This window comes from Plecotus auritus, assembly GCF_963455305.1.
Source record: "Plecotus auritus genome assembly, chromosome: 9".
Taxonomy (NCBI): Eukaryota; Metazoa; Chordata; class Mammalia; order Chiroptera; family Vespertilionidae; genus Plecotus; species Plecotus auritus.
In genome coordinates, this window is record NC_137783.1 from 112,941,375 (window position 1) to 113,067,040 (window position 125,666).

General features: G+C 37.8%; 7 protein-coding genes and 1 pseudogene across 8 annotated transcripts; 3 read left to right on the forward strand and 5 right to left on the reverse strand.

Moving 5' to 3' along the window:
* Positions 1–14,819: 14,819 nt before the first annotated feature.
* On the forward strand, positions 14,820–15,776 carry LOC308233649 (olfactory receptor 51H1-like; the record flags this gene model as incomplete). Its single annotated transcript, XM_080640628.1, has 1 exon — positions 14,820–15,776. One exon carries the CDS (start codon positions 14,820–14,822, stop codon positions 15,774–15,776), a length of 957 nt encoding a protein of 318 aa, XP_080496754.1.
* Positions 15,777–26,593: 10,817 nt separating this feature from the next.
* Positions 26,594–53,687, forward strand: LOC308233650 (olfactory receptor 51H1-like; annotated as a pseudogene). The gene is made up of 2 exons: positions 26,594–27,250; positions 53,439–53,687. The product of its transcript is annotated as an olfactory receptor 51H1-like (transcript).
* On the forward strand, positions 35,392–36,387 carry OR51T1 (olfactory receptor family 51 subfamily T member 1; the record flags this gene model as incomplete). The annotated part of the gene is made up of 1 exon (XM_080640346.1): positions 35,392–36,387. Exon 1 carries the CDS (start codon positions 35,410–35,412, stop codon positions 36,385–36,387), a length of 978 nt encoding a protein of 325 aa, XP_080496472.1. The 5' UTR covers positions 35,392–35,409.
* Positions 42,321–43,256, reverse strand: LOC308233405 (olfactory receptor 51A7-like; the record flags this gene model as incomplete). Its single annotated transcript, XM_080640336.1, has 1 exon — positions 42,321–43,256. One exon carries the CDS (start codon positions 43,254–43,256, stop codon positions 42,321–42,323), a length of 936 nt encoding a protein of 311 aa, XP_080496462.1.
* A 4,532-nt stretch (positions 53,688–58,219) lies between the features above and the next one.
* LOC308233386 (olfactory receptor 51G2) lies at positions 58,220–59,161 on the reverse strand (the record flags this gene model as incomplete). The annotated part of the gene is made up of 1 exon (XM_080640317.1): positions 58,220–59,161. The coding sequence occupies one exon, from the start codon at positions 59,159–59,161 to the stop codon at positions 58,220–58,222; it is 942 nt and encodes a 313-aa protein (XP_080496443.1).
* Positions 59,162–64,402: 5,241 nt separating this feature from the next.
* On the reverse strand, positions 64,403–77,552 carry LOC308233651 (uncharacterized protein; the record flags this gene model as incomplete). The annotated part of the gene is made up of 3 exons (XM_080640629.1): positions 64,403–65,364; positions 68,165–68,319; positions 76,582–77,552. 3 exons carry the CDS (start codon positions 77,550–77,552, stop codon positions 64,403–64,405), a joined length of 2,088 nt encoding a protein of 695 aa, XP_080496755.1.
* A 4,692-nt stretch (positions 77,553–82,244) lies between these two features.
* LOC308233652 (olfactory receptor 51A4) lies at positions 82,245–83,186 on the reverse strand (the record flags this gene model as incomplete). Its single annotated transcript, XM_080640630.1, has 1 exon — positions 82,245–83,186. The coding sequence occupies one exon, from the start codon at positions 83,184–83,186 to the stop codon at positions 82,245–82,247; it is 942 nt and encodes a 313-aa protein (XP_080496756.1).
* Positions 83,187–91,211: 8,025 nt separating this feature from the next.
* Positions 91,212–92,153, reverse strand: LOC308233390 (olfactory receptor 51A4-like; the record flags this gene model as incomplete). Its single annotated transcript, XM_080640320.1, has 1 exon — positions 91,212–92,153. One exon carries the CDS (start codon positions 92,151–92,153, stop codon positions 91,212–91,214), a length of 942 nt encoding a protein of 313 aa, XP_080496446.1.
* Between the last annotated feature and the right edge of the window lie 33,513 nt (positions 92,154–125,666).

Here is a 125,666-nt window from a genome sequence, read left to right on the forward strand (position 1 = left end):
TTACATTGATATTTTTGAGTGATCTTTATTTGGCCCTTCTTTTTACTTAGTGGTCTATCTACTCTCGTGACTTCAAATAAATTCCATAAAGTGATGAATCATATATATCACAGATTATTCTATATTCAGTTCACCCTAGAAATGTCTAAATGGATATTCTATGTATTTTAAATTAAAATAATTCAAAACAGATCTCAACAGATGCATTTTTAAAACCTCTTCCAGCTTCCTCAGTTAGGAAGCAGTAGTGGGAAAATTACAAAAATGACAGGAGGGAAAAAAAGAAGAAATATGTGTTGGTTTCCTGAATCAGGAGATGGCAGTACTACTCACCAATTTCCCAAAATAAAAGTCTCATGATAAAAACTCTTCACAAAAAAAAAAAAAAAAAAAAAAAAAAAAAAAAAAAAAGGAATGTCCTCAACCTGATAAAGGCTTTCTATGAATAAAATTAACATCATACTTGACTGCAAGATTTAGAATGATAAAAAGTTATCTGCTTTTTTGTCACTTGAAAAAATGTTTTTAATTGATTTTTAGATAGAGAGGAAGGGAGAGGGATAGGGACATGGAAACATTGATGAGAGATAGAATTCAAAGATGACTTTGGCCTTACTAGTAATACTTTATTTTTTATCAGAAAGCTGTATTTTTATAGCAAATGAATAACTATCAATTATTCAGTAAGCACCATTGTCTCATCTCAAATTTTTTTCCTGTATCCAATTATTTTTCCCATTAACTGTGCTTTGGCTTTTGCTGAGCCTTTTCTTTGCGTGATCCTGAATGGCTTCCCTGCTGACAGTCTGCCTTCCAATCCTTCCTCTGTACAGATCCCATAGTGTTATTTCTAATTTGCAATCTGATAATGTGGCTGTGGCATCTTCCCGTAAAACCATCTGACTTTCCGCTGCTTTAAAATGAAGGCCACACCTTTATTTGTCATAGAAACCCCTATACCATCTGGCCCCAGACAATCTTTACTGCTTAACCTATTTCTATTTCTGCTTGAGTCTTAGCCTTCCAGAACTACTGTGATTCCTCAGGTGTGTCATTGCTTTAAACACTTTAAAAAATACACATTTTATAAGTGGAATTTCCTTTTCCCTCTCTATATCATCATACCTCATTTGTACTTGAAGTTCCAACTCTGCTGAACACCTCTCCTCCAACAGGCCCTGGGATGGATTGTTTACCCTCTCCTATCACCCTATGGCACATTCCCTAATGTAGTCCCTGTCATTCCTAATTATTCATATTCCTTCCTTTGCCTTCCTCCTCAATGGACTGCTAACTTCCTCAGGCAGACGCATATCAAACTAATAGGAATTCAAACAAAGAATGTAATTCAAACTCATATATGCAAAACATACAGAAATATGCAAATGCTCATTCCCTAAGTTAGAAGCACCTCTGAGTATGTATTGACATGTATGCATGTCCTCACATGAAAAGCACGTGGAAATAAAAGCACCCATATGTGTACATATGTTGTTATTATGTGTCCACTTACTTCCACAAATCGTGAGTGGAAAAGGGTCTTAACCAATCTTTTGCCACCTCACACAATGATAGCTAGGAAAATTTAAAGATTCAATAATTGTTTCAAAAGACATGTATGCAGCCAATGGGTAACTCTTATCTCTTCACATACACACACATGTTTATCATATGTTCACAAACATCCTTTCAATGGTCAACACATATACATACATCTATACACATCAGAAATGCAGGGGATCTTATACATATTACAGTCACAACTCACATCACTCATTTAAGCCATTCTTATTGTCCTTCAGATATCTGATAAGTTTCTACAAAGAAAGCTTCCTTTTTCTCAAACTGAAATCTTAATTTCTATAGATTTAATTCTATGACAAAACCAAAAGTTGGGACATTCTCACTAAACAATATTTATAAATACTGAATAATGTTTTCTAGGAGAGAAGTTTTATTTATTACCAGATTAGTTCCCTGACATCTGAAAGACAAATGGCTAAGGTTACTAAAGTGATGGAAAATAGGATATTTGATTATAGGGGAGATCTGTCATGGAGAGATCTTGCAGCCACATAGAAATGACAGAGTGTTATGAATAAATTTGCTCACTTTACATTTGCGTCCAGACCTGCTGTTTGGCTCCTCACCACAATCTTCCCTGCTACTTACCAGACCAGCATTGAAGAGTGTGTGTCAGACAAGGTCTTTGGTTGGAGATAAATGCTGCAGAATTAGAATGGCTTCAAGAAGTGGCAAATGTGAGAGGATTTACAGCATAAGCCAGAGTAGAAAGAAATGGCTAAAAAGTGGACGTATCTCCAAGACGGTGATTGCTCCTCCATATCTTGAGAGATCCCCCATTTGTCTCCACATTAATTCTGTCTGTACTAAGAAAGGTATCTTCAGGTCTGAGTACCAGGAAATCTGCTGGAGACAGGTGGTGTGACCCATGGATAAATACCTAACAAAGTACGAGATCAGATCAGGTACATTACAAAAATGGATATGGTAAGAGACCTGTGTATGCAGGAAGCATTTAAAAAAACACCCAGCATAGTATGTGGGTGGAAAAATAAAACATTCTAGGGAAGAGAAATGATTAGAAGTCACATGGCCCAATTTTAGAAACTAACTTCCCCCATTCTTAGTCTCAGATCCTCATAGATAGTTGAAATATAAGGCAATGATCAGTTTTGCTGCTCAGTATGTTCAAATTCTTTCTCATGCTATGTCTTTACTAGGATTTAGCCTTGCTCTGAATAAACTTGGGGCAAGGACCCCAGCAGATTATCTTTGGGGTCAGGTAAGTAGAAAGCTAACCCATACATAGGTTATAGAAGATTCCACCACTGAATTTTTCAAGCTCCCACCATTTTGGCCTCCAGTAAATGTAGAAATGAGCTATATAATTTTAACTCATTCTTCAGTGATATGTTTGTCAGCAAAGTCTATTCCATGTGACTTCCTAAAGTATATATTTTTAAATTAAAATTATTGGAGTGACATTGGTTAATAGAATTATATAGATTTTAAGTGTACATCATCTGTATGCTGCATTGTGTTCATCACCTAGAGTCAAGTCTCCTTCTGTCACTATATATTTAACTTTATGTTAAATTTCAAATAGTGCATGCTTGATCATCCTTGCCTTTCTATCTGCAGTTATCTCTCTGCCTTCTCTCCATTTTCCATTTCAGGAAACAACTTATCTTTATTAGACCTCAGATGCTACCAGCTCCCATAGGTCTTCTAATATTTTACTTCTTTCAAATGAATCACTCCATCTCCTACCTCTATTCATTTCTCTAGCATAGACTTGCACACTTACTTATACCTCTTCCCATGCCATCCTACTACTCTGAGCTATCAGAAGACAAACACTATCTCTTACATTTTTTCATTCGTATAATAAGAACATCTTTCCATTAAACATAAAATAAGTTTGTTGAATTTTATGAGCTGTTTAAAGAGTATTGCCTTTTTTAAATTTTCATTTTGGAATGTAAAGCTATTTTTAATTAAAGTATAATTGACATACAATATTATATCAGTTTCAATGTACAGCATAGTGATTTGACATTTATATGCCTTATGATGTGATCATCACGAGAAGTCTAGTAGCCATCTGTCACTATAGTTATTGCGATATTATTGACTGTATTCCCTATGCTGTACTTTACATCCCTGAGACTTATTTATAAGTTTGTACCTCTTAATCCCCTTACCTTTTGCCCATCCTTCCACCACTCAATTTTCTGGCCACTATCAGTTTGTTTTTTGTATCTATGATCTGTTTGTTTTGTTTGTTCATTTGTTTAGTTTTTTAGGGGGGAAAAGAGTACAAATACAAAAATGTTTCTCACTGTCCAGATTCTGAGCCCCAGATTGCCTTCTACAAAGGGCCCTATGATTTTCCGCTCTCTCCAATTGGTCCTTCCCAATTTCCAAGTCACAATGTACTTTCCCACTCTTTTTTGAATGAAATAACTTCCTAAGAACAATCAAATTATTTTCCCAATCTCCTTTCTGTTCTTCCAAGCTCAGAAACAGTAAGTTCTACACTAATCCCCCCTTTTTTCTCTCTTTCTTGTTTTATCTCCCCACACACTAACCTCTCCCAATTGATTGTATCAATCTCACCTGGAGTCTGATCGTCCTTTCCACCTGCTACTCCCTTTGTGCAGTTCACTCACCACACTCGGTTCTCCCTGTGACCCTCACACTGGTGTTCTAGTGGACTGCCTTAGGTGTATTCTTTATGCTACCTTTGTTGTATCCCATCTGGGGGAGAGAAAAGGGGGGTGGGAGACAGGAAAGGTGAGCACAGGTGTCTAGCCTCTTGTTGCCAGAGCCCCAGGGGGAGCCTCAGTGAGAATGCTGTGGTTAGTTAAGGGCCTGCTGTTCTGCCCAGAGGAAGCACCATGATAACCTTTGGACTGCAGCAAGAATGAATGAATCCTTCCATCCCCAGCATCCAGCCTTGCTCTCATAGTCCCTGAAACAAGTCCTCCTCTACGCCACACTAATCCTGAGCTCAAAGGCCCCATAGGTCCTGAGGTCCTCTCTTGTCTGGGCCTGTCTGCCCTTTGGCAATTACCACAGTTTATCACCAGCCTTTTTTTTTTTTTTTTAATGAGCTCCAGACAGTGCCCCAAGCTCAGTCCACAGGGACACCTTCTGGTTTTGTTGCTTGTCTTTGTTTTGACTAATTGTCATTAGCACAGTAAAATGCCACATGGTACTAATAGCAGGGTCATAGATTCCATCTCTGCAGAGATCACTTAGTCACTTTTCTTTGCATCCTTAGGCTAAGGCCTGAATCACTTCAAAGACCACCTGAGATATAGAATGACCTCTTCTCCTGTTATGGTTTGATCCCCATCCCTGGCGCACGCACACTGCTAAATAAAATCAGATCTGTCTGAAATTCAACAGCTAGCCTGACTGGAACCTCTTACTCCTCTGGCCCAGTTATTTTGACTCACTCTTTTTTCCTCTGTGGTCCCTGTACTTGCACTTTCTTATTTCCCTAACATTTCTTGTTCTTTATAGATGCCCTGCTTCCTGGTGGATCAAGTATCATTAGACACTGCCACTCCCCACACCAGCTTGTGGCTTTTCCTTCACACCCTGGACTTAATCAACCTGGGCATTCATTGTGTGCCATGCCATCCACTGCTCCTCCCCTCCCTGAGACCTTTCAAGGGTACTTTTGTTTCTGTAATCCCTGAAACAGACCTTGGTAACCAGATCCCAGCCCATGGGTTTATCCTGGCTCATCCCTGTCATTTCTGATTGCCTTCAGAAGACGGTTCATTAATATCTCTGTGTCCTGGGTACAGGTAAACGTCTTCTGACTCAGGTTACTGCATCACTCTTCTTACTTCCTTTCAGAAAACTCCAACAGGTGTGATCTATTGGACCTGGGAGCTGCCCTCAAACTCTCCTGCTCAAGTTTAACACCATGGAGAATGGAGCTGAGGACAGTGACCAAATCTGTCTTAGCTCCCCAGAACACTCACAACCCCATATCCAGGCCTCTGTTAGCTCTCATGTTTAGTTCAATGTACAACTCCATATCTTTTCATCAACCTAGGATCCAGAGCTGTCTTTACTCTGATCTCTAAACTATAGAAAGGGCCATTTCTATCTGTACTTTGCTCTCTGTGATGATCAGGATAGCCATTATTAATGTGATACATGAATCTGGCCTAATAAGTTGGAGGGAGGGACAGAATTAAACCATCCCTGGCTTCTTCCTTTTCTCAGATCAACATGGTGTCATTTGATATTATTTATGATCATCTAGCTTTCAGATTTAGATAAGCTAGTTAAAAATTTTCACTTTGCCACATTCTAGCTGTAAGGCTATGGACAAGTACTTCACATCTCTAAGCTTCAATTTCCTCATCAGTAAAGAGTTTGCATGTAATGTTCGTGAAGTGTCCAGGACAATGCCTAACTCCTATTATTACTGTATGTGCCCATCAATTTGGTTTTCTAATGCCCCTCTTTGTTTAAAATGACTTTCTCCAAAAATTATCTATTAAGTAGATAATTTCTGAGCACCCGCTGTATACCAGATATCAGTCTAGGCTACAGTAGTTAACAAGGGAGGTAAGATCCCTTCTTTTATGGATCTTACCATCCAATAGGGAGTAATAGACAATGAATGAGTAAACAATGTGACAATTCCAAATGACTCTATATAGGGTTTAGGAGATAAGCAGAAAAAGGTCATGAGATAGTAAGTGGAGAGTGACTGAATACTATAGAAAAGTTGACATTTCTGAAGGTGATATTTAAGCTGAGATCTAAATACGGAAAATGAACTAGCCATGTGGCAATATGGTTGAAATGTGTTCCAGGCAAGTTCTCAGGCAGTGAGGCAACAGAAGCCGGCTCATGGCTGGCCAGCGCAGTGGCAGTGGTGGGAGCCTCTCCCGCCTCCGCAGCAGTGTTAAGGATGTCTGACTGATGGCTTAGGCCCGCTTCCTGAGGGGGATCAGTCCTAAGCCATCAGTTGGACATTCCCTGAGGGCTCTCAGGCTGCCAGAGGGATGTCTGATTGCCAGCATAGGCCAGATACCCCAGGGAGCAGGCCTAAGCCATCAGTCAGACATCCCCCGAGGGACCCCAGACTGTGAGAGGGCGTAGGCTGGGCTGAGGGACCCTCCCCCCCACCCCAGAGGTCTCTAGTATACATATAAAAACCTCTATGGAATGCTTATAGCAGCTTATTAACTAAAGTCTTTTCAACAGGCAAATGAATAAACAGAATATCATCTATATCCATATAATGGATATCCATACAATAGAACATTTTATTAATAACATAAATAATTCTCAACTCCATTATGTTAAGTGGAAGAATTCAGGGTTAAAAGATTATATGCTGTATAATGAACCAAAATTCTAAGGTCAGACAACAGATCGGTAGCTGTAAAGGCTTGTGGTGGTAGAGGGGTTGACTACAAAGGGGTAGCAGGAAGGAATGTTTTGGGGTTTGATAGAACTCTCCTGTATTTGGACTAGGCTGGTATATATATATATATATATATATATATATATATATATATATAATTTATATATTTATATATTTATATATACTTATATATACTTATATATACTTATATATATATATTCTGCATTTGTCAAAAGTCATAGAATTGTTCTACAAAAAGTGAATTTGAGTACATATAAATTTAAAAAGTATTTTTAAAATATAAATTCTCATAAGACCACTTGAATTTTAATTTAAAATTTACCTTTCAAGGCACATCCATCTTTTCTTAAATCCTTTGTGATTCTCCCATTTTTCTCATTATGTATTCCTAGCTTGTTTCCTGCTTATTTTCTTTTTTTTCTTCTGTCCTTAATTATTGGCATTTGGATTGAAGCACCTGTGACAAATTCTAGTAATACAGTTTTTCAAATGCCTCAGAAATGTATTAAGAATGAATACATAAAAAATAATATGTTGTGAGAAAAATATTCACTCTCATTAATGCTAAAAATTACCTTGGTGTTATGAAACTGCCTAAGGATAGACAAGTTATATTGTATAGTCTTACACATTATTTGCAACTGTGTTAACTTCTCATGATTATGTTTTTTAATGAGGCTTTCATACAAAATCAGATTATGTGGCAATGATATTATTTAAGTAGATGTAATAAGACATCTGTCTAATTCAGATTTGTTTAGTGCCAAATGTTATTAGAGTAATAGTTTCTAAAGAAAGTGACAAGAAATAAGAGAAATCTCATTACTCATTCATAGTTAAAAGAAAGAAGAAAAAGGAAGAAACAAGAATAAGCAAAGCAATTTATTTTTATGTGAATAAAAAGTTAAGATGTTATTAAAAAATCCACACAGAATAAATAGAGAATCTGGATTTGTATAGCATTGTTAGAATAAAAATATATTAGAAATATTTAAGGAGTAAAACCTTGGGATTTGTTAAGGGTGAGAGAGAGAGGAGAAAGAGAGAGAGAGAGAGAGAGAGAGAGAGAGAGAGAGAGAGAGAGAGAGGGAGAGAGAGAGAGAAAGAAAGAAAGAAAGAAACATTGATGTGAGAAAGACACACATCAATTGCTTGCCTTCTACCTATGCCCAAACCAGGCTGGGAATTGAACCTGAGACCCTTTGGTGTGCTGACACTCTAACCACTGAGCACACAGACCAGGCCAGGGCGACATTATTTAATGACATATTTTACTATTTTACATGTCTAGTTAGATTGATTTATCAATGAGATATAAAAATTATCAAAATATCAGTTACGGTATATAAAAGAAAGCATAAACATTCTTTTTTTAAAAAAATTAATAAATCTTTATTGTCCAGATTATTACAATTGTTCCTCTTTTTTCCCCCCATAGCTCCCCTCCACCCGGTTCCCACCCCACCCTCTGCCCTTACCTCCCCCCCCCACTGTCCTCATCCATAGGTGTACGATTTTTGTCCAGTCTCTTCCCGCACTCCCCACACCCTTCCCCCCCCCCCCCCCGAGAATTGTCAGTCCACTCCCTTTCTATGCCCCTGATTCTATTATATTCACCAGTTTATTCTGTTCATCAGATTTTTTATTCACTTGATTTTTAGATTCACTTGTTGATAGACATGTATTTGTTGTTCATAATTTTATCTTTACCTTTTTCTTCTTCCTCTTCTTAAAGAATACCTTTCAACATTTCATATAATACTAGTTTGGCGGTGATGAACTCCTTTAGCTTTTTCTTATCTGTGAAGCTCTTTATTTGACCTTCAATTCTGAATGATAGCTTTGCTGGGTAGAGTAATCTTGGTTGTAGGTTCTTGCTATTCATCACTTTGAATATTTCTTGCCACTCCCTTCTGGCCTGCATAGTTTCTGTTGAGAAATTAGCTGACAATAGTATGGGTGTTCCCTTGTAGGTAATTAACTGTTTTTGTCTTGGTGCTTTTAATATTCTCTCTTTGTCTTTTGCTCTTGGCATTTTAATTATGATGTGTCTTGGTGTGGTCCTCTTTGGATTCCTTTTGTTTGGGGTTCTGTGTGCTTCCTGGACTTGTAAGTCTATTTCTTTCACCAGGTAGGGGAAGTTTTCGGTCATTATTTCTTCAAATAGGTTTTCAGTATCTTGTTCTCTCTCTTCCTCTGGCACCCCCATAATTCAGATGTTGGTACACTTGAGGTTGTCCCAGAGGCTCCTTACACTATCTTTAAGTTTTTGGATTCTTTTTTCTTTTTGCTTTTCCAGTTGAGTGTTTTTTGCTTCTTTGTATTTCAAATCTTTGACTTGATTCTTGTGGTCCTCTAGTCTGCTGTTAGGTCTCTGTATAATATTTTTTATTTCAGTCAGTGTATGTTTAATTTCTAGGTGGTCCTTTTTCATATCCTTGAGGGTCTCACTAAGTTTATCGGCCTTTTCTAGGAAATTCTTGAAAAACCTTATAACCATGGTTTTGAACTCTATATCCAGTCGTTTGTTTTCCTCCATTTCTTTCATTTGTGATTTGTTTCTTTGTCTCCGCATTTTTGTTGCTTCCCTGAGTTGGTAGAGTAGCTTTGTGTGGTAGGTGTCCTCTAGGGCCCAGTGCCTCAGCCTCCCCCAGTTACCTGAGGTGGAGACTTTCGGTGCACTCCTTTGTGAACTGTGTGCACAGCCTTGTTGTAGTTAAGTCTTGATTGTTGTTGGTGTCACTGGGAGGAATTGACCTCCAGGCCAATTGGCTGTGAGGATCAGCTGTGTGTATGCTGGGAGAACTTCTGTGCTGGAGACACCCTTATAAGACAAGACTTGCAAAATTACAAAGCCTCTGTGCTCAGCTTGGATGGGGCGGAGTCTCAGGGCGGAGCAGATAGCCTTGGCTTCTCGTCAGCCCTGCCCTATGAGGCCCCTGGGTCTCAGTGTCCCTCGGTAATCGCTGCAAGCATTTTTGAGAGAAAGCTGCCTTCGAGTTTCGGCCGCTGCCAGGCAGTCCAGTTTCTCCCTGAATGAGTCTGGGTTCCCAGAAACTTGCCCGGAACTGGAGTTCAGCGCAGTTGGGAGCTTCCGTCTCCCTCCCGCTTGGGAAAGCCAGTCACGCACTCAGCTGCCTGTGCACTCAGCAGCCTGTCCTCTCTGTGCGTGTGTGTCTTCATACCTCAGCTTTTTGCAGCTCCTCTGAGTCTAAATGTGCTTTCCTCTTTCCTTCTAGTTGTAGAATTTCTACTCAGCCAGCTTTCCTGTGGTTCTGGATGGTGTCTGTTTTGTTTTTTAGTTGTAGTTTTGATATCGTTGTGCGAGGCAGCAGTTTAGGTGTTTACCTATGCCATGATCTTGGTTTCCCCCATTACCATTCTTTTTAAAGTTATGAACTTACCGATTTTGATAAATATGTGTGATACAGAGGTGAAGATAATGGCTACCAAGCAGATATATATAACTGTCTAAAACTCAACACAAGAATCAAGATCAGAAATGTTGATTTGGAATGAATCTCCTTATATTTGTAGAAGACTGATATGTAATTTCAATTGCCAAGGGAGAAAGTGAAATGAGAAAAGCAAGTTGTTAAATAGAAGAGGGAGTCAAAGACATGGGGAATGGAGTTGGGTTATATTGAGTCTGGGGAAAAAGCAATTTACTTAATTCTGGGAAGGTGAAAATGGGTGTGGATGTATTTAAAGAAGGAGCTGAAGGTGGTGGATATTAAGAAAGATTGGATCAAATTATCACAATTTTTTGAGTGAGTAGGGGAAAGGTTTTTCTATAGAACATTATGGGGGAAGATGGAATGGTAATGGGCATCAGAAATGTGAATATTTGAAATTGCTTTAGATAGGAATGGGATTAGTATAAAATTAAGAAAAATTAAAATAATTAACTAAAGATAGATTCTCTAAATTTACAGAATCATGCAATCTGACCTATTGCAAAATCAATCTTCTCTATTCATTTTCAACTTTGAAGATGTTAAAATAAAAATAAGAGAGATGGTATCATTTGTTTAGTTTTATATTTGTGCTAGTAGTATATGACAGAAAGTAAAAAAAAAAATCAGAGTCCTTGTGAGATACAAATGATCAACCTGTTTAAGTAAAAACCAAGAACAAAAACTTATTAGGTTAATAATAAAAACTGAAAAATGCAGTGAGACAGCAGGAAAACTTAATTCATTAGGGAATCATCTTAACTTTAGAATTTATGGGAAATCTTGGAGTCACTTTTTCCCCTTGGGATATTTTTGTTCATTATATTTGCTGTGTTTTGAGACAAATGAAGACAACTATTGTTTATTTTAGGAATGGAAAGAGCGAAGTGGCTAAGATGGCCCTGAGAGACTGTGACTGAGCACTAATCAGCCTCTGGAATGACCCCCCTCCCCCCCCACACACACCCCTTTTTCTATAGCCTCCTCAATATTATCTTATTTCCTAGACATGAGAATCTAGGAGGTAATTTGACAGCCCTGGAGAGACTCCTGCTCAATCTTGGAGCCACAGGGAATAACCTTGTTCACAGATCTGTGAAACTCTCCATGGCATGGTTTGGGAGGGGTTTTGGAGTAGCTCAGAAAATAAAATTCCTCATGTGGAAAGTGGCAATGGTTTTGCCAAGAGAACTTCTGATTTTTAAAGAATCCTCTCCCAGCTGAAGATACTCTTAGCAACCAAGTAAGTTTTAGGGCAAAATCAAAGGATAAAGTTCGTCTATCAAAATAATATTGTCAGGTATCATCACTGAAATTTCTAATTGTTCCTCAACCACTTCTTTCCCTTTCCCCTATCTCTTATTTCTCCTTTATTCTCCACCCCAAGCACTCCATGTTTTTGTATTCTTGCTCATTCACACATGCTTTAAGGGAAAGATGTGAAGAAAACTTCTTTAACCTCATGATGAATATGTCACTTTTTTAGAAGAGATGCTATCTGTTTTTCTCTAGTGAATGCATTGCTTTAGAAATTAGGGAACTGCCATTCACTTGAACTAAGTAATGTTGGAAGAAGGTGAGTGTCACCTATAGAATACTGCATATTGGTTAGACATTGGACTTTAAAAATTCCTTTCATGTAAACTACCTCTACCATCAGGTGAGGAGTGGTTATTACAATTAATCTGTAGATCAGGAGGGTTTTTCTTCCTGTTTCCTCAGGTCCTCCCTCTCTATCATATATCCTGGCCTAATGAAGCACTAACCAGAAAATTTTATTTTAAGACCAGTCCCTTATTCTATTAACCACAAATACCCTAAAATGCCTAGAAACCTGGAAGTTTCCATAGTACTTATAGCAAATGGAACTCTCTTTGTTTGCTGCTATTCACACAATTGGGAAATTTTATTGTTCACCTGCTCTTTCAATTTAGGATCTATAATGAGGTCATGTACCTTGTGGTAGTCACAAGATACAGATAGAAAACACACAGTGTATTTCTTCATAAATGTGGCAGTATGGACGGCAGAGGGTCAGGTCTAGAGGAAACTTTTAAAGGAAGAACTTGGGATCTAAGAACCTAATCGTCAGGGGACATACTTGAACTCTAAGACACAGTGATTGTTCAGAATGGCATGTTACACTCTGTTTGGGGGTCAGTATAGAGGCCCTAAAGGGGATCTGGAAGACATGTTCCTGTTGTCAGAATCAGAACAAAATCTAAAGACCCATATCAGGGATTAAGAAACTTGAGAGGAATGGAGTTTTGACTTGGTCTTCTCTAACTGAACCCCTCAAGCCTTGTTACACTTAGTTGCAATTTTTCTCAACAGGCTCTGTTTCACATACACCCCTCCCCAACTTGTCATCTGTTTTGATACTAACGAGGTGTTTGACTTCAGGAAAGTTATTTTCTTTACCTAGGCTTCAATTTCTTTATTAGTAAAATGTGAAATGGATCAGCTTTTACTTCTGCTATTTGTTGGATTCTGACTTTCTCTTATTATTATTTTTCTCCCCTTCCCTCTCCTCATTCTATTTTCTCCTTCCCTCTTTCATTTGTTTATCTCTTAAACTTTTCTCTCATTTCAGCTCTTTCCTATAATTATTTGAAAAACTTAAAAAAATATTTTTTCTCACAAACGATCAAAATACACAAAAACAAAGACAATTTAGTGGGAGGACAGAAAAATGTATGCTGATAATGTAATAGTCCATATATTTGTACTACTGTCTTTCATAACAGCAATGAAAAGACATGCATATTTTATAGAAAAGGGGAAAATATGCTAAGATTAAAAAATGGCTATGGCTGAGGAGATCTGAATCAGAAATCTTTCAAAGAAAATTTGATTTCAAAAATAGTTCTAATATGTTTTTTGATGCATCATGAACAGGGGCATCCAGAAGTGTATACATCCCTGGGGTTGAGACAACTCAATATTTGTAGAGCAGAAAATAGATTATTAAAAAGTTACAAGAGCTACAAAGTTAAATATTCTTGTTGATAGAAGAGAATCTATCAATTTTTACTTCTACTAACTGCAAATAATTCTGACCAAAAAATAAAAAAAAAGATAAAAAGAGAAACAAAATCAAACCCATTATTATGCTAAGAACATATGAAGAAAACTTTTTATTCCAAGTAATCATAATTAAAAGTACATATTTTGTTTTCCAAGGTTTTTGCATTTCTAATCCTCACATGGTCCCTGTAGGGTATTAGTTCTGTCCACAGATTACATGTGTAAGGCTATCCTGAGAAGCAGGGGGAACTGGAATCTGATTTTAAAATGTGTGGGTCTACATGGCCTCTTAGTCAATTTGATTCCAATCAATTGTTGAAGGCAATTGATAAGCGCCTGAAGGTTGAGAGCTTATCAAAGAGAGTCTACTCTGTTTCTGATTGGCATTCATGTTTAAAGTTGAATGACCCCATCAGGCAGCCTTTTGGAATAAATATAGTTACTGATTCTGACAACATGAGCATTCTTCCAGATCCCTGCTAAGGCCTCTATACTGATATCAATCAGAGTGTAACATGCTATTCTGAATGGTTGGTCACTGTACCTTAGCAATAGGATTGTCAAATGGTCATGGTTAAAAAAAAAAAAAAAAAAAAAAAAAAAAAAGGCTTCAGGTAAGTTCTGGAAAGTTACTTTATTTTTTAAAAAATATTTTTATTGATTTCAGAAAAGGAAGGGAGAGGGAGAGAGAGACAGAAACATCAATGATGAGAGATAATCATTGATTTGGCTGCCTTCTGCATGCCCCACACTGGGGATCAAACTGTGATCTCCTGGGTCATAGGTCAACGCTCAACCACTGAGTCACACCGGCTGGGCTAAAGTTACTTTAAAAAGAGAATTGCTTTCCTAAGTATAATTTGCTCCTTCCTTTCCTAAAATTTCACTAGATTAAAGATGACAAAAAATTTTATTTGCTATAATTAGAAATGGCTGTAGGAGGTTCCTGGGATGAGAATGATTCTGAGGCCACATTCAGGCTCAGGGTAAATGAAGGAGGGTTATGCTAAAATACAAGCATAGACATGTGCACAAAGCATTTCTAACCCTGTCCTACATACAAGATTCATTTCCCTCCTGAGAGTTCTGGGCATTTCCTTCATGAGTGTGATGAGTGGGAATGGAATTATTTAGGGGAGCAAGTAATTCATATTTTATATTGATTTTGTCTTAGTTATTGTGTACTCAGTTTTCTCAACAGGATATACTTTGTAGTAGTAATTTTAGGGATTGAGTTCTCTCTTAAACTCTCCCTGCCCCATGTAAAAATAAAATGGTTCTACTCGCAAGGAAGTCAGATTCTAATATCTTAATCCCTGTGGCTGTATTTTCAGGAATCCATCCATCAAGATCAAGCTCCCTTCTCACGCCTATGTCACATTGGCTTCATGGCAAATGATAACTACTCCCACTTCCAACACCTTTATTTTGTCTTAACTGGAATTCCAGGGCTTGAACAAAAGTACTACTGGATGGCTTTCCCACTGGGTGCTATATATGTCATTGCCCTCTTTGGCAATGGTGTCATCATCTCTACCATCAAGTCTGAATTGTCCCTGCATATCCCCATGTACTATTTTCTGTGTATGCTGGCATTGGCAGACATGGGGCTTGCCCTTTGCACTTTGCCCTCTATGCTAGGCATATTCTGGTTTAACTACAAGTTTATAGCCTTTGATGCCTGCCTTGTTCAGATGTACTTCATCCACACCTTCTCAGCCATTGAGTCTGGTGTGCTGGTGGCCATGGCCTTTGATCGGGTTGTGGCAATCTGGAACCCCCTGAGGTACAGCACCATCCTAACCAATGACGTGGTCCGCAAAACAGGGGCACTCATCTTGACAAGGGCAGTCTGTGTGGTCTTCCCTGTGCCTTTTCTTATCAAGCGACTCCCCTTCTACCGCTCCAACATCCTGTCCCACTCCTTCTGCCTCCACCAAGATGTCATGCGCCTTGCCTGTGCCAGCACCCGTGTCAACAGTCTCTATGGCCTCATTGCTGTCATCTTCACCAAGGGCTCTGACTCCCTCTCTATCCTCCTCTCCTATGTGTTCATACTCCAAACAGTAATGACCATTGCCTCAGGGGAAGGCCGGTTGAAAGCACTCAACACCTGTGTTTCACACATCTGTGCTGTACTCATCTTCTACGTGCCACTTATTGGGGTGTCTGTCATTCATCGTTTTGGAAAGCACCTTTCACCACTAACTCATGCCCTCATGGCTAATGCCTACCTTCTTGTACCCCCTGTGCTGAACCCCATAGTCTATACTGTGAAGACCAAGGAAATACGAAGGAAGATCACCCAAGTATTTGTTAAAAACAAGATTACTTCAGAGAGTTAAGGTCTGCCGATTTGAAAGAGAAAGAATCTATTCTTTGAAAACTCAATTATGACTGACAAATAAAGGTTTACATGTTTTTTACACTTCAGTGTGAATTGAATTGGGCCAAAGGAGATTTCCCTGATCTCAGAGCATACTTTCCTGTTCCTGTGCTAATCTGTCTTTTGCTCAGTATAGAAAGAGTAGAATTTATAGGAACTGCCCAATGTTCTGCTCTTTAGCCCTGCATTTATGAGTTGACACATAACAGCTGAAGGCCAAGAATATTATTAATTTCACTTTGTAATAACACTTTGAGCAGAAAGAGGCCATTAGTTTTATGCTTTTAACATTAAAGCTCATTAAATTGATTTAATTTAACTCAAGAGTTATGAACGACTTCCATTAGCTCAATGGGAAAGAAACAAACTATACTCATTAAATAATAAGAGAACACCTGGTGATAATACAATATTAAATAAGATATGAATCAGAAAAATGATCAAATTTTAAAATTAAGAATTTAAATGTATACAATTGAGCAGGGGCCATGTTGCATAATTTGGGATCAGAAGATTAAGAGTGAGTTTAGCTCTTCTGTGTGTGACACTAGGTATTAGTTCTCTTACTTTCTCTTTGCTGCAATTTTTAATTTTGAAAATGGAAATATCCCTTGGTTTTCAGTGTTGTTACAAAATTAAATTAATCATATAAATACAATTATTTGTAAACTTTGAAGTGTTGTGCACCTACAAGAAGGGTTCAAAAATATCAAATGCAAGAGTCTAAGAGAACATATATTTATAGATTGGCCACTAGGTAAAAGAGTGTCAGAGTCTTTCCATGTTATCATATTTGTTAATTATAGCATCCCTATAAGGGAGAGTGTTATGTGCTCTTTTCAGATGAAGATATCAAAGCACAAAGTTATACTAGTATTTGTTGGCTGAGGTTCATGTAGGCAGATTTCTTGCAGAATGATGGACACCATGTATATTGTGGGTGATAGATAAAATGGGATAGGCAGAATATAGGAGATACTCATAATAGAAGTTTAAAAATCATTATGGATATTGATTGAAGGCAAACTACCTATATAAAGTAGATGGAACAAAGGCACATGTGTACACTGAGCTATTTGTATCTCTTTACACGGTCCAAGTGACTTTTTCTAAAAATATTTACTGTTTTGTTGTTAAAACTTAAGACAAAAGATTCTTTGTGACTTGAATGGTGAATGCAATTATCTATTACTCAAATCAGTAGCTACTTTAGAAGTTTTCTAAGGCAGACTCTAGCCTTGTTAAGATTAATTTAGTAAGACTATGCATACAAGAAATGAGAATTTCCATTTAAATACCGCAAAGAACTTATATGCATAACCCAATGACATGTGCAATAGGGTAGTGAAGACCTGGAGGGGTGAGTAGTGGCTGAGAGGAGGGGGTTAAAGTGGGGGAGGATGAGAGATATCTATAATAGTATGAATAATAAAAATAAATTAAAAAATAAATACTGCTTTTGGGTTCAAGAGGCCCTACTGACTTAATCTTAGATAGGTTCATTAAAATTACCTTTATTAAAAAAACATAAACACATTGCAGACATGCAACAAAATCATAAAGTATAAAACATCATTTACATATTCTGGATGTTGTGGGGAGAGTTGAGCTTTACCACTCCTGGAGGCACAGTCCTGAGTCTGGAGCAGGGAACAGAACCCAGGACTAATCTTGTTATTAAGAGGTTAGGTCTCAATCTGTTCTTTCAACATGGGGAAAGGTCCTCAGAAGCAGTGTAAAGTGACTAATATCCTCAGGAGATGGACAAGTCTCTCTGAGGACTTTCAGTTCTTGGGTGTTTTTACCCATATGTGATACTTAAAATTTAAGTTATGCCAAAATTTTCTAAATCACACTCTACCTTTTAGAGACAGATAGAAATACCCTTCATAGCCATTATCTTTGATGTCTTAAGTACATAAAGGCTTAGAAACAAGTGTACTGGTGAAGGAGTAGGTAGGTTTCTCTATGTCCCTTTTCTTCCTTGAAGATGAAGATGATGATAGCCACAGCAACAGCAGTACTAGCAGTAGTAACAGCTGCAATACCATCTACTAAAGAACTACAATAACTAGTGTTTTAGACATGGTCTCATTACTCCCAGAATTAACTCTAGGGGTGAATACAGGGTAGGACAAAAATAGGTTTACAGCTGTGAGTATGTGAAACAGATTTTATTCTTGTATTATTTTTGATATGAACAACTGTAGACCTACTTTTGCCCCACCCTGTATATTGAGGGCAAGGGGTTAGGTGTCATACACCTCTGGGTTTAAGTTCTGGCTGTGCCACTTATTATATGTGTATTCTAGGCAATATATCTAATTTATTTAATACTAGTTGTTCTAATCTACAAAAGCTGGATTGGACTATTATTTATTTTATAAAGTTATGGAGATTAAAGGAGTTAATGCATGTATGGCTTAGCCCAGGCCCTGGAAGTAATAAGCATTGGATAAATATCAGTTGGTATTATTATTATTATTCTAAATTGAAAAATACACACTGATGCACAGAATATTTATGTAGCTTGGTCAAGTTCACATAGTAAGTAAGTTGGCCAGCCACAATTTAAAATTTTTTTTTTAATTGATTTTTAGAGACAGAGGAAGGGAGCCTAGGGAGAGAGAGAGAAACATCAATGTGGGAGTGAAATATCATTTGCCCTGACTGAGAATTGAGCCAGCAATCTTTTGGTGCAGGGGATAAAGCCCAACCAACAGAGACACACCCACCAGAGCATACACAATCACAATTTGAAAACACATCATTACTCCAGCTTTGAGATTAATAAGCAAGGGACTTTAAATATTTGTAATTCATTCAAATAAATCAAGTTGAAGGAAGATTGAGGGGGAAATATTTAATTTGTTAATTAGAAGGAGGTCTGAGCCACGGAAAACACTGCTTTCATATAGCAATAGAAACAAAAGTCAGATTACAGGATCTAGAGAAGGTATTGCAAAGTGATGATGTATATGTTCAGATTGCCTGTAAATAATTTATATTTTTTTACTTTGCTACCCTATGGTCACATCAGAGAATGAGAGGATGATGGCATTAAAGGGCACTTTCAGCTAATTGTCTCTGTTATCATGCCGGAAAGCAATCATTCTACCACTAATAGAAAGATGTGGCCAGGAAACTGGGAAGGCTGGTCAACAACCTTAATTGTTTTGATCACTCATTGTTTAGTTGAAACTTGTTAGCTGAAGCAGCCTCCACCTCTGTTTCTCCTATGTAAATTTCTGTTATTGTAATTTCCTGCCTAAAGGTTATGGGTGTATCCCATAGTCTCAATAAAAGGGATTGGAAGGCCAGAGCAAAGGGTAGTCCTTCCACTAGAGTTGGGCTCCTGCCTCGCCCCCAATATTTCCAAATTAATACCTTTCCAAGTCTCTTTTCATATGTGTGCGGCCTTCTCCAGAACCTGAACCCTGAACCGGAACCCTGAACCACGCGGGGCGTGAAAGGGGTTCCCACATCTGGCGCCTGAACCCGGGACTTCTGGAGGAGATGATATTTTTCGCCTAAGAGCGAAGGAAAGGAAAAAATTCACCTAGAAAAAGGTGAGGGAGGTTCATCTCATGCAAAGCCCACGGACTAACTGCAGAGTCGCGATCTATAAGTAGGGTGGGAACGTCTTTTTCAGCCAGGCTAATGGGGAAGAATTAGGTTATAAAATAATGTGGTTTCTTATTCAAATTAAAATCTTAATTGGTATTTGGAATTTAAAATCTGTAATAAGAAATGAAACTCCACTGCAAAAACCACCTCTGGTATGGAGAAATTCAAAGGTGGCAGGAGAGGGCAAGGCTATCCGCTCTGCTCTCCCGCAATGAGATTACTCAAGGTTTCTTTTAAAATTATAAAAGAACTAGCAGGGAAATGCAAATCTTGGCCAAATTGGGTGCTAGTTATTACTTCGGAAAGCGAATAAGAAAGAAAAAATTTAAGATCTGTCTATCTTTTAAGCATGAAAAGAAATTCGGCCAGATCTGTTGCTGAAACTTCCCCCGAAGTAAGCAGGATGTTGTTATTAATCTAGGAACTGCTAAATGTTTGACTTGTCAGCTTTAAAAGTACAAAGTGCAAATTAAATTGGGAGAAATTATATAGTTGTGGTAATTTAAATCATATATGGATATATATATTTGATCGTTTTTTCCATGTTAAAATTTCAAGGCTTTAGCAGAGATGATTCTTGGAAAGCTCCAAGGGCCTGGAGTAATGCAGGAAATTTGTTCTGTCTTCTTAAAGGAAATATTTTTGAAATTTAAACGATTGATACTTTAAATCACATGGAAAGCTTTATCAAATATAAATTAATAAATATATTTTACTTTTAGATGTTATAAAGGTTTTGGCCTTTAAAGTAGGGGACTATCACTACTTGCTCCTGGGAGAGGTGCAAAAAATGTAACTAGACCTGGTCTATACAAAGAAAAATTGACAGCCAGTTTGAAATTGAATTGCCATGGCCTAGAGCAAAGAATATCCTTACATGATATTATTCTACAATGTCGTCATAATTTTTGATATTTTACAAAAGCATATTGTACAATTATCCAAAATAAACTTACAAACTAATTCTTTGCATGTTTGGCAGCAATTAAAAAAAAAAAAAAAGGACATGAATTCCAGAAAGGAATTAAGGCCTCCCTGGGAAGACACTTGAGCATTCTATACTGGCCTTTTTGCCAAGAGGGACCCTCCCACAGCTGTTGCCTGAACTTTCTGTTTATGCTGAGGTTGAAGCCTCCTGATCGCTGGTACCATGGATCTGTCTCAGGCCCAATGGCGTGAGCTGGGCTCTCTCTGGAGAAGAAACCTGGGTTCCCCAAGATATGTGATCAGTGCCGGGGCCCCGCCAGCAGGCGAGGGGATCCCAAGGCAGGTGCTGGGCGTGGAGGCCATGGGGGCATAGGCGACCAAGAAGACAGAACTGAACCTAACATCACCCTGCTTGGCCCCGAGGATGGCTGGTTAGCCAGAGACGGGTAAGATTCCTCAAGGAAGGAACAACCTAAGACAGGCACAGTCGCAGAGGGGCCATCAGGAGAGAACTTGGGGATCAACAGAGGTGGGGCACAGTCCCTCACCCCCCCAACATTGCAGGGGCTTGAACCCTCGCCCAGTCTGAGGGAGGTCTCCTGCCCCCATGGCTGCTTCACGCTTCCCACACCCAGCTCAGATCGTGACCCAGGTAACAGAGCCCAGCTCAGATCGGGACTCAGACATAGACTTGGCAGACAGCAGCTGCCCTATATCTAAATCCAGCCTAGCACCAGGAATGCTCAAAGCCTACCCAAGAATGCAAATAATCCTTTCCACTAATATTTACAGGGTAAACTAAGGTTGTTAGAGTATTAAATTTGACAGTAAAATAGAAGTCAAGTTTTCAGATTAATTTAAATTGGCAAATTGAAATAAGTGAATATTCAAGAAAATTTAATTGTGCTGGACAAAAAGTTGTTCCTAAAGTATTAACTAAAATTTCTATTGGTAGTTCATCTCATGGTAAATTTGCTTAACATGCAAAGAACCTAAAGCAGTCATATTTTTGTGCAAAAAATTAAAATTTAAAGTTACCAAGACTGCATTATAAAATTTCCAAAAGCCTTCATTAATCAAAAAAAGGGGGGATAATGGAAAAATAGCATGTAAGGAAAAATATTCTGTAAGTAAATTACATCTAGAAAATTTTTACTTTAGCAAGACACCAATGAAAAACATACATGGTATCAAAATAGGCCAAAGGAAAATCGTTTGGGCAAAAATAAAAAGGATCCCAAGTAAAATTTATAGAAAAGATTCCTTTATTAACTTTTGGTCGAGAACATGTTTGTATATATTTTCAGAAAACAACTCCAAGACCATGTGGATTCCTGCAACAGAGAGGAATTGACAGGTCTGCTCCAACCACGAAGACTAGAGGAGAAACAGTCTAGAGATGGAAGACGCTGATGACGCCTTGCCATGCTAGCAGTCAGCAGCTGTGCGTCGCTGCAGGTCACCTAGGACCAAGGACCTGCATTGCCACCATCCAGATATCATTGCTGACATGTACACATAAGGAACTGTTTGACATTGAAACTGGGACTCACAACTGTTTGACATTGAAACTGGGACTCACAATTGTTTGACACTGAAACTGATACTCAGAACTGTTGGACATTGAAACTGGAACTCAGAACTGTTGGACATTGAAATTGGGACTCAAACATTTTTGTTCTTATGTGTTTATTTCTGGTCTGCAGATGCAAGATTTTTTTTTAAGGAAAGAAACGGGGGAGATGCCGGAAACCAATCATTCTACCACTAATAGAAAGATGTGGCCAGGAAACTGGGAAGGCTGGTCAACAACCTTAATTGTTTTGATCACTCACTGTTTAGTTGAAACATTGTTAGCTGAGGCAGCCTCCACCTCTGTTTCTCCTATGTAAATTTCTGTTATTAGAATTTCCTGCCTAAAGGTTATGGGTGTATTCCATAGTCTCAATAAAAGGGATTGCAAGGCCAGAGCAAAGGGTAGTCCTCCCACTAGAGGTGGGCTCCCGCCTGGCCCCCAATATTCCCAAATTAATACTTTTCCAAGTCTCTTTTCATTTGTGTGCGGCCTTCTCCAGAACCCGAACCCTGAACCGGAACCCTGAACCACGTGGGATGTGAAAGGGGTTCCCACATTATCACAGTTTGTGAATATTGGAAATATGGTTGGCTTTTATGCTTAGTCTGGTGATAGTTTTCAAATTTTTGGTTATGCATCTGTACAAGGAAATGAAAAAGACACTTCCTAATATATTTATATTCTATTTTATTCATTGAAAAAGTGCATACAGATACTACTATACTACTATCTTACGTATATGTTAACACACCACTGAGCCAAACAGGCTAGGGCAGGATTTTTATTTTGAGAATCTCCTAACTCACCAGAAATTTGGGGCCATTCTTGAAGCCCCTTCTGTCATCAAACAGCATTTAAAACTTTCAAACTTGTCTTCAAAACATATGAAATAATTATCTCCATTTTATATAGCAATAAATAGTATTGCCCACTTCTCCCAGGCTAACTGATCATCCTCCTTCCAATAAGTCTTCATTCTGTAGTCAGAATAAACTTTTAAAAATTACATTATGATTTACTCACCACAAACAAAAGCTCCTTTAAGGACTTCTATTATACTTAGAATAGAGTCACAAATCCTTATCTTAGCCATCAAGGTAAGTCAAGAGTCAGCCTTATCTGCCTCTGGAGCACCAATTTCCACATATGTTCTTCCCTGTTCCTTAGGCCTTTCTCCACCTTCTGTACAGTTCCTCTTTGCCTAGTCAAAGTCTATCTGTCCTTCCCAAGTAAGCCTTTTCCAAATGCCCACTGCTCTTTAAGACTCCTTAGTATACTGTTTTCACATTCTGGGCTTTTTTTTTCCTTATAAATGAATACAGTCAATTAAACATTGCATAAGTATTTGTTTAATGTCTATCTCTCCTACTAGAAGTTAAACTCCCTGAAAGAAAGGAATATTTATCAGTTCATCACCTAATAGATCATATGCTAAACATATAGTAACTTTTCCATATGTGTTAAAGGAATGAAGCAATGAATAAATTAATTTGGATGACTGAATGTCTTAAAAACCAGAAGTCTTAAAAACCCTCAAACTCCCCCCTCATCTTCTCCATGTGGGTTGACAATTATTAATCAAGAGAAAAATCTGCTTTTCTAGGAGGGTCTAGACAAAAAGCTTTCATGAGGAGTCCACTTACAAAGTTTGTGATGTGTGTTGCAAACAGAATCCAGACCTCTTTCCCAATAAATCACAATGCTAAGATCTACAGCACACTGTAGTGGTTGTCTACCCCGTGGCTGGAATTTGAAGAGGGGCTTTTGAATACTTTGCATGGTAAGTGAGAGCTCTTCACTGCTGATTCCTCATCTCAAGTAATTCTGATGGCTTTCACTAGGGAAGAGTCAACTGGCTTATCCTTACTGATAACTTTTCTTGGAAAGACTTAAAAACTCTTTGAGATACTGGGGGGGGGGGGGCAGGTAAAGGCATGTACTGGGGGGTAGGGGAGCCTGGGGGGGAGGTCAATGGGGGGAAAAAAAAAAGAAGACATATGTACTACTATTTGTAATACTTCAAACAATAAAAATAAATAAATAAAAAGTTAAAAAAAACCCAAAAAACAAAAACAAACAAACAAACAAAAACACAAAAAAGAACAAACCTCTTTGATATTCTTTGAATAAGCCCCAGGATCTGCTGAACCACTGTTGTTCTATGGAGAGTGCTGATTTTTGCTTTTCTTTTCACTTTTTTTTAAATGATTCTTTTTAAAAAATATATCTTTATTTATTTCAGAGAGGAAAGGAGAGAGAAAGAGAGATAGAAACATCAATGATGAGAGAGAATGGTTGATTGGCTGCCTCCTGTACGTCCCCCACTGGGGATCAAGCCCACAACCCAGGCATGTATCCTTGACTGGAATCGAACCTGGGACCCTTCAGTCTGCAGGCTGACGCTCTATCCACTAAGCCAAACCAGCTAGGGCTTTCTTTCACTTTTACAGCCTTTGACTCTGTTTATCCAAATGTGTTTTACCCCATCTTCTCTTTTTTTCTTCATTCTTTTTTCTATTCTCTATCTTCCTTTTCCATTTTCCCTAAATTTTCAGCCCCCTTCTTTTCTCTAGTTCCCAATTTAATTCCCATTTACTCTTCCATCCAATTTTTATTTCACTCTTCTCTATTCACTAGATCTTCCCCCACAGTATATGTCTTCTTTTATTTTTTCCTTAAGTGCAATGTCTATATTTTACTTTTTTTCTCTTTTCCTTGCTTTCTGCCACCCATGACACTCTATAGACTTCTCTGGTGGAATCAGGCCTAAACGGGCAGTCGGGCATCCCTCTCATAATCCAGGACTGCTGGCTCCCGACCACTCGCCTGCCTGCTTGCCTGATTGCCCCTAACCACTTCTGCCTGCCAGCCTGATTGACATCTAACTGCTCCCCTGCCAGCCCAATTGCCCCTAACTGCCCTCCCCTGGTGGCCTGGTCATCACCAACTGCCCTCCCCTGCAGGCCTGGTTACCCCCAACTTCCCTCCTCTGCTGACCTGGTCACCCCCAACTGCCCTGCCCTGCTGGTCATCTTGTGGCAGCCATATTGTGTCCACATGGGGGCGGACATATTGTGTGTTGGAGTGACAGTCAATTTGCATATTACTCTTTTATTAGATAGGATTTCTGTATATTTTGAAATAATACGTTATGACTATGTTTAGACAATACCATGTGTTGTCAAGAATGTGGAGTGTTGAATGTTTCAGCCACTTTAGTAAACATTTGACATTTTCTTCAAAATTAGACAAATGCCTATCATACTACCCATTAATTTTTCTCCCATATATCTGTCAAAAAATGTCCACACAAAGACTACATGCTAATATTTGTGTCGGCATTTTTCATAATAGTCAAATGTTGTAAACAATCCAATGTATATCAACTAGTGAATGGATAAATAAGTGTTTTATTTATATAATGACATACCCAGCAAGAAAAAGAAATAGACTATAAATACATAAATATTATGTTAAATGAGAGAAACCAGACACAAAGGTAATTTATTGTATGATTCCATTTATATGAAATTTATATGAAATTTCTAATAAATGCAAACTATAAAAGAGCATAATCATGGTTTCCTGGAGCTGGAGACAGGCCCATGACTGACCTCAAACTACCATCTGGGAATATTTTTCTATCATGGAAGTTTTGTGGGGATTTTTTTGTTTGTTTGTTTGTTTTTTGTAGGTGAGTTAGTTTTATTTGTTATCATTATTATTTTATTTTTTTAAAATATATTTTTATTGATTTCAGAGAGGAATGGAGAGGGAGAGAGAAAGAAAAAAAAATAAGTGCGTTAAGCTGGGCTTATTGGTCTTTTTTTCTTGATCTCAAGGGACCTAATTTTCCTAATGCAAACCAGTGATGGCAACCTTCCAAATACAGAACCAATCTCAGTCCTACATGAATGGTACCTCATTAGCTTTATGAAAAAAAAATACAGCTTAATCCTTATAGACCATTATTCTGCTTACCAGAGTGTGTCCTTCTAAAGTTCTTTGGGAGCCAAAGTAACTTCTCCCTCCACTATCTGCTGCATGCTCAGGTCTTTTTAGTATCCATATACTCCTAGGAATGAAGAAGGTCAGAGTTTTAAAGTTCTTAAAGAATATATTTCTCCTTTGTCTGTCCTACATCATGCAGGTAGAAAAATTGAGTCCCAGAGAAGATCATGTCTAAGTTCCAACAATTTAAGATCATAATCAAGATACACACATTTGTACACACCTGCATATCTGTGTTTATGAGCATCCGTATGTCATGTTTGTGCTTGCTAATATTTTCTGTGTAATTATTGGCATCAGTATTCATTACCCATATAAATGTACAATGTCAAATTCTTCCTTAGCAAAGAAGCAAGACAACTAACTCCTTGATGTTTCCAGATGAATTATATCCACATTGAATGAGGTGTTGATTGAAGGTTGTTGTTTTTCTCCTAGGTATTTTAATATATGATGTTCAGTAATAGAAATATTAGAAACATTGCTTCAGTGGTAGAAATATTGCTTCATGGGGCAGAGCCATTTGTTTTTATATCAGACTGTGGACACAGGTATGTTCAAATAATATATAAGTCATTTTCTCTTATGACTACCATCTTAATATTACTGCCACTGATTCTAACTTCTATTGCACTATGTTACCACTCAATCAAACTACTGTTAACCACCAGAGCTTCACCTTAACTGGGATTTCAGGAATGCCAGAGAAGGACTTCTGGATGACCTTGCCCCTCAGTTTTCTTTATAATACCGCAGTCTTGGGTAATGCCATCATCTTTGTTGTCATCAAAGTTGAACAAAGTCTTCATGAGCCCATGTATTATTTTCTGGCTATGTTAGCCACCATGGATCTCTGCCTTTCACTTGATGCCTGCATCACTCAGATGTTCTTTATCCACAGCTTTGAGGAAGTGGAGTAAGTGTTGTGGTGGCCCCATGGCCTTTGATCGTTTTGTGGCTATTCGCTTCCCTTTGCACTATGCTGCTATTCTCACTTATGCAGTCATCAGCAACACTGGGGCAGCAGTCCTGCTACGGAGTGTTGTGGCTGTGCTCCCTGTGCCTTTCCTCATCAGAAGGCTACCTTTCTGCCACTCCTATGTCCTATGTCATGCATACTGCCTTCATCAGAATGCCATGAGGCTTGTCTGTGCTGACACCCGTGTCAATAGATCTATGGTCTGCTAGCTATGATCGTCTCCATTGTATTAGATGCCTTGATCTTTTTGGTCTCTTACATTCGAACCCTCCAGGCAGTATTGGGCATTGCTTCCCAGGAAGAGAGATTCAAAATTCTCAATACCTGCCTCTCCCTTATCTGTGACTCTGATTCACTGATTTGGAAAGCATTTGTAACCAGTAGTACACACACTCATGGCCATTATCTATCTGTTGCTCCCTTCTGTGCTCAATCCTGTCATGTACAATGTTAGAACCAAGCAGATCAGGCAGAGGATTATCTGAATGTTCTGTGGGGGCAGGATTGGCCCTTAATGGCATCTACTATTTCTGTGCAACTGCACAGAAGTCAGAGAAGAGTATAAAATTTAGCAATGGCCAGTAGAAATCCCTGCAGTGATGGAAATGGTCTAAATCTTTGTTGTTGAATACAGTAACCACTGTACATGGCTTTTGAGCACTTGAAACTTTGCTAGTGTGACCGATGACCTGAATTTGAATATTTTAATTAACTAAATGTAAGTTTAAATAGTTACATGTAGCTCGTAGCCACTCTATCAAACGGTACAAATCTAATGGGTTATGAATGCCATTGCCTAATGGTTTTGCTGAAATAAAGAATTTATATTAGTTTGCTAAAAATAGAAACTTTCCATCCTCAAAATGATGAATAAAAACATTTTCAACACTTGTATACAATAAAATTTACTCTTTTTGGTATAGAGTTCTATAAGCTTTGACAGACACATAGAAGTCATGAAACCATCACTGACACAAGAAACCAAAAAATTATATTACTTCCCCAAATTACCTCATGCTACCCCTTCTATCCATATCTAATCCTTGGCAGGCACTAATTTGTTCCCCATGCCTATACTTCGTCCAGGGTGTCATGAAACCCCAAAGTATGTAGTCTTCCATGTGTAGCTTAGCATAATGCACTTGAAATTCACATATGTGTTGTGTATATTGGTAATTAATTTCTTTGTATTGCTGAGTAGTACTCCATTGTATGCTATGCTATTGTTTAACAACTTGGGGGATGGGGGCAGGGTAGAGATGGGCAAAGGGGAGAAAATGAGGGACATCTGTTAAGTGTCAACAGTAAATAAAAAGAAAATAAAAATTTCCAGATTGTTTCTGCTTTATTATAATCCTCTGGTATTCAATGATGGGCATAGATTATTTTCTTTTGCCTTTTGTGTTTATTTATATGTTTTTGAATATTTTTAATAAATGTAAGGTGTGTATGTGCAATGGGCTAGAAACAAGTGAGAAAAATATTAGAAAGAAAGCATGTGAAGAATATGAGAACATGGTGCATTCAGTGAGCTAGAAGACTAAGAACCTCTCTATATATTTTAGATATTAGTTTCAACACCACCTCAGTCCAAAAGTGACATGCCTTTTATTATATTAGAGTTTCTCACACTGTAGTATAATTGCATAGCAGCATATTTTTCCTGCTACTCTATATACTTTATAAGAACAGGGATCCTTTTTATTTCACTTCAGTCTATCCCAAGTATTCAATACAGTTCAGAACAAATGGAAAACACTCAATATATATTTTTGGAATTAAAGAATAAGTGAAAACTGTATCAAGATTGATCTCATGTTTTTTAACCTCTTTGTTTCATTTAATGTTAGGGGATGGGTGAAGAAAAGGTGAAGGGATTAAGCATTTAAAATTTCCAGAGGCACTCATCTTTTTTTATTGGGAACCAGTGAAAAGTGGTGGCATTTATAGTACATTAATCTGAACATTACTTATTATGTAACTTTACGAAGTTACTTAGTCTGTCTAGATACTCATTGGGATAGGCAGCTTTGTTCAGTGAGAATATGGATTGGAAAATGTTTTAAGGAGGATAAAAAGTCAGTAATTATTATGGTCAAGATTATTTATTCAGTACCTATTGGGAGAGTAAATTTTGGTCAAATGAGGCTTAAACCAGTTGTGGGCATGCAATTGGGAATCAAGACATCCATAGCATGGATAAGTTGAAGACCAGGTATTACAATCATAGTACCTGAATTTTTGAGCGGAAGCAGTTGCCCACAGAATGTAGTATAGCAATATTGGTTAAGATCAAGAAAGAGTTTTGGAATAAGATAGACATGGGTTTAAATATCAGCTCTGGAACTTGCTAACTTTTAGGTAAATAAAGTTATTTAAAACCTCTCTGAGTTTCAATTTTCTCAACTGCAAAATTTTGGAGAATACTAGTAATACTTAACCCATAAGCTTGACAATGAATAAATACAATGTTTTTAAAGGGTACAGTACAATTTTTGGTATGAACTTATCAAGCACTAGATTATTTATTTTATTTTTTATTGAATTTATAGGGTGACATTGGTTAACAAAACCATACAGGTTTCAAGTATACAACTCAACAAAATATCATTGGTACACTGCATCATGAGTCCATCAACATAAGCAAAGTCTCTTTCCATCCCCATTTATCCCCACTTTTCCTTCTTCCATTTCCTTCCAACCCCCTCCACCTTTCCCTCTGGATAGCACCATACTGTTGTCTGTTCTATGTATAATTTTATATATATATATATATATATATATATATATATATATATATGCTAGAGGCCCGGTGCATGAAATTTGTGCACAGGGGGGTCCCTCAGCCTGGCCGGCACCCTCTGCAATCCGGGACCCCTCGGACATCCCTCTTGCAATCCAGGACCGCTGGCTCCTAATCACTCACCTGCCTGCCTGCCTGATCGCCCCTAACCATTCTGCCTACTTGCCTGATCACCCTTAACTGTTCTCCTCTGCCTGCCTGATCGCCCAGCCCCTAACTGCCTCTGCCTCAGCCCCCACCACTGTGGCTTTGTCCAGAAGGATGTCCAGAAGATGTCCGGTCTAATTACCATATTACCCTTTTATTAGTGTATATATATATTTTTCACCCACCTCCCCAATGCCCCTCCTCAGCTGTCAGTCTGTTCTACATATCTATGCTTCTGTTTCTATTTTGTTTGTTAGATTCCACATATAAGTGAGATCATATGATATTAGTCTTTCTCTGACTCGCTTATTCCACTTAGCTTAATACTCTCCAGGCTGATCCATGCTGTTGTAAAAGGTAAGATTTCCTTCTTTTTTATGGCTGAGTAGAATTTCATTGTGTAATTGTACCAAAGCTTTTTTATTCACTCATCTACTGATGAGCACTTAAACTGTTTCCAGATCTTGGCTATTATAAATAATGCTGCAATGAACATAGTAGTGCATATATTTTTTCAAATTAGTGTTTTGGGTTTCTTCAGATATATTACTAGAAGTAAAATCTTTGGGTCTAAAGGCAATTCCATTTTTAATTTTTTGAGGAGGCTCCTTACTGTTTTCACAGTGCCTACCTCAAGAAGCAAGAAAAATCTCAAATAAACAATCTAACCCTACACCTAAAAGAACTAGAAAAAACAACAAAAAACATAGCCCAGAGTAAGTAGAAGGGAGAAAACAATAAAGATTAGAGTGGAAATAAATGATATAGAGACTTAAAAAAAAGATAGAAAAGAGCAATGAAACCAAGAGCTGGTTCTTTGAAAAGAAAAACAAGATTGACAAACCTTTAACCAGACTCATCAAGAAAAAAAGAGAGAAGACCAAAATAAATAAAATCAGAAATGAATGAAGTAACAAGTGACATTACAGAAATACAAAGGATTGTAAGAAAATAATATGAACAACTATATGCCAAGAAATTGGACAACCTGGGTGAAATGGATAAAACTCTAGAAACATACAATCTTTCATAACTATCAAACACTAGTTTAATTCAGCTTAGAAGTGGAGGTGGGCTACAGATATGACTTAGTTAATAGGATGGCTTCTTAGGAGAGGTACCGGTATAAGAGGAGGGACTTGGCAATGGCCAAGGGAACAATGACACCTGATAGGAAAAGTACAAATTAGAGCAAAAATAATTTGAGGGGTGACTCTTCTTGCACACTCCTGATCCCTCTCTGACATTCAGGGAGCCTCCCTGGCTTAGAATCTGTAGCCTAAGGCAGGGTGAAGAGGAATGGTTATAGTTACCTGATCCAGGCAGGCAGTTTTTGAAGTGCTCATTACTGTCAGCCTCCAGGGCCAGGAGGGCTCTGATGTATGAGATTTATTTGGGCCCCTGAGCAGGGTTTGAACCTGTGTCAGGAAAATATGTCTGAGCTGTTGTAGAGGAACATGCTCATAAGGGTTTGGTAACTCTTTGCTCCAACTCACTCATGAATGAAAATAGCTCTCTGTTGCCCGGTGACTCTACTGAGCTGCCTATAAAGCTCACACCCTTGGAAGCCAGTTTAGTTCCTGTTCTGTGATGGGAATGAAGAGAAGTTGGTGGTGTTTCCCACTGATGTGAGCAGGTAAAAAGAATGCATAAATGGAAAGGTTTGGGAGGAGAGGGGTTAAAGAACGAGGAATGCTAGAAGGAGGGAAGGGTGTAATTGATTAAATGATAGAAGATACAAGTAAGATGGGATGGAAAAAAAGGGATGTAATGGAGCCTGGATGAAATTGAGATAGGGTTATGGAAGACATAAGGGAAATAAAGGAAGAAAGAGGAAAAGAAATAGGACCCTCTGTCTGAGGTCAATATTATTCAGCAATCAGTCAACATTATTAATTGAAGGTTTCTATTATTCCATATCCTACTTCAGTAGCTTGTACTGAGAGGAAAAACAACAGGTTTGCCCAAACTTTCAAGGGACTCACACTTCAGGCAGATAAAGGAGATGACACTTGCATATAAAAGTTACTAATCTCAGCCATGCCTCATTATTGAGAGTCAAATAAAAGATACAAGCATGAAGCGGTGCAGAGACTTAGAAAGAGAGGGTAAGTTCCAGGTTAGCATGACCTGGAGCTGTCAGGGCAGGTACCAGATTTTGGAAAAAATAAATTTCAGTGTTGAGAAGTAAACATTTGATGGGGACTTATAAATGAAAAGGATGGGTCTATATCATTATTGATGCCAGAAAGTAGGGATGTTAACCTTTGGATCACTTAGTTATTGAGTTGGGTGGGTTCTATCTTCATTTAATCTAGCCTTCTGTATATTAATTGGAAGATATTACCATCTTCCTTGCCATTCAGAGGGAGAACTGAAGATAGAAAGCTCTCGCCTATTCTTCTGATTAGTGGCCAATGCAGAGAAAACCTTGATGAACTGAGGCACAAATTTTGTCTTACAACTGGTCCCAGAGGGTCTGAGGTTACTGGGTCTGGAGGAGAAGGAGCTCAATTCCTTCTCCTGTCCACCTATCTGCATTTCATACAAAACAAGTTCTTTACCAGCAAAATGAGCCATTGTCTCTTCTCCTCTTAACCCTCACATCATCCAGGGTCATCTTCTTGCCTTTATGAGATATAATTTAAAGAGCAGAGGATAATGATTATCTACTTTATCTCTTAATTACTCTTCTATTCTGAAGCTCCTTTCTACATGCACCAGTACACAGAGACCCACAATACAAACATATGCAAACATTCAAATATTCTCCTAAACATAAAAGGACTGACTCCACAAATATTCTTTTAAAAATAAGCTATGAGGACACATTTCTTCCTTTTACTTATTTTTTCATTCCTTCTCCAAATCATATAAATATTTAATAAAATATAAGCAAGTCTTGTATTTTAAAATAATGAAATCATATTATCCAACTGTTTAGCTTCTCCCATCAGTCTGGCTTCTCTAATGTTCTATGGTTTAATAAAAAATAAGGAACTTTGGAGTTAGTAAATCTGGGTTGCATTTTGAATCTGTATCTAACTCTTTTACCTTTGAAATACTATTTTACCTTATGGGATCCTTTCTTTAAAATAGGAGAAATATATCTATATAATTTCCCCCTGGATTATATAAAATTATATATAAGGTGGTTATCAAATGTTGACATATACAAAGGATCTTAATTCTTTTCTTTTTCTTTTAATCTACCTCCCCTTTTTCTCTCAATCAATGAGAGGAAAATTGCTCTCCTATGTTCCCTGGTGTCTGGGGAAATGTTTTCCCTGAGGCTCATCTTTCCTGCAAAACTTCCAGGCTCAATCTGTAGTTTTCTCATTTAGTCTTTATCCATCTCTGTTCAATTATCATTTATCCATCCATCAATACTTCTACTATAAATTAGATTATTCCAGTTTTTATCATGTAGCAATAACTGTGCTTATCTCTGGAGAAAATATAAAAATTAACACGTATGTTTTATGTTCCCAGAAAGCTAGCATTTTAGAGGAAGAAAGAAATGTGATCAGGCAGTAAGATTTTAGTGGTATAAACAGCATACATAAAGAACCTTTGGAGAAGAGTGAATAGATTGAGTGATTTTGCATTGCAGAGAGATTCCTGAATTGTTATCACAAAGAAGAAGATAGATTCACTCTTAATACTGTATATATATGTTTTTCAGATTGAGAGGAAGAAGAATGAAACAGAAATCTTAATAGCCTTCTGCTTTCTTGTCTGACTAGTCTTCCCTCATTTTCCCATGTAGTAATTGCCTTGCATGAATATTTTGCCTTGACTTCTCACACTATACATTCCATTAGGTTGAGAGACTTTAGAATACAGAAACTATTCTTTACTCATTTTTGTCTCTCTGGCCATCCTCACAGTAACTGGCATCAATATAGTCATTATGAGTCTGAGTGATTGATTTAATCCAGCATTCTAATCCACATCTCATTTGGTACTAGTTTTCCTGATTCTTAGTGTTATATCTCAGCCATGTATAATATAATAATACTAAATATTATACCTGAAAGAGCAATTAGTCTATTTTCCCCCTTTGGAGTAATACTGATTATTTCTATCACTATCTTCAGTAGACTGAAGGAAGGGGAGAAAATTACTAACAATCCCTCATATTTGTTCTTATATAACAACTGGCAGTGTCTGTTACTAGTGAATTCCTTATATCTATTCAGATGCAAATTCCTTGTATCTACTCAGGCAAAAAAGCAGAAAACCTAGATAACTGAAAAATAAGAATACTATGGCTGGCCAAATCCACAGAACAAGTGGGCTAGGTGTATCACTCCTTGTTAACTGTCTTTTGAAGACTAAATGTCTTAAGTAAAAATTTAAAAATTCATCAAGATGACACCAACACTCAGTGAACAAGTCCTGAATAGAATTGTAATGGTCATCTTAAATATGGATTACAGATTATGCCTCCTTTTTGACACCATCTCTATTTTCTTTGCAGCTATCATTCTGTGGACTTTTTCCACATAGTGAACTATTTGATACTCTCATTTGTAATGTCACCTCATCTTTGTAATGCCTACCTGTCCCTAAATGACTCCCTTTTAGGTATTAGTTCCTATTTCTATCCCAGTCATGCTTTTTACAAAGTCATTCATCACATGTTGCTGTGTTCCCATGCCTTTCATATGGTGTTTTACCTACTATGCCTAGATTAGGACACCTCAAGTCATATATTCCAGAATACTGTTTGAAATTTTTCACAGGATTCACAGGGCAGTCAACTCACTATGGGTTGGCTCAAAGTCACATGGTAGAAACAAATACCCCAAGGTGTAAAATGGAATAAAGGAGACAAGACCCATTATTTCAGTGGTTCTAGTAAAGAGAAAAAGAATTAGAGTGCAAGATGAATCTAAGTCTCATATGCATGTGGAGTGGGGAAGACGGGAATTACAGAAAAAGGAATAAAGAATCCCTGATACAAAAGGATATTTTTAGTAGAGTCTACTAGGAGAAGCTGACTGATGATTCAGGTATAAGGATACCTCTGGCTACAACATCCCAGAATAACTTCCAGCAAGGACATCACAGAGTTTGCTATTATAAGTACCTCGTGGCTCTTACGTACTTCTCCATTATTTCTGGAGCAACTTATATAGTTTGGAGACTTAATACAGAGATCCATTGGTTGTCATTGTTGTTCTGTAAGTGTGTGTGCATATGTGTGATATATGTCTATAAACATTGTCTGTTTCAGATCAGGGCTTGTCTGGGCAGTAGGGTGAGGATGATCCTAGAGAGTTTGATGGCTGTAATTGGGAAAGGGTAGAGGGAAAAAAAATGAGGCCAGATTCTGACAAGAAAAATTAAAGATACAAGGGAATGATGTTATAGGTACCGTAGTTAAATTGGGGGTTTGGATACAGAGAAATAATTTATGATTTGAAGTTTATAAAAGAGTCATGGATTGCAAAAAGGCTCAGTATGACAAACAATCTCATTTTTGCTCCCTTTTCAGAGTGAATCCTCAACCCACCATGGTAATTTTCAATAACACCACATTATCTTCTTCAAACTTCCTCCTCACTGCGTTCCCTGGGCTGGAAGTGGCTCACATCTGGATCTCTATCCCAGTCTGCTGCCTGTATACCATTGCCCTCTTGGGAAACAGCATGATCCTGTTTGTCATCATTGTTGAGCATAGTCTCCACAAGCCCATGTACTATTTCCTCTCCATGCTGTCAGTTGTTGATCTAGGTCTGACCATTTCAACCCTCCCCACTGTGCTTGGGGTTCTTTGGTTTCATTCCAGGGAGATCAGCTTTAAAGCTTGCCTCATTCAAATGCTCTTTGTACATGCCTTCTCTTTCTTGGAGTCCTCGGTGCTGACAGCCATGGCCTTTGACCGCTTCATGGCCATCTGTAACCCACTGAAGTATGCCACTGTCCTCACACACATGATGATTATGGTGATTGGACTGGTCATCTGCCTACGACAAGTAATTTTTCTCTTTTCCATGACTCTAGTCTTGAAGAGTATTTCTTTCCACGGAGGCCAGGAGCTTTCCCACCCATTTTGCTACCACCCAGATGTGATAAAATATTCATATTCCAACCCCTGGATCAGCAGCTTTTTGGGCATGTTTCTTCAGCTCTACCTGTGTGGCACTGACTTATTGTTCATTCTTTTCTCTTATGCCTTAATTCTCCGTACTGTCCTGAACATTGTAGCCCCTAAGAAGCAACAAAAAGCTCTCAGCACTTGTGTCTGTCACCTCTGTGCTGTCACTGTTTTTTATGTGCCAATGATCAGCCTGTCCATTACACACCGCATCCTCAACTCCACCCCTAAGGTGGTCTGTAGCATTTTGGCCAATGTGTACTTGCTCTTACCACCTGTCCTGAATCCTGTAATTTATAGCTTGAAGACCAAGACCATCCGCCAGGCTGTGCTCCAGCTGCTCCAATCTAAAGGTTCACGGGGACCCAATGTGAGGAGTCTTAGAGGTGGGTAGAATTGAAGGGGAAAAATTGCTGGTACGTAAATCATATTTAAGGGAAGGGATTTGGGTTCATCTCATCCTCAGGCATTTTGGTTACTGAGGCAGTTTCAATTAAATTATTGGAACAGAAAGAAGAAAATAATTTTCCCCAAAGCTTATCAAAAAGTTTTTTAAAACCATTGCAATTCAAAACCAAATTATTTATGTATATGTTACTCAAATATTTAAAACAATTACATGGACTCCTAAGCAATTAAAGAACAATTAGATCATTTTATTTCAGCTGAACAATTTAACTTATGCTTAAAAATGGTAATTTTTAAACAGAAAACAAATAAATGACAATTTTATTTTTTACATTCAGTTGAACAAAATCATTTATTTCTGTAGTCAAATTTCCTAGGGGGCAATACAGATTTTTATCTTGAGCTGGTAAATGAAAAAGTTACAGGTGTGTGCAAAGGCATGTACATAGAAATTTGTGATTTAAAACTGTAGGACATTGTTGCACACTTTTCAGTTCCTAGAGTCACCTCTAGAGAGCTCTGTTTCTTTACAAATGCATTCCCTGAACCTCTATCTTTTCTTTAATCCCCTTTCTCCTTAGTAAAAGTGAAATTTTCAGTTTCAATTGCTCTTTATTACACCTCCAATGAATTCAATATATAAGATCACACATTGCCTTATTATTTTCCTCATTGCCTAGATATTTTAAAACAGTTCTGATTCTGATTCCATAGTCCCTTTACTCCAGGACTATACCTTTTATCTCTTCGCCTTTTCTTGGGTTGAGCTGTTAGCCTTCTCAAACTTTTACTACTCTTGTCACTGTAGAATTTCATAGTGACTGATATTTTTTAATGGGAAATCTTCAAATGACCTTTATTTGTTTTGTGAAGAAGTAACTTCTGGATAGGGATGATAGAATGTTGGGAGAACTTGTCTTGCATACACTGAGTTATGAAACTCTGATAATTATTTTGATAATTGTTTCCTTGAGATAATTCATGTCTGAGCCTAAGGAACCAAGCAGGTATTATGATCTAAGACACTTGTCTCCGCCCCTACATCAACTTCTTACTCCTGGCCAACTGGGACTACCACTCCCAAACTTTTGGTTTGTTTGGTTCAAGCTTTCTGTTCAAGCTTTCTGTTCAACTTAAACACTGAAAACTTTTTGACTTTACTCTGCCCAAACCTCTTTTCTCTAATCATTAACAACAATATCACATATTATTTCTAGTTAAAATTGTTTGTGTGATTTCCCTTTTAGCCAACATATTCAGGTACTTTTGATATCTCCCTGGTGTTGTGTCCCATACACAAAAGTGTGTGGCAGAAGCCAGTATTTTAAGTGGAGACTAAGTAGTGCAGGATCATACAGAAACTAGTGCAACTGGGAATAAAATTCAGTTTTTCAGAATTCAAGGCCAGCATTGCCACCGGAATGTCTCTTGGCATCATGCACTTCGTGGGAAGTCTTTGTATTCCATTATATCACAGTTTTGTATTTCAAATTTCAGGTCTTCATTCTCATATTACTTCCAAATAAATGTTTATTTGGTTCTATCCCTCTCAACAGGATAAAACATGACTGCTATGCCAAAGTTCAAGAGTCACAAGATGCATCTGATTTCTAGATATCTTGTTCCAGAGCTCAGATTAAGGACAGAAAATGTTTTCTTAGTCACATTGTCCCTTAGTAAGCCCAGAATAAAACAAATTAAAGAAAAGAGACTTCAGAGAATTTGTGAATTTCGATGAGAATTTTGAATATGTGATTTAGCTAAGAATTAGAGGCATGGGGATGGAGAGAAGAGAACTGTCATAGAATTGAGCATGTTAGAAGTGCTAGATTAGGTGACATGGTATTCTCTGAGGACTTTAGGGGATGATATAAAATGCCAAATATTTCTCAATATTCATGAGTATAAGCCCAGGTCTTGCTGTGCTTAGAGAGGGAAAAGGACTTGTACTGAAGCAAAGAATGGCCAGTGGAGATGAACTAGGAAACAGGAGAGAAGAGAACATCACATAACAATGGAGACTGATCCTGAAATCAATCTGTGTGAGTAGAAATCCCACACCACACCCTGATCTAACCAGCCAAACTTGACCTCATCAGTTCTTATGAATATCAATGGCTCCTTAATTGCTCCTTTGGAAGACCTTTGTGAAAGTTTGTTTGTTTGCTTGTTTTAAGATCCATAGCTATTCACAATTTATAAATTTAAAAACATCTGGAAAAACACTTAAATTTTTTTTCTTAAGTTTGTTGCTAAAACTTATTGGCAGCAAAAGCTAAGACAGACTGATCCTATCTAATAAAAGAGTAATATGCAAATTTACCATCACTCCAACACACAAGATGGCCGCCCCCATGTGATGAAAGATGGCCACCCCCATGTGGACACAAGATGGCCACCACAAGATGGCCAGCAGGGGAGGGCTGTTGGGAGGGAGCAGGCCTACAAGACAAGGCAGTTGAGGGCAATCAAGCCTGCAGAGGAGTGCAGTTGGGGGCAACCAGGCCTGCAGGAGAGGGCAGTTGTGGGGGGACCAGGCCTGCAGGGGAGGGAGGACAGTTTGGGGGGACCAGGCCTGCAGGAGAGGGCAGTTGGAGGGAACTAGGCTTGCAGGGGAGGACAGTTGGGGGAGGACCAGGCCTGCAGGGGAGGGCAGTTAGGGGTGACCAGGCTGGCAGGGGAGGGCAGTTAGGGGCAATCAGGCAGGCAGGCAGGCGAGTGGTTGGGAGCCAGCAGTCCTGGATTGTGAGAGGGATGTCCAACTGCCTGTTTCGGGATCAGGCCTAAATGGGCAGTCAGACATCCCTTGAGCGGTCCCAGATTGGAGAGGGTGCAGGCTGGGCTGAGGGACAGACACAACCCCATGCACGAATTTCGTGCACCGGGCCTCTAGTGTGAATATAATTATGGTCATTATTTATTCAGTATTGAGTGAATATTCACACATTTCACTTCAGAAATATAGCTGTGTTTGAATATAGAGTAATCCTTCAAGGGTTGTAGTGTCTTTTTAAAGTATGAAAAATTATAAGATAAAAAATTGTAGAAATGTGCAATCATTCTTCCAGTTTTGTGATAATCAATGTATAAAGTAATCTGCATTATGTATGTTAATCTTTCATTGTTCTAAATAATACTTTTCACATCAGTCTCAAAATGCAACTCACTTGCTCAAAACAAAAAGATTTTCTATAGTAATTGTTAATAGAACATGAATTTGTCCTTTATTGTTATTTCAAGGAATGTATTTAATATGTTTAGAGGTTGTTCTAATTGCTAATGTAACATATATGCATATATATTATCCACATATATGCAGGTTGGACAAAAGTAGGTTTACATTTGTTTGTATAGAAAATAATACAATAATTACTAATAACACAAGAATAAACTACGCTTTGTGTACTCACAACTGTAACCTACTTTTGCCTCATCCTGTAATGTATTTCATTAAATTTTTGTGAATATATTGAGAAACTGAGAAAAGTATTACATATTTTCAGAAATTACTCATAATACTATTGAGAGATTACATAGAATATGATCTAATCTCTTTATTAAGTCAATACATATGCACATACATCTACATTTAAAAATTGGGATAATAGTGAATACTCAAGTGTATATCTTATTTATTTAAAAATTACTTTTGTATTTAATTATTAATTTATTTTAGTTAATTTTTGTGTGGATAAAAGATCAGACACAAACATGGTTTTTAAAATAGGTGTAATTTTTTCTACCAGTATTATTTGAATAATCAATCTATTTTCAATGTTGTTTGATAGCCCTTAAATAGATATTATTTCATATTATACATAGTATATTGTAGTGTGTTTGATCTATTTCTTTATTTTTCCTATTAATTTGTTGAGCAAACTACTCACAATTTTATACTGTTTAATAAATGTCACTATCATATGAAATTTATTATAGTTTTTATTTTTTTTAAATTTTATATTCTCCAGTTCCTCTTGTAAACCTAGTTTTAGAATTATTTTGGTAAGTTCTCAATAAAATGTTACTGGAAGCTTGATTGAAAAATGCATTAAACCTATATTATAATTGAGGAAAATAAATAAACTTTAGCCTCTTCACTCTTCTGATCCAGAAATAACGTCTATTGACATCTTCTGACATGGGCTGTTTCTGGCTTGTAAAGATTTGAATTTCTGAGTTGAAGAACAAATACTAGAAGGAAGATTAGTATTCCTCCATATTTCTTTCATGACAACCTGTTTGCTTTTTTTTGTCTGTTTTGTGTGTGTGTGTGTGTGTGTGTGTGTGTGCGCGCGCGCATAAATAGGACATGAACTGTTTTTCAGGGTAGCTCTTTTGACTTAAAGACTGTTAATTACTGCCTACTGATCTTGGCAATAGTTTTCTATCATTCCAAATGTTTGTATGCTTGTAATTTATCATCATATTCTGAATTGTCAAAGGCTTTTTGTTGTTTTTACTGTTTTTTTCCTAAACAAGTTGGGAAACGTGTCATTGATATACACTGCACAAGTACTGGAGCTATGCCAACACACTTGATGTGTACAGTTCTTTTGAAAAAACAGAGTGCAAGTAAAAGAGACAGATATGTGAACTAGCAATTAGAGCACAATTTGAAACAACCTGGGAGGAGGTGCAAAAGATTGTCCCTCCCTTCCTGGATTAGGCTACAGTTCTAGACAGGTTCAGTTATTGAACAATAAGAACTCAGTTGAACTCACCTGGAAACACAAAATGTATAAGAATATTTATTAATCAGAGAACTTCTTCAAAATAATTTTTAAATGGAAATAATATTATTTGTGAGTTCACCTTAGACAGTAAAACATTGAAATTTATTACCAATGGTTTTCTCCCAATACACAATACAAAATTTTTAAGGGTTGATTGACTTATTCTAAAGTTTATCTTTTATACCTTTGTCCGCTCTGAAGTACTTACAAATAACATGAACAAGAAACAGATAAACTTTACAGAAAATCATTTGAGATAGCCATTCATCTTCAGTTTGCTATTTATCTTTTTATAATAGAACCATATATGCATGAATACAGTTTCATATTATCATATTTTCCACTAGTATAAAATGATTTATAGCTTGTTTAGTGTAATTGAAAATATCATAATTCAAAATAACAAGTACCTGAACAAGCATGAGAGTCATTATTTAGAACATATATTTTAGAGTAATCAATAACATAAATGCTTTAACATTTTCTGTACTGTTACTTTCCTATTTCTCTCCAGTAGTGATGTAGTCCCTCTGTGCCCCTTTTAGTAACTATACCTTTTTGGAAATCTGTTGTATACAGAAAAAAGATGGTCTGTTGTAAAGAGGGAGTTTATTTGTCATAATTCAAATGGGAATGACCAGTGATTCTTTTAACTTAAAAAGAATCACCGGTGGTTCCCATTTGATTATTAAGGAAAGAGCAAAGAAAGAAAATCTTAAACCAACTCATATTTGATAACAAATTTCTTTCACTTAAATGGGAGATCAAGAATTTGCATTAAATTGACTGCAGACCCCTCAACAAATACAACATATTTGAAGGCTCCCTGAAAGAAAATCAGTAACTGGATTGGGGTAACATCCTTTAGCTTCTAGCTTCTTTGATATTCATTCTCTATAAAGGTGTACATTCTTTACTTCCAAGTATGTTTATCCTTATGCTGTAAACATTGTATCTAAGATTCTATATCAGTGTACTAATTAATGATTTTAATGATATTGCAGATATACCTGTCAATTGCCCACATCAATCCCAAGTTCACAGATCTCAGTGCCCAGTCCGTGTATTGTGCTGATTGTAAGAATGATTAAGAAACATAATAATAAATCACCCATAATACTTTTTTAGAAAGGTATTATTTTAGTCTCTGATCCTGGCTGTCCCTGCCTCATTTTCCCCCATACCTTTATTTTGTACCAAATTTCCCTAGAATCTTCTCACGAATTTGCCGTGTCTTGACACAGTATACAATGGGGTTCATCAGAGGTGGCACTAGCAAGAAAATGTCAGCAGCGAGGATCGTGGCACTTTGGGACTTGTGTCTGCCAAAGCGGTGTATAAAGGCCAAAGAGGTGATGGGCACATAGAAGATGAGCACAGCGCAGATGTGGGAGACGCAGGTGTTGAGGGCTTTGAGCCGTTCCTTATGGGATCCAATTCCCATCACAGTCTTCAGGATGAATACATATGACACAGCAATGAACACACTGTCTAACATCATACAGAGGGCAACAAAAAAACCATAGAAAAAGTCAATTGTGTTGTCAGAGCAGGCCAGGTTCATGACATCCTGATGGAGACAATAGGAGTGAGAAAGCAGGTGTTTCTTACAATATGTCAAGCTTTTGAGAGCGAAAGGAAATGGGAGCACTAAGAGCAGGCTTTTTAGGAAAAACACCAGGCACAGCTTGGCAACTCTGGCATTGGTGAGGATAGAGCTGTATCTCAGAGGGTTGCGTATGGCCAGAAAGCGGTCAAAAGACATAACCAGGAGCACTGAGGACTCCATATCCATGAACCCATGGATAAGGAATTCTTGAGCAAAGCAGGCATTTGGGGAAATTCCGGTAGCATTGAAAACAAAGGTTCTCAGCATAGTGGGGAGGGATGAGAGGGACAGGCCCAGGTCAGAGATAGCCAACATGGAGAGGAAATAGTACATGGGTGCTTGGAGTGAGGGTTCTGTCCTGATCACAAAGAGGACGCCACAGTTGCCAAGGATGGCCACCAGATACATGAGGCAGATGGGAATAGAGATCCATACATGAGCATGCTCCAGTCCTGGGATTCCAATCAGAAAGAAGGTGGGGATCTCAGTGTTAGAGGAATTGATAATGTGCATGATACATCAGTTGGAAAATATTTCCAGATCTGAAAGGACACTTTCAACATGAATCTATTATGCTCATCTCACATCCTTTCAGCACTTCTGTCTGAGACATAAACAAAAAAGAAATACAATTTTGAGACATTTCTCACATTAAAGAATAAAGAATGAGATATTTCTTCTAAACAGACAATTGATAATAGAGACAGATAATGTTTATTGACAAAGACAACCACAAATATAAGTAGTGTCTTGATCAATCACACTTCTCCACAAGGTCCTCAGGAAAAAAAAAAACTACATAAAAATAAATTCCCCCTTTACTATTAGGCTTTGCCCCTCCCTGTCCCCAATCCAATGAAAAAGTTTTACAAGGTAATTCTTTTTGTTTGGTTCTGAGTGAGACTAGAACTTAAAAAAAAAAAAAAAAAGCCCTAGCTGGTTTGGCTCAGTGGATAGAGCATGGGCCTGCAGACTGAAGGGTTCCAGGTTTGAGTCCTATCAAGGGCACATGTCTGGGTTGCGGGCTTGATCTCTAGTTGGGGACATGCAGGAGGCAGCCAATCAATGATTCTCCTCATTATTGATGTTTCTATCTCTCTCTCCCTCTTCCTTCCTTTCTGAAATCAATAAAAAAATATACAAACAAATAAAACATGGTAAAAGCAATTTTAAAAAAGCAAACTGCAGGAATTAGATTTTAAGAGAGCCAATAATAAATGGTTTCTCCAATTTCTAGAGTTTTTTTGCTCCAAACAATTTTCAGGCCAAGCCTGGAGCTTCCAAAGGTGATTTTACTCACAATTTCTCCACAGGAAGCAGTACCAAGAAAGTACAGAAAGTAGGTCATGTGAGCTTCACTGTTAACCCTCTCCTTAAGTACAGTGAAAAATCCCATGTTTTTGTATGGAAGCAGACAAAATGTTCTTAAAAATGACTATCAATAGCAGTAGTGCTCTCTATCCTTGAGCATGGGAGGAGAGAAGGGGTTCTTGAACTCTGTCTACAGTCTAACACAGACTGTCATAATGTGGTTTAGTCAACTGGACTGTTGGTGATGAGGGAGATTGGTATTCTCTAAATCTATTTTCTTTTGACACCATAAAATAAATAGATATTCTATAACTATAGAACTTTTTTTTCACGGACAACTGAGTTAACTATGTACCTTTGAGAGGTTTCTCTTTGTGGAATTAAGTTCATCATGAACAATCTATACTAATAAAAGAGAAAGATGCAAATTGACTGTACCTCCATGACACCCACCAGCCAATCAGGAGGGAACATGCAAATTAGAAGGACAAAGATGGTGGTGGCCCCACTGCCCAGCCGCTCCAGCGGAGCGGCTGGGCAGGGCAAGATGCCTGCTATGAGAGGGAGGGTGGGGGGGGGGGTGGGCACGAAGGGATCTACAAGAGCGGCACTCCAGCTGCAGTGAAGACAAAGATGGTAGACTCCCTTTAAATTTTTAAATTTTTGTTTATTAGGATATATATAGTAAACTCTCAATAACATTTATTAGATAAAATAAATAAGTAAATATCTTTATTAAAACACTATCTGTATTTATGGATGTAACAAAATTATTTTTTTGTATTTTATTTTTATTTATTATTTTTAAAATATATATTTTATTGATTTCAGAGAGGAAGGGAGAAGGATAGATAGAAACATCAATGATGAAAGAGAATCATTGATCCGCTGTCCCCTGCATGCCCCCTACTGGGGGTTGAGCTCAACCTGGAAATGTGCCAGAATAGGGAGTCAAACTGTGGCCTCCTGATTCATAGGTTGATGCTCAACCACAGAGCCACACCAGCCCGGACTATTTTTTGTATTTCGTAAATACAATTTAGAATATTGTAAGTTTAGCATTAGTTTAAAATTTTTCTTTATAAAATATTAAATTAATTCAATACAAGTACAATAAATAAATACATAAAATTAAAAATACAATTATCAGGATAACTCATTAGCCTTTGCATATGTCATTATGTCATTAGTAAATACATAAATAAATAAATCACTTCAAAGATAGATAGATAGGATAATTCGTCTTATTCCCAGATGCTTAGTTTTGGAGAAGAGAGGAAAAAATTAGAGTGGATTGAAATAGGAAATAGGGAAATGAGGGAAACAAGGGGTGAATATTAACCTTTATTGCATTGTGCTGGATGTTTTATATTTGTTATTTTATTTAATCACTACATGGTACTATTATTCCTGTTTTCCAAATTTGAAAATGAAGCACAGAGAGATTAACTAATTTATTGAAAAAAAAACCCTACATATTATTATTAACAGACATAAGTTTTGAATGATGTCATTTGATTTTAAGCTTTTTAATTATACCATGCTTTCTATCTTGTATTACTTAATGTGTTTAAAAATGGAATAAATCACAAGGAGACTGCATTATAATGGAGGACATAGAAATAATTAGAGATTTAATAAGTAACATTAATATGAAGGTACCCTGAAGCCTTGAACTGTATTACACAGCCAGTTTCAATGCTTTACCTCTGGAGCTATTTTAATTAACACCAGACATTTCAATTTCATTTCTGAAAAAATGTCATCAGAAGGGAGATAAATGGCCCATAGAAATTGTTGATAGCAAAATCCAGCAAGTAGCTGTGAAACAGTAAAAGCAAAGGGGCATAATCAATACCTGTTCAGCCAGATCCAGAGGTGAGGAAGATAAGAGATAGCTCTTAACAGGGTGGGGGTGAGGGGGAGGTAGATATTTTTAAAAGTAGGGAAAAAGAGAACATTGGCTGGGATTACTGTGTGCAGACATTGTGTTAGACAATTTTAGCAGTCAGTTCCGTTTTCAAAATGTTTGCTCTACTTTTTATGTGACCTTGAAAACAGATATTTATCTGTGAGGCCTTATAGCCTTACTGATGCACAGGAAGTAGTAAAATAGCAGAATTATTTTAAGGATAAGAGATATAGTTGGCAAATCCCTAGAGGGATTTGCCAACTATATCTCTTATCCTTAAAATGTTTATTGCTAATAAACATCCTACTAGCAATAGTTATTGTTAAAAAGGACCCAATGCATTTCTCAAGAATGGTGTCTTATGTAGAAAAATTACTCAAATATTTCTTAAGTAAATTGATTGTTGTGAAAGAAAACCTCAAATTTTTGTTACTGATAAGAATTAAAATTCAGGGATACTTTCTCAGATGAATGGTATCTTAAACTCTTTCTATACATACTTTTATTTAATTCTCAGAGCAAGTGCTATTATTATCTCTGCTCTATAAGTTAGGAAAGAAAGCAACAACTCGTAAGAGATAGAACTGGATTCAAACCTAGTTGTGTCTTACGCTCCCGCAGAATGCCACTCCACTGTATACAGCTCCTATATTACTTCCTTTCCAATTGCATAACTAAGTTGCTCCCTTGTTTCTAGTCCAAAGTTCTAATAACTTGAGATCATAATGTCATATTATTTGTTCTCACTTCTCAGACTATAGCCTTCTCCTCTGATTTTAGTCTAGTGGCTAAGATGGTTATCCATGGTCTGACTTCCAATTCTTTGGTTAGGCAGATAAAATGCAGCCTTTCATCAGACTAGTTTTCTCTATCTCACATAGAGTTCTGACTCTATCTAGCATTTTGTCTAACTGTGCATGAATAATGGATACTTTTTAACCATAGATGGGTGAAGTGAGTAGTGACAATGGGTGGCCAAAAGGAGACTTAGTGCATTTTAAATGTTCGTAGTTTCTTCCCCAAATTTAAGTTAAACTCTCTTCTTCTCAGGCAAACATAGCCCAAAGAAAAAGTTCCCTTCGTTCCTTCATGCAACTAAACATTAAAAAAAATAAGTCCCTCCTATATAAAAACTATGGAAGCTTTCAGACAGTCAGCCTTATTCAGAGTCCTCTCTAAGTCCCGGTTCTTAGAGTACTCATGTTTCACACACACTTCAGGAGACAGACACATTATAAGACTATTATGTTAGGGTCCTGCTGAACTTACCATTTCACCACCAAGGGAAAGAGAAATGACAGTAGGCTAGAGGCTTCTCAGCTTCTGTGCCCAAGACCTTTATTTATAGGTCCCAGACTCCTGGAGCTGTCTTCTGAGCTTTGCACTCATGGGACACCGACTCCTCCAGCTCTGCGGCCTTCTCTAAAGAAGTTATTTCCCTAAGGAATATCCAAGAAATTCCCAGTAGAGGGCCTGGTTCAGGACCATAGTTTTAACTCAGATTGTGGAGTCCTGAACATATCAAGGAGAACCTGCCCTGCCCCAGAGATTAGGGAAAGCAGCGGAACCTACCAAGAAATCATTTCATTCCAAATAAATTGACACTTTAGTTTAGGTTCACCATCTTGTTTCTTTTTATTCCCTTATAATCAATCACGATTTCCCCCTTTATTATTAAAATATAATTTACTTATGGTATGATGCAGAAATCTGAAGTGACCAGCTCAAATGATTTTTACTTACATATGTAACCAAGTAGCATTCGACAGAGGAAAGTGCTAAAATATCCAAATCTGATTATGAATTTGTCTTTTTTTTTTAGTTCTGTTACTTTTTCTTTGTGTTTTTTGAAACTTTCCTATTACATGTAAAGCATTAAGGTTGCTATGAGTTCTTTTATCTTTGCAAAATCTCTCCCTTTTTATTTGGTGACATGGCTTGCTTTAAATTTCATATGCTCTGATAATAATATGGCTACATTCACCATATATGTTGGTATGTATGGCATATCTTCTGCATACATGACATATCTTTTTACTTTTAACCTGTGTCATTATAGTTCATGTGCAAATTTTATAATCAGCATGCCTTTTAATTCAGTGTGACAAGTGCTGTTTTATAATCGAGGTCTTTAATCAAGTATATTTAATATAATTATTGATACATTTATTTTATGTCCATCATTGTTTTGTTTCTTCATTGTCCCATCTGTTTTATCTTCTCTGTTATAGCTTTGCTCATTTCTTTTGAATTTCAAGCACTTGCAATGTTGTGTATAAGGCAGAGCCTACCTATCGAGGCTCTAACTTAAAAGGAAGCAGATATTGACAGTTGGAAGTCTGGCTGTTTTATAATAAACTGTTAAGTCACAAGAAGATAGGATGGACAGCAAAAATATCCTCTAGAATGGCCCATTCTGATTTTTAAGAAGTCATTTTGGTTCAGATGCTCTCATATCTCATGGAGAATGTTTATTCTCATTTTTCAGATGATAATTGATTGTCTTATCCAGACATGAAACCCAGCAATGAGTAGGCTTATCTCTGCTCAATGTTTTGAATTTCTGTTCCTTTCTTATTCACAGAGATGTGTATCTTGTATTTAAGCCTGGCTATAAATTTTTAAATTACACTTATGAATTTTATCAAATATATTATTGTTTATTAGTAATATATGATCTAACTGCATTATTCAGACCAAACTTTCTCTTAAGTAAGAGAAAGTTATATGTATGTGTGTGTATATATATATATATATATATATATATATATATATATATATATTAGAGAGGGAGAGGGAGAGAGAGATAGAAACATCAATGATGAGAAAAAAATCATTAATTGGCTGCCTCCTGCACACCTCACACTGAGGATGGAGCCTGCAACCAGGGCATATGGTCTGACTGGGAATTGAACCGTGACCTCCTGGTTCATAGGTTGATGCTCAACCACTGAGCCATGCCACTGAGCCACACACACACACACACACACACACACACACACACATTAGTATATTTACTTAAATTATCATCAAAATATCATATCACTTCATAACCTTCAGTAAATATTACTTAATTTAGATATTGAACAACAATATAGGACTTGTATAATTATAAAGATATAGTGAAACCCAAAAGATATCATTTAAATAACTTCTAGTGAATGCAATATAGACTTTGTATAGAAGGCATGTAATTTTGGGATACCTGGTTGGAAATCCAGCACTAAGTGACAGGACATGTCTATTTCAATGCTTTTTCAATGGCATTTGCCAAACATTCAAAGGAATAAATGGAATAATTAGTAAGCTATTCTGTAGTTTGTAAGATGCTTGCATGAATATTTGATACTTGTGTATTATGATTTCCATTTTGTGGCTAATTAAGCTGAGGTGAAATAAATAAAGTAGTCTGACCTCAAACTGAAATTAAAATATTTTGCTCTCTTAACTATATTACATAATCTCTATGAATGCTACATGTCAAGCTTTCTCGATCAATGTGATTTCTACCTCTCACTTGAGTGGTTTTCCCATTGCTTTGCATTACACCTCATCTCTAGCTCCAGCTGGGGATCCTGGATACCAAAGAGTTAACACATTCAGCCCAACACTTTCTCTGTAAACTCATTCAGAGATCCCAGGGAGCAGGCTGATTTCTATTTCTCCCAAAAGTCTACAACCCCAAGGGAAAGAGGAATAGGTACATCTATATAAGGTGGAAGTCAAAGTTGAGACATATTGAGCATATTGACATATTGAATATCCAGTTTTGGTAGGTGCTAGTAGCTGAAAATCCCTTTGAAAACTTAAACCTATGGCTTTGTTAAACAGTTTACTTCTGAAGAAATGACTATGGGGAGGAAGAGGAAGTGGGTGTGTGTGTGTGTGTGTGTGTGTGTGTGTGTGTGTAAAGGGGATAGGATTGCATGGTCTGAAGGTTAAAAAGGATTTTATTAACTCTGATAGCAGTAGAGTCCCATTTACTTGATAGTATGAGAAATAAAAGTAACTCGTATTGTCAATTAAAAGAGGAAAAAAATCCCTTTTAAGGCAATCAAGGACTTGACGTGGGAATGATTTTTTAGGGAATTTTTGTTGAAATAATTAATTAGCACTGCTATTGACTGATTATCTTAATTATGTTAAATCATTTATAATAGTATATAAAATTACTATTTTAGATAGATACTGTTTTCTACAGTATTTAACAGAAGAGCAAATATCTGCTTGGAGGCCTAAGCAGCTTATCCAAATTCAGTGCCAAGCTGAAATTTATACCTAGATGTTTTTGCAACAGACTTGAGGGCTGATTTCTTTAACTTAAGAAATGGAAATTCTAAGAGATCTGGGTGATGTTAGATCTGGTGGCTATCCTTATTGGAATGCTCTCTCCTTTGTTACCCACTCCATCCACTCTCCTAGATTTTCTCCCATATTGATGGATTGGGCAAGATGCTCTGAACAATCTTGCTACTCCTCACAATTCTAACTGAAATTTAAATTTTGTGTTTTGTTCATTTTCCTGGGTGATATCATCTACTTTCATGAATTCAGATACCAACTTCATGTCAATATTTCTGACCTGACAGCTCTATAGGGTTATTTCTCCTGAAGTTCAGACTCCATGTTCAAAAGCTCACTTTGTGTAATGTCAAGTTTACCACTGAAAATGTTGGTGAGTAGAGTGAGCATATTTATTCCTTGGGTACTATCATAGAAGAAAGGGAGAAGGCACTAAGAAATGATTCTACATGTCTTACATTTTTTTCCACTCACATACATTCCTTGCATGTTTGCTGAGAAACTATGTTGATGACAGATATATGAATATAAATAAATTCTTATCTATGCTTTGCAGTATTTGGCAATCAGTATATATGGCGGTAGTGGGATTGTGTTGGGTAGAGATACATAAAAACAATACATTATAAAACAGTGTAGAAACTACCATAATAAATATGCATGACAGAAATATTCCCTGGAAGAACTAAGGCAATATCCATCTGCCAAAGATGAAAATAAAATAAATAAAATAAAAATTAAGTGTTTGTGAAAATGAGAACTTTTCTTATGACTCCTGGGAAAGAGGGTTTAGAATAAAATTTGTTAAATAGGCATTCTGACAGCTTATATACAGAGTGATTTTCATGGTACTTGAAAATCTGCTACCATCTAAAATATAACTTCTTTGGGCTTGGCATTTGGTTTGCTGACATGATAAGAGATAAAAAGTCATGACAAACTCCATTTGCAGAGGCAGTTCCCAAGCTAAAAAAAACAGATCTGTGTATACAGTACCCTTAAAATATTAAATATCAGTCAAGGTCTGCTTGTTATGTATTACATTTTTCTTGGTTATTTTCTAAAGAATTATAAAATACAATTTTAATTTACAATCAAGCTTTAATTTAGAGGATCCCCAAAATCTTCATTGTCCATGCATTTTCCATTGTACAGTGATGATTTTTCTTCTATACAATTTGAATTAAAAAAATTCTGGAGTGAGGTTAACAACTCATATGAACTCTTGCTTTCTGTGGCCTCTCCTTTTATTTTTGCAACTTAGTCTTTTATATTTGCATTTTAAATTATAAATAAATTTCTATTTATTTATGCATGTATTCATCAGTCTTATGAAATATAGATGGGATTTATGATGGTTAACTTAGATGTGTGTGTTTTTCCAGTAATTTATACTGATTATTTAACATTGATATATCATGAACTCAAAAAAATTGAAAATGTCAAAAGCTTGTATATTTACCTTTGATAATATAATGTTAACTCCTTAAAAGAGACCCTAACAATAAAATCAGGGTTTAATTTAATATATAGGCAAATTTAAACATTTTACATTACAAAGAGAAATGGAGTTATTTGAATTTTTTTTCACTTAGAATTTCTTTTCCTAATTTGCTCAGAGATAAAATGTAAGATAATTTGCTCAAGAGAGCTAAGATTAACAAGCCCATGATATTATTGTATGGCTTCAACACTTTCCCTTGAGATAATAAAATGATAACCTGAAGTGTGGCTCATAGGTGCTTGAGCTAGGAACTATACATTTCATGAAGGAGTACAAACATGAAGACAATAAGGATACATAACCGCCAAGGGTGTATCTGTGCTCTTTTTCTCCCACTTCTTTTGGAAAAAAAAATTGTACAATCAATATTAACATTTTTATGTTTGTGCTTTATTGAACCTAGATTGGTGTTTAAACTCACATATAAAATATAGATAATAAATACCTACCTCAAAATTGTAAAACTTAATCTCTACATGTACTTTCTAGCATTTAATACTTATTTACCATAGTGTAGGTGTTTTCAAGGATCTCTGATTATTTTCTTATACTATTATTTTTAAACTTTCTTCCAAGAAGTTAGGGATTTTGTCATAAAACCAGGAGAGAACTACTGAAGATCATGTGGGAAAATAGAGGGAAAGATTCTAAGTGCCTGTCACTGACTTAATCAAAGCAGCTCTGTTTTGAAATAATTTTCATATTTAGATAAAAATATTGGAAAACTACCACCTTAGGATAAATTGTTGTAAGTGAAATTCCCATGTTGGAGAACATAAACATGTTTATGGACTTTTAAGAAATATTGAAAATTGCATTTTATTAATAGAATGGAAAAAATATGTCCCTAAATACAGTACATACATGAACTACTTATCCATACTACTCTGAGTTTTATCTAAAAGTGTGACTTTTTGTTTATGTGATTTCAGATCTGGATAAAGAGCTCATATTTCCACTCATGTCTATTTTCAATAACTCTGAAGTCCAGCTTTTTCTTTTGATTGGAATCCCAGGACTGGAACATGCCCACATCTGGATCTCCATCCCCATTTGCCTCATGTACCTGGTTGCCATCATGGGCAACAGTACCATTCTCTTTATCATAAAGACAGAGCCCTCACTTCATGAGCCCATGTATTATTTTCTTGCTATGTTGGCCATCTCTGACCTGGGCCTGTCATTTTCCTCCCTTCCTACCATGCTGAGAATTTTCTTGTTTAATGCCATGGAAATTTCACACAATGCCTGCTTTGCTCAAGAATTTTTCATCCATGGATTTACTGTCATGGAATCTTCAGTGCTTCTGGTCATGTCTTTGGATCGTTTTCTTGCCATTCACAATCCCCTGAGATATGTTTCTCTCCTCACTAACAACAGAGTTGCTAAAATGGGACTGATTTTAGCCATCAGGAGCCTTCTCTTAGTTCTTCCATTCCCCTTCACTCTAAGGAGGCTAAAATATTGTCAGAAGAATCTCCTTTCTCACTCATACTGTCTGCATCAGGATACCATGAAGCTGGCCTGCTCTGACAACAAGATCAATGTGATCTATGGCTTCTTTGTTGCTCTCTGGACTATGCTGGACTTGGCATTAATTGTTCTCTCTTACATGCTGATCTTAAAGACTGTACTCAACATTGCATCTCTGGCAGAGAGACTTAAGGCCCTCAATACCTGTGTCTGCCACATCTGTGCTGTGCTCATTTTCTATGTACCCATCATCACCCTGGCTGCCATGCACCGCTTTGCCCAACACAAAAGCCCCCTCATTGTAATCCTTATTGCAGATATATTCCTGTTGCTGCCACCCCTAATGAACCCCATAGTTTATTGTGTAAAGACTCGACAAATCCGGGAAAAGGTCTTGGGGAAGTTGTTGACCACATGTAGGAGATACAAACTTGAATATTGAGGTAATAAATTATCAGACAGTAAGTATTTATAGGCACCTACTATGTGTTCAGTGCCCCAGTGGTCATTATCTCATGGAAAACCAAGGGGGAGTATGAAAAGCTGTGCTGTACAGAATTTATAATAAAGTCAAGAATACAATATTAAACAGGAATGATGAAATAATTAGGTGACATATGATATGATTTACAGAGATTTAATGAATATTTTAAGAGCAGTTGAAACAAAACACTAGGTAATGGTGCAGGTGGGTTTGAGTCAGCCCTTAAAGAAAGAATATAATTTGGAAAGATTGATATTATTTTTCAAATAGCATCTATTAAATTTATAGGTATACAATTCAGTCACTCCATACTATGGAGGAGAAGTAGACTAGCAGGGAACATAGCAGCTATGAAGGATGTTGGTCTGACTAGAATAGAGAGTATAATTTGGCAAATAATGAGAAAAAATTTTGTATAGTATGAATAAAGCAGATTTTGGATTACCTAGAAAAGCCTTGAAATGTCTAAATTTATGAGGCCCTGAACAGACAATTTCGTCGCTACAACAAACACCTAATATGATAAATCAAATTTTAAGAATGGCATGTCTGCAAGCATGAGTAACATGGACTGATTTGAGAGAGATGAAGAAGAGAGATCAAAAGAAGACTGTTGTAATAATTCCACTAAAGTGGTGATTCTGAGAAGGGGCAGAGAGAGGGAGAAGGAAATTATTTAGAGTTTCTGTTGTTGTTTTGCTGTTATAAGACAAACATAATTTATAGGTAACTCACAAATTCCACTAAGCAACTATGTACAGACATATGTGACTGATTTTTCGAAGACAGACATCTGTATATAGAGTTTTAAATAGGAGGCTGGCATGGTGCTTATTTGTCATGACTACAAAAACAGCCTTGTCCTCATTTGCAAGACAATAACGCTTGGGTGTAGGTATGAAAGTAAATACCTATTTTAAACAGGATTTGATCATCAAACTGTGAAGATCATCCATTAGTAAGATTCTCTTTCCCTCATTTACGGTATTCCTACTGCAGCTGTTTTAATTCAGATTTAAAACTTCCCCAGGATTAGTCTATCATTTTGAACATTAAGATTAATTGTTAGAAAGATATATATATATATATATATATATATATATATATATATATATATATATATATTCTATTGATTTTTTACAGAGAGGAAGGGAGAGAGATAGAGAGCTAGAAACATCGATGAGAGAGAAACATCGATCAGCTGCCTCCTGCACACCCCCTACCGGGGATGTACCTGCAACCAAGGTACATGCCCTTGACTGGAATCGAACCTAGGACCCTTCAGTTTGCAGGCCGACGCTCTATCCACTAAGCCAAACCAGCCAGGGAAGAAAGATCCTTTTAAAGGCAAATGTAACCACACTTGAAACCTTTCAATAGCTGTCCAAAAAGTTATGAGATAATGGCAAGGCTCTCTATATGCACAAAGCCTTTCCATCATTCAATACTTGCTTTTCTCACTACCTTCTCTGTAAATACTTGGCCTTGTACTTCAACACTATCAAACAAGTACATCACCATGTTACACCTAAAGCTTTTCTTATGGTGTGTTTAATGTCAGGATGCTATACTAGTTTTCTATTGTTGCATAATAAATGATTATAAACAATGGTTTAAAACAACTCACATTTATTATACGACAATTCTGTAAGTTAGACATCTGACATGATTCTTACTGGGCTAAAATTAGGCTGTTGGCAAGCCCGAATTCTTTTCTGGAGGCACTAGAGGACAATCAAGTGCCTTTTCCAGCTCCTATGGTTACCTGCATTTCTTGACTCTTGGCTCACATCCTTCATGTTCAAAGCCAGTGATATTACATCTCTCTGTGCCTTTCTTCTATAGTCAGGTGTCTCTCTGACCACAGCTAGGAAAGGCTATCTGCTCTTAAGAATTTTTGTAATAATGTTGAATCACTTGAGTAATTCAGGATAATCTCCATAACCCCAAAATCTATAAATTTAATTACATGTGCAAAGTATCCTTTTATCAGATAAGGTGATATATTCAAAAATTTTAAGGAGTAAGACATTGAAATCTTTGTAGGGTGGGAGGGTGGGGAGGATTTAGTATGCCTAAAACAAAAGCATTTCCTCAACTTTTCTTTCTCCCAATTAGCTTAGCAGGATGTAGCTTAAATGTACACCGTCTGTTATTTTGCTAACATCTTCTTGTTCCAGGTATACCAAATTATATCTGAATTTTGTCTCCTTTCACAGTGTACTGATTTCTACAACATACTTTTTAAAAAAAATACATTTTTATTGATTTCAGAGAAGAAGGGAGAGGTAGAGAGAGACAGAAACATCAATGATGAGAGAGAATTAGGGAACGGTTGCCTCCTGCATACCCCACCTCGGGGATTGAGCCCGCAACTCTGGCATGTGCTCTGCCTGGGAATCCAACCATGACCTCCTAGTTTATAGGTCGACACTCAACCACTGAGCCATGCCGGTTGGGCACTACAACATAATTTCAACAATCATTAACCTTTAATTGTTTGAACATTGTTTGCCTTTGCTAAATTATAAATCCCATGACTTATAAATGTCTGTATGTCTTATTTATTTTTGCATTGCTTAATACATACTTGGGCAAAGAAGGGCCTGAAAAATATGTTTGTCAGTTTGTGAATTCATGAGTAACCATCATTGAATAAAAGTACTGTTCATTTTCTAAGCTCAGAATCTGGAGCATCTCTGCGAACAGAGGATTGAAATATATTATGTCAATCACCTCAGGTTAGAGCACATGATCGCAGCCCTAGGCAGCTCCTTTCCTACTGCTACAACCACACCAAGTTTAAAGCAAAGCTGTAGTGTTTGCCAAAGTTTGCTGTCTGCTTTGTTAAAGGCCAGAGAGCTTACCTCCCCTATTACTTCTCTCAACCCAAATTTATACTTACATCAGTGTTCACTACCTCACCTTATTTTCCATACTCAAACTGACACAATTGCTATAGAAGTTTCTCTCTCAACCAATTGTCATTTTTCTTTTCTTCATTTTTTTTCTCTCTCTCTCAACCATTTATTATTGTTTCTGTTTTTTTTTCTATCTCTTCTGCAAGAATAATCATCTCAAATCATAATCCTATGCAAGAACTTTTTATGGCCTCTAATTTGGCTTCTTGCATCAATCTCACCCTCCACTCATTCTACCTTGGTACTTGTTGTGACGATTTGTTTTCTGGATGACTATAATGGCTTCCTATTTACACTTCCTTGTCAATTCTTCCCTAGTTAATTTTCTATATTATAGACAGAGTGAATCTCTTAATATGTAAATGTGTTTGTTTTTTACTTTCTTAGATAACTACTTCATTGATTCCTCATTACTCTGAAAGTATAGTTTCTATTCTTTTTAAGACATATACTACCCATAACACTCACATAAGTATTCCATTTTATTCTATTTTCTTTGTTTAAGTAATCTAGGATCTTCTGCATGATATACCCATCATTGCAGAAACAGACAGGATGAGTTAAATGTCAAATGTGCTAGGTAGTCATGAAGAGACCAACCTCATGTGAGAACTAGCTCCATATAAACCTCATAGAGAAAGATTTTGCCTTTGGCTCTTTGCCACTCCCTTTCTTGATCCTGCACTAAAACTGCAGGAACATGACATCCTCATACTTCCCTCTAGATGGTCAAAACTTTTCTTGATAGCGTCTTATCCAGGCTTGCTTTCTTCAGAGATACCTCAAGTCAAAATTACAAATACTGTATTGACATATATTACTCAAAAGGTAATTTTTTTTTTTCAAATCTGGGTAATGTGGAGGTACGCTTGTAATGCAAAGATAAGAGGGCATAAGAAATTGTCTCTTTTTGGTTCATTGACTCCTGATCTTTCTGAGATGGTCAGTGCCTCAACCTGTTTTCAGTTAGCCTTTCACCCCCACCCCATGTTCTCTACTCTTTTCTGACATGTGAGAAAACAACGACAACAAAAAACAACTTCAGATATTTCCCTGAATGCATTTCCTCTCTCACACCTTTGCTTCAGCTTTGCACATGATGTTCCTTCAGACTGGACTGTAATTTCCTACTTTGACTTCCTAAGTCTTATATGTCCCTTAAAGATCTCAAGACAGGGAAACTTTTCTTGACACTCTCTTCCCCCTGCTGGAGGAAGATAATCTCTTTTTGCTTCTATATCAACTTCTTTTTACTATGAGCAATACAATTCTATGTATATACTAGAGGCCCAATGCACGGATTCCGTGCAAGAGTAGGCCTTCCTTCCCCCGGCTGCCAGCACCGGCTTCCCTCTGGCACCTGGGATCCAGGCTTCCCTAGCAGCCCTGGCTTTTTCTGGAAGGTGGGCTAGAAGGACATCTGGCCTAATTAGCATATTATGCTTTTATTATTATAGATTTGTTTAGTAAATAAGTAAAAGCCTTCTTCATTTTATGCACTTTAGATATTACAAAGATAGAGAAGTAAGGATACATTTAAGGAAATAGTGCCTCTAAGACTAGACCCAGCTAGTAACAAAAGACATGGGTCACACGATCTCGGATCTGTTTGGTCTTCACACTGTAGATGATGGGGTTCATCAGAGGAGGGAACAGAAGATACACAAAGCCCATGATCACTTGGACCAGATGAGGTGCCTGCTTCCCAAAGCGGTGGATGATGGACAAGCCGATCATGGGAGTGTAGAAGAGGAGCACAGCACAGATGTGGGAAACACAGGTGTTAAGAGCTTTGAGTCTCTCAGACTTGGATGCAATGGACAGCACAGTACGCAGAATCAGGGCATAGGAGAAGAGAATGAGCAGTGAGTCTATACCCACTGTGGACACAATGACAAACATGCCATAGATGCTGTTGTCTTTGATGTCTTCACAGGCCAATTTCATCACCTCTTGGTGGAGACAATAGGAATGGGAGAGGATGAGAGAGCCACAATAAGGGAATCTTTTGAGCATAAAAGGCAATGGGAAAATGAGTGCTATACTGCGGCCCAGGGAAGCCAGGCCAATTCTGCCAATGACTGTGTTGGTGAGAATGGAAGCATAGTGCAAGGGGCGACAGATGGCCACAAAGCGGTCAAAGGCCATAGACAGTAGCACAGAGGACTCCAGGAAGGACAAACAGTGAATGAAAAAGAGTTGAGCAAAACAAGCATCCTGACTGATATCTCGTGCCCCAATCAAAAAGATGCCAAGCACTGTAGGGAGTGTGCAAAGAGACAGACCCAGGTCAGTCAGAGCCAGCATGGAAAGGAAGAGGTACATTGGCTCATGAAGTGAGGGCTCTGTTTTAATGATAAAAACAATTGTGCAGTTGCCCAGGATGGAAGCCAGGTATATGAAGCATAATGGGATGGAGATCCAAATGTACATGTGCTCCAGCCCAGGAATGCCACTCAGCAGGAAGGTGGAGGAAATGCTGCTGCTGTTTGCCAGGGATCCCAATGTCATTGTGTATGGAGGGAAGTGGTATTGGATTCCCTCTCAATTCCTGAAATGAATTGAGAAAAAGCTAGTGACTGCACCTGGAAACAAATTTTAAAAGAAAATAAAAGATTAGAACTGTACAGCTCTTCCACAGAACCATTTCCTTCTGGACCATGGTTCCCTCCCAAAATTTTTATAGAAAAATTATTTTCTTTAAAGTTTTTTCTCCTTGCTCCTTCAGGCTAAGAGGTTTGAACACCTTTACTATTCCCATTAGTTATACTTAACTTTGCCTACCCCTTATGAGAACACCTTTAATTAATTTTTTCTCACATGTATGTTTTCTACCAAGACTTTCACGAACATTCCACATTTTCTTTAACTTCTCTTCCTTTCTCTTATCTTACCTTACTTCCTTTGCTATTTATTTTTTCCTACTTTCCTCCCTCTTTCTTTTTTTTTCTTCCTTTCTTTCTTAGCCACATATAATTGTTAACTTTAGACAGAGACAAGTTCTTTACTCACCCTTTTCTCTGGTCTTCCTGATATAGAAGCCTAGCTTAATCCATATAGAGCAAATGCTACTCCGCTCACAAAATTCCAGAGAGAACTGGAGAGTATGTGAATGGCTTAAAGTTATTCTTGATAGCTGGAATAAGAAATCAAAGCTCTGATCCTCACATCAGTCAGTAAGTGGCTTTTCCTAGAAGTTTAGGAATCATTTGATGTGAACGTAAGTGGGAGGAGAGACTGAAGTACCATCAACCATGGGCACACTGCCAATCAAAACGCAGAGTCCATGAGAGTCCACAGAACAAAAGGCAATGATGCTGGTAGGGCTCAGTCTTCTACAGATGAAGAAAAAGGGCTCAGAAGGGGACAGCCACCAGACAGGGGCCATATACTGATTTAAGTCTCCTGACTTCCAGAGCAGTGGTCATTTCACTCCCAATTAATAATCCCATTATAAAATGAGCTCAAAGAGAGCAGGGGCTTTGCTTTGTTTACTTCTTTAAAGAGTGCTTAGAATGTGCCCTGGTATGCATATGTCCTCAGCAATTTTTAAAAATGCATGAATATGAGTCAAATTTTATTTAATTAGCTGTTTCCAACTTGACTCACGTTTTATCTACTTAAAATAATTCTGTGAATAAAGTTATATTAATATTATAATGTTATAGTTGAGGAAACAGAGGCCTAGAAAAAAATAATATTTACAAGATCAAAGGTATAGTAAATGGCCAAAATGGAATTTGAACCGAGATCTAACTTTTCTTTAGATTCCAGTCTCTAAACAAGATTACACTTTCTTCTCACACTGATGACATTTCACTGTCACCTAGCAGAAATTAGCACAAAACCAAGGGCTTAGTAGAGACAGTCAAACTACATAGTGGTTAACAATCTAACTCCTAAATCCTGAGGCAGAAGAAATTTTTTGACATGCAAATGAAGTAGAGTGGTGAGAAAGAACTATAATATCTGATGAACATTCGCCATTTATCAGACACTGTACTAGGAACATTGCAAAAGAAATAGCATGAGATCTTAGTAAAGCCTTTCAAGTTAATATTATTACCTCAATTTGCAAATGAGGAGAGAGAACCTTAGAAAATTTGATGATGTGCCTAAAGTCATTCAGCCAATCAGTGGCAGAGCTGGAATTCAAACTTAAATCTCTGGAGCTCCAATGCACATTCTGAAAATTTGGAAACATTTAGGTTAACAAATTAAAACAGTGAAGAGATGTGAGAAAGCTGTTGTCTTCTTTCTCAGCTAGTTCTAAAATGAGACCTGGGATCCCATGAAGTCAGCAATCTCTGACTACAGCAGTCTCCACCTTGGGCAGGTGCCCGATAAAGCCTTTCTTGTGCCTCAAAGTCTTTTCTCTCCTTTCTCTCTCCAGAGCTCAGGCTGAGCCTTCTGGGACCTCTTCTTGGTTTCACAGCTCAACATCAAGTACCTGCCTACTATCTTGACTCTTTCCACACCACGGCTGCATCCAGAGACTCCAGGCCTTACATGGGAAGAAGGAAGGCTAAAACTAGAGATCTGGTTCTGGGAATATGGAGAGACTGGAGGGTGAATGCTTAAATCCCTGATTTTTATGCAACTACCTGAGGTCCCCATTGAGAAGCTTTTAAGGAACTTTAATCAATTCCCTACTCTGTCTGTCTCCCTCAACTTCATTATCTCAGACCTTGGGGATAGAGGAAAAGAGAACAATCATTTGATGTTTCTAGAAGGGGGGCCCAAAGGATTCTATGTACTTGTAGCTACATCTGAAGGGTCTGGTATAAGTTTTAAACAACCTCCACCACTTCAAAGAAGCAGAGTGGGTGCTATTGATATTTTTTTATGTTTGATGTATCATAACTGTATAGTTTATGCACATTGGATGTGACAGTGTGCATGTTAGGTATATATAACCAGATGCAACATTTAAAAGGGCTTTTTAATTAATGCTTTTTCTATCACCAAAGAGAAAGCAAGAAATCAGCCCAAATTCTTGGAAATCTTAACCCTGTGTTTCTAATTGGAGAAATTAATCTATTCTCATAACTTGTGGGCAACATAAACCCCTGGGAAGGATAGTAAATCCAAAAAGGAGTTTTACATGTTAAAACAGAGGTATGCAGAGTTAATCACCTATTTTTGGACTCTGAAACCTGATGGAAAGACATTATGGAGGGAGGATTTAAGGGCCATTTCAGTGTTTTCATTTCCCAGGTTATTAGTATCCAGCGTATTGGATCCCTTTTGGGATTATAAAGGTATAACTAGTAAGGGATGCCCTAGAATTCCCAATCCAACTATAAGAGATTATTCCAATTCATTGGTTTAACTGGATCCTTTGGACTGGGGTGGGCATCCTCTTCTGGCCACATTCCATTAATCCCTGGTTGAGCATGTATATATACACATTTGAGTGTTACGAAGTAGTATTATTTATGTCATTGTACCCAGATAAGCAGGATCAGAACCACCTGGGATGCTGGTTAGCATGCAGGTCTCTGGGCCTCATCCTTACAGAATCAGACATTTGTGATAACCACAAAAGTTTAGGAATTTCATGTATCCTTTTATTTTTTTATTTAAGTCTTGGAGCCTTTATTTTTTTAATTTAAAATTTTTATTGTTTAAAGTATTACATGAGTCTCCTTCCCCTGCCACATTGACCTCTCCCTGGCCACCCCCAACCCCCAGCATAAGCCTTCACCCCACTACTGTCTGTGTCCATTGGTTATACTCATATGCACGCATACAAGTCCTTTGGTTGTTCTCTTACACCCTCACCCTCCGCCTTCCCCCATATCCTTTTATTAATTATTTGTTTTCAGAATTTTCTATTTCCTCTATAATTAAAAATGTATCTTCAGTTTTAGCCTGGAATTTATTCCAAAGTACAGTTACCTCTTATATTATATTTTTTTAATATTAGATTTATAGCACTACAGTTACAAAATACCACAGAATGGGTGGCTTTAACAACAGAAATTTATTTTCTTGAATTTCTATAGGCTGGAAGTCCAAGATCAAGATGTTGGCAAGTTTGTTTTTTTTCTTTTGCTTGCAGGGGCCACCTTCTCATGGTGTCCTTACCCAGTCTTTCTTCTATGCATCAGTATTATTGGTGTCTCTCTCTTAAAAAAAAAAAAAAAAAAAATATATATATATATATATATATATATATATATATATATATATATATATATATATCAGGGAGAGAGAGAGAGATAGAAACATTAGTGATTAGAGAGAATCATTGACTGGCTGCCTCCTGCACACCTGCCAATGGGGATTGAGGCCACAACCCAGCCATGTGTCCTGACTGGGAATCGAACTGTGATCTTTGGTTCATAGGTCAACACTCAACCACTGAGCAATTCTAGTTGGTCTCTTCTTCTTATAAGGACACCAGAAATAATGGATTTGGGCCCACACTAATGGCATCATTTTCACTTAATCAACCTTTTAAAGACCTTACCTCCAAATACATTTTGAAGTACTAAGGGTTGGAACTTCAACCCTTTTTCATGGAATGATGTAATTCAGCTCATAACATCTGTCTATGTATACTGGTATATCCTCTCAGTTTTCATATATTTAGAAAATGTTTTATAAATAATACTCCTCCTACTCACAAGTAATATTTGTTTACAGCTTATGAGTCCAAGCACTGACAAGAGATAGGTAGTATTAGATGTGCTTTGGCAGAAAAAAATTTTTAATCTCAGCTGTTATGAAAAGAAAGAAATATAGAGACAAAGAGAGAGAGAGAGAGGTAAAGACAGGGAGAGAGAGAGATTGGATTAATCTTTCAACAGCATTGATTAGAAGGGACATAGAATTTGATATTATTTCAGGGAAGGCAATTCTATCTGCTTTAAATCTTAGCTATGAAGCTTCAGTATGGGAAAAACAGGATATGATGTGGGAAGATAAAGCCCATGTCTTCTAGCCAAGAAAACAGTGGAGAAAAGAAACAAGGTTGAGAGAGAAAAGATGTAAGGGAATATCTCATACACAAAGATGGTTCCTTGAGAGAAGACAGAACTAGGAGAGAATGAAAATGAGCCACAGTCCAATTAAATGAAAATACTATTGGATTAGACTGAAAGAATTAAGCTAAAATTAGTTTGTTTGTTTTTTATTTCAGAATTTTTCTTTGTTATTGCAATTTTCCCATGATCATTAATTGGTAGAATTTTGTGAGGAATACAGATGATTTAGAAAAAAAATAGTTAACATCCCTCCCTCCCCCCCGACACACATCCTAGTTGTAGTGTGAGTAAAGTTGTTCTCATCTACATTTACCTGGTGCCTGCAGTATATAGTTCTCAAGAACATTCCATGCTATTTTACATCTCTTTGCCTCTTTATTTCTATTGCTGCAATAAAGAAGTCTCAGTTGTACATGTGAGGAAACTAGAATTTGGAAAGTCTAAACAGCAGAAAGTCTAAATATTTGTTGAGATTTGATATGTGTTAGGCACCATTAAAAATTTGCATGAATTATCTCATTTAATCTTAAAAATATCACTACATGAAAGGTATTGCAATTATTTCCATACTTATGCATTTGAGGAAACCAAAGAACAGAGAGGTAGGTAATTTTTATAATGTTGCACATGTATTACGTTGTATTGTTAATTTGCTTTTTTCTTGATAATTGGAGTTTGTTATTTTGCCACAGCATAGCTAAAACCAAAAATATCTATGAGCTATATGCCACAAACTTTGTCCCTTTACCCTAACCTAACCCTACTGAAAACACTTAAGTGATTTTATGAACTCAAACTTCTTAGCGATGCGTTGGCGGATTTGCTTAGTCTTGATGCTGTAGACAATGGGGTTCATGAGAGGTGGTACCAGCAGATACACATAAGACATGAGGAGGTGAACCATGTGGGGCAGATGTTCACCAAAGCGGTGCACAAGAGACAAGCCAATCATGGGGATGTAGAAGAGTAGCACTGCACACATATGGGAGACACAGGTGTTGAGAGCCCGATGTCGCTCCAGGCGGGAGGCAATGCTTAGTACAGTACGAAGGATAAGGGCATAGGAGAGGAAGATAAGCAGCGAGTCTATACCCACGGTGCAGGCCACAACAAAGAGTCCATAGATGTGATTGACAATGATACTAGAGCAGGCCAGTTTCATGATCTCTAGGTGCAGACAATAGGCATGGGCCAGCACATGGGAGCGGCAGTATTGGAAGCGCTTCAGGAGGAATGGCAGGGGGAGGATGAGTAAGGCACTTCTAAGCACAGAGATCAGCCCCATCTTGACAATTCGAGCAGGTGTCAAGACTGTGGAGTAATGCAAGGGGTTGCAGATGGCCACATAGCGGTCAATGGACATGGACAATAGAACTGAAGACTCCACTAAAGACAAGGTATGGATGAAGAACAGCTGAGTGAAGCAGGCAGGAATACCAATCTCTCTGGCATCAAACCAGAAGATGCCCAGCACAGTGGGCAGTGTAGAAAGGCAGAGGCCCAAGTCTGTGAGAGCCAGCATGGCCAAGAAATAGTACATGGGTTCATGAAGAGTGACATCAGTATGGATGACATGGAGGATGGTAAGGTTTCCTATAATAACTGTCAAATAGATGAAGCAGAAGGGAATAGAGATCCAGCCATGGAGATCTTCCAGACCTTGGAAGCCTGTCAGGAAGAAAGTAGCTTTTTGGAGGCTGCTATTATAGAGGATTGTCATGGCTTTGCAATCATGGATTCATCGACCTGTAATATAGAATGAGATTTCTGGAGAGTGACAGGGCCCAGAGAGTCAGGGTCTGCAAATTAAATGGGAAATAATTAGGGGACCTGATCTATTAGCCTTTTCTGGGAGGCTTAGGAAGGGGACTTTTAGGAAGGCTTTTAAAAATATATTTACTTAGCATAATATTCTCTAGTGGAAAATAATGAACAAAATAAACTGATGAACAAAAACAGATCCAGAGACAGAGAAGCATTGATCAGACTGTCAAACCTAAGAGGGAAGGCAGGGGAGTGTGGGGGTAAGGGAGAGAGATCAACCAAAGGACTTGTATGCATGCATATAAGCATAACCAATGGACAAAGACACCAGGGGGGTAAGGGCATGAGCCGGGGGTGGGCAATGGGGGGATAAGGACACATATATTTACTTTTCAGAATAATTTTCGACTCACAGAAAAATTGAGAAATAGTGCAGTGAGTTCCCATATAACCTGAACCCAGTCTCTTTAATTATAACATCTACATTAGTATGGTATATTTGTTAAAATTATTGAACCAATATTGTTATTAACTAAAGTCCCTCTTTATTCAGATTTCTATAGCTCATAGGCACCACGTGGCTTACCCTTAAGGTGGTATGTTCACCAGTGTTGGACTCTTAGTGGTTCAATGAGGTAATCTCAGATGGAACTTATTTCATGTCTTCCTCCCTGAAAAAAGAATCTCCAATTCAATCAGCAGAGCATTCACAATCTGTCTCACATATGTGGGGAACTGGTACTATACACCGTTTTTCATAATTGATCAGGTGCATTTCATGTGCCTTCAAGATGTATTTATATTTTAGCTGGGGATGGTGTTTCATTCCACAATGCCTGGCCTGCAGGGAGTGCAAGGGAAGCACTAAACTCCCTGAACTTGTAACTTGTGACCAGAGCAATGCCTTTCCTGAATGTACATGAAAGCCTCTGGTGGCTCAGGAGAGAGGTGCTGATGAACAAATCTGAAGTCTGGGACTGAGAAATGCCTGGGAAGAAGCGGGGTTTCTGGAAAAGAATTCTAGAATAAGGTACTTTGGGGCTTAATTCTGGTAGGTATCAGCAGAGATATGTGCCTTCAACATGAGAACGGTTAACCTGGGGCTAGATGTAGACATGGGCATGGTATGCACCGGATCTGAAACAGAAATATCCCAAAGAAACCTAAAATACACAGGAAAAACCTCTAATTTTTAGCTTATAATGAGGAAATGAAATTTTCAGGGTCTCAGATCCAAGTCCTTTGGGGCTTGGATCAATATGACACACAAGTATTGGTCTGTCCCTGTTACTCACCGGGAACTTTACTCCTGCTTTGGAACTTTTATTCAACTGCATTTATTGCAAGCCATACTGTAATTGGTCTATGAAAACAAATATGATGTGACTAGTAGTATATTTTCATCACATGCATAAAAATCTTAGAACAGCTAATACTTATTTAATCTGTTGTGTTTCTGATTCTTTACTAAGTGCCTAATGTACATTATGGCTTTCTGCTCTCATAGCCTTCATATGAGAGAAGTTCGATTCTAAGGAGCATATTACAGGTGAGAAAATGGTGGCACAAAGAGGTGAAGTGACCTGGGTATGGTTATAGAGAAAGTAAGTGTTGAGGATGGAATTCAAACCCTGACTTCAAAGTCTATATTATTGTCCTACATCATATTTATTCCTCCTTACAAATGTCAGGCAATTAAAAAATTATTTAAAAACCCCAAACTATAATTTTTATACCTTGGCACACCTATGGATAACCATTTTCATTATATTCATAATACTAGATGGACAAAAATGGGTAACAATATCCAAGCCAGTGTAGCTCAGTGGTTGAGCATTGGCCCATGAACCAGGAGGTCATGGGTTTAATCTGGATGGGGGCTCAATCCCCTGTGAGGGGCATCTAGGAGGCAGCAATGATGATTCTCTCTCATCATTGATGTTTCTATCTCTCTACCTCTCCCTCTCTGAAATCAATAATAAATAAATAAATATATATTTTAAAAAGGCTTCTCTTTTTTTTCTCTCATTAAGATAGAAGGACATTGAAGGGCTAAGGATAAAAAAAGAAGAAAAGTCCATACCTACCTTTTGCCATTCATACTTCAAATCAAAACAAGTAATAACAGTAATACAATAATTAATATATGAATAAAGCCCCTCTGGTTTTATGATCCAAAGGAGAAACGGGAAATGGATATAAAGAGGGACATCTAGGAAAGTGGAGAAATGAAGGAGATAAGTGGAGACTTGGAAAGAAGATGGTCTGTGAAGGAAAAAGAATATTTTAGGATTTGGAGAGCATGCTGTGGGTGGCAGAGGCAACAATGCAATCTCACTCTAATATTGAGAGAAAAATTGTAAAAAATAAAGAATGGAAAATTTTCCATCAGTTAAAGGGAGATGCAAAATTTTCTATCAATTAGGGGGAGATGGGTGGCTTTTCTGCCATCAGACTTACAGTAAATCTGGTTTCTATGCATCTAACACTGAGTCATTTCAGCGAGTTTGTGAAATAGAAGAAACATGTTGTGGTCATTTATTTCACTCTTACATCTCCAGACAGAAAGAATCACTGTGCTTGCTTAGTGAGGAGCTATATCCATAGTATCCCATCCCAGTTATTATCCTTCTTCCAACTACATTCCCTGCATATTATATTTTCGGCATGAGTAAGAGGCAAGTGTGCCAGGTAGGGGGATGCAGAAAAACATTGAAGGAAGTCGAGCAGCACTGAAGAGATGGAACTGCTGTATTACTAGAGTCTTGCAACCCTTGCACAGGTTTGGAACCTAATACAGTATGCTGAATAAATGCATGAATGGATGAATGAGATGAAATGCAGTAAGAATTAAATAGAATAATTTTTAGTGTAGTGACCTCCAGTTTCTTCTCAAAGGCACTCACCTCCAGACTAATGAATCAGAGAAAGTGTCAGCTGATTTCTCCACTAAAGGATACCATATTTTCTTGATCCTCCCTTCAGCTCCAATTTATTGAGGTAAAGGGATGTCACCCTAGGGTCTACGGTGGAAACAGAGGAGAAACAGGCTGAGCAGTGACTTTGATAACACTCTACTCTGACACTTATTTATCATGTAATTGCAAACAGAGCTAATTAAGATGATCGGCATCTGTGTTGATGACAGTCTGCAAAATTATTCCCAAGGACAAGCATGACCTTATGGGAATATAACACTTGATTGTTAAAAACACTGCCAAATTCATTTTAATATTTAATTATCTTAATACATTTAAGACAAGGAAGGTTGAGATTGCAATTTCAATTTTAAAGATAAAGGAACTAATGCTCCAAATGACGAAAGAAGAGATGAGAAGCAGCAAGGATTAAACTGAATGATTAAGATGACTTAAAACACACACACACACACACACACACACACACACGCACACACACACACAGACCTCAATTTATTGGAGTGACAATGGCTAATAAAATTATAAAGGTTTCAGGTATATAATTCTATAACACATCATCTGTATACTGTATTGTGTGTCCACCATTTCAGGTCAAGTCTCCTTACAAAATCACACACAGGGACAAAGTAGGACTTGACTCACAGGTCTCCTATCCCCAGTTCATCTGCCACTCAAAACTCTCTTGATTAATTTTTGCGGGGGATTTACTAGCAACTAGCTAAACTGAGAGCTCAGTGTATGGTCCAGGTTAGATGTGCCCCAGTTATCTCGCTGTTTCTGACTATTCTCTGTGATTCTTACAATACATACCTGAGCACCAACAGCTGCAGAGATAGGGGCTTGGAGTGCATATTCCTCTCAGTCAGAACTAAGCTACAGCAATATTCCCTGCTTAAAACACAGGGTCTTTTTGAAGAGGCCAGCAGCTTCTCTCCAGGGGCCTGGGTAGAGGCTGAGAATCCCCTGAGGCGTTCTCAAGACCCTTAGCTGAGGATAGAAGTCCTGGGAGGCTGGAAATTTCCATCCAGTATGTGAAGGAATAAAGATGTTGGGATGTTTATATTTATAGATTTCAATTTCTGAAACTGGATAAGAAAGACCTCACTAGGCCTGGAGAGCAATTTTATGAGAGAGTATTATTTTTATTCAGATTCAGATAAAAATAAAGCTGATTCCAATCTTGTCTCTGGTACTTTCTACCAATGTGACTATGCACTCTAGGACACCTTAGCTAATCTCTTAGAAAGATTATTTCCCTATATCTTAAAAAGGGAGCATCTCCCCCTTTTTTTTTTTACATAGTCCCTGGTACTATTAGGCATTTTCATATGGTTTAGAGTATAATTTGGTTTGCATTTAGGGAGAATGATGGCCCTCAGTCTTAACTATAGGTTTATTAATTCCTATTGACCATTTCTTGTGTTTTCTCCCTAGCACACATGTGGTCTGGGTCATAATTCAGAAGGCTGTACTCCAAAATGCTAATTTAAGACCTTCAAAAGGTTTGCCAATCCATTTTTAACTACCAGTACCTAGAGAGTTCTTTCAGAATCAATTTAAACAATTTTGAAATATCTGAACAGAATAACTGATACTTAATGGATTTTCAGTAAACACCATTTAAAAATAATCAGGAGAGTGACCATGATTATAGTTTGCCAAGAATGAGCCTAATTTATACTTACTACGTTGGTTTCCTAAATAGTTTGGAATCTGTCCCACCTTTTTCATTTTACCACAAGTGTTATATGTAACTATATTAAAATCAGCAGGATGGGTTGCTAGATTTTTCCTTTGTGCTTCAAGTTTCTGCTGCAGTTTCATCTAATGGCCTATGAGATATGTGTGCAGTGAACACAGTTCCTACTTTAACACATATCTAAATCTGATAGATGACCAGTATTGTCTCATCTCTCTCTTTGACCATATCCAATGCAACATCAGTAAAGCTGCAAAGACAGCAGGTGGGGTCATTGCTATTAAAATAAAATTCACTGGTATACAAGCAGGTAGATAAAGTTAACTGTTCTCAGGTTCAACTGGTGGTGGGAGACATATTTGGCAATGCTACCCTTCCAGGTATTCTTTTTTTTTTTTTAAACCAACCACTTGTGATGTTTCTCATGTCAAAGACTGTGAAATGAATGAAACCACTGGGCTGCCAGCAGCCTGGGATCAATAAGGAATAACTTGATTACATAAACAACAACAACAAAATACTTGGGGAATAAAGACTAATGAATGTTTAGTGTTAATCATTTATTATAAACATATAATTCATTTCATTGTTTGGTAATCTTATATTTTAATAAGTCCATAGATAAAAAATGAAAGCTCATACTTTAAAGTTAAATTCTCTATTCTGTTTCTCAGGAAATTTGATGATGAACTTATAATGTAAGCAAAATTTTTGTCAATATGTGCCACTGCTATGGTGGCTAAATTGATGAAGTTGATCACATGATGACCTGAAGAAAAAAATTAGCATCCACTTAAAAATGTGTGAATTCTCTTAAGAACATGGTATCTGGAGGTAGTAATTTAGCATACATAGCTACTGAAGATAGATTTTATGTTATACATTCACAATTTTTCGTGTAGTTTAAATAACTTCATTAAAATGAATTGTGTTTTCTTTTTATTGCAATTTTCCCAGTCATTGTGAAAAGGGAAGGGATAGTTGTTAAGGTGTTGGCTCCATTAGCAGAATATAAATTATATTTATTTTAAGCAATTGCTCAGGTATTTCAGAAAGAAAACCAGTTTTTTTCAACTTTATGATTTTTATTTATTTTTTAAGCTTTATTGAGATTTTATTGAGACATAAAATTGTGTGAGTTTAAGGTTTACAGTGTGTTGATTCAATACACTTATATATTGCAAAATGATTACCACCATAGAGTTAGCTACTACCTCCGTTGTCACTTAATTACCATTACTTTTAGGTAGTGAGGACATTTAAGATCTACTCTCTTAACATTCAAGTCTATGATACGTTATTGTTAACTATAATCACAACACTATGTATTAGATCTCCAGAAATGATTCCTCTTCTAACTGGAAGTTTGTACAGTTTGACCAACATCTTCTCATTTTCCTGTGGTTAACTACCCCACATTCTATTCTTTGTTTCCACAAGTTCAGGCTTTTTTATTTTTATTTAGATTCCACATAGAAGTGATGTCTTTCTGGGTCTAACTTATTTCACTAACAGAATACCCTCAATGGTCATCCAAGTTGTCACAAGTGGCAGGATTTATTTCATTTTCATGGCTGAGTAATATTCTATCATATATCGATATACCACATTCCTTATTCATTTATCTATTGATAGATACTTAGGTTTTTTCCTTATCTTGGCTATTGTGATTAATGCTGTAATGAATACTGTAGTACAGATGTGTCTTTGATATCCTTTTATATATCTCTTTTAGATATATACCCAGAAATGAAATCACTGGGTCATATTATAGTTCTATTTTTAATTTTTTGAGAAACTTCCATACTGTTTTCCATAGTGGCTTCATCAATTTACTAGTATATTCCCACCAACATTGCACAAGGATTCCCTTTTTCCACATCTTTGCCAGCACCTGCTCTCTCTTAACTTTTTATGGCAGTCATTCTAACAGGTATAAGATGATATCTCATTGTTTTTATTTGTATTTCCCTAATGACTGGTGATGTTTAAAATCTTTTCATGACCTATTGGCCATTTGTTTTTTGTTTTGTGTTATCTTTTTAAAATACTGTTGAAAGTATTGCATATGACTCCTTTTCCCCCCATTGACTCCTTCTAGCTCACCCTGGCCCATTCCCCCAGGCCTTTACCACTCTATTGTCTGTGTCCATGGGTTATGTATATATGAAGACAAGTTCTTTGGTTGATCTCTTCCCACTCACCCACCCCTGCCTTCCCTCTGAGATTTTGCATATCTTCTTGGAAAACTATTATTCAGCTCCTCTGCCCATTTTTAAAAACAGATCATTTGGTTTTTGTTATAGAGTTGCATTGTTACAGAAGACCGGAGAAAAACCAAGCAACGCTTAGAGAAAGGGAGTTACATTTTATTATTAAATTCTGCGCAGGCCCATAGAAAAATGTGTTTTTCAAATTCTGAGCCCCACAACAGGGAGGAAACTTTTTCTATTTATACTTTTTCCAGCTCTTTGTCCCCAAATTTGGAATGAGACTTCCGGGCCTTGTGAGAAAGAAGGAAAGAAGGCCTGCATGCTGGGAAGGGGCCATGAAACCATATCTCAAGGCCTGGCCTGGTGCCAGCACTGCAACTCTGTCTGGGGCATAGTTTATGGCCTCTCTGGAATGGGAGTAGTCTTATTTTCCTTATTATTTAAGCAAGCAAGCATTTACAGAAGCCAAAATAGCAGGGTTAACATTTCAAACAGCAGTTTTTATATAAGATGGATGCTTCAGTATGTATTTTAGATATTAACATTTTATCAGATATATAGTTTGAAAATATTTTATCCCATTAGGTAGCCTGCCTTTTCATTATGCTACTTGTTTCTTTTGTTGAGCAGAAGCTTTTTGGCTTGATGTAGTTGTACTTCTTAATTTTTGCTTTTGTTATCTTTGGTTCTGCAAGTGATGCTTTCCTATTGGCTCATGGGAGGATTTCCTGATGAAATTCACAACACAGTCCACAATGTCTCTTACTGCTCTCTGAGAATTTAATCTTCCCCTCTACTGATCCCTTCTCTCTCTCCAGTCATGGAGATTCTGATTCAGTACTCTGGATGCTATAAGAGAAATGAGTCTCTTTGGCAGCATCCTGCACAGCTGTGAAAGCGTAGCACTCATCACCTGATCTTTTTTTCACTTGCAGGAGAACTCAAGGGCTAAGAAGTTCTTGTCATGCTCTAGCCGGTTTGGCTCAGTGCATAGAGTGTTGGCCTGCGGACTGAAGGGTCCCAGTTTTGATTCCGTTCAAGAGAACATAACCTTGGTTGCAGGTGTAGGAGGCAACCAATCCATGTATTCTTTCTCTCATATCCATGATATCCATGACTCTCTCTGTTTCTCTCTCTGTGTTCTACTCTCTCTAAAAGCCAATGGAAAAATGTCATCAGGTGAGGATTAACAATAAAAACAACAACAACAAAAAAGTTCTGGCTTAGCCCTACCAGGGGTGGGCAAACTTTTTGACTCGAGGGCCACAATGGGTTCTTAAACTGGACCGGAGGGCCGGAACAAAAGCATGGATGGAGTGTTTGTGTGAACTAATATAAATTCAAAGTAAAGGAGCGGAGGGGAGACCAAGAGCACCGGATAGAACAGCCGGATCTGGCCCGCGGGCCATAGTTTGCCCACGGCTGCCCTAGACTTTGCTGCCTTGGGGAGGGGTGATGCAGACACAGTCAAGCTGTTCCTCTAACTTCCATTCACCTAAACTCATTTTATTTTTTTGCTCTAGTGGAGTATTGGAACTTCTCTGGAAATATAAACTTCTCTTGTCTAGGGGTGACTGCCCCAGCCAGTGTTTTTCAGAAAGTAGCAGACCAAGGCCAAGAGCTGGAACTGGAGCACAGGTTTTTGTGGAGACCATAGTCAGTACTGAGGCCTATCTGCCTATTACCCCAAGCACAGGTGGGTGGGACCTCTCCTGAGTCCCTTGGTAAATGGTGCTGGATCCCACAACTCCCACAGAGGCATGTTTGTTCACAGATGAATGCTTAATTTTGGGAGAGAAGGACAAATGAGAGACATTTTCTGTCACCATGATGTTGATGTCACTCTGAAAATCAATTAGTTATAAATTATTTATTACAATATATGACTCAAATTAAAGTTTTTAAACATTTATTTTGTTCAGATTTCATTCTGTAAAACATCTGGCCTTGTGAATGCTATTTTGAGTTCAGCTAAGAAGCTCAACAATAGAAATACCTTTCTTAAATGTAGAGATGATATAAATGCATATTTTATTACAGTACAATAATGTGGTAAAAACAATGTTCTTAGGAAATCAAGAAATTTTTTCTACTTGGAATTGGCTATAGTTTAAACATAATTAATAATTATAGTTAGGCAATCCTTCTAGTCTCTTTTCTTTGCATACATATTTAGAATAACTGGACTAGGAAAGTTTGAGACAAAGCTGATATTTATTTGAAAATATAAAAACTTTAGCATTATGGTACAAACTTTCTCTTCTGCTCATTACCTTCAATAAAATTTTAAAGATATATGAGCTTCTGAAGGAATGCTTGGTAAACCAGACTAACTTGGTTATTCTTCAAGATCCCACATGAAGGGTAATTTCTTGCGGTACCCAATAATCAATGAGCAAACAGTGGTATAAGTACTTGGCCCTTTCTGATCAGTAGGGAACTCCTCCATAAAGCAATGTTTTCTCATGAGTCCCCATTTGGCCTGGCAGAGACTTCATTATCTGTGAACATGGCCCAATGTCTCCCCTATGCAATGCTGTTTTTGCCTCTTTTACAAATTTAAATTCTTCACATACTAACTCTGTCTTATCATCTGCTTCCCAGAGAACCCAATCTCTAAATTTTTAAATGTGTTTTGTTCAAAGTAGGTTAGATATCTTTAATCAAACTATCTAAACATTGGGATACCAAAATATTTAGCTTTGATGTTTTTAGCAAATGTAAATTATTTACTAACCCAAAGCTTGAAAACAGAGCTTATATATGTTCTATAAATTGCTTTATTTTTAGAGGAAATTTTATATTTGAAAATACATTTTGTTTAAAACTGTTTTACTAACCAGTCAATAAACTAAAACAATTTGCCAATTAATATATATTTTATGTATATATATTACATAAATGCATGTATAATTATGAAATATGTATATGGTGAATTATGAAATATGTACAATTATAAAATATGAATATGTTAGATATAATTATATTCATTTTTGTAGCCCTATTAATTCTCAAAAGTGTCTAACTGTTACCTTTAAATGTTTTAATTAAAGTTAATGTGTTTTAAGAAATTAGAAAAAGTAACACAAAATATGTTTAGACAAAATTAAAGATTGTTAGTAGAGTTGAAACTGATTAATGTTATTTTAAAAAAGTGTAACAGAAAAATAAATGCATACATATTTGCCAAAGAGAGAGATTATTGCACATTTGAGTTGTTTGAGAAATGCAAATGTTGTTCAGTAACATAAATTCCATCAACATACCTGCCATTCTATGATTGTATGAGTATGGACAGAATATGAGACAAGGTTTAAAAAGGGTTCCTACCATTGTCAAGAGTCTGGGTGAACTACTGGAATTTTGTTCATGGGTTGTGAAACATCCTACAATAAGCAGAACATTCCAGTCTGGTATTTTCCTGACTCAAATGCAAGTTGTGCATCTTTTCAGAAACACTATTAGCTGTTTCTGTTAATATTAGTTGCCTAAAGGGTTAGTGTGATTTGGTCATTCTGGGAAGTAAATAGCGACATAAAAAAGTAAGAGCCAAGAAACAAAAGAATAGAAAAATATGTAACATGCATTCATGTTAAATGTATATATGACATGTATATATAGCACTATACATAAATACATTAAATACATAAAAATAATAAATTCGTGAGCACTGCAAAAGTTGAGGAACCAAAGTTATGTGTCTCTTAAAATGTTTTTATTTTAAAACAAACATGCTTATAGACTGAGGAAGGATAGCTAATAGTAGGAAGATTGAAAAAAATTGGAAACATACAGAAGGTGCAGCAAGATCTCTGAAAAGGCAGGGAGGTATGGAATTTACCTTTTAGGGGTTATGATTAAATTTTGATAGGGGGGAGTGGCATTCTTCTTAGGAAGAGGAATGGAATACATTGGTAGAATATATATAAAAGACTTAAGGTCAGATGGTAAAAAAAGAAGGGAGTAATTCATGTTTCACTGCCTTTAAAGGAAGCATGCAGGTAAGGGACAGAGTAGAGATAATAAAGAACCTGACAAATGCTTGGTGTGATCTTTGTGAGAATTAGATGTGGGAGCTGAACAGGAGAGTAAAATAACAACACTCCAAGTGATATTTGATGATCAGCTGAGATAGTAGATGTTGTGGCACCAATTTGAACAACCCCATGCTTGTCTCCAATTGTGCTCAACAAGGTACTAAGGGTATCGAGTATCAAAAGCCATTCACTCTATGAGCTCTGTCTGATTATAAAACCCAAGGACATTCTACTATACTATGCTTTATGCCAGCCACACATTCAAAGTTTATTTAATTATCACCTACTAATGTATTCCCTTTCTCATTCCTTTAATCATTTTTCTTTTTGGACAAAGTTTTTCCACAACCTTTTCTTGGATTTGACGGGTCTTCACACAGTACACAATGGGATTCATCAGGGGCGGCACTAGTAGGAAAACATCAGCCATGAGGATGTGGATCAGAGGTGACAAATCCCTGGCAAAACGGTGGAGCATTGCTGCACTCAGCATGGGTGCATAGAAGATAAGCACAGCACAGATATGAGAAATGCAGGTGTTGAGGGCTTTGAACTGCTCTCTGGGGGTTGCAATGCTCAGGACTGTCTTTAGGATCATTATGTAGGAAAAAGTAATAAACAACAAATCCAGAATGGTAGAAAGAGCAGCAAAGAGTCCATAGACAACATTGACTCTGTTGTCAGAGCATGCCAGCTTCATGACATCCTGGTGGAGACAGTAGGAGTGTGAGAGCAGGTTTTGATGACAGTATATCAGCCGTTGCAACAGAAAGGGCAGTGGAAGGATCAAAAGGACATTTTTTGAAGTCAATAAGACCCCTGTTTTGATGACTCGGGAGCTGGTTAAGATTGTGCTGTATCTCAGAGGGTTGTGGATGGCCACATATCGGTCGAATGCCATTACAGATAGCACAGAAGCTTCACTGACTGTGAATAAATGGATAAAGAACTCCTGGGCAAAGCAGGCAGCTGCATGAATTTCATGGACACTGAACAGGAATAGTCCCAAAGTGGTGGGTAAGGAAGAGAGGGACAACCCTAGGTTAGAGATGGAGAGCATGGAAAGGAAATAGTACATGGGTTCATGGAGGCTTGGCTCTGTCTTGATGAAAAAGAGAATGGTAAAGTTTCCCAGGAGAGAAACAAGGTATGCAGATGAGAAGGGAATGGCTATCCAGATGTGACTCTTCTCCAATCCAGGGATTCCAGTAAGGAGGAATTTAAGAACTTTAATGTTTGTGCCATTAAGAGGAGACATGACACATGAAAAGATACCTAACCAGATGCTTACTTGGGGCAGTTGGAGATTTCTTCAATGGAATCTGACAAAAGATGTCTTTTTCTGGTATAATGTAGGTCATAGATACTAAGGCAAAAATCAGTCTTCTTATAAGGTAGTCTATGTTTCTACTGTCAGTTTAGACTGACAAAAAAGTCAAACACAGTAACAAATGAGAAGAATCTGACTTGCTTTCCCATCCAGTAATTTGTTTTAATTTTGTAAAAGTGTCAGCCAATTTGGACTTTGCACATTTAAGAATCCCAGGCAATCCTTTGACCACATGCAGCTACCCATGGCTAGATCTTATAAAACCAGGTCTCCAATTTGATGATTCTCTTATTTCAATTTTATAAAACAAAATCTTAAATGGAAAAGTAATGTTTACTGTGAATTGTGGTGGGGGAGGTAGAATTCATAAATTGATCCATACCTATGTTCAAAACTGTATATCTCTAATGGGATAACATATCAGTAATGAGAGAACTGAAAGTTCATAATGATATAGTCTTAGAGTTAAAGGGGCCCTTAAAAACATGTAGTCTTACTCCCTTGCTTGTACAAAACCATTCGAAATCAATAGGTTACCTTTAGCTAACATATTATACCTTATTCCCAGTATTATCATATTATATTAACTACTACCTAAAGCTTTCTACTTCACGACTGAACACTCAGATTGTTTTTCTTTCTTGAATTGATTAATGTTTCTAAAAGTTTCCATCTTTTCTCTGAAGGTGCAGAATCTAATCTCATTTACATAAAATAGCTGCTTCTTCTTCTTCTTCTTCTTCTTCTTCTTCTTCTTCTTCTTCTTCTTCTTCCATATTTTCCCTTGATTGATTTCTGTCTTCTCTCATTACTAGACATTAAGGGTAGGAAATCATAGTTACACTGCTCACTACTGCATTGACTGTGCCTAGTATAATAACTGGAACATAGCTGTAGCTTCATAATTCTTTATTTAATTGAGTGTAATATCTCGAAGTTGAAGACAGTAATACTTTATTCCATTAGTTATCTCTTTCAGAATAAACTTCCTATATTCTATCAAACAACTGTGTAAATTTTGGTTGTTTGTTTTGCTTTAGATTCTTCATTTGGTGCTCCTCAAACAATGACAAACTATTGATACCTCTTAACATATGACTACAATTCCTCAAAAGAGTGTTTATCTCTTCCAAAGTCATTCCATTATAGGTTCTTTTCACCATTTTCTTCATGATCTAAAAATTAATGACTCACTATTCAATCATCCAAACAATCTTCATCATTTTCAATTACCTGTCAGGTTGACTCTTTGACTTTTCCAAGAATATTGAGAGTATGGGAAAACCTTGGTTTTAAAAAAAGTGTAATTACTCTTAGTGTTTCTGTATCACATTGTCTACTGGATTGTTTTGCTGGATTTTGCTCTTTATCCAACTTCTAAATGGGTGAGTACCCAGAGTACTGTCCAAGGACCTGGCTTCTTTGGAAACCTGTAACTTATTTAGGAAAAGTGTTCAGAATTTAAGCGAAAGGCCTAGGCTACAGATAATGACATGATATCCATCAGCTTATTAAATTACCAGTCTTCTGAAACTCTTTTCTGAGCCATAGAATTTGCTTTTCTAATTGTGTTAGATATAGCTAAAATTATTTTATGTCAATAGTCTGTGGCAGTTTGTGTTCTGGCCTTTGCCTCATTATTGTTTTTAAAACTGCACTGTTCTTTAGAAGTAGGCACTATTGAGATTTAATTTAAATGTATAAGATAAGGATCCATAAATTTATTTTATTATCTAGTGATTATTAATTTAACTTTATTATAAATATGACACCTTCTTAATGCTGTATATAGATTTTCTCATTTATATTATTATACTATGACTTTAACCATTTTATAGATAAGAAAACAAGTCTTAGAGAGGTATAGTAACTTGTTCAAAGTCATTTATCCTGTCAGGAGACATGAAGAAGAATCATGTAATATTTGAAATATACACCATTCTCACACATATCATCCAGACTGAGCATTTCTAAAACTTCCCTGGACACATATTCCCACCAACATGTGCATTTGTCTCTCATTGGTAGTTCTGTAAAATTCTCAAACTCCATGGGGATCTGCTGATTTCCTTTTCTTTCAACATCTAGACCATTTCTTCAGGATCAAACGAGATAGAAAAGCAATGCAAATTTTGTCAAGTATAATGAAAGAGTAGAATTACATCTTACCTCGTTTGTATTTTTTTTTTTTTTTTTACAATAGGATATCCACCTTAAAGTCAATGGTAGGAAAAAGATTAGAAGCATGGAAGAATCTCTTAGACTCCCCTTTTCTGCTTTGTAAGCACTGTTTTATAAAGTCCAGAGAGCCCATGGGATTGACTCAAGGGACGTTTATCTACCGTAGCAGTGAGCTCATAATGCAGGCTCAGACTGAGAAAATTGAGTTTGATAAGATCTTGAGGACCATATTAAAATTCAACAGAAAACACTTAGTGCTCTGATCTGATTGATAGAATTTTCTATACTAAGAAAGCATTGTGGAAACAGATGCAATCCCTGATGTGAAAGCTAAAATGTAGTCAAGATAGATAATCTTAGGGTGTAAAAGATAAGGTTTCACTCAGAGTTAAGTTAAACCTTATCTTTGTGGAAGTCATTAAGCCAATCTCTCAGAATCTCAATCTTTTCAACTGAAAAAATAGAAAATAAAGCTTTATAAAAATGGGTTATTGTGAGAATCAAAAGAGAAAATATGCCTAAAAATTCCAAGAAGTGAAAGGATTTTAGAGACAAGAGAGGCAGTTAGGAAAAGGGGGAGGGGCCCATGAGAGAGGAATGCACAAGTGATGGGCAGAGACAGCTCCAAGCCACAAACTTGAACTGTTTACAAGAATGTTAACAAGATAAGGGGAAGAAGAAGAGGGGGACACTGTGAGTTTTGAAACTGATACTATGCAGGGCAAAGGGGGGATATGACCAATTAGGAAAGTATGGGGGACATAAAATAAGGAAGGTTCCAGTTAAAAAGTGGAATGAACAGACAAAGAAGCTACCAGCATTTATAAACCTGTAGACAAAGAGATTCATGGGACTAGGTTTTATCCCATTTTGAAAGAGAGCTGGGCTCTCCCATTTTGGGGACCCTCCTGAGGGGATTACCCACTTGGAAACCCCTCCCTGCGTGGGAGTTTATATACGCTTACAATAAATTTCCACACTTTTGCCTAAAATCTTTTAGTCCATGGATTTATTCTTCAAACTTTGTGAGACAAGAACCTTTAAGGAGAGTCCCAGCTTGCCATTTGGGGTATCAGAATAACCTAAAAAACTTGTATGTCATAGGACAAATTTTTAGCTTTTTCTTGGGTCCACGCATTGACCTAAGTCCTCTTCACATACCACACCAATTCTAATCTCATCAGGTGAATCAAAAGACAATAGCTGAGACAAATGCTTAAACAGCAATAATCAGCCAGGAACTAGATAGTACTTTACAATCAATGAAATTTTTTTACAGAGGTAAGCATTATTTTTGAATCTCTAATATAGGCAAAATATACTTCTGATAACAATTCCCCATTACCCAAACATAGCCTCATTTTTACCTTCAATTGTTAACAATTATTTATTAGAGATCTACTCTGTATTAGAAACATCCTAGATTAGGAACAAAGGCATAAAAATATAGATATGTTCTCTCCCTTCATTGGTAGCATACTTTATTTAGGAAGTTGAAACAAATAGAATAAACATAAGCAACTGTATCTGTAATTAAATTATAATAATAATAAGTATAAGAAAGAATAAATGATAACCAATTTAAGAGATTTTTAAAAAAAGAGAGGGTCATAATTTGAATTGAGGGATTAGGTAATCTATAATGAAATTAAGTTGAAATTTAAAAGAAGTGACAGAAATGAAATATAAAATTGAAATCAAGAGTATTCTAAAAAAAGGGTCAGATATGAAAACTTACCAGAAATAGAAAAGTGGTAAATGTAACAAATTTTCAGAAGGCCAATGTAGCTGAAATTTGATAATGTGATATTGTCGAAGAGGTAGAGAGGTTCAAGGCCATGAATAGTCTTACAGTATGTACTTTATTGCTTTAATTTTATTCCCAAAGAAATAAGAGTTCATATTTAAAAAAGACATTACATCATTCAATTTGTCTTTTACTCTTAACTTGCATAGATAATTAGAAAGCAGCATGAGTAGTCATTTAGAAACCGAAGAGGCTAATGCAGTATTTCCCTAAAAAATGCTAGTAACACGTTAGGATGATTAAAGCAAAGGAGACAAAATGAAGATGTAACTTGTGTCCAGATTCAAGAGAACTTAGTATAGATAAACTGAATATGGGGATAAGGACTCTATTTCTGTCAGAGGGATAGAGACTACCATTTGTCTGTCTGGATTTGAATTTATTCCTTTAAAAAGAGATGACATATGGCATCTATTTTATTTTTTGTTAACTAGGATGGAAACCCCAGGAAATGTATTTCCTGTTCTGGTTTTATGCCTATGTTCAGTATCTGCCTTAAAGAAAATAAAGCTTATGATATTAACAAGAAAAGCATATTGATGATTATTTGTCAAATATTAGATTTTCTCAAACTCACCTTCAATCTCTTACCCAAGATATACACCCTATTAAGTTTATACTATATATGACTGCTATCTCTGCTTCTGACATAATTTTGCTACAACTCTTATTCTAATCTGCCTCGTTTTTATACAGTACACAATCGGGTTCATCAGTGGAGGCACAAGTAAGAGAATATTTGCCATGAGAACATTGAAGAGAGGAGAGGCATGCCGGACAAAGCGATGGACAATGGCAAGGTTGATTATAGGCAGATAGAATATGATCACTGCACAGATATGTGAAGTACAAGTATTGAGAGCCTTGAGCTGTTCTTTCTGGGATGCAATTCCCAGAACAGTCTTAAGAATCAGAATGTAAGATACAACAATCAGCATAAAGTCTACCATCCCACAAAGTGCTACAAAAAAGCCATAGATGACATTAATTTGGTTGTCAGAGCAGGCCAGCTTCATTACATCTTGGTGGAGACAGTAGGAATGGGATAATTGGCTTTTGTTACAATATTTTAACTTTCTCAAAGTGATGGGGAAGGGAAGAACCAGGAGGAAGCTCTTAAAGGAGAACACTACTCCTATTTGGGCAACTCTGACAGTAGTAAGAATAGAGCTGTATCTCAGAGGGTTGTGGATGGCTAGGAATCGATCAAATGACATGATCAGGAGCACTGAGGACTCACATGCTGTGAATCCATGGATGAAGAATTCCTGGGCAAAGCAGGTATTGGCAGAAATTGTAGGAGCATTGAACAATAAGGTCCTCAACATGGTGGGCAGAGAAGATAAGGATAAACCCAAGTCAGACAGGGCCAACATGGACAGGAAATAGTACATGGGCTCATGCAAGGAAGGTTCTGTCTTGATGACAAAAAGGATGATGCAGTTTCCTAGAATAGCAACAAAATACATGCTACAGATGGGGATAGAGATCCAGATGTGTGCATATTCCAGCCCTGGAATTCCAACCAAGAAGAATGTGGTGATTTCAACATGTGATGTGTTGATAATTGTCATGATGCATTGAGAGGGCTCTGCAATGAAAGATTTTTGAGTTAGTGAAATATGAATATCTGAAAATTTGTTAGAAAAAAAGCAGCTGTTGAAGGTTCTGGCTTATTTCCAGCTCTCTTTTGACAGAACAAGGCATTTATATAACTTATTATGCAGTGTGAAGTGAATGCTATTTTAGACTAGAATCTGCCTATATCATAGATTAGAAAAATTACTTTTGGCATGTGTTCTCTATAGAGAAACTAGAAATGTATTTTTAAAAATTTATCTTTATTGTTGAAAGTATTACAGATATCCCCCCCCCCGCCTTTTCCCCATTGACCACCTCCACCCATCCACCCCTGCCTTTTCCACACTATTGTCTGTGTCCATGGCTTATGCATATATGAATACAAGTTCTTTGGTTAATCTCTCCCCACCCACCCACCCACCCACCCCTGCCTTCCCTCTGAGATTCATCAGTCTGTTCCATGCTTCTATGTGTCTGGATCTATTTTGTACATCCATTTATTTTGTTCATTAGATTCCACATATGAGTGAAGTCATGAAATACTTGTCTTTCTCTGCCTGGCTTATTTTGCTTAATACTCTCCAGGTCCCTCCATGCTGTCTCAAAGGATAAGTGATCCTCCTTTTTACTGTTGCATTCCCTGGTGTAAATGTACCACAGCTTTTTTATCCACTCATCTATTGCTGGGAAATCGGGCTGTTTCCAGATCTTAGCTATTGTACATTGCACTGCTATAAACATAGGGGTGCATATATCCTTTCTGATAGATTTCTCAGGTTTCTTAGGATATATTCCTAGAAGTAGGATCACAAGATCAAATGGCAGTTCCATTTAAAAAGAAAAAAAGAAAAACAAAATACATTTCTAGTTTCTCTATAGAAAACACATGCCAAAAGTAGATTCTAGTCTAAAATAGCATCCTGATTTAATTTTCCCTGTGAAATATTGTTAAACCCTAGTCAATTAATCTGGAATTCTTTACTACTTGCTTTCACATCTTAGATAAGATTTTAGGTAGAATATATGATTACTAGAATAACACTATAGAAGAGCAAAGAAATCTCACAACTCAATTTCTTCCTACCTCCTGTAACTCCCACAAAAGTAAGATGGTCTCAAAATCAAACCACCCTTAGTTTTATTCCCTATCTTCTAAAAGTTGTTGAGCCCTGGCCGGTTTGGCTCAGTGGATAGAGCGTCGGCCTGGGGACTGAAGGGTTCCAGGTTCGATTCTGGACAAGGGCATGTACCTTGGTTGTGGCACATCCCCAGTGACGGGTGTGCAGGAGGCAGCTGATGGATGTTTCTCTCTCATTGATGTTTCTAACTCTCTATCCCACTCCCTTCCTCTCTGTAAAAAATCAATAAAATATATTTAAAATAAATAAATAAATAAAAGTTGTTGATTATTTAAATATTCTTTTAAAAATTTCCACTATCTTCAAACCATGTAGTTATTTGTAAGGGCAGTCAGTGCAGAGATGTCTGATAGGATATGTTTCATTTCTCCTGGCCAGGAATTTGTGATCAATTGCATCACGCTGATAGGAGAATAATAACCTGAAGTGTCAATATCACAATTTAGAAGAATTTGAATTCTGCTAAAGGCCAATTTCTGGAAAGGTGAGTAGTCCCTTTATATAATCTCCAAAGAAAAAAATTTTCCTAAAGATCTGACTTTTGGAGGCATGATGTTGTATGTGGTTGACTGTCAAAAAAGAGAAGTACAGTGAAAGTCAAATAGATTAGAATATCTGAGTACTTACCAGAGAGTGTATATTTTGGAGAGCACTTTTGAGACTGGCTAAAAGATTTCAGCATAAAATTTCAGAAGTCACCCAATTCACCTGATACCAAAGACTCCACTTTATATAAGAGAGCTTGTCTCTTTCTTCTTCCTAATCATCTGCTGGAGGGGCACTGAGGTCTCTAGGGATTGCAATCAGTTTGTATCTGCTCTGAGAATAAGAATAAACATGTAGAGATGCAGTGAATCCGCAGAGATTGTTAATACTTTGGCATAAGTACACCCAGAATTAGGGACTGTTTTGGTTAGAGAGGTTTTTATTAACCAAGTATGGGATAAATTCAGTAACTGCTATGCAAAATCTCTGACACTTCTGTTGGGTATTTGGCTCAGATATTATTCCTCTGCCCTGAACATAGTTAAAGCACAGATATTAAGAGTAGAACCTGTGCATTAAAGAAAGTGATATAGGACAGACACCTATGACATGTATTTTTAGCCAAGGCTTTCCCCCTGAAGCCTAGATTGATTCTTTTGAATACCCCTGGACATCACTAACTAATACAGAATAATATTGAAAAATTTAGAAAAGAAATAGCATCAATATTATAATATTTTTTTCAGAGACTAGAATACTTTCCAACTGGTTTTATGAGTGATATCTAAACCAGACAATCTATAATAATAAAAGTGCAATATGCTAATTAGACTGGACAGCAGAACAACCCTCTGAACATCATTCTGGACGTCCTCCTGGATGAAACCGAGTTGGTGAGGGCTGAGGCAGGGGCAGTTAGGGGCGATCAGGCAGGCAGGCAGATGCAGTTAGGGGTGATCAGGCAGGCAGGCAGATGCAGTTAGGGGTGATCAGGCAGGCAGGCAGGTGAGTGGTTAGATGCCATCAGGCAGGCAGGCAGGTGAACGGTTATGAGCCAGTGGTCCCAGATTGCGAGTTGGACATCCCCTGAGGGGTCCCAGATTGTGAGAGGGTACAGGTCGGGCTGAGGGACCCCCTCCCCCTTTGCATAAATTTTGTGCACTGGGCCTCTAGTATATTATAAAAAAGTAATTAATGGGTAATATATCTTATAAACATAGATACAAACATTTAAAAATCAGCAAATTCTGTATAGTGGTATATAAAAAGGATACTATAGCTTGACAAAGTAAAGTTGATCCTATGAATACAGTTTCAAAAATCATGACTATACTTCAAACTGACAGAAAAATAGAGATAAAACCATATGATAACCATATTTTAAAAAATTCAGACACTTTCTCATGACAAAATCTTTGAGCAAATTGAAATAGAAAGGTAGTACCTTAATTTGAAAAATATATATGTAAGAAATACAACAGCTAACATTATTTTAATGAAAAAAATATCAAAAATTTTCCTATTGATGTCAGGAAAAGTCAAGATTGTCTCCATTAGTATTCTGCTCAAAACAGTATGAGATGTCCAAGGTATAATACAAAAAAAAGGAAATGGAAAAATAACAATTGGACAGGATAAAATAAAGATGTTTCTATTGGTAAGTGATAAAATTTTATATATAAAATTGATAAGCATTAAACATAAGTGAAATTTTAAAAGCTGGCCAAATATAAAAACAATATACAAAATTGAAATTCTGCATAATTAAGATGGCAATCTTCCCAAATTAATGTATTGGCTCAGCACAATTCTGGTCAAATTCTAGTAGATTTTATTGTGAAAATTTACAAGTTGATTATCAAATTTATATTCTCCTTCTGCCATTTTTGGGTAGCTCCAGTAGACAACTACTGGGTTTGTTTAGTTTCATTTTCATTTATTTATTTTTTGCTTGAATCCTGTCCAAAGCCACATCTTCAGTCTCTCTGGAAATGGAATTATCTATTATAATAAAAGGCTAATATGCAAATCAACTGAACAGCCAGTCTCTATGACACAGTTCAGTTGATTTGCATATTAACCTTTTATTATAATAGACCACCAGGGGGCAGATGCTCAACGCAGGAGCTGTCCCCTGGTGAGTGCACTCCCACAGGAGGAGTGCTGCTCAGCCAGAAGCCCTGAGCTGGGCTCACGGCTGGTGGCTGGCGCGCGCAGGGGTGGTGGCCGGAGCCTCTCCTGCCTCCGAGGCAACACTAAGGATGTCCGATTGATGGCTTAGGCATCCCCCTGAGGGCTCCAGACTGTGAGAGGGTGCAGGCTGAGCTGAGGGACCCTCCCCCCCACCAAGTGCACAAATTTTGTGCATCAGGCCTCTATTTACTTTATATACTGTGATCACATTGATTGTGGTAGTGGCATAGGGATTTCCACATGACCAGTTTTGCCAATCAAATTAAATTCATATCCATGGGTATAGTGATCAGTTCTGCTTTAGGATATTAAGAAAGCTATATTCAATTCTTTCTCTATATCTTTAAGTAGAGCTGAAGATGTAAAAAGAGTCCTCTCTGCCTATTTATCCAACTTGTGACCACTTACCACACCATGTGGGTTGCCTTCATTCAGAATACTAATAGAAGCAGGGAAGGGAGTGAGAGTAGTGCTAATGACCTATTTTCAGCACTTAAGTATGCTAGAAATACTCAATCTAATTGACTTTATTAAGCAGTTCATGAATCAGGCAGCCATTATGACAATATCTTACCTAAACATGTTTGTTTGATTTTTAAGAAAATATTATTAGCTTTTTTGTCACTTGAAATGGAATATGTATCTTACTAAAGCAGGATTTTTGGTTCTCAGAGTGAGTTTGAATTAATTTCAGTCAAGGAACTTTTTAGTGAGGAGCATATACTCTCTATATGCATAAGATTACTCTATTTTTAAGTGATTTTCAAGCACTATTTTCACTTGCTTTTATTTTTTTTCTGTCCCAAGTAATTAATTTGTAGAATAAGTGAGCTCTCTCTATATATTTTTTTAATATATTTTATTGATATTTTACAGAGAGGAAGGGAGAGGGATAGAGAGCTAGAAACATCGATGAGAGAGAAACATCTATCAGCTGCCTCCTGCACACCTCCCACTGGGGATGTGCCCGCAACCAAGGTGCATGCCCTTGACCGGAATCGAACCTGGGACCCTTTAGTCCGCAGGCCGACGCTCTATCCACTGAGCCAAACCGGTTTCGGCAAGTGAGCTCTATATTAATGAGGTTTCCCAGACATAGTTTAATTGCTTCTTTGATTATCTATCAGATATTTTATTCTTATCTTCAAAATTGATTAAAACCATAAAGTTTTAATAAACATACAATTAACAGCTAGAATGTTACAGATACTTTGATGGACACTGACAAAGACAGAAGTTAATAGCTGCTTATTAAATCACTTGCACATTGAAGGTATAGACAATAAAGATAATACTGTTCTTTAAGATTATAACAGCAGCAAATAAAAAGTGATGTACAGATTTGGATAAAAAACAATTATCCCAATATACATGTAAAGGAAGGGATTCATGCCCTAGCCAGTTTGGTTCAGAAGATAAAGTGTTGGCCTGTGGACTGGAGGGTGCTGGGTTTGATTCCAGTCAAGGGTGCATGCCCTGGTTGCAGGCTAGATCCCCAGTAGGGGGTGTGTAGAAGGCAGTTGATCAATGATTCTCTCTCATCATTGATGTTTCTGTCTCTCTCTCCCCCTCTCCTCCTCTCTCCCCCCAAAAAATCAATAAAAACACATTTAAAAGAAAAGTGATTCATGTAACCCATTGCAAATAATTGAAAATGTAAATAATAAAGTATTTTCTAATCTATTATTTTTTAAATTTTAATCATTTTATGTATGTGATCCTTATATCTCTAAACATGTTTCACAATACTTTAGGACAGGGGAATTTTCAATAGTTTATATAAATTGTTGATGACTGACACCTATACACATACACACAATAAGTATTTAGGGGCTTTTGAGTCTGTGTGTGGTTGAATGTGTATTTTATCTTTCATCATTCTTCAGAACTGCTGATCATGGCTGAGTTAATTAGAGCAATGTTTGTTTATTTCCTAAACAAACATATTATTTTACTTTAAAAATTTTTTGTTTAAAAATACTTTAAGAATAATATTTAAAATATATTTAATTCTAATTAAGACTTGATTGCTATAGCTAAGGCCATAAAGCTAATTGTGTAGAGAGAAAAATCAGTAAAGAGGTGGGAAACTTATGTAAAAAACAAAATTCAGCTGAGTAAATTTGAAAAACTAATTGACTTTATTAAGCAGTTAATGAATTTGAATCTAGCAGCCTCTCATCTAGCTACTAGAAGGGCACTGGGTGTTGTACAAAATGGAAGGTTTTTATAGGAAGAAGGATTTGGCAAGGGACACATTAACAAAGAAAATAAAAGATTATGTTTAGACCAGGATATTTGTTTTTTTGGGGAAGGAAAGAGCAAGGGTTTTTATCATGAAGACTAGAGGCCCGGTGCATGAAATTCATGCACGGGGGTGTGTGTCCCTCAGCCCAGCCTGCAACCTCTCCAATCTGGGACCCCGGTGGGATCGGGCCTAAATGGGCAGTTGGACATCCCTCTCACAATCCAGGACTGCTGGCTCCCAACTGCTCACCTGCCTTCCTTCCTGATTGTCCCTAACAACTGCTGCCTGCCAGCCTGATCACCCCCTAACCACTCTCTTGCCAGTCTGATTGATGCCTAACTGCTCCCCTGCCAGCCTGTTTTCCTCTAACTGCCCTCCCCTGCAGGCCTGGTCCCCCCCAACTGCTCTCCCCTGCAGGCCTGGGTCCCTCCCAACTGCCTTTCCCTGCAGGCCTGGTTGCCCCCAACTTTCCTCTTCTGCTGGCTTGGTCACCTGTAACTGGCCTCCCCTGCAGGCCTGATTGCCCACAACTGCTCTCCCTTGCTGGCCATCTTGTGGTGGCCATCTTGTGTCCACATGGGGGCAGGATCTTTGACCACATGGGGGCAGCCATCTTGTGTGTTGGAGTGATGGACAATCTGCATATTACTCTTTTATTAGATAGGATAGAGGCCTGGTGCACAGGTGGGGGCCAGCTGGTTTGCCCTGAAGGGTGTCCCGGATCAGGGTGGGGGTTCCCTTGGGGCATGGGGCGGCCTGGGCAAGGGGCCTGTGGTGGTTTGCAGGCTGGCCATGCCCCCTGGTGACCCAAGCAGAGGCCCTGGTAACTGGGGTTTATTTATCTTCTACAATTGAAACTTTGTAGCCTGGAGAGGAGCCAAGCCTTCTGCTTGCTCCGTGGCAGCAGCCATTTCTATTGGGATTTATTTATCTTCTATAATTGAAACTTTGTAGCCTTAAGCGGAGGCCTGGGCTGGCCAGGGTGTGCGGAAAGCTTGGCTTCCTCCGTCACCGGGGGCAACCCTAGCCTCCTGCTCTTTCCAGCTCCGTGGCGGTGGCCATTTCTGTTTGGGTTTATATATCTTCTATCATTGAAACTTTGTAGCCTTGAGTGGAGGCCTAGGCCTGCAAGGGCAGGCAGAAAACTTGGCTTCCTCCATTGCCGGGGAAACCCAAGCCTCCCTCCTGCTCTCTGTGGCCGTAGCCATCTTGGTTGGGCTTATTTGCATATTTGCTCCTGATTGGCTTGTGGGTGTAGCCGAGTGATGGTTAATTTGCATATTCCTCTTTTATTAGATAGGATTGTCTCTTCTTTCTATGGAGAGTGGGGGTGGAAGGGGTGAAGAGGGCCCATGTGACAGATTACCTTACTGGTGCTCAACCAGAAAATTCCAGAGTGGTTGATTAACTTATATTTCTAGGAAAGTTGAAACTGCATTGAAAGTGGGTATTAAGTCTACAATGGCTATCATGGGCTTTTAGCATGAGTGATGCCATTTTGACTCTGTGGTTTTCTTTTTAACATTTAGTTATAAGGTTATAACCCTAAGCCTTACTCCAAAAATCACATACTCTGGATCAGTGGTCAGCAAACTCATTAGTCAACAGAGCCAAATATCAACAGTACAACAATTGAAATTTCTTTTGAGAGCCAAATTTTTTAAACTTAAACTTCTTCTAACTCCACTTCTTCAAAATAGACTTGCCCAGGCCGTGGTATTTTGTGGAAGAGCCACACTCAAGGGGCCAAAGAGCCGCATGTGGCTCACGAGCCGCAGTTTGCCGACCACAGCTCTAGATTGTTGTTACTGCTGTATTAAACCAATAGCTTTGCATTTTATGGGCCTACTAAGTATATGCAGTTTATTATTTTTTTCATTACCATTTTCAGATTCCCACATTGTTCAGAAATTTCTAACTGAGCTGGGTTTTTATATAGCCAAAATTTCCCATCAACCTTGTTTGTCACATAATTTCACCAGGATCCAATTTCTAATCTGCTGACTCTTTACAGAGTACACAATGGGATTCATTAGTGGGGGAACCAGAAGGAAGGTATCAGCTATGATGACCCTAATAACTGGAGAAACATTTTTGGCAAAGCGAGGAAGGGCAGCCAAGGTGACAATAGGCACATAGAAGATGAGCACAGCACAAATGTGGGAGATGCAAGTGTTGAGGACCTTGAGGCGGCCTTTGTGTGAGGCAATGCCCAATACTATTTTCAAGATCAGCATATAAGATACAGAAATGCACACCAAGTCTAACATAGCTGTTTGAGCCACAAACAGTCCATAGATTACATTGACCCTGTTGTCAGAACAGGCCAGCGTCATGACATCCTGGTGAAGGCAGTAGGAGTGAGATAGAAGGTTCTTCTTACAGAAACTCAGCCTCTTTAGAATAAAGGGGAAAGGGAGGACAAATAAAATACTTAATGCCGCAAATATCAGGCTGATTTTAATGACTCTGACACTGGTCAAAATGGTGGTGTATTTCAGAGGGTTGTAGATAGCTATGAAGCGATCCACAGACATGATAAGAAGAGCTGATGACTCCATAGCTGAGAATCCATGAATGAAAAACTCTTGGGCAAAGCAGGCATCAGGGGAAATTCCAGCGGCATTGAGCAAGAAGATTCTCAACATGGTTGGAAGCAAGGAGATGGACAGTCCGAGGTCAGAGAAGGCCAGCATAGAGAGGAAATAGTACATAGGCTCATGCAGAGAGGTCTCTGTTTTTATGAGAAAGAGGATGGTACAGTTCCCCAGGATGGCAATGAGGTACATGAAGCAAATGGGGATGGCGACCCAAATGTGAGCATGTTCCATTCCTGGGATCCCAACGAGGAAGAAGGTAGAGATTTCCACTTTAGAGGTGTTAAAGACTGACATTACAGGGCTGTGATGGAATCAGGATACTGGTCTCAGAAGAGCCTTCCTGCAATGGCATAAGTAGATTAGCTCAAATGTGTATGCTTTAATCACCTGGTTGATACAAATCTTGAGATTACAGCTATTGTTTTACATTAATTCTTTGAACTAAAACACTGCTGTATAATATGTAAATAAGAGCAATATCAGGAACAATATAAGTAGGATATTAAGAGAAACATAAAAATATATTAATCTGCACAATTAATCACCAACACAATATTTCAAATGCTTTTCTTGGACTTAACATACAGAAAGAAAATAATAAATTTCACTGCTTCTATTTCCTGCAGCAATTTTTTGGATAGTAGTGCCATTAAATTTGACAACTGTATAGATAGATATAGGATCAAATAAGGGCATCACTTAATACAATTGCATTTGCAGTTATCAAATAATATTAATTTTAAAGAAACACAATTCTTTAAAAAATGGGGCTAGAATAGTTGAATAACCACATTCAAGAAAATAGATCCTTATCTCACTCCTTGCACAAAAATTATCTTAAGATGTATTATAGACATAAGTTCAAGAGCTAAAACAACAAAGGGAAATATTGGTTGTAAATTTTTGTTACCAGAAGGTAGATATAACAGCAAAAGCACAAACAGAAAAAAATCATGTAAATTGGACTTCATCAAAATTAAACACTTTTGTGATTTAAATGACATCATCACAAAAGTGATGACAACTGACGGAATGAAACTCTTTGTAAAGCATATATCTGGACTTGTATGAAGAGTATATGAAGGACTACTACAACCCTAAAATAAGATGAAAAGATCCTTACCATCATTAGTCATTAGGAAATTGCAAGTCAAAATTAAAATGTGATACAGCTTCATACACATAGAATAGCTAAAATTAAAAAGAACAACAATTATAATTGTTGGTAAGGATGTGGAAAAATTGGAACTCTCCTACATTATTGGTGGTGTTTTAAAATAGTTCACCAACTTTGGAACCCGTTTTGGTAGGTTTTCAAAATTTTAAACATAGAGTTACAATATGACCCAGGAATTCCATTCCTAGGTATGTATCCAACAGTAATGAAAGCATATGTTTACAAAAATACTTGTACACAGGCCCAATATTCAATCAAGTGATGAATGGATAAACTGTTGTATGGACTATAATTTGCTAATAAAAAATAGTACTGATATATGCTACAATACAGTTGAACCTTGAAAACATTAGGCTAAGTGAAAGAAACCAGTCACAAAAGATAACATATTGCATTATTCATTTGTTGAAATTTCCAAAATAGGCAAATCTATAGAGACAGAGAGTATATTAATGGTTTTCAGGGACTGGGGAAAGGGATAAATGAGAAGGGACTTCTAGTTAATATAAAATACCTTCTTGCATTAAAAAATATTATAAGATAGTGGTAACAATTGTGTAACACCATGAATATAATACAAACCATTGAATTGTACACTTAAAAATGTAAACTTTATGGTATGGCAATAATATCTCAATAAAGCTGATATATAATAAAATGAAACTGCACTCTAAAATACTTACCTTTATATTTTTCTTACATAAGAAACTTACAGTGTGAAAATGCATTTTTGTTATTGTTAAAGAAAACCCACCTGGAGCACTTGATATGTTCTCACTATAACTGAGGTGCAGAATAAATTTGACGGTAACTGAGATGGCTGGGCAGCCAGGTAGGGTCAAAGGGGCATGAATTAGGTACCAAATGTGGAATATAATATAGGAATGCCACCCTGGGGTCATTTAAAAAGAGATCCGGTTAAAGCAATGAGGACATAGATAGAGGAATAAAAGTCAGTTGACTAACGAAGAGGCATAGCTCATCAGCAGAGTAGCAGTAGAGGATCCAGCAGGGGAGTCTATGAAGATTGCAAAGTACCCTGAAGAGAAAAAGGAAGCCTTAAATATCTATAAAACGTGGAAAGCCTGAAGCCATCTTATGACAAGACTAGCCAAATAAAGAGTTTCTCTGCCTGCACTGTCTCTTTGCTTTGCTCTAGCTCTCCAAATTCAAAAGGCCTTGTCAACTGGATAAAAAGGGGAGGCAGCAAAGAAGGGTTAGGAAGACAAACATATCCCTTCCATATTAGGAAAGGTGCTATCTGAAACTGATCTTAGCTTGGGAAGGGGAGAAGTATTACTTATGACTGAAGATTGAAGCCATTAACTAGAAATGGTTCTTTTTTGGTAATAATTATTTACTATAATTGCTTTTTTAATTTCACTTTTATTCTTGACACTATTATACATGAACCCATTTTTCCCCAGCTTTTCCCACCTCCACCCAGCCCTCAGTCTCACTTCCCCCTGGCTATCACCACACTATTGTCTGTGTCTATTGGTTGTGCATATATGTTCTTTTAGCTAATACCTTCACCTTCTCTCATCCGGTCACCTCCTCTTCCTTTCCTCTGACAGCTGTCAGTATGTTCCATGTAGCCATACCTCTGTTTTTATTTTGTTCATCAATTTATTTTGTTCATTAGATTCTACATATAAGTGAGATCATATGTTATTTGCCTTTCTCTGATGGCTTATTTCACTTAGCATAGTAACCTCCAGATTCACCACTGCCACAAAGGATAAGATTTCCTTGTTTTACGGCCGCATAATATTCCATTGTGTAAATGTACCACATCTTTTTTTAATCCACTTCCCTACTGATGGACAAATGGGCTGATTCCAACTCTTGGTTATTGTAAGTAAAACTTTTTTTTTCCAGTTAAAGTGACCTTAAGAATTTCTATTACCTAAGAATTATTTAAAATCTCACCTTACCTGCCCCAGTTTCCATCAAAGATCTAGGAAAGAACAACATACATTTAAAAAAGTTAAGAAGTAACAGGAGGAAATAAATTAAACTTGTCTTTTTCCTTTCTTCTTAATTTTTTTCTCTTTTATTTTTAAATTAAATTTATTGGCATGACATTGGTTAATAAAATTACATAGGTTTCAAGTATACCATTCTATAATATGTCATCTCTATATTGCATTGGGTATTCACCACCCAAAGGCAAATCTTTTTTTTTTTTTTTAAATTAAGCCCCTGCCTATTGTATTGTTATGTTGCAGCAGAAAATATAGACTAGCGTGGCAAAGAGACATGTATTTTTAGCTGTCTAAATAAATCTAAGATTTTATGAATCAACTACATAAAAAAGGATTTGAAAGTTATAGCAGAACCACAGTTAAAGTTTTATAATGAGTTGATTGTATTACTGTTTGGGGTGCTGAACATAATACTATCCACAATTATTCTCAATGGGGCCTTAAAATTCACACTCAAGTTGTAGAATACCATTGGTATATGGTGAAGGCATAACTCTTGGTATATTGCTCTCCCACAAGGAATTGTTGAATTTTACTAGGAAAATTAATAATGTGGAATTTTTTTTCCACGTATTGAACAGAAAATAAAGTCTGGTTCCAGATTTCAGACTGCTATATGTTTCAAAATGAGTTTGCGGAAATGTATTAAAGGAAAAAAATAAATGGTTTCTAAGAACCATTAGCAAACAATTAAGGGAGTCAGATTAATTTTTATTTAAAATTTAAATATCAATATGAGTCCACGGACTCTTCAAACTTTTTCAAAGGTTTGTTATCATGAGACATTTATATAATAAAAAATGAGAATAGTTTACTCTTTACTGTTGTAATAGTCATCAAATGACCATGTGGTAAATATAGGGGTGGTTGTTTCCTCTGAGTGTCCTTTCCATAAGAACAACTGTAAACCTACTTTTGCCCACTCCTGTAAATACAGCAGGTTGCAGAGAAGGTCGGATTTATGATGGGGGGTGGGGGTGCTGTGTGTGTGTGTGGTGAAGAAAGTGCAGGAAATGGAAGCAAGGACAACTGGCTGGAAAGGACCCTTGGAAGCAGCAGGGTTGTATGTAAATATATATTGAGAGAGAGAGAGAGAGAGAGAGAGAGAGAGAGAGAGAGAGAGAGAGAGAGAGATTGTTTGTATCTTTTTTCCCGTGTCTTTTCTCTTTTCTCTAATTCACAATCTGTAAGTGCAGCATGTGCCTGCTGATGTATTTCTGAGCTGCTACTTTTGTGGCCTGTTGTATTGAGATTTGAATGATTTCCTATGAGTTACTGTATTTCTGTAGGTTGAATTTTCTTGCTTTGTTTTTGTGATATGTTTATCACTAGACTCCTTATAAGGATATGATAAACATATGTGATAAACATATCCACAGCAAAATAAAGTTAGAAATAGATGGACAAAAATGATAGGATAAAATAGTAGAGACTATAAAGAAATTTCTGAATACAATTAGAGGAGTATAAAAAGCTACAGGCAATTGGTTGAATAGCTTTACATTCAAGTTTGCAAGTTACTCACTACTGGAATCAAAGGAGACCCTATGTGAACACAGTTGTTACAAAATGCCTTTGTGCCCAGTGCAAGATTTGTCTTCCTCTAATGATAGTTTGTTCATTGTCTTCTTTTAAAAGGTCTTAGAAAGATCCCCACTGTCAAACACTTTGATCCAAATGCAATACCTGCCTTCTCCCCTGTTAAGGGCTATGCACAGTTCCAGCATCTAGAACATTTTTACTCCCTCACTTACACCCCCTGTTTTTAAAGGATGGCTCCATTATTTCCTAAATACACACACATACACACACACACACACACACACACACACACACACACACACACCATAAAGCTTCCTGCTTTCTTATTCTGACTCCAGAAGACAATCTAAAATGAAGTGTTCAGTGATCAATGCAAAGCAGTGATTTGTTCAAAGGACATATATTTTTTTTAATAAAAAGTATGAATTATTTCCCTTTAATAAAAAGGAACCTAGGACAGATTTGACATTTTCAATATAACAAAACTTGTGCAACATCTGTTGTTTCTGCTTTTTTTGCAATACTGTAGGTTTTTCTGTTTGTTTTGGTAACTGTTTTTTGATTCTACCCTGTCTACATAGTAAACACAAATTAATCTCAAATACTTGGTCAAGATCTAACTCAGTAATGATTGTAAGAGTAACTCAGTGAATAGTGTGTTCTCCTTGACATTTTTGTTGCTTTTTATTCTCTCTCTACTGGCATAGCATTTCATTTAAATATATATCATTTTGGTATACACTGAAATACATTGAACGAATGATATATTATACTCTCAATTTGGAGGCCTCTATATTTAAATTAAATAATTAAGTAGAATTTATTTAAAAAAAAAAAAAACACACACCACCACCCGGTTGCTTTCTTATCTATCAAGAGAGGAAAAATATAAAGCAAAAATATAAACCTAATAAAAAACATTCCAACTTAGGACAGACTATGGAGAAAGAAACTCCTAGTGGACACTATTGCCTTCTCACTGCAAACTCAGCGGTCTTGAATATCTGCACCCTGAAACAATTTATATTAACAAGTAAGGCAATACATTCAACATTCAGAAAGTATGTCACTCAAGAGACAAGTCCAGGTACCTGGCTTTGAATTTCTCTCTGTGCTCAGCCAGTGATTCTGGCTTAATACTTGGTTGATTGGCATTATTTGGCAGGACTCTAGGCTTCTACCATGCAGTAACAGAATCATTGGACTTTTTAGAGGGTCAGGGTGATGATATTCATTTTCATCACTTGGCAACCACAGTCAGAAAGATACTATGTAGATTTTTTGCTTGAGCTGCTTCAAAGGTAAATGGTAGCTCTGAATATCAGGAAACTTACCAGTAAGTTGGTAAGTTGTTGGAACCATATGTCAGAGTGAAGAGAAAAATGCAGGTGGCATGTAGTCACCAGAACTTCAATGCTGTGCAGGCACAACTTTTATACTGACCTTAGAAATTGAGTCCTGCCATCCTGACGCTATCCTATTGGTCCAGAAAACTTAAGAAATTTCCAGCTCAGCAGACTCTATGTAGAGAAAAACAAAACTCCCTGTGGTGAACCCTCAAAGGCACTGGAGACAAGGAGAGTCTGGAAATGGAAATGGAAATGGAAATAATTAATACTTTGAGGAAAACACCCCTTTTGTCTTCTTTGCTACTGCTGGGGCTGACCAGCAGACCCTGAACGACAGATGAATGATTACTCTGACACAGGATTGCTGTCAAAGAGAGGGCTAAAGGACTGCCTGGCTAAAGGAACCAGACAGCCTAAATCACCTGCCTCTTCAAGCTTTTACTGTAACAGCAGTTTGAGATAAAGTTTATCTTTTAGATACAATCAGTAAGCTAAGTAATCTTGGGAGGACACACGTGCCTGAGATGTCCTTTAAGCAAGGACACCTAAAGATTAAGCATAAAGATGCTGGTAAACACCTGAGGGTCCACATGTACACATTCTTGTTAGGAAAATTCAAGGAACAATTAGGGGTGGCCACCTTTGACCAACTTCCCTAAATTGGAATTCTGATAAACAGGGGCAGGTCACCTTCAGCCAACTTCCCTAGGTTGAAATTTCCTCTTTACAAACTTTCCAACCAAGTCTCTTGTGCTCCCCCACATGCAACCTCTGGCAGAATTATGCTCGTGTCATCTATCAGACCATACCAGAGCACCATGTGAATATTAGAGCAGTGTCACAGGGTATGATAATTACATCTTTATGCATATGCCTCCTCCACTAGATTTTACTCCCTTAAACTTATGGATGTTTTCTTTTACAAGTTGAGGAAGTCTTGAAAATTTAATTTTTAATCTAGCATATGAAAGGACAGTGGTTTTCAACCTGGGGTGCTCATCAAACTTTAGTATGGAGTTTTATAAAAATGCAGCTTTCTAGTCCTACTCCAGATTCACTGAATCTCTTTAACTGATGTGTGATGTTTTTTGTTTTTGTTTTTTTAGTTTTATCTTGGTATTTTCTTGATATATTATGCATATATTTCTCATTATTATTATGTTACATATTAATATTGTTTCCAGTATAAAATTATGCTTACATATTTTTTTATAAATCTGATGTAACATTCACTGTCCTTGAATATAGGTTATATCATTATCCTCACAGACATTTGTTTAAAACTTTCTTTTTGTAATAGTTTCATTATCTTGTTTTGCATGCCATGGAAACAATTAAATTTATTTGTCAGTTGTATTGTGTTATCAACTTTCATCAGAATTTTTACATTGAATGGTATAACAAATTAACAATAGTCATATTAAAGATAATTTTAACTTTCTTAAGTTAGCTTAATTATCTTAAAACAATAGTTTTTTTTTCTTTGTAATTTATTTTTATTGATTTCAGAGAGGAAGGGAGAGGGAGATATAAACATTAATACTGAGAGAGAATCATTGATCGGCTGCCTCCTACATGCCCCACACTGGGGATCAAGCCCCCACCCCAGGCATGTGCCCTGACTGGGAATTGAACTGTGACCTCCTGGTTTGCTCAACCACTGAGCCACACTGGTAGGGCTTAAAACATTAGTTTCTGTTTGACTCGATGCATTCATGAAGCCTCTGCAATCAGTAACAGGCCAGAGCTTTCTCTTCAACAGAGATGAATCCTGTCAGAGCCCAGGGAAAAGGACTGCACCAACTCTTCAAAGTTCAAAGAAGAGACTCTTGGGTACCTTTTCAGACTACAGTAGGAATACCTTGGAGATAGCTCAGGTCTGGCTCTATCCACTGCAATTAATCAACTATTGCAATAAATTCAGTCACAATTTTTTTTTGTTACCTAGTGTTGATAAAAGTTATGTTTACACGATAGTGTAGTCTAGTAAATGCCCAATAGCATTATGTCTATGTATATATCTTAATTAAAAAATACTTTATTGCTAAAAAATAAATGCTAACTGTTGGAAGCTGTCCATTGCCTTCACTAGCAGAAAGGGGTGGCAAGGATCAAAGCCATATACCCACTGTCTAGTTGAAACAAAGGTAGTTGAAGCATCTTCCACCTTTTAGTCTTATGTAAATCCTTACTGATAAGATAGTCTGCTGTTACCAATTGCCTGCCTAAGGGCTATGGGTGTATCCCAAACCTGAATAAAAAGGATTGCAAGGCCAGAGCAAAGCTGAGTCCTCTCTTGGACTTCTGCCTGGCCCCCAATTCCCAAGTTAGTATTTTCTTGTCTTGTTTCTTTCATTTGTGTGCGGCCTCCTCCAGAACCTGAACCCTGAACTTGAAGCCTGAACCACGCGGGACGTGGGGGGACACTCGCAGCTAACCATCATCTGAGCCTTCAGTGAGTTGTGATTCTTTTGCTGGTATAGGGTCTTGCCTCGATGTTGGTGAAAACTCAATATCTGTGAAATGCAGGGAAGCAATGCACAATTATATGAGTTATGCCTGTATTCCAGTGGGCTGAGTCATGATATCCAGGGCCATTTTTAGTCAAGAGACAGGTAGTTCCATGGGCCTGTTAATCCAAGATCCAGTGTAATAAGAATTACATGAGGCCCTTGCTGGTTTGGCTCAGTGGATAGAGCTGTGGACTGATAGGTCCCAAGTTCTATTCTGGTCAAGGGCACATGCCCAGATTGCGTTGCAAGATCGATCCCCAGTAGGGGGCGTGCAGGAGGCAGCCGATCAATGATTCTCACCATTGATGTTTCTATCCCTCTCCCTTCCTCTCTGAAATCAATAAAAATATATATTAAAAAAAAAAAAAGTACATGGGGTTGAATAAATTGATGGATAACATTTTATTATGTTTGTAATAGTTTTGATGTTTTATGCTCTATTTTCTGAATATATGTTGAGGTTTTCCTTTCTTAAGATATTTTCAACCAATAATTTAGTAGACTCAGCTTTTGTATAAGGAAATAAAACATTTTAAAGTCAGACCTGATTCTCATTGACTCCTTAGAGTCCAGAAACTCTTCTTGAGTGTCCTTGCTTTTTATGACAATGTGTTATTTGCACAGGTAGAATAAGAAACTGTCCTTTTACCCAGCTGGTTGGAACGTCATTTTGTACACCAAAAAGGTTGTAGGTTCAATTCCTGATCAGGGTACATGCCTGGGTTTTGGGATCGATCCCCAGTCGGGGCACATACAGGGGATGACCAACTGATGCTTCTCTCTCACATCAATATTTCTCTCTTACATTGATGTTTCTCTCTCTCTCTCTCTCTCTCTCTCTCTCTCTCTCTCTCTCTCTCTCTCTCCCCCTCTCCCCTTTCCTCTCTCAAATCAATAAACATATAAACATATCATTGGATGAGGATTACGAAAAGAACCTTTCCTCTTTTTAATCAGGATATAATTTGAAAAATTAGTTATACAATCAGGGCCTTTCCTCGAATGTTGTACTTGTGAGTGTTGCTCATTAAATCACATATAACTGGTCACTTCTAGAGAACTAAGGTTGACTTTGTATAGTGCTGACAAAGCCCTTTCAGATAAACTAGCCTGTGAAGGGATTCAGAACAAATCTCCCCAGAATGTGCCACTTTGGTGGTGTGTGGACTATTTTGAGCTATAGACAATCAAGGCCCAAATAGACTCAGGAATAGCTTATAACTTCCCCTTTAGCTGCCTGGAATAATTTAGATAAAGGGCCTGTCCCAAGAAGAAAACTATTTCAGAGATTATTACAAAAGATATGGGCTAGGTGGAGGAAGTTAGGCAGGGTCTGGAGATCAAAGTCCTCTTTGTGTCTATTGTCTCTGTAAGGCCCAGCAAATATTTGTTTATCAAACATTTGCTCTTTCCATTCTCATGTGAATTGTCTTCCTTCCCTTTAAAGCCCTAGACATCTACCCTCCTTTCTCCTTTAGCTGAAGATAGTTTAGAAGCCTTTTAATCTAATTCTTTTTTTAAAATTTCTTTGTTGATTAAGGTATTACATATGTGTCCTCATCCATCCATTAACCCCCCAACCATCCCCCCGCCCCCACTCATGCCCTCACCCCCCTGGTGTTCATGTCCATTGGTTAGGCTTATATTCATGCATACAAGTCTTTTGGTTGATCTCTCCTCCTTTCCCCCACCCTCCCCTACCTTCCTTCTGAGGTCTGGCAGTCTGATCGATGCTTCTCTGCCTCTGGATCTGTCCCTGTTCATCAGTTTATGTTGTTCATTATATTCTACAAATGAGTGAGATCATGTGGTATTTGTCTTTCTCTGACTGGCTTATTTCATTTAGCATAATGCTCTCCAGTTCCATCCATGCTGTTGCACATGGTAGGAACTCCTTTTTTACTGCAGCCTAGTATTCCATTGTGTAGATGTACCACAGTTTTTTAATCCACTCATCTGCTGATGGGCACGTAGGCTGTTTCCAAATCTTAGCTATGGTGAATTGTGCTGCTATGAACATAGGGGTGCATATATCCTTTCTGATTCGTGTTTCTAGTTTCTTGGGATATATTCCTAGAAGTGGGATCACTGGGTCAAGTGGGAGTTCCATTTTTAGTTTTTTGAGGAAACTCCATACTCTTCTCCACAGTGGCTGCACCAGTCTGCATTCCCACCAGCAGTGCAAAAGAGTTCCTTTTTCTCTGCATCCTTGCCAGCACTTGTCATTTGTTGATTTGTTGTTGATAGCCATTCTGACGGGTGTGAGATGATACTGCATTGTTGTTTTGATTTGCATCTCTCAGATAATTAGTGACTGAGCATGTTTTCATATGTCTCTTAGCCTTCCTTCTTTCCTTCTTTTAAAAGTGTCTATTTAGGTCCGTTGCCCATTTTTTGATTGGATTGTTTATCTTCCTTTTGTTAAGTTGTATGAGTGCCCTGTAAATGTTGGAGATTAAACCTGTATTGGTGATGATATTGGCAAATATGTTCTCCCATGCGGTGGGCTTTCTTGCTTTGTTGATGGTTTCCTTTGCTGTGCAAAAGCTTTTAATTTGATGTAGTCCCATTTGTTTATTTTCTCTTTAGTTTCCATTACCCTAGGAGCAGTATCAGTGAAGAAGTTCCTTCGGCATATGTCTGAGATTTTTCTGCCTGTGGATTCCTCTAGTATTTTTATGGTTTCCTGTCTTATGTTTAAGTCCTTTATCCATTTTGAGTTTATTTTTGTGTATAGTGTAAGTTGGTGGTCTAGTTTCATTTTTTTGCATGTATCTGTCCCATTTTCCCAACACCATTTGTTGAAGAGACTATCTTGGCTCCATTTTATGTTCATGCCTCCTTTGTCAAATATTAATTGGGCATAGTGGTTTGGGTCGATTTCTGGGTTCTCTATTCTATTCCATTGATCTATATGTCTGTTCTTATGCCAGTACCAGGCTGTTTTGAGAACAGTGGCTTTGTAATACAGCTTGATATCTGGTATTGAGATCCCTCCTACTTCTTCTTTCTCAGAATTGCTGCAGCTATTCGGGGTCTTTTTTTATTCCAGATGAATTTTTAGAAAATTTGTTGTAGGTTTGTGAAATATGCCTTTGGTATTTTAATGGGGAGTGCATTGAATCTATAGATTGCTTTGGGTAGTATGGACATTTTAATGATGTTGATTCTCTCAATCCATGAACATGGTATGTTCTTTTATCTGTTTACGTCTTACTCTATTTCTTTTGTCAGTGTCCTGTAGTTTTCCGCGTATATGTCTTTTACCTCTTTAGTTAATTTTATTCCTAGGTATCTTAATTTTTTTGGTGTGATGATAAATGGGATTGCTTTTTTAGTCTCTCTTTCTATAAGTTCACTATTGGTGTAAAGAAATGTCATAGATTTCTTGGCATTAATTTTGTACCCTGCTACGTTGCCGAATTCATTTATTAAGCCTGTTAGTTTTTTGATGGAGTCTTTAGGGTTTTCTATGTACAATATCATGTCATCTGCAAATAAGGACAGCTTTACTTCTTCTTTTCCAATTTGGATGCCTTTTACTTCTTCTTCTTGTCTGATTGCAATGGCTAGTACTTCCAGTACTATGTTGAACAGGAGTGGTGAGAGTGGGCATCCCTGTCTTGTTCCTGTTCTTAGGGGAAATGGTTTTAGTTTTTGTCCATTGAGTATGATGTTGGCTGTGGGTTTTTCATATATGGCTTTTATTATGTTGAGGTATGATCCTTCTATTCCCACCTTGCTGAGTGTTTTGATCAAGAAGGGGTGTTGGATTTTGTCAAATGCTTTTTTTGCATCAATTGATATGATTATGTGATTTTTATCTCTCAATTTGTTTATGTGATGTATCAAGTTTATTGATTTGTGGATATTGTACCATCCTTGCATCCCTGGGATAAATCCTACTTGGTCATGGGGTATGATCTTTCTGATGTATTGCTGGATCCAATTTGCTAGAATTTTGTTGAGGATTTTGGCATCTATGTTCATGAGGGTTATTGGCCTATAATTCTCTTTCATTGTGTTGTCTTTATCTGGTTTTGGTATTAGGGTGATGCTGGCTTCATAGAAGGAGCTTGGAAGTGTTCCTTCCTCTTGAATTTTTTGGAATAGTCTGAGGAGGATAGGTTTTAGTTCTTCCTTGAATGTTTGGTATAACTCCCTGTGAAGCCGTCTGGCCCCAGGCTTTTGTTTGCTGGGAGCTTTTTGATGACTGCTTCAATTTCTTCCATAGTTATCGGCCTACTGAGATTATTAGAATCTTCTCAATTGAGTTTTGGAAGGTTGTATTTTTTTGGAATATGTCCATTTCCTCTAGGTTGTCTAGTTTGTTGGAATAGAGTTGTTCATAGTATTTTTTAACAATCCTTTATATTTCTGTGGGGTCTGTGGTTATTTCGCCTCTCTCATTTCTGATTTTGTTTATTTGGGTCCTCTCTCTTTGCTTCTTGGTGAGCCTGGCTAGAGGTTCATCAATCTTGTTTATCCTTTCACAGAATCAGCTCTTGGTTTCATTGATCATTTGTATTGTTTTTTTGGTCTCTATGTCATTTATTTCTGCTCTTATCTTTATTATCTCCTTCCTTCTGCTCACTCTGGGCTTTTCTTGTTGCTCTCTTTCTAATTCTTTGAGTTGTAGAGTTAGATGATTTACTACCATTTTTTCTTGTTTTTTGAGGTAGGCTTGTAGAACTATAAACTTCCCTCTCAGGACTGCTTTCATTGTGTCCCATAGATTTTGGATTGTTTTGTTTTTGTTGTCATTAGTTTCCAGGATGCTTTAATTTCTTCTTTGATCTCTTTGGTAACCCAGTCATTATTTAATAGCATGTTATTCAGCTTCCAAGCATTTGAGATTTTTGGATTGTTTTTATTGTAGTTTATTTCTAATTTTATGGCATTATGGTCTGAGAAGTTGCTTGGTATGATTTCAATCTTCTTGAATTTGGGGAGACTTTGCTTGTGACCCAATATGTGGTCTATTTTTGAAAATGTCCTATGTGCACTTGAGAAGAACGTATATTCCGTGGCTTTGGGGTGAAATGTTCTGAAGATGTCAGTTAAGTCCATCTGATCTAGTGAGTCATTTAGGATTGCTGTGTCTTTGCTGATTTTTTTGTCTAGAGGATTTATCCAGTGATGTCAGTGGTGTATTAATGTCCCCTACTATGAGTGTATTGTTGTCGATCTCTCCCTTGATATCTTCCAGGAGATTTTTTATGTATTTGGGTGCTCCTGCTTTGGGTGCATATATTTTTATCAGGGTTATATCCTCTTGTTGTATCGATCCCTTTAGTATTATGAAGTGGCCTTCCTTATCTCTTGTTATGGCCTTCACTTTGAGGTCTATTTTGTCAGATATAAGTATTGTTACCCCAGCTTTTTTTTTCATTTCCATTTCCCTGAAAGATATTTTTCCATCCATTCACTTTCAATATGTGTGAGTCTCTTGTTCTGAGGTGGGTCTCTTGTAGACAGCATATATATGGGTTGTGTTTTTTATCCATTCAGCCACTCGATGTCTTTTGATTGGAGCAGTTAGTTTGTTTACATTTAAAGTTATTACTGAAAGGTATTTGTTTGTAGTCATATCTATTTTTGTGTCTGTGTTTCTTCTTACCTGTTTATTTCTTCTTCTTTTTTTTTTTTTCAAATTTTTATTAAGGTATTATATGTGTACATATCTTACCATTGCCCCCCACCCCCACCCCACTCCCATACATGCCCTCACCCCCCAATGTTTTGCATCCGTTGGTTACTCTTATATACATGCATATAAGTCCTTCAGTTGATCTCTTATTTCCCCCACCTCTCCCTAACCTTACCACTGTAATTTGACAGTCTGTTTGATGCTTTACTGCCTCTGTAACTATCTTTTTGTTCATCAGTTTATAATGTTTTTCATTATCCCCAAATGAGTGGGATCATGTGGTATTTTTCTTTCATTGACTGGCTTATTTCACTTAGCATAATGTTCTCTAATTCCATCCAAGTGCCTACAAATGGTAGTAATTCCTTCTTTTTTACGGCAGCATAGTATTCCATTGTGTAGATGTACCATAGTTTTCTGATCCAGTCATCTGCTGATGGGCACCTAGGCTGTTTCCAAATCTTAGCTATTGTAAATTGTGCTGCTATGAACATAGGGGTGCATATATCCTTTCTGATTGGTGTTTCTGGTTTCTTAGGATATATTCCTAGGAGTGGGATTACTGGGTCAAATGGGAGTTCCATTTTCAGTTTTTTGAGGAAACTCCATACTGTTCTCCACAGTGGCTGCACCAGTCTGCATTCCCACCAGCAGTGCACGAGGGTTCCTTTTTCTCCGCATCCTCGCCAACACTTGTCGTTTGTTGATTTGTTGATGATAGCCATTCTGACAGGTGTGAGATGGTATCGCATTGTTGTTTTGATTTGCATCTCTCGGATAATTAGTGACTTTGAGCATGTTTTCATGTGTCTCTTGGCCTTCCTTCTGTCTTCTTTCGAAAAGCTTCTATTTAGGTCCGTTGCCCATTTTTTTATTGGATCATTTATCTTCCTTTTATTAAGTTGTATAAGCTGCCTGTAGATGTTGGAAATTAAACCTTTATCAGTGATACCATTTGCAAATATGTTCTCCCATACAGTGGGGTTTCTTGTTGTTTTGTTGATGGTTTCTTTTGCTGTGCAAAAGCTTTTTATTTTGATGTAGTCCCATTTGTTTATTTTCTGTTTGGCTTCCATTGCCCTAGGGGCAGTATCACTGAAAAAGTTCTTTTGGCATATGTCTGAGATTTTGCTGCCTGTGGATTCCTCTAGTATTTTTATGGTTTCCCGTCTTATATTTAAGTCCTGTACCCATTTTGAGTTTATTTTTGTGTATGGTGTAAGTTGGTGATCTAGTTTCATTTTTTTGCATGTATCTGTCCAATTTTCCCAACACCATTTATTAAAGAGACTGTCTTGACTCCATTGTATGCTCATGCCTCCTTTGTCAAATATTAAATGCGCATATTGGTTTGGGTCGATATCTGGATTCTCTATTCTGTTCCATTGATCTATATGTCTGTTCTTGTGCCAGTACCAGGCTGTTTTGATGACAGTGGCTTTGTAATACAGCTTGAAATCTGGTATTGAGATCCCTCCTACTTTATTCTTCTTTCTCAGGATTGCTGTGGCTATTCGGGGTCTTTTTTTATTCCAGATGAATTTTTGGAGAGTTCTTTCTAGGTCTGTGAAATACGCCGTTGGTATTTTAATGGGGAGTGCATTGAATCTATAGATTGCTTTGGGTAGTATGGACATTTTAATGATGTTGATTCTACCAATCCATGAACATGGTATGTTCTTCCATCTGTTTACATCTTCCTCTATCTCTTTTTTCAGTGTCCTGTAGTTTTCCGCATATAGGTCTTTTACCTCCTTGGTTAGGTTTATTCCTAAGTATCCTAATTTTTTTGGTGCGATGGAAAATGGGATTGCTTTTTTAGTCTCTCTTTCTGTAAGTTCACTGTTGGTGTATAGAAATGCCATAGATTTCTTGGTGTTAATTTTGTATCCTGCTACATTGCCGAATTCATTTATTAAGTCTGTTAGTTTTTTGATGGAGTCTTTTGGGTTTTTTATGTACAATATCATGTCATCTGCAAATAAGGACAGCTTTACTTCTTCTTTTCCAATTTGGATGCCTTTTATTTCTTCTTCTTGTCTAATTGCAGTGGCTAATACTTCCAGTACTATGTCAAACAGGAGTGGTGAGAGTGGGCATCCCTGTCTTGTTCCTGTTCTTAGGGGAAATGGTTTTAGTTTTTGCCCATTGAGTATGATGTTAGCTGTGGGTTTATCATATATAGCTTTTATGATGTTGAGGTATGATCCTTCTATTCCCACCTTGTTGAGAGTTTTTATCAAGAAAGGGTGTTGGATTTTGTCAAATGCTTTTTCTGCATCAATTGATATGACTATGTGATTTTTATCTCTCAATTTGTTTATGTGATGTATCACATTTATTGATTTGCGGATATTGAACCATCCTTGCATTCCTGGGATAAACCCTACTTGGTCATGGTGTATGATCTTTCTGATGTACTTCTGGATCCGATTTGCTAGAATTTTGTTGAGGATTTTGGCATCTACATTCATGAGGGATATTGGCCTGTAATTCTCTTTCATTGTGTTGTCTTTATCTGGTTTTGGTATTAGGGTGATGCTGGCTTCATAGAAGGAGCTTGGAAGTGTTCCTTCCTCTTGAATTTTTTGGAATAGTCTGAGGAGGATAGGTTTTAGTTCTTCCTTGAATGTTTGGTAGAACTCTCCTGTGAAGCTGTCTGGCCCCGGGCTTTTGTTTGCCGGAAGCTCTTTGATGACTGCTTCAATTTCTTCCATAGTTACTGGCATGTTGAGCTGTTTAGATTCTTCCTGATTGAGTTTTGGAAGGTTATATTTTTCTAGGAATATGTCCATTTCCTCCAGGTTGTCCAGTTTGTTCGAATAGAGTTGTCCGTAGTATTTTTTAACAATCCTTTGTATTTCGGCGGGATCTGTTGTTATTTCACCTCTTTCATTTCTGATCTTGTTTATTTGGGTCCTCTCTCTTTGCTTCTTGGTGAGCCTGGCTAGAGGTTCATCAATCTTGTTTATCCTTTCAAAGAACCAGCTCTTAGTTTTGTTGATCTTTTGTATTGTTTCTTTGGTCTCTATGTCGTTTATCTGTGCTCTGATCTTTATTATTTCCTTCCTTCTGCTTACACTGGGCTTTTCTTGTTGCTCTTTTTCTAACTCTTTGAGTTGTTGGGTTAGGTAATTTATTACCCCTGTTTCTTGTTTTTTGCAGTAGGCTTGTAGAGCTATGAACTTCCCTCTCAAGACTGCTTTCGCTGTGTCCCATAGATTTTGGATTGTAGTGTTTTCATTGTCATTTGTTGTCATGATGTTTTTTATTTCTTCTTTGATCTCTCTGGTAACCCAGTCATGGTTTAATAGCATGCTGTTTAGTCTCCATGTGTTTGATTTCTTTGGGTTGTTTTTATTGTAGTTGATTTCCAGTTTTATGCCACTGTGGTCTGAGAAGATGCTTGATATGATTTCTATCTTCTTGAATTTGAAGAGACTTTGTCTATGTCCCAACATATGGTCTATCTTTGAAAATGACCCATGTGCGCTTGAGAAGAATGTTTATTCTGTGGCTTTGGGGTGAAATGTTCTGAAGATGTCAATTAATTCCATCTGGTCTAGTGAGTCATTTAGGATTGATGTTTCTTTGCTGATGTTTTGTTTAGAGGATTTGTCCAATGGTGATAGTGGGGTATTAAAGTCTCCTACTATGATTGTATTGCTGTCAATGTCTCCCTTGATATCCTCCAGGAGTTTTTTTATGTATTTGGGTGCTCCTGTATTGGGTCCATATATGTTTACCAGAGTTATTTCTTCTTGTTGGATTGCTCCCTTTAGTATTATGAAATGGCCTTCCTTATCTCTTGTTATGTCCTTCAGTTTGAGATCTAATTTGTCAGAAATAAGTATTGCTACCCCAGCTTTTTTTTCAGTTCCATTTGCCTGGAAAACCTTTTTCCATCCCTTCACCCTCAGTCTGTGTGCGTCTTTTTTTCTGAGGTGGGTTTCTTGTAGACAGCAGATATATGGGTCGTGTTTTCTTATCCAATCTGTTACCCTATGTCTTTTGATTGGGGCATTTAATCCATTTACATTTAAAGTTATTATTGATAGGTACTTATTTGTCGCCATTCCTATTCTTTACCCCTGTGTTACTTCTTCGCTTCCTGTTTCTTTCTTTCTTTCTTTCTTTCTTTCTTTCTTTCTTTCTTTCTTTCTTTCTTTCTTTTTTTTTTTTTTACAGTAGACCCTTTAGCATTTCTTGCATTGCTGGTTTGGTGGTAATAAATTCCCTTAGTCCTTTTTTGTCTGTGAAGCTCCTGATTTCACCTTCAATTTTGATTGACAGCCTTGCTGGGTACAGTATTCTTGGATTCAGCCCCTTCCTTTGCATGACTTTGTATATTTCATTCCATTCCCTTCTGGCCTGATGAGTTTCTGTTGAGAAGTCAGTTGCTAGTCTGATGGGGGTTCCTTTGTATGTAACTTTCTGTCTCTCTCTTGCTGCTTTTAAGATTCTTACTTTGTCGTTGGTGTTTGCCAATTTAATTATAATGTGCCTTGGCGTCGGTCTTTTGGGGTTCATTTTGCTTGGGACTCTGTGAGCTTCTTGGATTTGTGTGGGTTTTTTCTTCCCTATATCTGGGAAATTTTCTGTCATTATTTCTTCAAAGAGGTTTTCTATTCCTTGCTCAGCTTCCTTTCCTTCTGGAACCCCTATTATGCGGATGTTGTTTTGTTTCGTGTTGTCCCAAAGTTCCCTTAGACTCTCCTACTGCCTTTTAATTTTTTTTTCTAGAAGTTGCTTTTCTTGGGTATTTTTTTCCATCTTGTCTTCTAGCTCACTGATGCGGTCCTCTGCTTCTTCTAGTCTACTCTTGATGCTTTCTATTGAGTTCTGTACAGCAGCGATGTCATTTTTCATTTCTTCTTGGTTCTTCTTCATTTCCTCTTGGTTCTTGCTCATATTGTCGAATTTGTCTTCCATTCTTTTCAGCCACCTTATGACCATTTCTCTGAATTCTTTTTCTGGAAGGTTGCTTGCCTCCATTTCGTTTACTTCCTTTTCTGGTGATGCCTGCTTTTCTTTCATATGCGGGCTGCTTCTTTGTCTCCCCATGGTCTCTCTTCTCTGGGTGTCTGGTTATGTAGTTCTCTCTCTCCTGGGTTGATTTAAAGGCACAAAATACAGCACTACCAGGTACAACTCACAAGGCACTGAACAGGAATGTATTCACGATATTAATAACCTCCAATAAAGGTGACCACCAGAGAAAGGCAAATTAGGTGATAGGAGAGAAAGAATAAGAGGAAAAAAGAAAGAAAGAAAGAAAAAAAGAAAAAAGGAGTGTGAAAATGAAATTGGGAAAAGGGAAAGTAAAGAGAAAAAAAAAAGTAAGAGAGACAAGAAATTGACTAAGAGAGAAAGGGGAACAGACTATATATATTGGGGATAAAACTCCAATAGAACAATCACTAATCCCAGCAAATGCCAGCAACAAGTGCCTGGGGATTAGTACAAACTACAACACCAACTAATATGGAGTGAGGCAAGGGAAAGCTGAAGCACAAAACAAACAAAAAAATAAACAAAAGAAGAATAAGCAAAACAATCTCACAAAAAAAGCATAAAAATTGGATATAATCTACATTCAAGCAAACAACAACAAAAGGACAGAGATAAGGACAAGTTATGGATAACTCAGACAGCGAAGGGAGAGGTGTATGTGAACTTGGAGCAGGGGATTGGAGATTAGATATGTAAGTAGGGTGAAATTTTAACAAGGGGTAAACAGAAAGAATAGGGAAAATCTAAAGCAGTAAAAGGGTAAGAGAAACAGGACACTGAAAAGGGGGAGGTTAGGAAGAGAGTGATGGCCTAAAGGTAGAGTTGAGATAGAGTAAAACGATGCTAAAGGAAAGATAAAAAATAGAATGTAGAACCCTAATCCCAAAATAAAATGAAGAGAAAATAAAATGACACTTAAAAAAAAAAAAAAAAAAGATAAAATAGCAGTAGTAATAATACGGATTGAAAATAAAAATGTAATCATTAAAAAGGTAAAATCAAGTGATGAAAAAAGAAAAAAAAGTTTCTTGATTAAAAGATGCAAAAAATGAAAATTAAAAAAAAATAAAAAAAATAAAAAAAAATAAAAGGTAAAAATAAAATGTGGAGTAGTGAAGGTCATTCACTTCCTCTGTTTTTCTGTTTGGCACGCCTGTTTCTCAGTCCAGACAGTATTGCAGTTCCCTGCGATCCACTGCTCTTCGGTGTTGTAAGCCAGTCCTGATTTTAAGCAGGCGGTGTGTCTTAATTTCTCGTATTCCTTTATTTTTGATTACACAAGAGTCAATTTGTGATTCAGCCCCTGGGTGGCAGTGTTTCTGGATTGACTTCCGGGTCTATCTATGGCCTCTCTAGGCAGTGTTAGAGCCTTCTTTCCCTGTGGCACTCGCCACGGGCCTGTGGGAGTGGTCTGCCTCAGAGCTGACTCTCTGATGGTCACTCCCCGCTCCGATCCCCAGGTTCCAGAAAAACAACCTTCCCCTGCAGTCTCCCAGGGTGTCCCCAACTGGGTGATCCTATGTATTGGGCTTAGTAATCAGAAGCAAGGATTTGAAGAGGAAAAAGCCCAAGTGTGCGAACTCCGGGACTGCGAGTAAGCCCAGGCACCCAGGGAGCGCACGGGCTGCGCGTAAGTCTGGACTGCCTGAAATTCTTAGGGTGTCCCTGCACTTCAGATCAAAATGGGTTGCTTTTTAGAGTGCCCTTCTCTTAGCAGCTCTGAGGACCCCTTTCCACAGTCACAGATCACGCCAGCCCCTACAGCCACGGATTTTTCTAGGCACAGACTTCCCTGGTCCTCCAGCTCCCGCAAAACGCGCGTTCCTCTCTCCCGCCGGGACCAGAGACCTCACCTTATCCCAGGCGAAATCTGACCTTTCCGTGGTGGAGTGTAGAGCTTCTCTGAACCCGTGTGCTTGCGCCAGTTGGGGAGCGTTGTTCTGGGGCTCGCAGCTGTTCCTGGGGTGCTGCAGTTGTGGATTCTCAGGCTTCAGATAAGCTCCACTTTCCGGATCAAGATGGCGCAGACTCCGCGTCCAAGCCCGCAGCTCCGGGAGGGGACCCAGCTGCAGTTCGTGCTGCCAGGTCAGGGGAACCCCGTTCAGCAGTCCCCCACCTCCTTCTGGAATTCAGCTGTCTCCCAACCAGCCAACAAACACTCCTTGGGCGACCCTCAGCTGTTCTTTCTTTCTGCTCCGGGACAAGGCTCGGAACACGTCTGTCTATTCCGCCGCCATTATTCCCTCCTCTATTTCTTCTTTTTACAGTATTCCCTTTAGCATTTCTTGTATTGCTAGTTTGGTGGTGTTAAACTCTCTTAGCCTTTTTTTGTCTGCGAAGCTCCTGATTTCCCCTTCAATTTTGATTGATAGTCTTGCTAGATAGAGTATTCTTGGATTCAGTCCTTTGCTTTGCAACACTTTGTATACCTCCTTCCATTCCCTTCTACTAGCTTGATGTGTTTCTGTTGAGAAATTCATTTGATAATCTGATGGGGGTTCCTTTGTAGGTAACTCTCTGTCTCTCTTTTGCTGCCTTTAAGAATCTCTCTTTGTCATTGATATTTGCCATTGAAATTATGACGTGTCTTGGAGTGGGTCTTTTGGGGTTGGTTCTGCTTGGGACTCTCTGTACTTGTGTAACTTTTTTCTTCCCCATATCCGGGAAGTTTTCTGTCATTATTTCTTCAAATAGATTTTCTAATCCTTGCTGCTCTTCTTGTCCTTCTGGCATCCCTATTATACATATGTTACTTCATTTCATGTTGTCCCAAAGCTTCCTTAGGCTTTCCTCCTGTTTTGTAATTTTTTTTTCCAATTGCTGTTCAGATTGAGCTTGTTTCTGTACCTGATCTTCTAACTCACTAATTCAGTCCTCTGCTTCTTCTAGTCTACTGTTAAAACTTTCCATGGTGTTTTTGATTGTAGCTATATCACTTTTCATTTCTTCCTGATTCTTGCATAGGTTGTTGATTTTCTCATCCATCCAATGTATAAATTCCACAACCATTACTCTGAACTCTTTCTCGGTCATGTTGCATGCTTCAATGTCACTAATTTCCTTTCTTGGTGACTCCTCATTTTCTTTCCTCTGGTGATTGTGTTGTATCCCCATTCTGACTATCACCAGAAGGTTCAAACTTCGAGTTGCATGGAACTGGGCCATGTGCCATGGGAACTTCGCACCACCTGAGTTTCACTGAAGTGCTCCAACACTAGGACATGTGGCTGCTATGGGTTGGTGGAAACCAGGCTTGCCCAGGGTCAGTGTTCCCAGCGTTCAGTGTGGTCTTGTGTGCACACCTAGAATCAGGGACCCTGCCTGCACCACACTGTTGGAGTGTGCCGAAAATGAGTCCCCTAGAGCGTGCCAGGAGTCAGAATTTCCCTGTGTCTGCACCAAGAATCGAGTATCAGAGTTTCTGTTGCTTCGTGTGGCTTCTCGCTGAGAATCAGGGTCCCCGTGTGTGCATATGCCAAGAATTGGCGTCACGGCTCTTAGTGTGAATATGCTGTGAGTCAGGGATCCCAGGTGCATATGGTAAAAAACTGAGTCAAGTTGGTGGCGCTCAGTGCTGCCTCTTGCCGGGAGAATTTGGGTCCAGGTCACCATGGGGGACTGGGTTGCACAATAGCTCTGTGGCATACCTGCACTGTGGAAAACTGACTTCCGTGTGCACTTGCCCAGAATCAAAGTCAGGTGGCACTGCTGCCCTGCGTGGGCTTCTGGTTTGTTCGCCTGATTGCGTTGCAGGGAGAAGATTCCAGTCTCTCAAATTCCAGTAGCAGCGCTGCGGTCTGCACGCGCTCTAAAGCTCAAATTCCCTGTAGGGGCACTGAGTCCCGCGCGCACTCTCAAGCTCAAATTCCCCATAGGGGAGCTGCGTCCCTTAGGGGAGCTGCATCCAGTGCACACTCTCTAGCTCAATTTCCCATAGAGGTGCTGAGGCTCGAGCGAGGGGCAGGTCTATCAGTTACTATGGCACTATCTGCGAGCCTGCGGGGATGGGGATAGGCTCTTTGACTCAGAAATCTGCGGCCGGGAAGACTGGATTCTTGTTGTCTGTTGGTCTGAAGCTGTGGTCGCAGTTCTCTGTCCCCAGTGGCTGCAGGGTCCTGGTTTGTGCTTGAGTCCAGGATCCTAGTCTCAAGCAGCTCTGTTTCTCAAGATGGTGTGTTCTCCGTGCCCGCACCGGCTGCCCAGAAGTGTCCACTTTCAGGCCTCAAATTCTTATGCACCCACCTATGTATGTAATTAAATTTGTTTTTCTGTTAATCTGTTTTATGTTAATTTGATTAGTAGACCAGCCAAATAACCTAGAAGGTTATAATAAAGATTTTTCCTCCCCAGCACCTGCTATTTGGCTTACAGGTCCAGTCCTTTCAGAGGTGGTCATGAGATAAGGTATATGGTGAAAGGGTTTAACCTATAAGGACTACAGGGACTATTAAGGAGATCCCAAGACCAACTTCTAATAGTTTTATGTCTTAGAACCAGAGGAAGACCAGCTCAATCCAACATGGTGACAAATGTCACCTAATGGTGACTCCTGGTCTCATTATACACTCATTGTATACATCAGCATGCTAAGTCCCCTCTCCCCTCTCCCCAAACACCCCCCTCCCCCTGCCCACCGCCAGCCACAATGATTGGAAATAGAAAGTCCTAAAAGGTTACAAAACATCTGACAGAGCTCTTCTAAAAAGTCTCTACCCCTTTCCTGGAAAAACTGAATATTTCTTATCCTTATTAAATGAAGTAAATCTCAATAAGGAAGTAAATCCCACTGGGGAGGGGCTGCTCTGCCTTTGGAGTAGTCTTCTTTCTGTCCCACTGCTTCACTAATAAATTCTCTTTCACTTTAAACTCTCTGCTGGCTCCTGTTTGAATTTTTTCCATTGTAAAGCCAAGAACCCACAATGGGTTGCAGACCTTCAAGTTGACAAACCCTAAGAACACCTGCATCAGTTAGAGTGGTAACTTCTGTGTCAGGCCAGGATCCTGGAATGTTTTGCAGAGTTTGAGAAAATAAAATATTGCCCAAATATATAGATACCCAAAGGAATAATTTGATGAAGGTAATTTCTCAGTTATAGCTCCCTATACTAGATATAGCATACAAAAGCGGCTTTTAAATGTCCAAGTTGAGACTCTGTATGTAAATCTGTTTTTTTAAATTAAATTTATTGGGGTGACATTGATCAAAATGAACATACAGGTTGCAGGTGTGGGCTTCTCTTATAAGATCTATATATTGCACCATGTGCCCACCAGCCAAAGTCAAATCTTCTCCTGTCACTATATATTAGGAACCCCTCTCCTTCCACCTCCTTCCCTCTGGCAATCACCACACTGTTGTTTGTGTTCACTGGTTTCAGTTTTATATGACACATATGAGTAAAATAATATGGTTCTTAGCTTTTTTCTGACTCATTTCACTTAATATAATGTGAGGCTCAGGAGAGACTTCCCCCAGTGCTCCAAGCAAAGTGTCTCAAATGCCTGACTCTATCTTATTGTAATCACTGAGGTCTTATGAATTCAAGTGATTTCATACAGACCTCAATGGAAAAACAAACAAACAAACAAACAAACAGGTAGAAATGTAAACATCAGAATTCAACTGAATACAAAAACTGAGAAAAGAAAAACAAATTATTGCCGAAACCGGTTTGGCTCAGTGGATGGAGCGTCGGCCTGCGGACTGAAGGGTCCCGGGTTCGATTCCGGTCAAGGGCATGTACCTTGGTTGCGGGCACATCCCCAGTGGGGGGCGTGCAGGAGGCAGCTGATCGATGTTTCTCTCTCATCGATGTTTCTAGCTCTCTATCCCTCTCCCTTCCTCTCTGTGAAATATCAATAAAATATATTTAAAAAAAAAAAAAAAAAGAAAAACAAATTATTATCAAATGAAATCAGTATGGATTACAACAGATATGATTACAATAGATATGGATTATAACATACTAGAGGCCCGGTGCATGAAATTTGAGCACTGGAGGCAGGAAGGGTGTCCCTCAGCCCAGCCTGCACCCTCTCCAATCTGGGACTTCTCAGGGGATGTCCGACTGATGGTTTGGGCCCAATCCCGGGCCTAAACTGGCAGTCAGACATCCCTCTCACAATCTGGGACTGCTGGCTCCTAACCACTTGCCTGCCTGCCAGCCTGATCACCCCCTAACCAGTCCCCTGCCAGCCTGATCGATGCTTAACTGCTCCCCTGCCAGCCTGATTGCCCCCAACTGCCCTCCCCTGCCAGTCTGGTCGCCCCCAACTGCCCTCCCCTGCTGGCCTGATTGCCCCCAACTGCCCTCCCCTGCTGGCCTGATTGCCCCCAACTGCCCTCCCCTGCTGGCCTGGTTGCCCCCCATTACCCTCCCCTGCTGGCCTGATTTCACCCCCAACTGCCCTCCCTGCAGGGCTGGTTGCCCCCAACTGCTCTTCCCTGCTGGCCTGATCACCCACAACTGCTCTCTCCTGCCAGCCATCTTGTGGCGGCCATCTAGTGACCACATGGGGGCAGTCATCTTGTGCAAGGGCATGATGGTCAATTTGCATATTACCTCTTTATTATATAGGATAAATTCTATACAAAGATGGATTGGTCAACTAAAATAATTGTGTAGGTGCCTATTTTCCAATTCAAGTACTTGAGACTTTTACTTTTATTATGTAAATAAATAATCTATGTACTGTTAAGAATTTCTTTAACATTTTAATGAATTTACATAAAATTCAGTGACAAGTAATATGCTTTATACCAGTGGTCGGCAAACTCATTAGTCAACAGAGCCAAATATCAACAGTACAACGATTGAAATTTCTTTTGAGAGCCGAAAACTGACTTTTGCGCATGGGCCACGAAGTTTCAGTCACACTGTATGTGCGCGCCCGCATGTGTTATTTTGTGGAAGAGCCACACTCAAGGGGCCAAAGAGCCACATGTGGCTCGCAAGCCGCAGTTTGCCGACCACTACTTTATACAATGTCCTCTAGTGTAAACATGAGTTTTATTTCTTTTCTTTAAATGTACTTTTTGTCTCTCAAAAAATATTTCATCATTTTCTCCATAGAGGATTTTATATCTTTTGTAAAATTTATTTTTAGAATCCTATAATTTTCTTGCTATTATTTATAGGATTATTTATTCTCTATTATTTTTCTTAATGATTACTATTCATATAGAAAAATACTATAGATTTTTGCTGTAAAAATCTGTTGTCTGTTCATGCTGGTCTTTCTCTTTTGTATCCTCCTATCTTACCACAGATCCTTGAATAATTCTGTATCTTCTTTTGTCCCCTTAACCCTGTATGCACCTCCACAGAGAAATCCTCCAATAAACACTCCTCATTGACTTTTTGGATGGCATATGATCTTTCATCCCTTTCAGTTAAGATTTTTCCCCCTCTTCTAGTCTTTAGGATAGTCTCCTTAGCAATGATATTCTGCAATTCAAAATGTAGCACAAAGATGGAGATTTATAATTAATTTATTTTGCTTGAAACTTAGCAACTTCAACCTTAAAAATCCATGTATTTCTTTACTTTTGAATATCTTCTGCCATTAGAACTGCCAACCTTGTCTATTCAGAAATATATCTAGCTGGAAAATGTTGAATTTTCTTATTCTAATTTCCTAGTTAGATTGCTTCATCTTTTCAAACTCTTTGTTTATTTTTGTTGCAGTGTGGTGCATTCTTTAGTACTATCTTTTTATGCAATAATTCACTCTGGTCTCAAATGTATTCCAACCACTAAATTTTATTTCAATTACTCTTTGTTTTCTAATGAAGGTTATTTTAAAGAAGTTCCATTTCAATTTATAGATAACAATTCTCCTATAATTTTTATTTATTTTATTGTTATTATGCTATATTTATTTTTTGAGGGTGTTAGCATGCCTACTTTAAAATTCATTTTAAGTTGCCATACTACTTTCTTTCTCATGAGCAAGTACTCTTACTGAAATGATAGTTTCTTTCTTTTTTAATAAATCTTTATTGTTCAGATTATTACAATTGTTCCTCTTTTTCCCCCTCATAGCTCCCCTCCACCCGGTTCCCACCCCACCCTCTGCCCTTACCCCCCCTCACTGTCCTCATTCATATGTGTACGATTTTTGTCCAGTCTCTTCCCTCACCTCCCACACCCCTTTCCCCCACCCCCAGAATTGTCAGCCCACTCCCTTTCTATGCCCCTGATTCTATTATATTCACCAGTTTATTCTGTTCATCAGATTTTTTATTCACTTGATTTTTAGATTCACTTGTTGATAGACATGTATTTGTTGTTCATAATTTTTATCTTTACCTTTTTCTTCTTCTTCCTCTTCTTAAAGAATACCTTTCATCATTTCATATAATACTGGTTTGGTGGTGATGTACTCCTTTAGCTTTTTCTTATCTGTGAAGCTCTTTATCTGCCCTTCAATTTTGAATGATAGCTTTGCTGGGTAGAATAATCTTGGTTGTAGGTTCTTGCTATTCATCACTTTGAATATTTCTTGCCATTCCCATCTGGCCTGCATGGTTTCTGTTGAGAAATCAGCTGACAATCATATGGTTGCTCTCTTGTAGGTAACTAACTGTTTTTCTCTTGCTGCTTTTAATATTCTCTCTTTGTCTTTTGCTCTTGGCATTTTAATTATGATGTGTCTTGGTGTGGTTCTCTTTGGATTTCTTTTGTTTGGGATTCTCTGCACTTCCTGGACTTGTAAGTCTATTTCTTTCACCAGGTGGGGGAAGTTTTCTGTCATTATTTCTTCAAATAGGTTTTCAGTATTTTGCTCTCTCTCTTCTTCTGGCACCCCCATAATTCTGATGTTGGTATGCTTGAAGTTGTCCCAGAGGGTCCTTATACTATCTTCATATTTTTGGATTCTTTTTTCTTTTCTGATTGGGTGATTTTTGCTTCTTTGTATTTCAAATCTTTGACTTGATTCTTGCGATCCTCTAGTCTGCTCTTGGATCTCTGTATATTATTTTTAATTTCAGTCAGTGTATGCTTAATTTCTAGTTGGTCCTTTTTCATATCCTTGAGGGTCTCGCTAAATTTATTGGCCTTTTCTAAAAAATTCATGAAAGACCTTATAACAGTGGTCTTGAACTCTATATCCAGTAGTTTGCTTTCCTCCATTTCTTTCATTTGTAACCTATTTTTTTGTCTCCACATTTTTGCTGCTTCCCTGAGTTGATAGAATGGCTTTGTGTTCTAGGTGTCCTATAGGGTCCAGTGGCTCAGCCTCTCCAGTTACCTGAGGTAGACACTCTTGGTGCACCCCTTTGTGGGCTGTGTGCACAGTCTTGTTGTAGTTAAGCCTTGATTGTTGTTGGTATCACTGGGAGAAATTGACCTCTAGGTCAATTGGCTGTGAGGATCAGCTGTGTCTACGATGGGAGAACTTCTGTGATGGAGACACCCTTATGAGACAAGATTTGCTTCAGGGGGGCTTTGGTGCTCACTGAGTCTGCCCCCTATGAATATGAGGAGTTGTAATCTGGTTGGTCCCACTTTGACCCCTGGGTACACTGGCTCTTGGATCTCCAAGGAGGTGCTAATTTAGCCTCTGCCTGAGGCCATCCAGCAGGAGCTAGGAGAGATCTGCAGATTCCTCTTCTTTGTTTGGGTTTTGGAGGTGCCCAGATGAGGCCCAGCTGTGAAGCAATGCAAGCTGCTGTGGGGCTGTGGGCCTTCTTTTGCATGTTCTGGGTCTCACTGACTCAGCTGCAGTTTGTTAGGTAAGTTTAGAATTCAAAGGACCCATTCATATGCAAAAGGCTTATGGATGGGGCGGAGTCTCAGGGCGGAGCAAACAGCTATGGCTTCCCATCAGCCCTGCCTTAAGAGGCCCCCCGGGTCTCAGTGTCCCGCAGTAATGGCTGCAAGTACCTCTGAGAGAAAACCGCCCTTGAGTTTCGCCCACTGCCAGACAGTACAGTTTCTCCCCGTGTGAGTCTGGGTCCCCAGAGTCTCACCTGGAACGGAGTTCAGAGAGGTTGGGAGCTTTTGTCTCCCTGCCGATTGAGAAAGCCAGCTGCGTGCTCAGTTGCCAGCCCTCTCCACGCGCCTCTGTACCTCTGCCTTCCGCAGCTCCTGTGAGTCTTATTGTCCTTTTCTCTTTCCTTCTAGTTGTAGAATTTCCACTCAGCCAACCTTCCTGTGATTCTGGATGATGTCTGTTTTGTCTTGTAGTTGTAGTTTTGAAATTGTTGTGCAAGGCAGCAATTTAGGTGTTTACCTATGCCACCATCTTAGTTTCTCCTATAGTTTCTTTCTTGATGTTAGCCTTCAGATTTGTTTTAGAATTTTACTTGTAATCTCAACTTGAGTAGAAATTTCCTTGATGGCTTGATGATTTATTTTGTTCATACTCCAATGATTAGATGTGGTAGTTGGCTCTTTCTCACTTCATGAAGTTTATCAATTATACTAAGTGTTTTTATACTTGTTTCAAAAGAAAATTGACTAGTTTGTTATAGGGAGCAGATTTGGACTTTGACAATAAATATCTCCACCCTCCATGTGGGATAGCTAACAGCTTCATGTCAGAGTAGAGTACCTTAGACTGGTCCCTTGTCAAACATAGGACACTGTCATGCCAAGTCCCACATAGGTGCTGAGCTGCCAATTACCATTATGGCTCCAAAGCAGGAGCCAAGTGGATTTGTGGACTCAACTTCAACACCCAAGTATGTATTTTCATACACTGCATCTCATAAACACTATTAATCTGTCTACCTATGAATTGTGAATTTCATATCTTGTTTTCTACTTAAGGAGCATGGCAATGCCCCCTTTTTAAAAATCACTTTAAAATTATTGTATCTATCATTGCTACATGTTTAGTGGGGAGTGCAAATTGATATATATGATTCTGTTCACTATACCATACTGAATAAAATCCTCCATGAAAACTTAGATACAATTTTACAAATATAATCTGTTAGAGCTTATGTTCAGAAAAAAAATGATTTTGTTGAGAATTATTTGCTTTTGTGCTGTTAGTAAAATATTGAAATTACTAAGCTAAATGCAGGTTTTAGCTACAATCCTTTTCTTGGGAGATTTGATGATATCTCTCAGATCTGAAAGATCTGAAATATTTAGGCACTTTTTTTTGTGGCAGAATGCACGGGAGAATGATCAGCCAGCACTCTGAGGGAGGAAAGTTTAACCCTTTATTTTGCAGATCTGCTAGTCCAGGGGAATTCTGGATCCAAAGCCTGAACTGAACATGTGGGGAGGCTCTGACCTATATATCTCCTCCTGTGGTGGGCCTCTGAGGGTCCCCGCAGCTCCGCCCAAGTCAGCTGTGGCAGAGCCCTGGGGTTGGGCTCTGCAGCTCTGCCCAAGTCAGTCAGAGCTGGGAAGTAAGACTACAGTTTTAACCAGATACTGAACTAGCCCCCCGCCACCCATTTTCCTTACCACTTTCTTAGTAGTAATATTCTTATCTTTACTTACATTTTCGATCTTTTTGTTACCATGATTCTGTTGTCATGTCAAATTCTTAAAAGCTCATGTTTCTTTCTTATTTCTTTTCTGCAATTTTTCTCTTACCCAATCTCAAACTCTAATCTTCACAACCCACCACCCTCAACTGTTTCTGGGCTGTTGCTTCCTGATTTTTTGCTGCCTTCTGAATGGGTTTTCTGGGTTTAATTGCACCTTAATTCCAAATCCCTATACTTATTTTTCTCTGCCCAAACTATTTCCATTTCTGGGTTGCCTGTAAACATTTCAGTGACATTTATTCTTCTTAAAAATGGGATGTCAAGGAGACAGACAGAAAGACATGCCTAAGAAATTCTGGAACATATAATAAATAACATGCATAAAAAGGGGGAGAGCCCAGCCAGTGTGGTTCGGTGGTTGAGCATCGACCCAAGAACCAGGAAGTCATGTACAATTCCCCATCAGGGCACATGCCTAGGTTGTGGGCTCAGTCCCCACTAGGGGGCGTGCAGGAGGCAGCTGATCTATGATTCTCCCTTATCATTGATGTCCCTATCTCTCTTTCTCCCTTCCTCTCTCTGAAATCAATATAAACATTAAATAATAATAATAATAATCCAATATTCTAAAAAAAAAAAAAAAAAAAAGAGTGGGGAGAGTGGGGAGGAAAAAAAACCTGCCAGTGTTTGGGTATTTTTCACCTTAATTTGGGAGACTCTCGTACAAATTCATAGAAGGCAATAAATAAACCATTGTTACTGTGACCAAAACCACTGTAATATCTGCCTCAACCCTAACCCAATAGTGTCACATGATACAACTACCAATAGAGGTCTATTTGTTAGACCTAGTGTCTTCCAATTCTTGAAACATTCTTCTGATGCTAATCTGAAAGAAGTGGGATAAATGGTCAATGAAAAACTGAAGATTAGCATAGGGATAGGGCAGGAGTTTTGCTTGCTAGCTCTGGGTAACTATACAATTAAATAGAGTTGTTGGAAGTTCTTTTTCTCCAGGACAGATGATGTCAAAAAATGCTTAATGTTAAATTTGTTAAGCCAAGTGAAATGTTTGAGGAGAATGCTGATTTTGCTGTCTGGCGTCCCTCTTATATCAAGCTTGTCTGTTGAATTCACCCAGTTCAGGCTTTATCTCATCAGCCCTGTTTGTCAATGTCTCCACCTCCACTGCAAGAAGTTCCTCCTTGAGTATATGGAAACTCTGCTGTTCCAATGTTTTTCCCAGATATTATTTAGCAAACTTTCTCCCAAACTTTATAAGTTGCCAATAACTTGGTATTATTTTTGACATATAATAGTGCCTCTAAGAGTTCTGAATATTTAAATCAATTTAAACATTTGAGTTATAAATCTCTCCATAATAAATCCTATTAATAACTTCATCTTCATATCAGTTTTCTTAATAGAATAAAAATACAAGAAAAATTGAGTAACAAGAAAATCTGTAAGCAGCATTCTATTTACTCTTTATTATCAACCTCTATTCCTTAACTACAAAAAAAGTATCTCTTTCTTTAGAAAATTCTATGCCATTCTGGAAAAGCTATTTTATTTTTACTTTAAAATGTGATATTTTTAAAGAGTTTAGAGTGAAGCACAGTAACCTCCATCTTGGGTAAAAACTGCTGTTTAAAATTTTAAACCTGCTATTCTGGCTTCTGTAAACATTTGCTTGTTTTAGGGAAAAATAAGACTACTCCCATTCCAGAGAGGCCATAAACTATGTCCCAGACAGAGTTGTCAGTGCTGGCACCAGGCCAAGACTTAAGATGTGGTCTCACGGCCCCTTCCCAGCACACAGGACCTCTTTCTCAGAAGGTCCGGAAGTCTCATTCCAAATTTGGAAGACAAAGAACTGAAAAAAGTATAAATAAGAAAGACTTCCTCTATTTGGGGCCCAGAATTTGACAGAGACACTCTACTCTGAGCCCGCTAGTACTAGCATAATAATAAAAGACTCCAAATTAATTTGGCTTATTGATTAAGGCATTTTCTGATTTACAATATAGCAAAAGTAAAGTAGGACACTGTACAGAAAATTTTTCAGTATGTTGTTTTCATTTTAGAAGAACCTACTGAGAATCAATTTGTAGAATAAAGTTCATAATTTACATTGAATTGTTGAATGGGATTATTCATCATGTCCTTTATGTTAAAAGTAAAATGACATTTAATGCAGTCAGAATGGTGTTATCAGGACTGTTTCCAGTCTTGAGTATATACTGAGATTGAAGTAACTATTAAACAGAAAGTCATAACATTGTATAATGAGATCTACAAGTAGAAATGAAGGTTTTGCAGTACTTAACCAAGGAGCTGGCCACTGCATCTCCAGTTCAGGTCAAAAAAGAGATAAACCCAAGATGAAACTATCCCATTCCCAGCTGTTAATCAGGACAGTCTGATTCTGGTCCTTTTACTCGGATACCTTTTAGGTATAACAAAGGCCTCTGGGGATGACAACTCAGGAAGCTGTACCCAGAGGGACTAAAACCTCCCCAGGCATGCCCTTAAGTGAGTTCGGCTGAATTCCCATTATGCATATGAATTAGCCATTTATGGTTAATACCATATGAGGGCTCACCTGTTTCAGAAAGCAGAATTAATTGATCTCTCATATGAAATTTCAAGTACATATATGTGGCTTTTCTGGAGGGTTGTCACATTTTATTTTTCTAGGTTAGAACATCTGTGTCACTATAATTGGGTTTTCTGATTCATTTTTGCTACTTGCTGACAAATGAAATTTATACCTTATAAAATGAATGATGTTAGTTTTCTTTTCATGTTCAAGAGCATTTGAATTTCTTTTTAGAGGTCAGTCTACTATGTCTTTTTAAAGTATTCAGGTATGCTCTGGTTGGTTTGCTCAGTGTTTAGAGCATTGGCCCAGCCACCAAAGGGTCGCTGGATTGATTCCCAGGAAAGGCTACATACCTGGGTTGCACGTTCAATCTCTGGCCCCATCAGGGGCATGTGAGAGGCAACCAATCAATGTGTCACTCTCACATTGATATTTCTCTCTCTTTCTCTCTCCCTCCATCCCACTCACTCTAAAATATCAATGGAAAAATATCCTTGGATGAGGATTAACAACCA